The 144,179-nt window shown below is 41.4% G+C and overlaps 5 protein-coding genes across 8 annotated transcripts; all 5 read right to left on the bottom strand.

Annotated features, from left to right (window-relative positions):
* Nucleotides 1–11,933: 11,933 nt before the first annotated feature.
* Nucleotides 11,934–20,323, bottom strand: LOC139380277 (interferon alpha/beta receptor 1a-like). The gene is made up of 6 exons (XM_071122838.1): nt 20,138–20,323; nt 19,431–19,557; nt 19,101–19,282; nt 18,522–18,679; nt 12,955–13,099; nt 11,934–12,835 (listed from the first exon to the last, which is right to left on the bottom strand). The coding sequence occupies exons 1-6, from the start codon at nt 20,184–20,186 to the stop codon at nt 12,423–12,425; spliced, it is 1,074 nt and encodes a 357-aa protein (XP_070978939.1). The 5' UTR covers nt 20,187–20,323; the 3' UTR covers nt 11,934–12,422.
* Nucleotides 20,324–20,544: 221 nt separating this feature from the next.
* On the bottom strand, nt 20,545–44,012 carry LOC139380483 (interferon alpha/beta receptor 1a-like). 2 transcript variants are annotated; one of them, XM_071123180.1, is made up of 7 exons: nt 43,814–44,012; nt 35,394–35,526; nt 34,842–35,026; nt 29,455–29,615; nt 27,297–27,450; nt 26,952–27,106; nt 20,545–25,562 (listed from the first exon to the last, which is right to left on the bottom strand). In XM_071123180.1, exons 1-7 carry the CDS (start codon nt 43,863–43,865, stop codon nt 25,194–25,196), a joined length of 1,209 nt encoding a protein of 402 aa, XP_070979281.1. In that variant the 5' UTR covers nt 43,866–44,012; the 3' UTR covers nt 20,545–25,193. The 2 variants fall into 2 exon arrangements, with proteins under 2 accessions (XP_070979281.1, XP_070979283.1); XM_071123182.1 differs by having other exon boundaries at nt 34,842–35,066; nt 35,183–35,526; nt 43,814–44,002.
* A 19,535-nt stretch (nt 44,013–63,547) lies between these two features.
* LOC139380482 (interleukin-10 receptor subunit beta-like) lies at nt 63,548–74,242 on the bottom strand. 2 transcript variants are annotated; one of them, XM_071123178.1, is made up of 7 exons: nt 74,048–74,242; nt 73,310–73,433; nt 67,060–67,229; nt 66,652–66,806; nt 65,676–65,823; nt 65,346–65,491; nt 63,548–65,206 (listed from the first exon to the last, which is right to left on the bottom strand). In XM_071123178.1, exons 1-7 carry the CDS (start codon nt 74,109–74,111, stop codon nt 65,108–65,110), a joined length of 906 nt encoding a protein of 301 aa, XP_070979279.1. In that variant the 5' UTR covers nt 74,112–74,242; the 3' UTR covers nt 63,548–65,107. The 2 variants fall into 2 exon arrangements, with proteins under 2 accessions (XP_070979279.1, XP_070979280.1); XM_071123179.1 differs by having other exon boundaries at nt 63,548–65,209; nt 74,048–74,228.
* A 476-nt stretch (nt 74,243–74,718) lies between these two features.
* Nucleotides 74,719–111,976, bottom strand: LOC139380079 (uncharacterized). Its single transcript, XM_071122546.1, has 18 exons — nt 111,726–111,976; nt 111,227–111,336; nt 109,129–109,249; nt 106,417–106,574; nt 106,039–106,187; nt 105,748–105,907; nt 105,536–105,663; nt 104,351–105,239; nt 98,904–98,923; nt 97,921–98,071; nt 94,538–94,662; nt 80,451–80,490; nt 79,853–79,976; nt 78,830–79,005; nt 78,452–78,615; nt 77,517–77,676; nt 77,227–77,342; nt 74,719–74,836 (listed from the first exon to the last, which is right to left on the bottom strand). The coding sequence occupies exons 2-18, from the start codon at nt 111,273–111,275 to the stop codon at nt 74,810–74,812; spliced, it is 2,757 nt and encodes a 918-aa protein (XP_070978647.1). The 5' UTR covers nt 111,276–111,336; nt 111,726–111,976; the 3' UTR covers nt 74,719–74,809.
* Nucleotides 111,977–120,441: 8,465 nt separating this feature from the next.
* LOC139380256 (exosomal polycystin-1-interacting protein-like) lies at nt 120,442–136,476 on the bottom strand. 2 transcript variants are annotated; one of them, XM_071122799.1, is made up of 3 exons: nt 136,350–136,476; nt 126,378–126,512; nt 120,442–124,721 (listed from the first exon to the last, which is right to left on the bottom strand). In XM_071122799.1, exon 3 carries the CDS (start codon nt 124,656–124,658, stop codon nt 123,933–123,935), a length of 726 nt encoding a protein of 241 aa, XP_070978900.1. In that variant the 5' UTR covers nt 124,659–124,721; nt 126,378–126,512; nt 136,350–136,476; the 3' UTR covers nt 120,442–123,932. The 2 variants fall into 2 exon arrangements, with proteins under 2 accessions (XP_070978900.1, XP_070978899.1); XM_071122798.1 differs by lacking the exon at nt 136,350–136,476 and adding an exon at nt 126,638–126,812.
* Between the last annotated feature and the right edge of the window lie 7,703 nt (nt 136,477–144,179).

Raw genomic sequence — 144,179 nt, 5'->3', positions numbered from 1 at the left:
TAGATCTGTTGACATCTATGTAAGTACAAGGTCGTGTTTATTGGTGCGAACCACAGCAGAATTTCCTTTTTCAATGTAAAACTAAAAACAAACGTTTCTTATAGGACAAGTTCAGGTAGTCCCTTGCAGTTTCAGTCCATTTTCATTCTGTTTGGTGCCTATTGAATACGACCCTGTACTGCCTCCAACCAAGTCCCAGGCTTTTGTGGGCTGACTGCCCCACAACGGCTCATTTGCACTTCTATAGTTTCAGTTTTGTTTTTGTGTAGAGAGCAGTCTCACTAATTGGTCGTTGACCAATGGCCGACCAAGATTCTACTTTATGAATTCAGAAAGACTGCCACTGCTCACAGGAAAGATCAAAAGCAATGATGTACTGGTCGTGGTCTCCCATTTCATCTGTGTGTAGTGTCTTTAGATTGGTCTGTTACGCTGGTCGCAGCAAGACTCTTTACTGCCACACAATCAGAGTTGGTGGCAATTGCTTTTGGTACAGCATGATAGAAAAAAACTCTCACAAGGTTTGAGTTTGAATTTATTAGTAGACAAGTAGAACATTTTAGGGCACAGTGTGAATAGCATTTACTCTTGAATTACAAGAGACAATATAATATAGAACAATAAAAATACATTGAAAAACTGACATTATACAGCTGTGCCAGGAAAATAACCTCTCCCTCAATGTCAACAAAACAAAAGAGCTGATAGTGGACTTCAGGAGACAGCAGAGGGAGCACACCTCCATCGACGAGACCGCAGTGGAGATGGTGAAAAGCTTCAAGTTCCTCTGCGTACACATCACTGACAATCTAAAATGGTCCACCCTCATAGACAGTGTGGTGAAGAAGGCGCAACAGCGCCTCTTCAACCTCAGGAGGCTGAAGAAATTACTCTTGGCCCCTAAGACCCTCACAAACTTTTACAGATGCACAATTAAGAGCATCCTGTCGGGCTGTATCACCGCCTGGTACGGCAACTGCACCGCCCGCAACCGCAGGGCTCTCCAGAGGATGGTGCGGTCTGCCAAACGCATCACCGGGGACACACTGCCTGCCCTCCATTCCACCTTCAGCACCCGATGTCACAGGAAAGCCAAAAAGATCATCAAGGACATCAACCACCAGAGCCACTCACTGCCTGTTCACCCCGCTATCATCCAGAAGGCGAGGTCAGTACAGGTGCATCAAAACTGGGACCTAGAGACTGGAAAACAGCTTCTATCTCAAGGCCATCAGACTGTTAAATAGCCATCACTACCCAGTACCCTGAACTTAGTGACTTTCACTAGTCGACTACTACCCGGTTACTCAACCCTACACCGTAGAGGCTGCTGCCCTATGTAGATATCATGGAATCACTGGTCGCTTTAATGTTTACATACTGTTTTACTCATTTCATATGTATACACTGCATTCCAGTCAATGCCACTCCGACAATGCGCATCCTAATATTTATAGATTTCTTAATTCCATTCTTTTGCTTCTAGATTTGTGTGTATTGTTAGCTGCTATAGCACTGTTGCGAAACAAACAAACATTTCACTACACTCGCAATAACATCTGCTAAATATGTGTATGCAACCAATACAAATGTATTTGAATATATCATAGAATCATGTAGACATGTATCTCTACCAGTATAGAGTCGTTTTATTTTTTATTTCGCCAAGTTCTCATTTACAACTGCGACCTGGTCAAGATAAAGCAAAGCAGTGCGACACAAACAACAACAGGGTTAAACATGGAATAAACAAGCGTACAGTCAATAACACAATAGAAAAAAAAGAGTCTATAAACAATGTGGGCAAATGGCATGAAGAGGTAAGGCAATAAATAGGCCATAGTAGCAAAGTCATTACAATTTAGCAGATTAAGACTGGAGTGATATATGTGCAGATGACGATGTGCAAAGTCTGATAGCATAATGTAGGACATAGTGGGAATGGCTTTGTCCTAGCAGGTAGAACTGAGAAGATGTCAACTGTCAGTGCTCTCTGAGTGTAACGGCTGTTGGAAGGAAATGACCTCTATGGCCAGGGCGTGACGCTGAGTGGAGGGAGGTCGTGAAAGGGGTGTGATGGATCACTCATGTCTTTGAGGAGTAAAATGATGGCTTCCTATCTACATGGCATTAAAGTCAGCATCCACGGCCAAACGACGTGAGGGTAGAGCTGGGGAGCAGGGTGGCAAGATAACTCGCTCAAGCTCTTTCTCTAACTGACAAGCTGAACATCACCATACTCCAGCATAGTATACTTGGATATATGAGCCTTTGTAATATGTATATCAGCACCATGTCACCAGGTCAAATTCCTGGTACATGTATATGTTCTTGGTTAAGCTTGTTCTGATTTTACAGCCCATTGTTAGACAATGATTTGGAAACAGAAGCAAAATCAACATTACAATTAGGAGTAAAAGAGTAAAGCCCCCCCGGCTAAACCCTCCCCTAACCCGGACGACACTGGGCCAATTGTGCGCCGCCCTATGGGCCTCCAGATCACAGCCGGTTGTGATACAGCCTGGGACCGAACCTAGGTCTGTAGTGACACCTCTAGCAGTGCGGCGCCACCCGGGAGGTCAGGTTTGGCTTTAATTACCTGTTAAATTGCAAAAGCAAGGCGGGCATTCAAGTATTGTGGACTGTATGCATTTCTCAATCTGTGTGTCTTTGATGTAGGTTAATTATTATATTTAGATGAATTATCACAGGGTTTCCCTTCAGAACTTTTGGGGGTGTAACAACAAATTCTAAAGTCTACTGTCTCCATCTGACACATATTTTTTACATTGTTTCAACAAGTAAATGTTATGTTGTTGTAATGCCCTGATAGAATAGATAAATAAAACAATAGATAGATAAAACAATGTCACTGATATTGTCATGTTTTCTGTTGTATGTCAGGAGTTATGGAAGGTACACAGGGCAAATGGCAGGCATTACCACCTGACACAAAACCCCATTACAGTGAGGAGGCAGGCAAACTACTGGCAGGAGATCAGGAGTTGAAAGAGAACCTGAAGGCATTACAAGTCTAAGTTTACTGAAGAAGGTTGAAATCAACGATGGCAATATATAGGGTCACAATAGTAAGTCATGACATTTATAAACTTTTACCTCAAAAAAATAATGGATTTGGATTTGATAGTTGGAGTTAGATTTGAGATACAGATTTAAGATACAAAGAACAGGCATTTTTCTTATGGTTTGCAGTCTTTTCCTATAAATATTTTTAGATACTGTATTTGTTTTGACATCTAATTTAATTTATTATTTATCTTGTCTATTTTTACATAATTTTTTGTTATCGAGTTGGAAGGTCATCTGGGAGGAGAAAGGAATTTGTTGAGGGCCAGGATGTGAGGGTGTTGGTGAATGGAGAGGTAGAGTCAGGCACAGGACACAGAGATGAGTATAGTCCGACAGTTTACTCAAAAATGAAGAAAAATATTCCAACACGGAAAACACAAAAATCCAAAGCACAAGAACACGAACCCACATGATAAACAATAATGCACAAAACAGAGAGGGAAGCCAGAGGGTTAAATGAGGAACATAATTAATGTAATAGAAATCAGGTGTGTATAATGAAGACAAAACCAAACGAAAATGAAACATGGATCGGTAGCGACTAGAAAGCCGGTGACGTCGACTGCCGAACGCCACCCGAACAAGGAGAGAAGATGTAAAAAAACAACAACATGTAAATGTATTATAATCTACATAACAATTCACATTACCTGTTACTGCACAATTATTTTCCTGCTGTAGCAAACTGACTCCTACATCTGTACATTTATAATGCTTTTAAACACACTCATACAGCACTGGGCCTCTTTTATTGTTACATCTAGGCAAACCTGCAGCTTCACAGTCAGTTTAAGGGTTTGACAAGGCTAGGGTGCAAGGAGTACAAGCCTTATTCAACCAGAAGTATAGTATATATAATTTTATTTTTAGGTAACTATTAAAATGTACTGTATATCTGTGATTCAACAATTAAATAACGGTCCTGCTCCTGCTTATAGCTGTGCCTTGTTTGTTTACATTGTTGATACTCAAGAAAGCAGATTTCTAGATCACTGGTAGAAGCTTGGAATAATCTGTACACTTGGGGTATGCCAGATGGGATATAGAGTTTAAAAAGCCCTCCCACTGGCACGGACCGACTATCTAGCATTTTGGAGGCAGGCCGTGGCATCAAGTTCACAATAAGTAAGATGCAATGCTCTTTACAATGTTTCAATGCAGAATTGTAATGTCTTGGTCATTGAGAAGAACAGCATTGACATGTACAGTACAGGCAGTGGCTTGACATATTACTCCCTGTAATCCTAGATTCAGATCATTCAGGCGAGAAAAAACATCACCCAGATAGGTCAGTCGTGTCAGAAACTCGTCATCATGCAAGTGGTCAGACGAGTGAAAATTATGGTCAGTAAAGAAAACTTTAAGCCCTTCTCTCAATTAAAAAAAATATGTCAATACTTTGCCCCTTGATAACCAGCGCACTTCTGTATGTTGTAAAAGCGTTACATGGTCTTTGCCCATATCAATGCATAGTGCAGAAAATACACGAGAGTTCAGGGGCCTTGCTTTAACAAAGTTAACCATTTTCAGTGGTGTCCAAAACGTCTTTCAAGCTGTTAGTCATTCCCTTGGCAGCAAGAGCCTCTCGGTGGATGCTGCAGTGGACCCAAGTGGCGTCGGGAGCAACTGCTTGCACGCGTGTTACAACTCCACTATGTCTCCCTGTCATGGTTTTTGCGCCATCAGTACAGATACCAACACATCTTGACCACCAAAGTCCATTTGATGCTGTCCAAAGCTGTCCAGTTCTTTAAAAATATCCTTTCCTGTTGTCCTGGTTTCCAGAAGAGGATATCTTCCTTAATTGACCCCCCGTAAACGTAACATATACCAGGAGCTGTGCCAGGCCCGCCAAGTCTGTTGACTCATGCAGTGGTAACGCATAGAATTCACTGGCTGGTATGCAAAGCAGTAATTGTTTAAAAACATCTCCTGCCATGTCACTGATCTTGTCACTGATCTGTCATGAAACTGTTGTTTGATGAAGGCATTGTCTGTATTGTTTTTTTGGCCTTTCCCCCAGCATTGTCCCAGCCATATCCACAGCATCAGGAAGAATGAAGCCTTCCACAATAGCATGGGGCTTGCCTGTCCTAGCCACTTACCATATAAGATGCTTCTAGCCCCTTCTTATTAATGTTATCTGTTGCTTTTATACAAGTCTTACTACCCAAAGGTCATCTTAATTCTTGCGCCAAAAACTCCTGTGGCTTATTTTTCAAATTGCCATGTTTTGTTTCCAAATGTCTGCGCAAGAGTGAAGGTTTCATTGAGTTGTGAGATAGTACTTTTGCACTTATAACACACTGTGGCAAGGCACTACTCCCAATATAAGTGAACCCCAAATCAATGTAGTTCTCATCATATTTGCGCCTCTTCGATGGTCCAACGTCCCTGTCTGTTGTTCGGTGTGTTCCCGTGTAAGGGGACAGTAGCTCTTCAGCTGCATCAGATTCACAACTGTCAGTGTCCATGCTAGCGGGGCTAACCACAAATGTAGAATTACTGATGCTAGCATTGGATGTGCTCATGGAAGCAGAACAACTTGTATTGTCGACAGGTGCATGTGTAGTACTGCTGGTTGTAGCAGTACTACTAGTAGAGCTGGTATGTGTCTCTATGGACGCGGGATTCCTTTTTTTTAAAACCATTTATCAATTTTCGAGCAAACGGAATGAGCAGCAGCTATGTTTGGCTATATACGGACCGTTAGTGGAATTCCTGTGAGAGAGTAACGGTTAATGTGATTGGATGTTAATTATTCAACTAGGCTACCTGTATTTGACATTGTGTTGTTATTTCGCTGAACACTAGATGGTTGAATTTTATTTTTGGCAGTGAAACGAGGCTACTTAGGCAAGAAAGAAACCTCACCCAAATGTATAGCCCCGTTGGAAAATATAAATGACTATGAAAATGTGAAGATTTTATTTTTTATTTAAAATGTGAATCACATTTTTATTTGGCGGACCCCCGACAGCATTGTGCGTACCCCAGTTTGGGAATACCTGCATAAAGCATCCACTTTTATTTATACGTTTATTTGGATAGGGAAAATGTACAGTACAGCAAAAACATAATGTATGTTAACAGCTCATCTACATCTGTAGTCCCCGTTTACTAATGCTGAAATTCTTCCACCTGTTAACAGAAAAACAATGCCAATTGAAACAGCATATCTGATCCGAAAGGATAATTACTAGAAGACAACAGCACATAACCCTGTGGAAGCCAAAGCTGTCTGTGTGTGGCATATTAAGCAGCTCTTACCCACTATTCAGGGTCAAGATTCAGATGGACAACAGGCAATCAAGCAGTTAGTTGGCCAGATACAAAGAGGCTTCTTAGCTAATAGAGCACAGATGTGTGGCAAACAAACCGCAGTTACATAAACATCTGGTTTTCATCGTCTAGGTGAAATCTTGGTAGGGCAAAATCCCCAAAAAATATTTTGATGCATGCCAGCAAAGCCACTCCCCAACAATGCATTAAATGGTGATAAAGGGGGGCCACAAACTGTTGGGGTCTATATAAAGCTCTACTAACAGCAGTCCCAACACCTTACCACTGTTAGACCTGGCTATCAGCGGAGCCTTGTCTGGCAGCGAAACAGTTCATTCAGCCTCATTTTTTGCCTTTGCTGATATGGCTGACTTGCTTAAACAAATGTTGTTTCTACTGACAATTGAGATGTACAAACTATGGCATCGGCGATGACGAGAGGATAGGAGGCAATCCGTAATTTTGATTAAGACATTAATGAGCGAGCTAGTCTGGACGTAGTCAATATAACTATTTGTTCAGCACTTCTTAAATGGACAGCAACAGAATTCAGAACATGGGCCTTTCTTACAGTGCTCTCCCTGTACACCAAGTTAGAACCGTAGGATAAATAAAGGGGCATATAAGCAGACAAGGAAAGCTCTTACAATATTTGATAATTACATTTCTCTAAAACAGGTTATAGGCTACATATGTACCACCAAGTCAGAACAGTAGGCTAAATTCTGAGTGGAAAATTGACCAGATCTTCAGGTCGGAGCTCTAGAAAGAGGCTAGAGTTCCCGACTTGCAATTCAGAGTTAGATGACCGTTCAAAACGTATTTTCCAAGTTGGAGCTAGTTTTTTTCAGAGTTCCCAGTTGTCTTGAACTCTCTGAAGTCTGAGATTTCCCAGTTCTGAGTTTCAAGTTGTTTTCAGCGCAACAGAAGTCATGCTGGACTGCCAGTAGATTGTCGACTTTATTCATGATGATGACTGCTAGCTAGGAGTTTGAAAGTATGATGTTAACATGATCAGTCCAATCAAAGCTAATGTCGATATAACGTGATTTGATGTCATTTTAGCTATGGTCAATGACCTTGAGCCTTCTTGGATGGGCACTTCAAATGTAACTCTATGGCAGCACCCAAGGGGCTTGAATTTTCGAGCTCTCCCTGTAGATTTTGCGGTGACTTTGTGTCCCCATGAGTGACAGAACACTGAGCCAATCACGGCGCAACTAGAGAACATTACCAACCCCTACGCTCTGTATTGTCCGCTGGATGCCTCACTACCACAGAAAGCACTGAGCTAGGCTGAAACACCTGTATTTTGGTGCTGCCTTTCTAAAGATAGCAAAAAAAGAGACCTTGTTCATACGCAGCTTTATTAACTAAATTATAAAATGTACGTATTTTTTTTTTTTTACATTGTTTGCAAACTGATATGTGACAAGCATTAATGCCAAAATAACATTCAAAACAAGCTCTGCCCCACATGCCCTTAATGACGGCCACTGTGGGTAAAGATGAAATCTCGAGTCTGTATTTTATTTGAGTGGTTTATTAATATCTTGACCGGCATTCAAAAAGGAGCCTAAATTATTCTTATTTACAGTACAGTAGCAAATCACTTACATAATAACAACTTGAAGCATTGTTCAAGATACCCAAGGACACGTGACAGTAAACATTTGAATTGTTCAAGTAGTGGTATGCACACCGGTGGTATGCTAATATGGATGTTGGAATTGAGGGCGTCTCCCTCTACTGGGATCTCTTCATTCATTAATTAATTTTTAGGTACACTACTGTTAGTAATTTATGTTATTCTTCAATAACACAAACTCCAACGCAAATCAGGGGGAGAAAAATAGGTTTATTCAGATAGGACAAATCAAGATGTTGTGCTGGAAGGTAGATGTTCAGTCTCCCCTGTCCTCAGCTTTTCCCCACTGAACAAAGGAACATGATGCCATTTATAACCCCCTCAGAAGTCCTTGCAGTACAACTTGGCCAATAGCCAAATAACAAGTATCCTGCTCTCGACTCAATGTACAGACCAATGAAAACCTGGCACATGTCACTCTGAGTTCAGAAGTGACATTCCACAGATTCTAACATATGATGAACTGAAACCCAATTCCTATTTACAATTCACTATTGACCATTAGTACTCTAGTTTTTAATCCTCTCCTCCTCTGCGTTGTGTATTTATTTTCAAAATATTCTTATGCTACCGTTCAAAAGATTGGGATCACTTAGAAATGTCCTTGTTTTTGAAAGAAAAGCACTTGTCCATTAACTTCTTGGTGACAGGAGGGCAGTATTGAGTAGCTTGGATGAATAAGGTGCCCAGAGTAAACTGCCTGCTACTCTGTCCCAGATGCTAATATATGCATAGTATTAGTAGTATTGGATAGAAAACACTCTGACGTTTCTAAAACTGTTTGAATGATGTCTGTGAGTATAACATATAACTCATATGGCAGGCGAAAACCTGAGACAAATCCAACCAGGAAGTGGGAAATCTGAGGTTTGTAGTTTTTCAACTCTTTGCCTTTCCAATACACAGTGTAAATGGGGTCATATTGCACTTCCTAAGGCTTCCACTAGATGTCAACAGTCTTTAGAACTTTGTTTGAGGCTTCTACTGTGAAGTGGGGTGAATGAGAGGGGAGTGAGCCCAGTGTCTGGCAGAGTGCCACAGCTATTGCTTTTCTACAGACAATGGAATTCTCCGATTGGAACATTATTGAAGATTTATGATAAAAACATCCTAAAGATTGATTCTATACTTAGTTTGACAAGTTTCTATGACCTGTAATATAACTTTTTGAACTTATCGTCTGATGTTCGGCTGGACCTGAACGCGCGTTTGGATTTGTTTACTAAACGCCCTAATAAAAAAAGCTATTTGGAAATAAATGATGAACTTTATCAAACATTTATTGTGGAACTGGGATTCCTGTGAGTGCATTCTGATGAAGATCATCAAAGGTAAGTGAATATTTAATGCTATTTCTGACTAATGTTGACTACACAATATGGCGGATATCTTTTTGGCTGCTTTGTTGTCTGAACGCTGTACTCAGATTATTGCATGGTTTGCTTTTTCCGTAACGTAAAAAAAAAAATCTGACACAGCGGTTGCATTAAGGAGAAGTATATCTCTAATTCCATGTATAACACTTGTATTTTCATCAAAATTTATGATGAGTATTTCTGTAAATTGATGTGGCTCTCTGCACAATCAACGGTTAGTGATTCATTTTATCTCTATTTGTGCTTTTTATGACTCCTCTCTTTGGCTGGAAAAATGGCTGTGTTTTTCTGTGACTTGGTGGTGACCTAACAATAGTTTGTGGTGCTTTCGCTGTAAAGCCTTTTTGAAATCAGACACTGTGGCTGGATTAACGAGAATTTTATCTTTAAAATGGTGTAAAATAAATGTATGCTTGAGGAATTTTAATTATGAGGTTTTGTTGTTTTGAATTTGGGGCCCTGCACTTTCCCTGGCTGTTGGCGAGGTGGGACGCTATCGTTCCACATATCCCAGAGGGGTTCAAATAACATAAAATCGATCCGAAATTCAGTGTAGACATTGTTAATGTTGCAAATTACTATTGTAGATGGAAACTGATTTTGAATGGAATATCTACGTAGGCGTACAGAGGCCCATTATCAGCAACCATCACTCCTGTGTTCCAATGGCATGTGTTAGCTAATCCAAGTTTATCATTTTAAAATGCTAATTGATCATTAGAAAACCCTTTTGCAATTATGTTAGAATAGCTGAAAAATGTAGTCCTGCTTAAAGAAGCAATGAAACTGGCCTTCTTTAGAGTAGTTGAGTATCTGGAGCAACAGCATTTGTGGGATTGATTACAAGCTCAAAATGGCCAGAAACAAATAACTTTCTTCTGAAACTCGTCAGTCTCTTCTTGTTCTGAGAAATGAAGGCTATTCCATGCGAGATATTGCCAAGAAACTGAAGATCTCATACAATGCTGTGTACTACTCCCTCCACAGAACAGCGCAAACTGGCCCTAATCAGAATAGAAAGAGGAGTGGGAGGCCACATTGCACAACTAAGCACAACTAAGTACATTAGAGTGTCTAGTTTGAGAAACAGGTGCCTCACAAGTCCTCAACTGGCAGCTTCATTAAATAGTACCCGCAAAACACCAGTCTCAACGTCAACAGTGAAGAGGCGACTGGCCTTCTAAACACAGTTGCAAAGAAAAAGCCATATCTCAGACTGGCCAATAAAAAGAAAAGATTAAGATGGGCAAAAGAATACAGCCACTGGACAGAGGAAGATTGGAAAAAAAGTGTTATGGACAGACTAATCTAAATTTGAAGTGTTCAGATCACAAAGAAGAACATGAAAAGATGCTGGAGGAGTGCTTGACACCATCTGTCAAGCATGGTGGAGACAATGCGATGGTCTGGGGGTGCTTTGGTGGTGGTAAAGTGGGAGATTTGTACAGGGAAAAGGGGACCTTGAAGAAGAAAGGCTATCACTCCATTTTGCAACGCCATGCCATACCCTGTGGACGGCACTTAATTGGAGCCAATTTCCTCCTACAACAGGACAATGACCCAAAGCACAGCTACAAACTATGCAATACCTATTTGGGAAGAAACAGTCAGCTGGTATTCTGTCTATAATGGAGTAGCCAGCCCAGTCACCGGATCTCAACCTTATTGAGCTGTTGTGGGAGCAGCTTGACCGTATGGTATGTAAGAAGTGCCCATCAAGCCAATCCAATTTGTGGGAGGTGCTTCAGGAAGCATGGGGTGAAATCTCTTCAGATTATCTCAACAAATTGACAACTAGGATGCCTAAAGTCTGCAAGGTTGTAATTGCTGCAAATTGAGGATTCTTTGATGAAAACAAAGTTTGAAGGATACAATTATTATTCCAATTCAAAATCATTATTTATAGCCTTGTCAACGTCTTGACTATATTTCCTATTCATATTCATGTATGTTTTCATGGAAAACAAGGACATTTCTAAGTGTCCCCAAACTTTTGAACAGTACTGTATATATATATTTAACTGATCTGCTGCCGGCTTTTAGGCAGTGAGCAGGTTGTTACTTAGTGACTGGGTGAGTGAATGAATCCTGTGTTCCAATGGCACGTTGTGTTAGCTAATCCAAGTTTATCATTTTAAAAGGCTAATTGATCGTTAGAAAACCATTTTTCAATTGTTAGCATAGCTGAAAACTGTTCTGATTTTAAAGAAGCAATAAAACTGTCCTTTAGAATAGTTGAGTATCTGGAGCATCAGCATTTGTGGGATCGATTACAGGCTCAAAATGGCCAGAAACAAAGTACTTTCTTCTGAAACTCGTCAGTCTATTCTTGTTCTGAGAAATGAAAGCTATTCCATGCGAGAAATTGCCAAGAAACTGAATATCTCGTACAACGCTGTGTACTACTCCATTCACAGAACAGTGCAAACTGGCTCTAACCAGAATAGAAAGAGGAGTGGGAGGCCCCGGTGCACAACTGAGCAAGAGGACAAGTACATTAGAGTATCTAGTTTGAGAAACAGACACCTCACAAGTCCTCAACTGGCAGCTTCATTAAATAGTACTCGCAAAACTTCAGTCTCAACGTCAACAGTGAAGAGGCGACTCCGGGATGCTGGCCATCTAAGCAGAGTTGCAAAGAAAAAGCCATATCTCAGACAGGCCAATAAAAATAAAAGATTAAGATGGGCAAAAGAACACTGGACAGAGGAACTCTAAATGGCCTGTGAATTATCTGAGCAAAATATATTTCATATCTCCTATTGCATGGGAATAACATAAAAATAATAACATATACAGTACATTCCATAACCTGCATTATTGGCCATTATTCCCAGGCAACTCAATAAACTCAACTAGAGAAATGCATCGGGTCTTATAGCTAGTCTAAAAAAGTCTTAAAAAGTCATTTGACTAAAAGAGAATTTCCCCAAGAGCTCTCCTCTTGACAGTGAATCCAATCTCCTCCCCAAAATTCCACTAATTGCTCTACAGCAGTTTGCTATGGGGATCCATTTGTTTTCTTCTCAGTGTGTCTCTTTAGGTTGACTTGTTGTTGTTGATCCTGCGCTCTTCTTTCCACTGTCTTCTCCTGAGTAGATCCCAGAGTCCTGACTGGAGCTGCCTTGTCCTCTCTGGATGGAGGAGGAGCCACTGTCCTGCTCCGCCTCAACATCTCCCTGACCCTTGACCTGTTGCTGTTGACCCTGGCTTGTCTGCTCTACCTGTACAGCCACCACAACTGTGGCCACACAGCTCTCCTCCCGAGGCAGGAGGAGAAGGGGTATTGTATCCTGTGTGTTATGCAGTATACTGCTGGGAAATGTGTGCTTTGAGACCAAACTTTTTCTCTTTTTGTGGCATCTGTAGACAGGCACTGTCGTCATCAGAGCTACACAGCCCAGCAGAGCCAGCAACACCTTCCACACCGGAGGATATCCTTAAAGGGACAAACAGAGCAGGCGTCAATATAGATGTTAAGCTCAAATCTGAAAGATCCCTTTTTCAGGGACAATGTGTATTTAAATGTAATGGTGTGTAAATGGTTCTCAATTTTACCCAGGGTCCTCACACACTGTTGCTGTGTGTACGGGCTGGTCTTATTGTAAAATTTGCTGAATGCATTGACCTGCAGGCAGTACTCTGTCCAGGGCTTCAGCGGGAACAATGTTCCCTCTGTGGAGTCAAAAACTTTCTCTTGTTTCTGTATGATGTAGACAAAAGCACACAGTAAGACATATAAATAGTACTTGAGTTGAGCATTTTGAAAAAACAAAAAGGTGTGACATTGATTGATAAAGCAGTGAGCTCTACTTTTTTCAGATATCTCAACAACAACAAAAATGTCAAAAATGACTTTGTTGTCCTTAAGCCATTTTGACACAACTTTGGAAGTATGCTTGGGTCTTTAACTTCCTGACTGATGTCTAGAGATGTTGCTTCAATATATCCACATCCTTTTCCTCTCTAATGATGCCATCTATTTTGTGAAGTGCACCAGTCCCTCCTGCAGCAAAGCACCCCCACAACATGATGCTGCCACCCCTGTGCTTCACGGTTTGGATGGTGTTCTTCGGCTTGCAAGACTCCCCCTTTTTCCTCCAAATATAACAAGGGTCATTATGGCCAAACAGTTCTATTTTTGTTTCATCAGACCTAAGGACATTTCTCCAAAAAGTACGATCTTTGTCCCCATGCAAATCTGACTTTTTTATGGTGGTTTTGAAGCAGTGGTTTCTTCATTGTTGAGCGGCCTTTCAGGTTATGTCGATATAGGCCTCGTTTTACTGTGGATATCGATACTTTGTGCCTGTTTCCTCCAGCATCTTCACAAGGTCCTTTGCTATTGTTCTGGGAATGATTTGCACTTTTTGCACCAAAGTATGTTCATCTCTAGGAGACAGAACACGTCTCCTTCCTGAGCTGTATGACGGCTGAGTGGTCCCATGGTGTTAATAATTTGCCGTACTATTGGATGTACAGATGAACGTGGTACCTTCAGGCATTTGGAAATTGCTCCCAAGGATGAACCAGACTTGTGGAGGTCTACAATCTTTATACTGAGGTCTTGGCTGATTTATTTTGATTTTCCCATGATGTGAAGCAAAGAGGCACTGAATTTGAAGGTAGGCCTTGAAATACATCCACAGGTATCCACAGGTACACCTCCAATTGTTGAACTTCTCTAGGGTAGGGGGCAGTATTTTGCATCCGGATGAAAAGCGGGCCCAAACTAAACTGCCTGTTACTCAGGCCCAGAAGCTAGGATATGCATATATGGTAGATTTGGTAGATTTGGATAGAAAACATTCTAAAGTTTCCAAAACTGTTAAAATGATGTCTGAGTATAACATAACTGATATGGCAGGCGAAAACCTGAGAAAAATCCACCCAGGAAGTGGATTTTTTTTATGTTTGTAGTTTTCTATTGACTGTCTATACATATTCCATTGATTTAGGACTCAAATTGCACTTCCTATGGCTTCCAATAGATGTCAACAGTCTTTAGAAATTGTTTCAGACTTGTATTCTGAAAAATGAGGGAGTAAGACCACTCTGAATGAGTGGACACTGCAGTGTCCCAGAGGTTTTTAATGCGTGCAACCAAGAGTGCGCCTTTTTTGTTTTCCTTTTATATTGACAAAGCTTTTGTCTGGTTGACATATTATTGATTATTATGACTAAAAGCAACCTGAAGATTGATTATAAACATGACATAAAACCCAATCTCTTCCACTCCTTCTATTCTATGCTTCTGATTTATCATTTATTTAATATCTCAATGTTCAAAGTTTAGCCAATTCCAACAGTCATGACGTGGACCTTTCTGGGTGTAGATCATAGCCCCCCCCCCCTCTCACTCGCTCTCCTAAGCCAGGTTTATTACCTCAGGTCATAAATACCGGGTAGAAACTACCATGCCATATCGAGGGAGAGAGTCTCCCAGAACAGAGACTTGGCCAAACACCTAAATCTCCAAAATGGGAGAATTAAACAATATGTCCACTTTTGAGAATGTGGGAAGGGTCCGTGGACACTTAAGGGACAGTTATGACGAGTGTGTTTCATTTGGGGACCTCATGAAGGACAGGAAACACACAACTATATCTCTGAATGTGTACATTTCTCAATTATAGGGTGTGCATCTAATTATTGTATAAAATGAATGAGTAAAGATGTAACTATTTGCGAAATGATGTAATGTGATGTTAACCTTTTTAAAATGAATTGTTTTCATCAGTAAAATATGCTCACTCAGTGGCCACGCCCAAGTTAATAGGCATTGGTTGGAAATTATGAACCAAAACCTTTTCTACATTTCTATAAGAGGCCCCGTGACCCAATTCATGGCAGACTAAGCAAACCCCAGCGGGAGCTGTGGTTGCAAATGGTTGAACGACTACAACCTAATGAAATTAACTTTAGTTCCCGATGAAGTGAGGACTGGTGTCCATACATTCAAAAGGGCTAATTTCAACGTGGAGGTGACATTCGCCACGCTGGAAGGATACATTTTAACTATACCAGCCAGAATACAACACGAGCTGAGTATGGCAACTTGGTATCAACTTTGAACTCTTATTCACTAAAGAAATTATACATCCTAGAAGTCGAGTTAGCAGCAGCAGCTGTAAACGTGCGTGGACTAGGAAAGGACAGACAATCTCTTCAGAAAGACAGTGTACTACAATGTAACTGTTCAACCACACGACGACAGACGACAACGTATCCGCCCTACAACCAGAAATATTCTTCAAAGGAGATGGGACATCTCTGCTGGGCAACTCAGGCTTCCATCTTCTAACAATCTATCGAAGCGCAGCTCAGAGTAAATATATTTCTTGCATTTTCCTTTTTCAAATGGGAGGTTATTTAGAATGCATAAGATTCTGTATTTACGATAGCATAGCTTCATAAGGTCCGATAGAGACACAATCCTTTTGTTCCTCAGTCTTCCCGCGCTTTCATTCAAACCCAACCCCCTTTCTTTGTGCAACCAGCCGTCATATCAGTTTTGTCCGCTAGGGACGTTTTCTTTTATGATATAATTAGTAATCAATGTATGATCCATCCTGTGTGATTATTTAGGTATTTAGTAAATAAACAATTCAACCAATTTTGTATTGCTGATTCAACTTGTTAGCCAGGGTTCGTGAAGATAACCAAGAATTTTACAACGTTCAGATGAGACTGAATAAGGTGACGATTAATAATTGACTGCTATTGATATAAAAGATTAACAGGTCTTTAAGAGTTTATTTGAAAGATAACAGCTCTATAAACATTCTACCGTGGGGCCCCGACTTCCAAGTTAATTACATTTACAGTGCCTTGCGAAAGTATTCGGCCCCCTTGAACTTTGCGACCTTTTGCCACATTTCAGGCTTCAAACATAAAGATATAAAACTGTATTTTTTTGTGAAGAATCAACAACAAGTGGGACACAATCATGAAGTGGAACGACATTTATTGGATATTTCAAACTTTTTTAACAAATCAAAAACTGACAAATTGGGCGTGCAAAATTATTCAGCCCCCTTAAGTTAATACTTTGTAGCGCCACCTTTTGCTGCGATTACAGCTGTAAGTCGCTTGGGGTATGTCTCTATCAGTTTTGCACATCGAGACTGACATTTTTTCCCATTCCTCCTTGCAAAACAGCTCGAGCTCAGTGAGGTTGGATGGAGAGCATTTGTGAACAGCAGTTTTCAGTTCTTTCCACAGATTCTCGATTGGATTCAGGTCTGGACTTTGACTTGGCCATTCTAACACCTGGATATGTTTATTTTTGAACCATTCCATTGTAGATTTTGCTTTATGTTTTGGATCATTGTCTTGTTGGAAGACAAATCTCCGTCCCAGTCTCAAGTCTTTTGCAGACTTCATCAGGTTTTCTTCCAGAATGGTCCTGTATTTGGCTCCATCCATCTTCCCATCAATTTTAACCATCTTCCCTGTCCCTGCTGAAGAAAAGCAGGCCCAAACCATGATGCTGCCACCACCATGTTTGACAGTGGGGATGGTGTGTTCAGCTGTGTTGCTTTTACGCCAAACATAACGTTTTGCATTGTTGCCAAAAAGTTCAATTTTGGTTTCATCTGACCAGAGCACCTTCTTCCACATGTTTGGTGTGTCTCCCAGGTGGCTTGTGGCAAACTTTAAATGACACTTTTTATGGATATCTTTAAGAAATGGCTTTCTTCTTGCCACTCTTCCATAAAGGCCAGATTTGTGCAATATACGACTTATTGTTGTCCTATGGACAGAGTCTCCCACCTCAGCTGTAGATCTCTGCAGTTCATCCAGAGTGATCATGGGCCTCTTGGCTGCATCTCTGATCAGTCTTCTCCTTGTATGAGCTGAAAGTTTAGAGGGACGGCCAGGTCTTGGTAGATTTGCAGTGGTCTGATACTCCTTCCATTTCAATATTATCGCTTGCACAGTGCTCCTTGGGATGTTTAAAGCTTGGGAAATCTTTTTGTATCCAAATCCGGCTTTAAACTTCTTCACAACAGTATCTCGGACCTGCCTGGTGTGTTCCTTGTTCTTCGTGATGCTCTCTGCGCTTTTAACGGACCTCTGAGACTATCACAGTGCAGGTGCATTCATACAGAGACTTGATTACACACAGGTGGATTGTATTTATCATCATTAGTCATTTAGGTCAACATTGGATCATTCAGAGATCCTCACTGAACTTCTGGAGAGAGTTTGCTGCACTGAAAGTAAAGGGGCTGAATAATTTTGCACGCCCAATGTTTCAGTTTTTGATATGTTAAAAAAGTTTGAAATATCCAATAAATGTCGTTCCACTTCATGATTGTGTCCCACTTGTTGTTGATTCTTCACAAAAAAATACAGTTTTATATCTTTATGTTTGAAGCCTGAAATGTGGCAAACGGTTGCAAAGTTCAAGGGGGGCGAATACTTTCGCAAGGCACTGTACATGATATGTTTATTCAGGTCATATTAATTACAGAGAATTGATTTGATAAAATAGCATGTCAAATATAATGTAATCCATAGTAAAGACACGACAGTATGTAAGTAACAGATGGATTATGAGAGAAAACCACCAAAGCTCCTTCACGTCCTGTTTCCTGCCCTTCTTTTCACGTCATGTTTCCTGGCCCAACCACACAACAGGGGACAATAACACAAGTGAGTCACTTGAGGATAGGCATTGAAGAGTGAACAAAGAAGAAATGGAAACCTTTTCTTCATCTTTGCAGGCTTCAAATACACCAAAAACTTGTTTGATCTGGCAACATTTGAAAAGGCAATGCAGCGTGTCCCTTTTAGACAGAGGACATGTTACACCCCACCCCCCGGTCTCTTATCACAGCATATCCAGCTGCTAGACTTCAAAGAAATGACAGCACAGTTTGTTTTATAATTGGTTTGGAGGATATTATGTTACGAGAAAGGGCAGTGGAATGGCGCTATTTGCTTGTGCACATGCGATGACATGACATTTGTCTGGCCCTCCGCAGGTGCTTCCGAAAGAGCTGTTCACGGCGGTTTGCCGTTTATTCCCATCTTAACAAAACTCCTACCACCACTCTACTTGTGAATCATCACTACTACTTAACCATAAAAGCCTAGCTGTTGAAGTGAGTCCTGACCTTGCTGGGTGAATGCTTCTCCCAATACTGCAGACTGAAGAACATGTCTAACACAGATCTCATGGGGGTGTTCTGCTCCGTCATTGGCTCCCTGAAGCTCACTGTTAACATGGTGTCCCCTGGATCGAACGCCACATGGGATGGGGGGCCTAGGTCCGCTGTAACACAGGAACAAACAGTGTTGTCAATGGCTACATCACAGCCTCAACTGCAATAACATATGGCACTTGAGCACATGCTGTTTTTAAGTCTGTAAGCTAGCATTGTTCCACTTTACAGACATGATTCAAATGATCAACAAACTCACATTTTAGACCAGTTATTTGAAATCAGGTGTGTTTTATGAATCCTGTGTAGGTCAGTTGTTAGAGCATGGCACTTGCAACGCCATGGCTGTAGGTTCGATTCCCACAGTGGACCAGTATGAAAAATGTATGAAAATGTATGCACCTACCACTAAGTTTGCCTGGTTAAGAGCCTCTGCTAAATGACAAAAAATGTGTTGGAGTTGGGCTGAAACAAAAGCTTGCACACAGCCACAAAGTGTGCATGTCCAGTTACAGATGTTGTTGGCCTCACCATGTTCATCAGGAATGAACTCCAGCCTGTACCAGTCTGACATCTGACCCCTGCCCTCGGCCCTCACTCTCAGTATGTATGACCCCATGTAGAAGGCCAGCTCCCTAGAGAAGTCACACCTCTCCTCAGTTATCCCGATACACATCCCTGTGTAGGACCTCTCGTCCGACTGTTTATGAGAACTATGAGGAGACAAGAGAGGAAAAATGGCTAGCTTGTTGGTGAGGTTCATTCAAGTACCAGACAGCATGCTTAAAACAGAGTAAACATATTTTTTACTGAATATATACCTTTTATTGTCCTGGATTAAGAAAGGCTCTTGGTACTCACAATGTGTATTGAGCGGTGAACGTGATGTTGTGATTGGCCATGGAGTGATTCCAGTCCCATTTCATGATGTATCGAGTGTTCACTGCATCCATCCTCACGTTATAAGGTCTAGGCAGCGCAGCAAACACTGAGGGAAACGCCAGAATTATGTCAGAATTCAGATGTTCTTTAGTATCACAGCAGTGTTGATGTTATAGTAACGTCATAGCAGAGGTGGAGGACAATGACGACATTACACCAACATCTAGGCCTACTGAGACTTTTTAGTCTGCTGGAGCAGTATCACTCCAAGACATGATAAAGCTGTTGTGGAAGGAGTGTGAAATGAATAGAATTCGAATTAATGTGGTTAAGATATGAACCACTCATAACACACCTTTGCCTAGACGAGACAGTTTACTGACATGTAGCACAGGATGTTGAGAAAGAAAAGGAAACCAAGACATCTTCAGCCTGTTTTATTATGTTATGTACATAATTTTTAAACCCGTGTGGCAGCTCATCCTAAATCTGCAAAGATTGGTACAGTTCAGAGAATACACAATGACTATACACGATTAATATTGCAAGCTTTTAGATTAATTTGTAACACTTGTTTAGGTGGGATTTATTTGAATCAAAATGTCTATTCACCGCTCAATCATTGCAAAAATAAACCGAGTGGAGCGGTCTGTCGTTTCGCTTTCATTTTGAATCAAAATATTTACCGGTGTATGCAAGGAGAAAAACTGGCCATGCAAATAGGCGTAATTTCATATCTTAATCCCCGGTCTTGATCGCTTCCCTCCCCTCTATTTCCACGTCGACCCTTCTTCAGTCACGGCGACAAGACCTCTCAAGGATGCGCGGCATTGCGTTGTTCTCATTATACCCTTGTTCACGATCGTACCTTTCCGCCCCAGTATAAGTCAATGTAGAAACCAACCACACACACAGGAAATCAAAATTACAGTGCTAAAAGTTAGTCACTGTCTGGAAGAAGCAGCACGTGACCGATACTCATTTTTTTTTCAAAGAACAAAAAAGTGAAATCACAAATGTAACAGAGGTCAAGTTCACAGCATGTTACAACATCAATTAATCAGTATGCAATCAAACACTTAGGCAAGACGTATGAGGTGAGTTAAATACTTTAATATGAATGAAACTCAATTTGGATGCAATAATACAGCATGTTCAGTATTGTACAGCATGACCAAAGATATAAATGAAGACAACCATTGTTTTGTGCATACTATTCACCAGGACTACTTTCAGTGGCAATTTTAGCATGTCAATCTTGGTGAGGCAAACATGTTATTTTATATGCATGCCAGCGAAGGCACGACAAAACTCTAAACAATACATGAAATGTACAACACTACACCAAACGTGATCACGACACGCAGGTTAAAATATCAAAACAAACTCTGAACCAATGACATTAATTTGGGGACAGGTCGAAAAGCATTAAACATGTATGGCAATTTAGCTAGTTAGCTTGCTAGCTCATTTGTCCTATTTAGCTAGCTTGCTGTTGCTAGCAAATTTGTCCTGGGATATAAACATTGAGTTGTTATTTTACCCGAAATGCACAACGTCCCCTACTCCGACAATTAATCCACACATATAACGGTCAACCGAATCATTTCTAGTGATCTCTCCTCCTTCCAGGAGGATGCGTCTCTCCTGAGTCCGTATGGGAGTTGGGTAAAAATCGGTAAAAATAGAAAGGACTTCTATTTTAGCCCTTGGCAACGCAGACGCTCGTTGACGCGCACGAGCAGTGTGGGTGCAATCAATTAATAACATAGATTTCTAAATGTATTTTTGCAAGCTGTGTAGTCAGGGTAGGGTAAAACTCTAAAATTCAAGCCCTTGGGTGCTGCCATAGAGTTACATTTGAAGTGCCCATCCAAGAAGGTTCGAGGTCATTGGCCACAGATATGTGATCTGACGTAATTTCATCTAAAGTAGCTTTGATTGGACGGATCATGTCATTACATACTTTCAGCAGTCATCATTATGAATCAAGTCGACAATCTACTGGCAAATCCTAACTGCAAGCATTGCAAAGCAATCACTAGCCTGCTATTCAGTGAAGTGGCTGTGTGGTCCCAAGTCTGGGTTTAAGGGTGTCTTTTCCAAGCTTAAAATTATAAAACATTCAACATTGGCATGCTTCATTGACAGCGTGGCCATAGTTTGTACATCTCAATTGAGTTTAAATGCATTTGGCTAAGGTGTACATAAACTTCTGACTTCAACTGTACAGGCATGTAATACAAAGAGCTGTTTGTAGCTGGTTATAATAACAAAGCATAGGAAATTCACATTTGTATTGGCTTCGGTTTTGAGGCTTTAGCTGATATACATGATGGTTATTTGTTGAATATATTTTATGTCACTTTTATCAACTTAAGTGATGCTGATCATTTCCACTTATTTTTTAACTTTGACAAAATGTTGTTGTATTTACAATGAAAAACCTCTAGGAGGTATTTGTTCCACAGTGGACTTTTCAGCTCAGAGAACAAATGCATCAATAAACAGACCTTCAAATAAATCACACACGAGATTCAGTTCTTCTATAAGACTCAGGGGTCCAATCAGCAACAGTTGGAGCAAAGCACCTTTCATGACAAAGAGGAAGTCAAATAATGAGAAGGTCTCAGAGAACATGACACTATTCTTGATTTCAGATTCTATAAGAATCATAAAAAGGACAAACTAATGCATTTAACATTTACATAAAAACCAACATGCACGATGGGCTTTGTTTTGAAGATGTCTTGACTGGACAAACTTGAGGTTGATTATCTGCACCATACTTGTGATTGAAAATGTTCAAATTTAACCGTTTAAACTGACGAGCTACCCTGTTTCCCCATGAATTCCTTCATTTATTTTGAATGGGGATTACCGCTTTAGTTACAGTATAGGGGAACACACAACATCTTGCAGCAGTCAGTCTTCATACATGCCAATGGACCAACGGTCACAGAATTTGCTGGAAAAAGAAGGCATGCCATTGGCAGTGACCAGCACTGTCTGACATGTAGTTTGGAGCACGCCCATCTCACGACACCATGCCACTACACTCTTCCAGCATGGCCATAGAAAAGAAAGGTGGGCTGGGGTCTTGTGGATATTCTTAATCTGATAGATGCTCCTTCCTCTCCCACCTTTAATATTGTTTCTATGCCCTTAAAACACAGAGCAACATGGGATTCCCAGAACAACCCAGGCACAAATTCACAATTGTCGCAGTGAACAGGTAGAATAAAGACAAACAGGAATCACATTAATAACATGCCATCCTGTCACAAGGTGGCTATGGATGGTACCTTGAGTAGGGGTGTAAAAGTTCACAGAACCTGGTTTTGGGGTCGCGCTACGGTTCGGATTTGGTACAGCGGGAAAATGTCAACAGTTACTGTAGTTCATTTTTGTTTATATTTTCTGAAATGAAAACACATGATTACTCAACAACACTAAAATAAAGTCCAATATGTGTGTGAAATCAACATGTACATGGCTCAGACATTGTAGAAGCCTATGCTATAAGGTTTTCTTACAAAGAGAAAAATATGTGCACTTGTGTGACTCTCATAAAGGGGGCGTGTCTGTAGCGCGGTACTTTTCATTTCCCAGTTGAGGGAAATGTGAAGGGCTGTCACTTAAGTAGCTCTCCGTAGCCCTGGGAGGTCCATCCATCTGTAGTAAGCACAACACAGGGTGCATTGGCCTATTTATTGACAACTTCTGTTTCAGCTTGCTTATATAGAGTGGGTACTCGACCCCACCACTCGCCATTGGACAGAACTATTTCCTGGCTGCGCCTCACAAAAAGGACAGTTAGAAATCCGTCAATTAAGATTCAAATTGTAATTACAACATGCACATTCTGTAGTCTCTAGTTGTTTTAACGGGAAAGCCTGGGAAATGTTTTTGTTGTTGCTCAGATTTACCCAAGAGGCATACAATGCAGCCTATAGGCCTAGTGAAATATCCATGTACAGTACCAGTCAAAAGTGTGGACGCCTACTCATTCCAGGGTTTCTAGATTTTTACTATTTTCTACATTGTAGAATAAAAACTCTGAAATAACAGATATGGAATCAAGTAGTAACCAAACAAGTGTTAGAAGAATATAAAATATTTTGATTTCAGTAGCCACCCTTTGCCTTGATGACAGCTTTGCACATTCTTGGCATTCTCAACCACCTTCATGAGAAATGCTTTTCCAACAGTCTTGCAGGAGTTCTCACATATGCTGAGCACTTGTTGGCTGCTTTTCCTTCACTCTGCGGTCCAACTAATCTCAAACCATCTCAATTGAGTTTAGGTCGGGTGATTCCATCACTCTCCTTCTTGGTAAAATAGCACTTACATAGCCTGGAGGTGTGTTCTGGGTCATTGTCATGTTGAAAAATGAATGATAGTCCCACTAAGTGCAAACCGATGGGATGGCGTATCACTGCAGAATTCTGTGGTAGCCATTCTTGGTTAAGTGTGCCTTGAATTCTAAATAAATCAGTGTCACCAGCAAAGCACCCCCACACCATCACACCTCCATGCTTTACGGTGGGAACTACACATGCGATCATCCATTGACCTAATCTCAAATTTGGACTCATCAGACCAAAGGACAGATTTCCACCGGTTTAATGTGCAATGCTCGTGTTTCTTGGCCCAAGAAAGTCTTCTTCTTAAATGGTGTCCTTCAGTAGTGGTTTCTTTGCAGCAATTCAACTACGAAGGCCTGATTCACGCAGTCTCCTCTGAACAGTTGATGTTGAGATGTGTCTGTTACTTGAACTCTGAAGCATTTATTTGGTAGCAATTTCTGAGGCTGCTAACTCTAATGAACTTATCCTCTGCAGCAGAGGTAACTCTGGGTCTTCCTTTCCTGTGGCGGTCCTCATGAGAGACGGTTTCATCATAGTGCTTGTTGGTTTTTGCGACTTCACTTGAAGAAACTTTCAAAGTTCTTTCCATTTTCCGGATTGACTGACCTTCATGTCTTAAAGTAATGATGGACTGTCGTTTGTCTTCGCTTATTTGAGCTGTCCTTGCCATAATAAGGACTTGGTCTTTTACCAAATAGGGCAATCTTCTGTATACCACCCGTAACTTGTCACAACACAACTGATTGGCTCAAACACATTAAGAAGGAAAGGAATTCCACAAATTCACTTTTAACAAGACACACCTGTTAATTGAAATGCATTCCAGGTGACTACCTCATGAATCTGGTTGAGAGGGATGCCAAGAGTGTGCAAAGCTGTCATCAAGGCAAAGAGTGGCTACTTTGAATAATCTAAAATATATACTTCGATTTGTTTAACACATATTTGGATACTAATGATCCCATGTATGTTATTTCATAGTTTGGATGTCTTCAGTATTATTATACAATTTAGAAAATAGTAAGAATAAAGAAAAACCCTGGAATGAGTGGGTGGCCAAACGTTTGACTGGTACAGTAAAATTGTTTATGTTTTAATCTGGGTTCACAGTGCAGACTGAACAGAGGTCCCCCATACCGAACGAGTTGGTATGAATACGTTTACCGTTACACCCTTACTTTTGAGATGTGTCTTTTAATCTGTGTGATGTCTTTTAAGCGAGATGTCATCAACTTCAAAGTGTCCTTTGAGGGGTAGAAAGACAGACTTCAGAGAACATTCTGTATGACCCTCCTCCTTTCCCTATTACAATTCTTCAACCATCACCTACAGTCTTTCCACCCAGCGCTCCTCTCGCTCTCTCCATCTCTCCTCAGACGCACACATCCACAACTCCCTCATCCGGAACTCCTTCGTCTCCAGGCTCTTCCCCCATCTCCTCCAGCTTGACCTTCTCCACTTCCTTGTCTCTCCTGATTGGCTCACCCCCACCACTAGAACCCTGCTGGCCGGAGCCTCCCTCTGTGGAGTAGACCCCAGAGTCTCCGCTGCCTTCACTGCCCTGGCGGCTATGCCTGCTGCTGTCATGCTGCAGCCCTGAGGGGGGAGCTGTGAAGGGAGGAGCTATGTGGATCTCCAGCAGCACCACCTCGGCGTACACGCTCAGATTATCACAGCACAGCTCCGACTCAGGAGTGAGGAGAATGGGCATTTCAGAGCCGAGGGAGGAGTCACAGAGGTACTGGTGGTGGGGGCGGGGGGGGGGGGGGGGAGAAGAGGGAGCAGCATACGATTACTCAATTTATCCCAACACCCCAGAGACACACACCCACCCAAAGATACCTAGATATTACTGTTGTTTACATGCTAGCCACTGTGAGGCCTGCTGCCACTCTCTGTTTATTATACATACATAGTCATATACATACATAGTCGCTTTACCCCTACCTACATGTACAATTTACCTTGACTAACCTGTATCCCCGCACATTGACTCGGTACCCGCTGTATATAGCTTCGTTAAATTGTGTTACTTTTAAACTTTTGTTTATTTAGTCAATTTTGTTTTACTCTATTTTCTTAACTGCATTTTTGGTTAACTTCTTAAGGTATAGGAGGCAGCATTTTCACTTTTGGATAAATAGCGTGCCCAATTTCAACTTCTTGCTACTCATGCCAAGAATATAAGACATGCATATTATTAGTAGATTTGGATAGAAAACACAATCATGTCTGTGAGTATAATAGAACTTATGTAGCAGGCAAAACCCAGAGAATTCCTTTTTTTTTTTTAGGTCTGTCTGTTCACCGAGTTCTCATTGGCAAACAATATTTCTTAGGAACTTGTTGGTTGAGGTTATTCATTTGTGCAATGAAGAAGTAGGGCCATCCTGGAAAAGGGTAACGCTGTTGAGATTTGGCCAAGACTTGAAAAGTAGCGTTAGACTCGTCTTCAATTTGATCGATTATTAACGTTTAAAAATACCTAAAGGTGTATTGCAAAAGTAGTTTGAAATATTTTGGCAAAGTTTATAGGCAACTTTTAAAATATTTTGTAGTGACATTGCGCATTTTGGAAGCTGTTTTTTTCTGGATCAAATGCGCCAAATAAATTGACAGTTTGAATATATATGGACGGAATTAATCAAACAAAAGGACCAATTGTGATGTTTACGGGACATATTGGAGTGCCAACAAAAGAAACTCGTCAAAGGTAAGGCATGTTTTATATTTTATTTCTGCGTTTTGTGTAGCACCTGCAGGGTTGAAAAATGCTACCCTCTTTGTTTACTGTTGTGCTATCAACAGATAATAGCTTCTTATGCTTTCGCTGAAAAGCCTTTTAGAAATCTGACATGTTGGCTGGATTCACAACGAGTGTAGCTTTAATTGAGTATCTTACATGTGTGATTTAATGAAAGTTAGATTTTTATATAAATTTATTTGAATTTGCCACGCTGCATTTTCCCTGGTTTTTGGCCAAGTGGGACGCAAGCGTCCCCTATACCATAAGAAGTTAAGGGCTTGTAAGTAAGCATTTCACGGTAAGGTCTACACCGGTAGTATTCGGCGCATGTGACAAATAAAATTTGATAGGATGTGTGTGCTTGTTAGCCCATGTACAGCCTACCTCCTGGATGTATGCAGGCAGCTGGATGGTGGGGTAGAAGGTGTGTTTGAGGACTCTGTAGAACCTAAAGAAGGTGTAGGGCAGCAGCACCAGCAGGAAACATACTACCAGGGAGACCAGGAAGTACTGGAAGATCTGCCTCCACCGAGTGTCACCTGTGGATGAAGACAATCACACAAGTGTCCTTCAGATTACAGTGCCCTCATTAATGTGTAAATACTCCTGTAAAAAAATATATATATACAAAAAAAATACACTCATACAGTATACTTACTCACACGGATACAGGTAGGTTACACACACAAACACGTCATGCTATTTCAAAACCAATCTCAAAGTCTTTACCTTCTGTCTGCATGCACTGGGGTGCCGTGTAGCCGCTTGTCTTGTTGTAGTAGTCGTAGCGAGACTGAACCATGACACAGTACCACGTCCAGGCCTCCAGCTCAGGCAGCGTCACCAGGTTGTTGTTAGAGTTCACCACATTAGGCTTTAGACCCTGTTCAAACAATAAAAACATGTTAAAATAGGTTTTTGCAGAGTGAAATAAGATAGGGCTGTGTTTCCCAAACCTCTCTGGAGTACCTCCAGCCATTCCACTTACTTGATGTAATGCAGTACTAGCACAGTTGATTCCACTGGTGAACTAATCACCAAGCCCTTCTTCGCATGAACCATCTATGCTAGTACTAGATTAAATCAAGTAAGTGGAATGGCTGCAGAAGAGCAGATACAATTGATGTTGAAGCCCTGGGGGAGTTACAGAGAATACGTAATAAGAGCTTTGCATTCAATCTGATGCGCATTTGAATGCCCAGTCCGATATCGAACAGAATAAAAACCCTGAAACGTGTTGGCTTTACTTTTTAGAATAAATACACTTTAAATATTCAACCCTTCGCACTCGTGGGGATTGTCCTATATGGATAGGGCTAAATTGAAATCGTACAGAAGAAATATGAAAAGTATATGCATAACCATGAGTACACAACTCATCCAATTACGATCTTGTTTCATCGCTGCAACTTCCCAACGGGCTCGGGAGAGGCGAAGGTTGAGTCATGCATCCTCCGAAACATGACCCGCCAAACCGCGCTTCTAAACACCCACTGCACCAATGTGTCGGAGGACACACCGTTCAACTGACGACTGAAGTCAGCCTGCAAGTGCCCAGCCCGCCACAAGGAGTCGCTATAGCATCAAGGAGCCAAGTAAAGCCCCCACGGCCAAACCCTTCCCTAACCCGGACCACGTTGGGCCAATATTCCTGGAAAATGTGAGGTAAGTGCAACATAAGACAAACAAATTACAAGGGTTTGAGTGAGAGGTCTAACTGGTGTTTCCAAGTGGCCACACACCTCAAGTGCACAGTCCCTTACATAGGATGCCACTACAGTAACAGGTCGATAGCAACAATTGATAACCTGATGTACCTTTTCAGACAGAATTCTGCTCCAGCATAGAATGTTTGGTATTGTTTCCCTGAAAACAATAAATGTTGCTCATTGATGTGCTGTTGTTTTTATGGTAGGGTAGAAATTTTGTTTTTTTCCCCCTACAAAATGTATTGGTAAGTCATATTTTAGGAACTTCAAAGAACTTTTCTTACGCCTCGACCACACCGACAGCATCATTGCATTTTTGTACACCAGAAGTACATTCATTTCCAATGGAACACTGCGTTTGCCTCACAGCATTGCGTTGCAGAGGCAGTTGCAGTACGTTCTGTGTGGTGCATAACGTTGGATTTATCGAACGTACCCGTCAAACTATGTGTAGACGGCTTGACGGAAATGGTAGCGGAAGGTGAACGTTGAACTTTTGTTGCACACATACCCAGATGATGCTGATGCTCATTTGATTGACAGTTCTGGTTGCCTAGAAATTGATGTTAGTCCCGTCATTCCTTAACAGACAAGTTAAATTCCTGTTTTCAATGGCGCTTCGAAACTACCTCCAGAAAAGGTTTGGTTGCGGCATTTAAAAAGCCGTAGTGTACCCTTTCAGACAAACACACATGCCGTAGCGCTTTCAAGGCGCCACATTCCATAAGTCTGAAAGGTCTATTATTGTGTTGCGTTACATAGAAAACCTACATAGAAACCCTGCATAGAAAACCAGAGTAGGAACACAGGTGTGTTCTTTTTAAGGTTGCGGTTTAGAGTGTTACATGTTGTGGCTTCTGGTGTGTGGGTTTTTATAGGGTTACTGAGGGGAGGCCCAGGTGCCTTAAGAAAACATAGAAAAGGGAAGTGTGAGCTGGAGAAACAAAGGTATTTTAAAAACTTCTCTCTGAGGATTTCTAGTTGTTCCAAAAAAATAATGAATCTGTCCTAGTTTCAGCTAGAAACCAAAAAAAGTAACATTCACATTTGTCATTTAGTAGTTACTTAGTGCATCCATTTTAAGGTAGCTAGGTGAGCCACCACATATCAACAACAGTACATTTTCCACCAATAAAGTAGCTATCAGAAAAGTCAGTGCTAGTAAGAAAAGACAGTACCCGAGGGTCATCAGACAGGTTCCAGTACAGGATGTGGTAGTACAGGGAGAGGACGTGTTCCTTCATGGAGCCCTGGGTGCTGGTCAGGGGGTCAGAGATGGTCACGTCCAGCAGGTTACCCACAGGAGCCAGCTCAACCCTGGATGGTGGGCCCAAAGCAGCTAGACGGGGAAGAACAGAAACATAAGCATAAATAAACTTTCAGTAATCATCAAGTCAGAATCCAGCCGAGCCAACTCCAGAGAATGATTATTGGTGATCGATAGCGATCTTCCTGTGCTAGTTGTGTGTTAGGGTGTCTACGTACAGTACCAGTCAAACGTTTGGACACACCTACTCATTCAAATCAAACTTTGTCACATGCGCCGAATACAACCTTACTGTGTAAAAAACTAAATGGTGGTGGGGGGTGTAAATAGTCCGGGTGGCCATTTGATTAATTGTTCAGCAGTCTTAGGGCTTGGAGGTAGAAGCTGTTAATTAGTCCAGGCTCCAGTACCGCTTGCCGTGTTGTAGCAGAGAGAACTGTCTATGACTTGGGTGACTGGAGTCTGACAATTTTGGGGCTTTCCTCTGACACTGCCTAGTATATAGGTCCTGGATGGCAGGAAGCTCGGCCCCAGTGACGTACTGGGCCATATGTACTACCTTCTGTAGCGCCTTACGGTCAGATGCCGAACAGTTGCCATACCAGGTGGTGATGCAACCAGTCCAACCATGCTCTCGATGGTGCAGCTGTAGAACTTTGAGGATCTGCGGACCCATGCCAAATCTTTTCAGTCTCCTAAGGGGAAAAGTTGTTGTCGTGCCCTCTTCACGATTGTCTTGGTGTTTTTGGACCATGATCAACATGTTGCTGATGTGGACTCCAAGGAACTTGAAACTCTCGACCCGCTCCACTACAGCCCTGTCGATGTTAATAGGGGCCTGTTCGGCCCGCTTTTTCTTGTAGTTGACGATCAGCTCCTTTGTCTTGCTCACATTGAGGGAGAGGTTGTTATCCTGGCACCACACTGCCAGGTCTCTGACCTCCTACCTATAGGCCCTCATCGTTATCGGTAATCAGACCTACCACTGTAGTGTCGTCAGCAAACGTAATGATGGTGTTGGGAGTCGTGGGTGAACGGAGTACAGGAGGGGACTAAGCACGCACCCCTGAGAGGCCCCAGTGTTGAGGATCAGCGTGGCAGATGTGTTGTTGCCTACCCTTACCACCTGGGGGCGGCCCGTCAGGAAGTCCAGTTGCAGAGGTAGGTGTTTAGTTCCAGGATCCTTAGCTTAGTGATGAGCTTTGTGGGCACTATGGTGTTGAACGCTGAGCTGTAGTCATTCTCACATAGGTGTTCCTTTTGTCCAGGTGGGAAAGGGCATTGTAGAGTGCGATTGACATTGCGTCATCTGTGGATCTGTTGGGGCGGTATGCGATTGGAGTTGGTCTAGGGCAGCGGTTTCCAAACTTTTTATAGTCCTGTACCCCTCCTCTAGCACCAGGGTCAGCGCACTCTCAAATGTTTTTTGCCATTATTGTAAGCCTCCCACACATACTATACGATACATTTATTAAACATAAGAATGAGTGAGAGTTTGTGTCACAACCTGGCTCGTGGGACAAAGAGCTCTTATAGGACCAGGGCACATATAATAATCAATAATTTTGCTCTTTATTTAACCATCTTACATATAAAACCTTATTTGTTCATTGAAAATTGTGAATAACTCACCACAGGTTAATGAGAAGGGTATGCTTGAAAGGATGCACATAACTCTGCAATGTTGAGTTGTATTGTTTTAAATCATTTTCCACACAGTCATCTGTTTCGGGAAAGTACCTGCGTAATTGCGCAACAAACTCACTCAGGTGCTTCGCTATATCACATTTGACATTGTCCGTAAGCTTGAGTTCATTTGACCACAAAAAAAAATCATACAATGATGGAAAGACCTGTGTGTTGTCCTTGTTAATGCAAACAGAGAAGAGCTCCAACTTCTTAATCATAGGCTCAATTTTGTCCCGCACATTGAATAAAGTTGGAGAGTCACAGTAATCCTAGATTCAGATCATTCAGATGAGAAAAAACATCACCCAGATAGGCCAGTCGTGTCAGAAACTCATGCAAGCGGTCAGCCAAGTAGAAATTATGGTCAGCAAAGAAAACTTTAAGCTCGTCTCTCAATGTAAATTTTTTTTCAATACTTTGCCCCTTGATAACCAGAGCACTTCTGTATGTTGTAAAAGCGTTACATGGTCGCTGCCCATATCATTGCATAGTGCAGAAAATAGTTCAGGAACCTTGCTGTAACAAAGTTAACCATTTTCCACTGTAGTGTCCAAAACGTCTTTCAAGCTGTCAGGCATTCCCTTGGCAGCAAGAACCTCTCGGTGGATGCTGCAGTGTACCCAAGTGGCGTCGGGACCAACTGCTTGCATGGGTGTTACCACTCCACTACGTCTCCCTGTCATGGCTTTTGCACCACAAGTACAGATATCAACATGAACAGCAGCTAAGTTTGGCTACATATGGACCGTTAGTGGAATTTCCGCGAGAGAGTAACGGTTAATGTGATTAGATGTTAATTATTTGACTAGGCCACCCCTTATTTGACATTGTTGTTATTTCGCTGAACACTAGATGGTTTAATTTTATTTTTGGCAGTGAAATGAGCCTACACAGGGGAGAAATAAAAAACTCTAACCCAAATGTATAGCCCCGTTGGAAACTATAAATGGACTGTTTGAAAATGTGAATAATGAAAAAAAAAATCTATACACTATTTTTTAAACGTGAATCAGTTTTATTTGGCGTACTCCCGACGGCATTTCGCGTACCCCAGTTTGAGAATACCTGGTCTAGTGTATCCGGGATGATGCTGCTGATGTGAGCCATTACCAGGCTTTCAAAGCACTTCATGGCTACTGACGTGAGTGCTACGGGGCGGTAATCATTCTAGGCAGGTTACCTTCGCTTGGGCACAGGGACTATGGCGGTCTGCTTGAAACATGTAGGTATTACAGACTCAGTCAGGGAGAGGTTGAAAATGTCAGTGAAGACACTCGCAAGTTGGTCCGCACATGATTTGAGTACACATCCTGGTAATCCGTCCGGCCCGTGGCTTTGTGAATGTTGACCTGCTTAAAGGTCTTGCACATCGGCTACCGAGAGCATGCTTCAGTGTTGCTTGCCTCGTAGCGAGCATGAAAGGCATTTAGCTCATCTGGTAGGCTCACGTCACTGGGCAGCTCGTGGCTGGATTTCCCTTTGTACTCTGTAATAGTTTTCAAAACCCTGCCACATCCGATGAGTGTCAAAGCCGGTGTAGTAGGATTCAATCTTAATCCTGTATTGACGCTTTGCCTGTTTAAATGGTTTGACTGAGGGTGTAGCGGGATTTCTTATAAGTGTCCGGATTAGTGTCGCACTCCTTGTAAGCGGCAGCTCTAGCCTTTAGCTCGATGCGGATGTTGCCTGTAGTCCATGGCTTCTGGTTGAGATATGTATGTACGGTCACTGTGGAGATGACGCAACACTGAATGCACTTATTGATGAAGCTGATGATTGATGAAGCTGATGACGGAGGTGGTATACTCCTCAAAGCCATTGGATGAATCCCGGAACATATTACAGACAATTGAGAAACATATGTTTCACTGGCAGCTTCATTAAATAGTACCTGCAAAATACCAGTCTCAATGTCAACAGTGAAGAGGCAACTCCGGGATGCTGGCCTTCTAGGCAGAGTTGCAAAGAAAAAGCCTTATCTCAGACTGGCCGATAAAAATAAAAGATTAAGATGGGCAAAATAGGCCTCCCGGGTGGCGCAGTGGTTAAGGGCGCTGTACTGCAGCGCCAGCTGTGCCATCAGAGTCCCTGGGTTCGCGCCCAGGCTCTGTCGTAACCGGCCGCGACCGGGAGGGGGGCGACGCACAATTGGCCTAGCGTCGTCCGGGTTAGGGAGGGCTTGGTCGGTAGGGATGTCCTTGTCTCATCGCGCACCAGCGACTCCTGTGGCGGGCCGGGCGCAGTGTGCGCTGTGTTAAGAAGCAGTGCGGCTGGCTGGGTTGTGTATCGGAGGACGCATGACTTTCAACCTTCGTCTCTCCCGAGCCCGTACGGGAGTTGTAGCGATGAGACAAGATAGTAGCTACTACAACAATTGGATACCACGAAATTGGGGAGAAAAAGGGGTAAAAAAAAAAAAAGAAAAAAGATGGGCAAAATAACACTGGACAGAGGAACTCTGCCTAGAAGGCCAGCATCCCGGAGTTGCCTCTTCACTGTTGACGTTGAGACTGGTGTTTTGCGCATACTATTTAATGAAGCTGCCAGTTAAGGACTTGTGAGGGTCTGTTTCTCAAACTAGACACTAATGTACTTGTCCTCTTGCTCAGTTGTGCACCGTGGCCTCCCACCCCTCTTTCTATTCTGGTTAGTGTCAGTTTGCACTGTTCTGTGAAGGGAGTAGTACACAGCATTGCACGGGATCTACAGTTTCTTGAAAATTTCTCGCATGGAAATAGCCTTCATTTCTCAGAACAGGAATAGACTGACGAGTTTCAGAAGAAAGTTATTTGTTTCTGGCCACTTTGAGCCTGTAAATCAAATCCACAAATGCTGATGCTCCAGATACTCAACTAGTCTAAAGGACAGTTTTATTGCTTCTTTAAAATCAGAACAGTTTTCAGCTATGCTAACAATTGAAAAATGGTTTTCTAATGATCAATTAGCCTTTTAAAATGATAAACTTGGATTAGCTAACACAACGTGCCATTGGAACACAGGAGTGATGGTTGCCGATAATGGGCCTCTGTATGCCTATGTAGATATTCCATTAAAAATCAGCTGTTTCCAGCTTCAAAAGTCATTAAAAAAATTAAATGTCTACACTGTATTTCTGATCAATTTTATGTTATTTTAATGGACAACAAATGTTGCTTTTCTTTCAAAAACAAGGACATTTTTAAGTGACCCCAAACTTTTGAATGGTAGTGTATGTGGGAAAACATTCCAGGTGAAGCTGGTTGAGAGAATGCCAAGAGTGTGCAAGGCTGTCATCAAGGCAAAGGGTGGCTACTTTGAAGAATATCAAATATATTTTGATTTTCTTAACACTTTTTTGGTTACTACATGATACCATGTGTTTTTTCATAGCGTTGATGTCTTCACTATTATTCTACAATGTAGAAAATAGTAAAAATAAAAGAAAAACCCTAGAATGAGTAGGTGTCCAAACTTTTGACTGATAATGTATGTTGGTGTGTGGTTGTGCTTAGATATGTGACTGCCTCTTTGCAACTGTGTTTATTTTGTTATGTTCTCACATTTACATCTCTTTAGTTTGTGTTTTTAAATCGGTGCCAAAGTCAGTCTTCCCCATTTCCTCTCTCTCACCGTCTTTATCGGGGCAGAAGTCTTTAAGGACCCAGTCTGAGTTCAGTCCGTCTGCACTGGCTCGGACCCTGAGCACATACATGCCCAGGTAGTGCAGATCAGAGCCTGTGAAGTTACAGTGGGTATGTATGGTCCTCTCACACACACGGCTCCAGTTCTTCTTCTTCCTCTGCATCTTATACTTCCTATTGGGGAGAGAGAGGGTCACTGATTTACATTTTAGTCCTTTAGCAGACATCGCTCTGGATAAGAGTAATTAGGGTTAACCGCTTAGCTCAAGGGCACAGACAGATTTTTCACCTAGTCGACTCTGGGATTCGAACCAGCAACCTTTTGGTTACTGGCCCAATGTGCTCAACTACTAGGCTATCTGCTACTGATGAGACGCAGTCTTAGCCAAATACCAGATCATGAAACTCATATTGTAGCGCAAGAAGAATTAGACCAGCCACAGTTTGTGTGTACTGTAGCATGTGAGATATATTATAATGTGACATGGGGAGACGTGGAGGATGTGTCCAAGAGTGTGATACTGTGTGTGTGGTGATTTACCCCATGTACTCTGCAGTGAAGGTAACAGTGTTGCCTGTGGTCGTCTGATTCCGGTCCCAGTCCCATGTTAGTAGGTACTCTGTGTTCAGGGTGAGCAGAGTCAGGTTCTGAGGTACAGGCAGCTCTGCAAGCACTGAAACACACAAAGGAAGACAGGTTTATTAACTTCTTGGTGACAGGGGGGCAGTATTGAGTAGCTGGGTTGAATAAGATGCACAGAGTCAACTGCCTGCTACTCTGTTCCAGATGCTAATATATGCATATTATTAGTAGTATTTGATAGAAAACACTCTGAAGTTTCTAAAACTGTTTGAATGATGTCTGTGAGTACAACAGAACAGGCGAAAACCTGAGACAAATCCAACCAGGAAGTAGGAAATCTGAGGTTTGTAGTTTCATTTAAGTGATTGCCTATCCAATATGCTCTATGGGGCCAGATTGGACTTCCCAAGGCTTCCAGCAGATGTCAACATCCTTTAGAAAGTAGTTTGGGGCTTCTATTGTGGAAGGGGGTCGAATAAGAGCTGCTTCAACATGTGGACTAGGCTGTGGCCAATCAGTTGTTTACTGCGCAGTCACACAGGCGCGCCATTCTAGGCTTTTCGTCTGGATTTTGCGCTCGCGCTTTGTGCCTTTGGAACAGTGAACTAAACGCGTGAACAAAACGGAGGTATTTAGACATAAATATGGACGTAATCGAACAAAACTAACATTTGCGGAAGTGGGAGTCCTGGGAGTGCATTCCGACAAAGATCTTTATTTTTATTTATTTTTTATTTTAACCCCTTTTTCTCCCCAATTTCGTGGTGTCCAATTGTTGTAGTAGCTACTATCTTGTCTCATCGCTACAACTCCCGTACGGGCTCGGGAGAGACGAAGGTTGAAAGTCATGCGTCCTCCGATACACAACCCAACCTAGCCGCACTGCTTCTTAACACAGCGCGCATCCAACCCGGAAGCCAGCCGCACCAATGTGTCAGAGGAAACACCGTGCACCTGGCAACCTTGGTTAGCGCGCACTGCGCCCGGCCCGCCACAGGAGTCGCTGGTGCGCGATGAGACAAAGACATCATTGAAAATAATAATTTGTTCATAACTGACTTGCCTAGTTAAATAAAGATAAAATAAAATAAAAATGAAGCTTGGAATGTGCTGAGTGCAGGGAAGACGATCACGTTGGCAGGCACTGATATGGGTAGAGAGCTGTGGATTAGTGAGGAGCGGGGTCGAGGTCATTAAGAGAAAAGGAACAGTTTATTGCCCTTATGATTCTCATACATTATGGCTGTTTCATGACATTTATGAGTATAGCTCACTTCCTGTAAAACACCAGAGGCTAAAATGCACATGAAGGGGTACTTTGGGTAAAGGCAATAGTGGCTTTGACTTGCAAACATTGGTTGTGCAGATCTCTTTTCACCCATCACCAACAATGTCTGCAATCCTCTATGACATTGACCTTCTTGGTTGTCTCTGTATTGTAAAATCATGTTCACACAAATTTAAAAAAAGGTAGAATTACAACGCTCCCCAAACCTATTTTCCTTTTTGACATCTTTTATTAGCCTAATAATTGCCAGCTACTTATTTTGATTAACATTACTGTACCTAGAATACAAGGGTTTAATTTTTACTAAACAATTTCATGTCACAAAAATAATGTAGGAAATCTTTCTGCTTTATGGGTTAGCCGCATATACATTATCTACTGGTATCATTTTAAATTGAGAACATACAGTGCCTTCAAAGTATTCAGACCCCTTAACTTTTACATATTTTGTTACGTTATAGCCTTATTGTAAAATGGATTTGAAAAAATTAAAAACTCAGCAATCTACACAAATAACTCTAGACCAAAGAAGCAAAAACATCAGTGGTGAAAAAAAGAATAGGCTAGCCACGATGACATTGACCTCACTAGCTAGCCAGTGCTTTTATACCAATTGTACACAGACATTTTGAATAGGAAAAACCCTGTAGAGCTAATCCTAGACAAGAGGTTTCAGTCTGCCGCGTGACTCAGAACTTGCAATACCACAACAGGAACTATCAGATGGGCTGGAATAAATAAATAAAAATGTAGAGTAGAGAATGGTTCCCTTAACAGCTGTGTGTGTGTGTGTGTGTGCGGGCCTGCTAAACTTCAGTGCACCCATGGGGCTGCGATTTAAAAGGGTCATTACATAATATTTCCCTATGACTAAATCTGTACGTCTCGCTCTTTTTCCACTCTCTTTCTCAGTTGCGACTCAGAATGTCTAGCCCTCTTTCTAGATTGGGAGGGCCTTGATCGAGATGAACACAATTACCCCAACCTCCTGATGGTGGCAGGCACACACACTAGTGATATGTGGGTTGACCCATAACCCGCAGCCTCTGCGGATAACCACATGGTGGACGGGTTCAGGGTTATTACATTGTAGAATAAAGATAAATAATACCTTTAAAAGAAATGGATCATTGTGCAATTTAGGCTACATTGAGGTTTTACTTTCATTATTTTAGGCTATTACTGTATAAGCGTAAACTTCAGGGCTTAAAAAGGGAAACACTTTTGGTAGTAAAGCTAAGCAAAGGAGATGTATTCAATCCACTAATACAAACATGTGTATTTAACACAACATCTATATTTTGTATTTTGATCGCCGACAAGGTTTATTTGGAGGCATGGTCAGCAACATTTTAAATTGCCATAGTAACAACTGACGCCAGTGCGCCACTGGCAGGAATCAGCAAATTGTCTGTGGTACTGAGTTTTCGCGCAGAGAATCGAAGAGAGTGGAGTCAAGTGTGGACAATGAAAATGGCAACAAGTAGTAATTCAAACACGAACTGTATAGCGCCAGGCTGTATGAATTGGTTCCAAAAAATCCATCGGAATCCCAAGGACGCACAACTTTCGAAGAAGTGGCTCCACATCCTTTAGTTTGAGCTAGCAGGATCTGCAGACAGCACTTCGCGGAGGCAGACTTCGCGATGAAGGGCACTTTCGATGCGTCAAAGGAGTCATAGGCCTATGTTGAAGCCCTCTTCTTGCGCCTCCATTTGACATTGAGGGTTATGGTATAGTGGTTACCGACTGTTTTTGTAACGTTAGCTCCACCTCATTTAACTAGACTGAAGTTGACACAGCTTTTTTATTTTTATTTAACTAGGCAAGTCAGTTGCGACTCTAGGGGCAGTATTTTCATTTTTGGAAAAAAAACGTTGCCGTTTTAAATGGGATATTTTGTCAGGACAAGATGCTAGAATATGCATATAATTGACAGCTTTGGATAGAAAACACTCTAACGTTTCCATAACTGTAAAGATATTGTCTGTGAGTATAACAGAACTGATGTTGCAGGCGAAAGCCTGAGAAAAATCCAATCCGGAAGTGCCCCATATTTTGAAAGCGCTGCGTTCCAATGAGTCCCTATTGAGCTGTGAATGTCCTATCAACGAGCTTACGCTTTCTACGTATTCCCCAAGGTGTCTACAGCATTGTGACGTAGTTTTACGCAATTATGTTGAAGAATAGCCGTAGGTGGCTACATTGCGTAAGTGGTCACATGATGGCTCCCAGGGTGACTCTCGCGTAAAATACAGAGGTAGCCATTACTCCAATCGGTCCTACTGAAAAACGAATTGTCCCGACGGATATATTATCGAATAGATATTAGAAAAACACCTTGAGGATTGATTATAAAAAACGTTTGCCATGTTTCTGTCGATATTATGGAGCTAATTTGGAATCTTTTTCGCCATTTTCATGACTGCAATTTCCGGGCGATTTCTCAGCCAAACGTGAAGAACAAAAAGAGCTATTTTGCCTACAAAAATAATATTTTGGGAAAAAAATGTACTTTGGCTATCTACCTGGGAGTCTCGTGAGTGAAAACATCCGAAGTTCATCAAAGGTAAACGATTTAATTTGATTGCTTTTCTGATTTGTGACAAGGTTGCCTGCTGCTAGCAAGGCATAATGCCTTACAAAAATGCTTGTCTAGCTTTGGCTGTAAAGCATATTTTGAAAATCTGAGATGACAGGGTGATTAACAAAAGGCTAAGCTGTGTCTCAATATATTTCATTTGTGATTTTCATGAATAGAAATATTTTCTAGGGATATTTATATCCGTTGCTTTATGCTAATTGTTGTCAGGCGATGATTACGCGCCCGGATCCGGGATGGGGAGTCACAAGAAGTTAAGAACAAATTATTATTTACAATGACGGCCTACCAGTGAACAGTGGGTTAACTGCCTTGTTCAGGGGCAGAACGACAGATTTTTACCTTGTCAGCTTGGGGATTCGATGGCCCAAACGCTCTAACCACTAGGCTACCTGCCGCCCCAAAGTTAATGTTTGCTGAAAAGTAAATGTCCCTGTATTTGCTGTGTGTGTGTGTCTTGACAAAGCATACAAGACAGGAAGCTTGTTAATTCCAACTGATATACATTTGGGTTCAGTTGTCTTAACTAGGATGACATCTTCCCTGAAAATGTTTATCCTAGAGGAGACTGTGCAGGAGGCAGAGGAGGTACATGCTAATCCAAATGATTTTTAAGGCTATTGTTTATTTCAAGTATATGCAGTTATTCTTGAATACAACTATAGCCTGATAGATGCCTTAATTGTTTTCTACCAAAATGAAAGAATGGTTAGTACAGCATGCCAAACTGACCCCTGGGTGCCAGTGGTCCTGTGCTGCGGTGGAGAAGAAGTCCACCAGGAACATCACTAAAGAGCTTGGGGCCCAGCTAGATTGGCAATTTATTAGGATCCCATTTGGCTGTTGCAAAAGCAGCAGCTACTCTTATTGGGGTCCACACAAAACATAATACAGAACATCAATAGACAAGAACAGCTATTCACACTCAATCATTTATATCTATATGGTATACAATGCGGGTTTCTTTTCAATCTTTTTCGATTTGCGATTGTTGTTTAGCTCATCGTACTTTGTTCTATATTCCACTTTGTCGTTGTCTATTGTGTCACTCAATGCTAGGGGGTTAAGAAATAACGTCAAGGGCAAAACATTTTATTTGCTGAACAGCTTAAAACAGATTGGTTTTTTTCAAGCGTCTCATTCAGTTGCTACCGACGTCAACTTCTGGAGATCTCAGTGGGGTAATGATGTATGGCTCTCTCATAGCTCTGAACTCTCTGCTGGAGTTATCACTCTAAAGAATCATTTCAATGGAAGTATTTTGCACTCCGACTGTGACCCTTTTGGTCACTTTCTTTGTCTTGTTATCAACTGTAACAACATCATCCTTATTCAACTTGAAAATGATCACTTACTTGAATCTTTAGAAAAGCGTATTCTCCATTGGCTAACCAAGTTCCCGAATGCTTTACTTATTGTAGGTAGTGATTTTAATATTTCTCCGAATAATTTAATTGATAGATGGCCTCCGGGACAGTCCACTTCTATGAATACAAGTTTGAGGCAGTTTATGGAAAGGTTTGAAATTATATATATTTGGAGAGTAAAGTTTCCTAATGACAAGTCTTTCACATGGAGTAATGAGGCATGCTCCAGACAATCATTCATAGATTTTTGGCTGGTGTCTAAATGTTTTGATAAACAGGGTATTTCTGTTAACATCCTGGCCACTCCCCTTACTGAGCATAGAGCTATTTATATTGACATAACTTTTCTCTCTGATAATGGCCTTGGCAGAGCTTCCTACTGGAAGCTTAATAAGTCTATATTAAAACATGAGTTGGTCAAAATGGAGATGAACAATTTAAATTACACACTTTTGGAACAAAGCTATAAATGACAATTCATACAGTAATAACTGGGAGCTTTTTAAATATGAGGTTGGAAAATATTTAAGAAAATATGGAAGTATTCTTGCCAAGACAAAGAGAGATGAAGAAGGTGTAATTACAAAGATTGTTCAAAACAATGTTGAAAGTCTCTGAGGAGAACAAATCTGTTCTGTTTGAGCTACAAAACAAGTTGGATGATATGCATAAACTGAAAGCAGAGGGAGCCTTTGTCAGATCTAGGAAGAAGTGGCTAGAGTTCATATTTTTCAGGTTAGAAAAATATTACTAAAAATAATACAAATTAAATAATTAAATATTAATTATCTCATCACAGATGATCCCAAATTAATCTCTAACTTTAGTTGCAACTTCCACAGGACTTTATATTGGGGCGGCAGGGTAGCCTAGTGGTTAGAGCGTTGGACTAGTAACCGAAAGGTTGCAAGTTCGAATCCCCGAGCATGGCACTTCAAATAGATAGATAGAGGAATTAGGCAAGGTTGTCCAATTTTGCCTTACCCCTTCCTACTTGCAACCCAACTTCTTACAAGTTCTGTTAAATCTAATGATATAAAAGGGATCTCTATATTTCTTATTATCATAAGTCAGCTTGCAGATGACACAACCCTCTTTTTGAAAGATGCTGACCAGATTCCTAGAGCAGTCACTGTGATAAATATACTTTCCAAAGCATCTGGTTTTTGCCTGAACCTTAAAAAGTGTGAATTGTTTGCTGTTAAAGACTGTAATACCCTCTATATGCAATATTTCAGTCAAGAAAAAAGTAATATACCTTGGGATTACCATATCTACGGATCAACAGGAAAGATGCTCATTAAATGTTATACCTATTAGTGAAAAAAACAAAAAGTTGAACCATTGGTTGCAGAGGGATTTATCCTTGAAAGATAGAGTATTGCTTTCTAAAGCTGAAGGTATCTCCAGACATACTTATGCAGCCCAGTCCCTATATCTTGACAACAAAATAGGTAAAGCTGTTGACCAGGTGCTTTTCAACTTCATCTGGTAAAATCGTACACATTATATTAGGAAATCTGTCGTTATGAACTCATATGAATATGGTGGTCTCAATTTTTTTGTTGTTGATTTTTCTACTTTGAAAAATACTTAAGATAAATTGGGCTAAACATTTTTTAAAGAATCCTACTTCAATTTGGAATTTCATCCCTCATATCTTCTCCTGTTTTGGTGGCCTCAATTGTATGTTACTTTGTAACTACGACATTGATAAGATTCCTGCAAAATGATCTGCTTTTCAACCACACTAAGTATTCTTAGCATGGTTGTTAATATATTTTAAAAAATTCCCTGCATAGGTATTTCATTTGGAACAATAAGGACGTTTTGTATTGAATCATGCATTTATTTTTTAAGAACTGGTTCAATAATCATATCCTGCTGGTGAATTAACTTTTTAATGCAGAAGGATTGTCACTCAATGATGAGGAATTTTTATCTAATTACAATATCCATGTAACACCTAGAGTTCGCCATAGTCTTTGATGCTATTCCATCTGGAACTCTCATGTTATTTAGAGGTGTAGCCAGACCTCACCTTCTTGACCTACCCTCGATTAATCCAGTTGACTCTCCAATAGGGAAAATATGTTTCTCCTTGCTCCCTCAGAACAACAGATCTATACGTGCTTTATTTCAAAGGGATATTGTATCCATTCCTTATGTTACAAGTTACTGGAATACATTGTTCACTAATATCTGTTGGAAAAAAGTCTGGTTATTACCACACAAATACTTGCTTGTTAACAAGGTCAAAGAGGTATCTTTCAGAATGATCCATAAGCATTACCCTGCGAATCATTACCTGAAGAAACTCAAAAAAATACATTAACATTGATTGTACTTTTTGTGTTGAGCATGCAGAAACCGTTTCACATTTATTTTGGCATTGTCTACATGTAAAACAATTATGGAAAGATATTCACAGTTTTATAATGGTTAATACTCTTGATGACTTTTGTTTTTTTATGTGAGAATGTGCTGCTCGGTTTCCTTAACCATAATAAAGAAAAAAACATTTTACCTCCATAAATCTAATTGTGCTAATGGAAAAATGTCATATTCATAAATGTAAGTTCACTAATAATTTTTAAAAAACACTTCTGTGTTTTCTAGAAGGAATTCGAGCAGTACATTAAGACCATTCTACATTCTTCTAATAAGAAAGCTGTTAAAACAATCAATATGTGTGCATCTTTTAAGGTCTTTGTATAATCTGTAATTTGGTGTACCTCCTAGTATACGTTATCATTGTCTGTATACTTCTTGTATGTATACTGATTTCTTTTTTTTAAATGAAAAGGCCTAGCTAATGCTGTATCACATTAGTGGATACTTACACTGCTCTCAGGGCAGGTTTGTCGGTTTTGACTAGCAGAAGTGACTTTTCGTGGCAGGTTAACACAATTAACGTGGCAGGTTACGAGAATTAGGTTAAAGTTAGTTAAAGGGTCAGCTAAAATTGTCCATAACTGCGCTAAAACCAGTCTTGGTTTCCACTACATAATAGTACATGCCATCACCAAAACTGAATATTTAGCTACTATAGCTAGCTAACGTTACCTATATTAGAAAGCAAGACACGACAATATAGAGCTAGCATTAGCTAGCTACTTACCATTGGTTATTGGGAGAGACCAGAGGAGAACGAGAGCAAAGCCCACGTTCATGATGAATAATTATTATTTAGCAAGGAATCCAACCGTACGTTTGCTCAAGCTGCCTTCACAAATCGTTAATTTCACCAGTTGCTGCGGCCAGTTGTTGTGATTGCTGCCTAGGTCTACATTACCGTTCTTCTAGCAGCAGGATATTATGCTGGCATCACATGGCGGATTTGTTTTCTTCAAAATAAGAGTCTCATTGAAAAAACACGCTAAACTTTGGGAATATTTTTTTTTTTACACTAATGTAGTACAACTGTTTTTCACATTATTGCGACCACCAAGTTCACACAAATACTGGTATGTTGAAAGCTATTGTGTAGGCTATATTTAAGTTAATACACTTTTAAATGTTTTTTTTAACTAGGCAAGTCAGTTAAGAACAAATTCTTATTTTCAATGATGGCCTAGGAACAGTGGGTTAACTGCCTTGTTCAGGGGCAGAACAACAGATTTGTACCTTGTCAGCTTGGGGATTTGAACTTGCAACCTTTCGGTTACTAGTCCAATGCTCTAACCACAATACTAATATATGTTATTGGAATTACTCAATACTTACTGCAAGACCTAAATGAGTCTCTTGTGCTGGGCAACAGGTTGGAATATGGAATATATAAATATTAGGATGATATTAGGATGAGCAATGTCAGAGTGACATAGACTAAAATACAGTAGAATAGAATACAGTGTATACATATGAGATGAGTAAAACAAAATATGTAAATATTATTAAAGTGACTAGTGTTCCTTTATTAAAATTGCCAGTGATTTCAAGTCTATGTATATGGGGCAGCAGCCTCCAAGGTACAGGGTTACGTAACCAGATGGAACCCACCTAGTGATGTTAACTTAACAGTCTGATGGCCTTGAGATAGAAGCTGTTTTTCAGTCTCTCGGTCCCAGCATTGATGCAACTGTACTGACCTCGTCTTCTGGATGATAGAGGGGTGAACAGGCAGTAGCTCGGGTGGTTGTTGTCCTTGATGATCTTTTTGGCTCTTCTCTGACATTGGGTGCTGTAGGTGTCCTGGAGGGCAGGTAGTTTGCCCCCAATGATGCGTTGGGCAGACCGCACCACCCTCTAGAAAGCGATTGTAGGTAGTGCAGTTGCCGGTGATACAGCACGACAGGATGCTCTCAATTGTGCATCTGTAAAAGTTTGTGAGGATCTTAGGGGCCAAGACACATTTCTTCAGCCTCCTGAGCTTGGAGGGTACTATGGTGTTGAATGCTGAGCTATAGTCAATGAACAGCATTCTTGCATACTGTAGGTACGTAGGTAGTCCAGATGGGATAGGGCAGTGCGATGGCGATTGCATTATCTGTGGATCTATTGGGGCGGTAAGCAAATTGAAGTTGGTTTGTAGAGAGAACTATTCTACCCGTCTCAGATAGTGGGGTGGGAAATACTCAGTAGGTTCTCTACTAACCAAATATGTGTAGCTTTGGAGGGAGACTGTGTCACACGGCCTGCTGATGGCTTTTCACTCTGCCCTCTTTATAGTGCCCAATACAATACACTGTTATAGACTGTGCATGGGATACATATTGGCTTGTAGAGAGCACTTTTCTATCTGTCTCAGCTAAATTGGGGTGGGAAATACTCAGTAGGGTCTCTTCTAACAAAACCTGGTTAGTTTTGGAGAGAGACTGGTTCGTACATTTTCAGCAACACAGCTTTAAATGACCTGGGCCTGAAATCGATACACACTCAACAACAAAAGGAGATTTTAGCATGTAAATCTAGTCAAAAAAAAAAAAAAATGGGATGCATGCCAGCAAAGCCACAACACTAAACAGTACATTAATTGCACGATAACGGTGACAAACGGTGCCCCCAATATTTTAGGGCCTTCATAGAGCTGTCCCAACAGCAGAGATTTATTTTCACCATGGAGTGAATCCTTACCACTGCTACATCTGGCTATCAGCATAACCTTGTGAACCTTGGCAGCGAAACAGTTCATTCAGCCTCATTTACTGTCTTTTTTAAAAACATAAGTGATATGGCTGACTTGCTTAAACAAATGTGGTTTCTACTGACAATTGAGATGTACAAACTGTGGCATAAGGGGACGACAAGCGGATAAGAGGCCATCCGTAATTTCGATTAAGACAATTTTGATTAGGACATAGTCAATATAACTATTTGTTCAGCACTTTTGAAATGTACAGCGACAGAATTCAGAACATGGGCCGTTCTTACAGTATTCTCCTGTACACCAAGTCAGAACCATAGGATAAATAAAGGGGGCATAAGCAGACAATGAAACCTCTTACAATATTCAATGATGACATTTCTCTAAAACAGTCTATAGGCTACATGTGCACCACCAACAGCCAACAGCTTACTACACAACATGCACTTTGTATTACTTTCTTAGCTACAGTATACATTATCTCTGGCATATTACAGAATTTATGCAGCAGCATACAATACATTTTTGGACTCACCTTGTTGTGCTGCGCTCACATGAACAGGAAGATGGTGCGGCGGTCCTTCGTGGGCAAACTTTGTCATCATATTTTGTCATCAAAGTCTGGTATTCTCTGGATTTATGATGGTTTCAAGAGAACTGGGAACTCAGAAAAAAACAAGGTTGAATCATGAAGTCAGTGATCTTCAGGTTGGAGCTCTAGAAAGAGGCCAGAGTTCCCGACTTGGAATTCTGAGTCGGATGACCGTTTGGAGCTCGTTTCTTCCTGAGTTCCCAGTTGTCTTGAACTCACTGAAGTCTGAGATTTCCCAGTTCCGAGTTTCCAGTTGTTTTGAAAGCGGCAGAAGTCATGGTGGATTGACAACATGGCCAATGTTGAATGTTTATCCTTTTAAGCTTGGAAAAGTGACCCTTAAACCCAGACTTGGACCACACACCCACTCCACTGAATAGCAGGCTACTGATTGCTTTGCAACACTTGCAGTTAGCCACGGATTCCTTCCAAACTACTCATTGTTGAATTTGTGATTTCCAACTTGTGTAAAGTTTATGTCCAATGGCCGATGAGCACCGATACATTTTATCTATCATTTCTCTATAATTATATTAATCTATAATTTATTTTCATATGACAAAGTTTGAAAAGAACTTGCCAGTAGATTGTCAGCTTCATCCATAATAAGGACTGCTAGCTTGCTAGCTAAGATTTTGAAATATGATGTTGACTTGTCCAATCAAAGCTACGGTAGATAAAAAGTGATTTGACAGATTTAATCTGTGGCAAATAACCTTGAGCCTTCTTGGATGGGCACTTCTAATATAACTCTATGGCAGCACACCAGGGGGCTTTAATTTTTGAGCTCTCCCTGCAGGTTTTGAGGTGACATCATTTTTATTTAACCTTTATTAAACTAGGCAAGTCAGTGAAGAACAAATTCTTATTTACAATGACGGCCTACACTTGCCAAACCCGGACGACGCTGGGTCAATTGTGCACCGCCCTATGGGACTCCCAATCACGGTCGGTTGTGATACAGCCTTTATATATATATATATTTTTTTTTACCTAAACAGGTAAACAGGCTCTGCCTGCCCTGAATGAAGGATTGCCACTGCTCAACAACAACAAAAAAGAAACAAAAGCCACACATTTTTATTAAAACAAAATCTAATTTATTTACAACTTAAATGTAATGAATATTAACCAGGCTATTAGGACACAGTATAATCACATTTCTGAACAGTAATGGAGAAAATGACTTACAATTCGGAAGCTGATACTGTATGTGATTCTAATCTACAAAGGTTTGCAGTATACAGTAAAGGCTTATTACCTAGTTCAAATAAATAATAACAGAGACCAGATTATTTGCAAGCTATATTGTCATGATTATCGATCAAGGTGAGCAAAGGCACTTTTTTGTAGAGTTTAAAATGTATTACAAGAGAAACCAAGGCTACAGGTCTAACATTACACTGTTTAATCAAATTTTCAGAACAAGAATGGAGGACATTAATCATAAGTATTAAGCCTCTATGTGTTGCTTTCCAATCAAGTTTAGCAGTATGCGGGATGCTCTTTCAGAAATGTGACTTGGTTCAACTATTTGTTTTTTAACCCTGGCTATAGATGACTCTTGCACTGACTGCAATTTTGAGAGCATAAACTGTAAATGTGGAGGAGATCATTGGCTAATACATTTACAGGTAGCATTTCCCTCACAAATGATTCTATAATATCACACATTGCCATTTTGAAGTCTCTGAAGCAATGGTTGTGAAGTCTGTCCTGTTTTCACTGCATCCAACTGTGAAATTACTTTGCTGATTTGGACTCATACGGTTTGCTTTAAAGCTGCACCATGCAGAAATGTCTCCGCCATTTCCTGGTTGCTATAATTCTAATAGTTCACCTAATTTCAGTTTGTGACAAAACAAGCAAGTATAGTGTAGAGAATCTTTGTACCATTTAAACCGGTGTGAAAAATATTTTCCATAACCCAAAACTGTTGTGTTTGAAGCTGGTGCACAAAACCAAAAGTAAAAGTTGCAAAAACAAAACTTTAGAAAAGGAAGCATAGAAATAGCATACATGGAGCAGATCTACCGCTTACAAGCTGACCACACCGCTCGTGGGTTTATGCGCCTAAAAACCAATGAGGAGATGGGAGAGGCGGGACTTGCTGCTTGTCAAACATCACAAATAGAACTAAGTTCTATTTTAGCGCCTGGCTATGCAGATGCTCGTTGACACATGCGAGCAGAGTGGGTGGAATAATTGAATAACATGTATGTGTACATTTATTTTGCAACATGTGAGCAGTGTGGTCAGCGTGTTAGACTTGCTTTCAATGAGAAGGACAGATCTGTCACATTTCTATGTGAATTTGGTCAGGTCTTGCAAGAGTTACATATTGCAGCTTTGAGTAATCTTCTACGAGAAAACATCCTCTTTCTACGATTCTTTGAAAGAGGATGTTTTCTTCAGAAATGTGAAAACAGGAAAGGGATATTACCTCAGATGTTTGTGTGAAATAGAATACAAACAAAGACTATGTAAACAATGATGGACTGGCATACCTGTTAACGATCTAGATTAACCTACTGGTAATGGCTGTACCTTAACACATTTAAATCAGCCCAAGGCCAGCCTTGACATGTGCCAAAAAAATGCATCAGGTCAATCGCTTGGACAAACAAATAAAGTTTGTGTTTTGTCTTTACAACTGATATTCACCACATCAACAGTACATTAATGTTTTGGTTTGGAATTAATGTAACAATGCAGTACTAAATGCATATGTATATAACACAGTGCCTTTCCAAAACTAACCACATTTGGTAAGTAGAGACCCTACTAAGTATTTCCACCCCACTTTAGCTGAGACGGGTAGAAAGGTTCTCTTTTACAACCCAATATTCTCAACATACCAGTGTCAACATTGTATTTTTTGTAACATATTTTTTATTTGTTTTCATAAATTACTTATTGCATTTTCTTGTTGGCACAATAAAAGTGGCCATTGATTAAAATTCAATATCATTTTAATGAGTTATCCACATTGTAATGTTTTGAAATGCTGGCTTTTATTACAAAGGTTTCGTCATTACCATATGAACTTGATGTCATTGTTTGTGCTGCGGGCAGAATACCAGTTAGGAATGCCTAGATAGAAAATGGGGGGATTAATGGATGAAAATTGGCAAGTGGTGGAAAATCTGATAGAAATTAACGATCTGGTGTGCCTGAATGATGGCAGAGAGACCAGGATTGATGTAGACAAGGGAATAGTCTGCCTTGGATCTCACTCTGGTATCCATGATAATCGAACATTTCAATAAGCATTTCTCTACGGCTGGCCATGCCTTCCTCCTGGCTACTCTAACCCCGTTCCAACAGCTCCGGGGGTGACACTCTAGACCCAAACTGTTACAGACCTATATCCGTCCTGCCCTGCCTATCTAAAGTCTTCGAAAGACAAGTTAATAAACAGATCACTGACCATTTCGAATACCACTGTACCTTCTCCGCTGTGCAATCCGGTTTCCGAGCCGGTCACTGGTGCACCTCCGCCTCGATCAAGGTCCTTAACTATATCATAACTGCCATCGATAAAAGACAGTACTGTGCAGCCGTCTTCATCGACCTGGCCAAGGCTTTCGACTCTGTCAATCACCGTATTTTTATCGGCAGACTCAACTGCCTTGTTTTCTCTAATGACTGCCTCAGCTGTTTCACAAACTACTTTGCAGACAGAGTTCAGTGTGTCAAATCGGAGGGCATGTTGTCCGGACCTCTGGCAGTCTCTATGGGGGTACCACAGGGTTCAATTCTCGGGCCGACTCTTTTCTCTGTATATATCAATGATGTTGCTCTTACTGCGGGCGATTTCCTGATCCAACTCTACGCAGACGACACCATTCTGTATACTTCTGGCCCTTCCTTGGACACTGTGCTAACTAACCTCCAAACGAGCTTCAATGCCATACAACACACCTTCCGTGGCCTCCAACTGCTCTTAAACGCTAGTAAAACCAAATGCATGCTTTTCCCTGCCCGCACCCGCTCACCCGACTAGCATCACCACCCTGGACGATTCTGACCTAGAATATGTGGACAACTATAAATACCTAGGTGTCTGGCTAGACTGTAACCTCTCCTTCTAGACTCATATTAAACATCTCCAATCCAAAATCAAATCTAGAATCATCTTTCTATTTTGCAGCAAAGCCTCCTTCACTCACGCCGCCAAACTTACCCTAGTAAAACTGACTATCCTACCGATCCTCGACTTCGGCGATGTCATCTACAAAATAGCTTCCAATACTCTACTCAGCAAACTGGATGCAGTCTATCCCAGTGCCATCCGTTTTGTTACCAAATCACCTTATACCACCCACCACTGCGACCTGTATGCTCTAGTCGGCTGGCCCTCGCTACATATTCATTGCCAGACCCACTGGCTCCAGATCATATATAAGTCTATGCTAGGTAAAGCTCTGCCTTATCTCAGTTCACTGGTCACGATAACAACACCCACCCATAGCACACGTTCCAGCAGGAATATCTCACTTATCATCCCCAAAGCCAACACCTCATTTGGCCTCCTTTCCTTCCAGTTCTCTGCTGCCAGTGACTGGAAAGAATTGCAAAAATCGCCGAAGCTGGAGACTTTTATTTCCCTCACCAACTTTAAACATCAGCTATCTGAGCAGCTAACCGATCGCTGCAGCTGCTCATTTATCACTCCAGTGTTAATCTGCTAAATTGTCATTCTTCACTACTATGGCCTATTTATTGCCTACCTTCTCATACCTTTTGCACACACTGTATATAGACTTTCTTTTTTTCTACTGTGTCATTGACTTGTTTATTGTGTTATTGGCTTGTTTATTGTTTATTCCATGTGTAACTCTGTGTTGTTGTCTGTGTCACACTGCTTTGCTTTATCTTGGCCAGGTCGCAATTGTAAATGAGAACTTGTTCTCAACTTGCCTACCTGGTTAAATAAAGGTGAAATAAAAATAAAAATAAATCTAGTGCGATGGCAGAAATCTGTGAGTTGAGGAGTCGGTAGTAGGGAGTGATCATTACCCCATAGTATGCACAGTAAGCCGGAGGGAGGAGGTGTCAGGGGATGGAGTAGGCAGGTGGGTGTTTGGAAGGGCAAAGTGGGATCAGTTTCAAGAGTTGAGTGAACAGCAGGTGATGTGGATATGAGAGGGGATGTGGATAGTACCAATAACTGGGTGAGAACAGCTTTAGCGGGGGCAGCTATTGAGGCTATACCTAAGAGTTCAAGGAGAAGGAAGAGGAGGAGGAGGAAAGCAGTCCCATGGTGGATGGAGGAGTGTGGGGCAATGGTGAGGAGTAGTAACAGGGCATTTAGAGTACTGAAAAGGAAACACAACTTCCAACATCTGATTCAGTATAAGCAGGCCCAGACCCTGGTGAGAACTATCCATCAGGCAAAGAGGTCATGTTGGTGTCGGTTCTGTGACACCATTGGAAGTGTGACACCTGTGGGAGTAGTGTGGGGGATGATTAAGAGGATGAGTGGGGTCAGAAGGGAGTGGGATTATCCAGTGTTGACAAGTGGGAAGGATGTGGCAGTAACAGATGAGAAGGCAGAGATGCATAGCTCTGCACATTTGTCAGAGGAGGGGCAGAAGGGGAGAGAGGAGGACCCTGGAGTTCTGGATCGGAGGGAGGATGTAAATGATGCGTTGAATGCACCATTTACCATGGCAAAAATAAAAAGAGCAATAGGTAAGCCTGGGTTAACTTCACCTGGGAAAGATGAGGTGTGCTATGTTATGTTGGCCCATCTTAGTGATGAGGCACTGGATAAGGTATTGGTGTTGTACAACAGAGTGTGGGAAGAGGGGAAACTACCCGGCGGCTGAAAGGATGCAGTAGTGGTACCAATCCGGAAGCCAGGAAAGGACCCAACGAGGCCAACAAGCTATCGGCCAATAGCTTTAATATCAACAGTATGTAAGATTAAGGAAGGTATGATTACGGAGAGGCTAATTTACTTCCTGGAGAGCAGGGGGCTAGTAGGGGGCCAGTTCAGAGTTGGTTCAGGAAGGGGAGGGGAACTATGGACCCAGTGCTCTGCTTAGAAACAGTGGTCAGGAAGGCTAAGGTGAATGGTTGTAGCCGTCTTTTTTGATGTGGAGAAGGCATATGATATGATGTGGAAGGAGGAGTTAATCAAGCTTGATATTATGGAGGTAGGAGGAAGAACGTACAACTGGATAAAGGATTTCTTGTTTGGAAGGTCTATCCAAGTGAGGGTGGGCAGCTACCTGGTGGATAACGGTATACCGCAGGGGAGCGTGATTCGTCCTCGGTTGTTCTCAATCATGATCAATGATGTTTACTCTCAGGTATGGACGGAATATTGGGAGGTCATTTTTTTCAGATGATGGGGCCTTATGGAAGAGGGGAAGAAATGTAGTCAGGAAGGTACAGGAAGCAATTGATGGGGTAGAACGGTGGGCATTAATGTGGGGATTCAGGTTCTCTGTGCAGAAAACTCAGACAGTGTTCTTTAACCAGGAGGAAGGTGGGAGATGAGGTACGCTTGAGGTTATATGGGAGAAACTTGGAGAGGGTGGGGGTGTTCAGGTTCCTTGGGGTATACTTTGACACTAGGCTGACCTGGGCAGAACACATTGACAGGTGGGAAAGTGTAAGAAGGTGCTAAATTGATTGATTGATTAAATTTAATATTTGAACACAATAAAGCTTATTTTCATTGTGGTCCTTTCGGAGGGGGAAGGGGGTGGAGCAAGGTTAGGCGGCAACTGGAGTGGCAACAACCAATGACAGACACAATAGTTGTTTATTTCATAAAATGAGATAATTAGTACAGTTCCATTTCCTAATAAACAACTCTGGACAGGTACATCTCCCTGGTCTTACTTACCCCTAATATATACAGCATTCATTGTCTTATTGTCTCACACAAGACTATCACAAAATGATGCACATTAGGCATCAAAATCCCGGGCATTTCCTTCTCATCCACGTATTATAATCTTACGACTCACTTTTGAGACGTGCTACTAATTAGCAATTTTTTCCAGTGAGAACGTGAAACTGCCCATTGAAGGTAAACGTTTCCAATATTTTGAAATACTGTGTGATGCACTGTCTGACGGGAAGGAGTTGGGGGGCTGGGCGTTCCCCGTTGAGGACCATTTATGTTCCATTGATCCAATCTGTAATAGACTATGGCAGTATAGCGTATGGTTCGGCAGCCCCGACCTCATTGGAAAGGCTAGATGTCATATAGGGTCATATAGGGTCAAGGACTAGAATATGTAGCGGGGCGTTTCGGACGTCCCCAGTGGCTGCACTACAGGTGGAGATGGGGGATATGCCATTGCAGATTAGGAGACAGCAGCTGGCAACTAATTATTGGGTCAGCCTACAGGGACATGGTGTGTCTCATCCTGCAAAATATATTTTACAGGCATGCTGCAAACATGAGAAAGGACTGAACACAAGCTTTGGGTGGGTGTAAATCCACCATGGCTACTCCTTCCTCCAGTTGTAGATCTAGAAGTATTGGAGAGACTACAGAAAGATAGAGAGGGTGTTGAGCCATCTCATTGGTTTAAGAGTCGTCTGGTCATATACACAGACGGTTCAAAAGATCCAAGGACGGGAAGTACTGGGTCAGCATTTCTAGTGCAGGAATATGGGGTGAAAGTCAGAAAACGTATTACTAATCATCTGGCTGTAAATACGGCGGAGCTGATGGCCATACTGTTGGCCTTGCAGTGGGTGGAGGAAGTTAAGCCAGAAAGAGTAGCTATTTGCAGATTCATGAGCAGTTTTGATGAGTCTACAGTCTTTCAGCTCACGTAGCAGACAAGACCTGCTTTATGAGGTGCTACAAACCCATGGCAGGATTAGACTGATGGTTATACAGATAAGATTTACTTGGGTCCCAGGACATGTGGGGATGAAGGGGAACAAGGCAGTGGGTGTACTGGCTAAACAAGCACTTAGTAGAGGGGATGTTGATGTTGTAGTTTCAATGAGCAAGGCAGAGGCAAAAAGTCTAATATGGTCAGTGATGGTGTAGAGATGGCAGGAGCAGTGGAATAGAGATACTAAGGCAGGCAGTACAGAGGAATGTCGGGGAGGAGAGAACGGCAGGACAGAAGAGCTATTTGTACAAGATTAAGGGTGGGACACAGCCATTTAAGTCCTTAAATGTGATAGGAAAGCATCCAACAGAAAACTGTTATTACTGACAGGAAACAGAGACCGTGGAGCATGTATTGCTACAGTGTGGGCAGTATCAGAGGGAAATAAGAGGCTGAGATCTAATGAGGGAGAAGGGGATACAGGAAATTAGTTTAGAGTATAGTTAGTTTCTCCCTGTCTCTGGCCCACACTCCTGTACAGTAGGTGGCGGTAATGCACCATAGCTTTGGATGTCAACTGCCGATAAACCCCACCGAAGAGGACAATGAGAACAGCTATATGGACACGCCTGGTGCCCAACATGGATTACATATTTCTTGAGTTGAGTGCAGGCCAGTCAAGTTCTTCCACACCAATCTCAACAAACCATTTCTGTATGGACCTTTCTTTGTGCTCAGGGGCATTGTCATTCTGAAACAGGAAAAGGCCTTCCCCAAACTGTTGCCACCCAGTTGGAAGCACATAATCGTAGGGACAAATGCCACTGTATGCTGTAGCTTTAAGGGACCTAGAACTAAACAGCCCTAGACCATTATTCCTCCGCCACCAAACTTTAGTTAGCACAATGCATTCTGGCAGGTAGCGTTCTCCTGGCATCCGCCAAACCAAGATCCACCCGTCGGACTGCCAGATGGTGAAGCGTGACTGTTACGAATCCCTTTTGGCCCGACAGTCTAGGGGGGATGGTAATGAGACCCGTAACACAACTCATGTAAATTATAATAGTGACAAAGTAAAAGTGAACGAAATAACCACGACAACTGAAATAATACCGTCAAACTCAGGGTTTATTTGATAAACACACGGTAATGGGGGGAGCAGGAAAAGGGGCTGAGCTGGACCCAAGGAAAGAAACAAATATGCAAAAACACCCCTAAGCTAGACTAGCCTACTTTAACAACAGCTAACTAACTAACCAAAAATACAGTGGGTGGTCCGCCCAGTTCTAACTAGTGTTTTTAACAAAGTTTACCTACGGGTAGTGTATGCCCATGGGCGACTTGTCTTGGTTTCCCCTTTTCCCACCAGCAAAACACCATAAGCAAAAACAATACTCACAGGAGATAACAAAGTGATTTGGAGGTGCTCAAACAAAAGAGAGGTTTAAGACACAAAGAGAGAGTGAAACACAGAGAGCTACAGACATGGCATTAACAAAGAGATTGAGCTACTGAAATCTATGAAGAACAGAGATCTACCAACATGGCATTTACAAAGAGATTGAGAGCTACTGAAATCTATGAAGAACAGAGATCTACCAACATGGCATTTACAAAGAGATTGAGCTCTAGAGCAAACAAATGATGGGGTTTTTAAACCATGGGGAAGGAACTGTGATAGGGTAGGAAACAGGAGGAGGTGTGTCTTCTGATTGTTGATTGGATTGTTGACTGTTTGGGGAGTGATGATTTTCACCTGTGAGGGGAGAATGAGAGAAAAGAAACACACACACACACAGGATACACACACAGGATAACTGTATCCGTAACACTCCCACCCTTAAAAGAGCAACCCTAGTGGTTGCGACCACAGTATTACCATGAATACTCACAACAAAGCAACAACCTTGCAAAACATACAAAAATCATTAGACACAAGACAAAAACTCATAATTGCTTACTCACTACTGGGGCTGTAATCCTTCGCAGAGGAATAGCCTCTGGGTATCTTGTAGCCATACACATTATCGTTAACAAAAACTGGTTACCCGCTTTTGTCTTCAGTAACGGTCCAACACAATCAACCACCACATGCTCGAATGGTTCACCTATGACAGGTATTTGACAAAGAGGAGCGGGAGGAATAACCTGATTTGGTTTTCCTGTTATCTGACAGGTGTGGCATGTCCGACAGAACTGAGCCACATCTTGTTTTAAACCCGGCCAAAAGAAATGTCGAAGGATCCGATCATACGTCTTTGTAATTCCTAAATGACCAGACCACTGGTGATCATGTGCAAGGGATAACACATTTTGTCAAAAGGCTGTAGGAATCACTATTTGGTAAACAGCATTCCAATCTCCACCCGCGTCAACATGGGATTTCCATTTACGCATGAGGAGATTACCATCAATGAAGTAAGCCACATTCTTCTTCTTCACCTCTTCCAATGAGACAACACTAGTAAAACATTTAGCAAGTTTGTCGTCAACCTTTTGGTTAGCAATCAGCTGCTCACGAGTGACTGGTAACTGTATTGCATCAGCAATAAGTTCAACGTTCTTTAATTCTTTCCTGGGCTGTTTGTCAGAGGTGATCAGCTTCTCAGAGGTATCACACAATCCGTCCTCTTGATCATCCTCTTTGAACAGAACAGTGTTCGACAAATCTATCACTTCACCCTCTTGTAGTGCCTGAGCACGAGTGACAGCACAAGCGGGGAACACATATGGATAACTCTGTGCCAACTCATTCGAGAGAGAGTGGTCACTTTTATCCAATACTTCCAATACGGGTACTACCTTTCCTCCGGCAATATCGTTACCCATTATAAAGGTCACACCTTTCACTGGCAACTTAGGACGTACCCCCACTCTGAATATTCCACTGATTAACTCAGAGTGTACTTTCACAAAGTGCAACGGCACGGGGACAAAACCCATTTCAATACCCTGCACTAACACACTGGAACCACAGTATGTATCGTCAGATAAGGGCAACACATCAGACAATATAAACGACTGCGCCGCACCAGTATCTCTAAGGATTTTAACCGGACGCTGAGACGCTTCGTCATTCGTTAGGGACACAAACCCCTCGGAAATGAATGGTTCATAACTGCGGTCGGGGACTGAGACTTTCAAACTACAGTTACCCTTAGGCACCTGTTTTGTTGCAGACCTCACAACCATACGAATTAGAGCAACACCTGTTGGTGGCTTGGCACGAAGAGGCATCCCTTGTTTGCATTTAAGCAGGAAGCAATCATTAATCATATGTCCCACTTTATGACAATAGAAACAGGAACGCTCATTCTTCTGCCGTGCTTGATATACTACTGCTAGTCGACTAGGGCTAAAGGTAGAAAACTCAGTGGTTCTACTCTCAGTTTGAGCCGAAAACACACTCTTGTGCGTCAACACAAACTCGTCTGCCAACACAGACGCTTCTGCCAGGGAGGATACTTTCTGTTCGTTTAGATAAACTACAATGCGTTCGGGTAAGCAATTTTTAAACTCTTCCAACAAGATTAACTCCCGGAGAGAGTTGAAATCAGTTACCTTACTAGCAGCATGCCATTTATCAAACAGATTTCCCTTGTCTCTAGCAAATTCCACATAAGTCTTACTAGAAGACTTTCTATGAGACCTAAATCTCTGTCGGTATGCCTCAGGCACAAGCTCATAGGCACGAAGAACAGTAGCTTTGACCACTTCATAATTCAAACTGTCCTCCAGAGGTAGCGCTGACAAAACCGCTTGGGCTTTACCAGTTAATTTACACTGAAGTAATAGGCACCATACCTCTTCAGGCCACTTCAATGCTACGGCTATACGCTCAAATACACAAAAATAGGAGTCAACCTCTGACTCTCTGAACAAAGGTACTAAGGCAATCTGCCTACTAATGTCAAACGTGTTTGAGGACACAGCAGGTGAGGACGACTCACTAACAGGCACAGTAGGAACGAAGGCTAGCCTTGCTGTCTCTGCCTCCAGTTCCATCTGGCGCATTTTAAACGTCATCTGCCTCTGTTCTCGTTCTCGTTCTTTTTCTGCCTCAATTTTACACATCTCCAAATCTAAATGCCGCTGTTCTCGTTCTTTTTCTGCCTCAATTTTACCCATCTCCAAATCTAAATGCCGCTGTTCTCTTTCTGCCTCAATTTTACACATCTTCAACTGGAGAGTCTCTCGCCTAATTTGGGCTCTCTCTTCCACCTCTAGTTGTAACTGTGCTAAATGGACATCCCTTCTGGCATCACCGTTTGACAGTGGGGAGAGTGGATCAAAATGGGACAATGTGGCTGGTGTTTTAGCCTCGCCCTCATTATCAGACACCAATGGGCTTACAGGAGCAGCAACATCCCCTACAGGGGTAGTATGCTCAGGCAGCGGTAACACAAGCACCTGCTCTTCCAACAATACATTTAACACTAGCTGTTTAACCTCCGCCTTAACTAAACTCTGCGAAATCGATACTGAATAATGGTCAGCCAAGGTCATTAAATCAACTCTACGACATTTGTCAAAAACCTCCCACGAAGGGTTATCCAAAAAGGACTTCAAATCAAAAGTAGCCATCTTACACTACTTCACAAGAGCCAACGAAAATAGCAAACACTAATGCTACTTCAGCTATAACGTTCAACACTGAACTATACCACTATCAACAATCTACATGAGCGGCATGGGTGTCAGTAAAGACAGATCCCGGATGAGGCTCCACTTATGTTACGAATCCCTTTTGGCCCGACAGTCTAGGGGGGATGGTAATGAGACCCGTAACATAACTCATGTAAATTATAATAGTGACAAAGTAAAAGTGAACGAAATAACCACGACAACTGAAATAATACCGTCAAACTCAGGGTTTATTTGATAAACACACGGTAATGGGGGGAGCAGGAAAAGGGGCTGAGCTGGACCCAAGGAAAGAAACAAATATGCAAAAACACCCCTAAGCTAGACTAGCCTACTTTAACAACAGCTAACTAACTAACCAAAAATACAGTGGGTGGTCCGCCCAGTTCTAACTAGTGTTTTTAACAAAGTTTACCTACGGGTAGTGTATGCCCATGGGCGACTTGTCTTGGTTTCCCCTTTTCCCACCAGCAAAACACCATAAGCAAAAACAATACTCACAGGAGATAACAAAGTGATTTGGAGGTGCTCAAACAAAAGAGAGGTTTAAGACACAAAGAGAGAGTGAAACACAGAGAGCTACAGACATGGCATTAACAAAGAGATTGAGCTACTGAAATCTATGAAGAACAGAGATCTACCAACATGGCATTTACAAAGAGATTGAGAGCTACTGAAATCTATGAAGAACAGAGATCTACCAACATGGCATTTACAAAGAGATTGAGCTCTAGAGCAAACAAATGATGGGGTTTTTAAACCATGGGGAAGGAACTGTGATAGGGTAGGAAACAGGAGGAGGTGTGTCTTCTGATTGTTGATTGGATTGTTGACTGTTTGGGGAGTGATGATTTTCACCTGTGAGGGGAGAATGAGAGAAAAGAAACACACACACACACAGGATACACACACAGGATAACTGTATCCGTAATAGTGACTCATCACTCCAGAGATGGCGTTGGTGGTGTCCAATGGTGGTGAGCTTTACACCACTCCAGCCAACGCTTGGCATTGCACATGGTGATCTTAGGCTTGTGTGCAGCTGCTCGGCCACGAAAACCCATTTTATGAAGATCCTGACGAACAGTTCTTGTGCTGACGTTGCTTCCAGATGCAGTTTGGAACTCGGTAGTGAGTGTTGCAACCTGAGGACAGACAATTTTTATGCGCTACGCGGTTCAGAGCTGAGCCGGCACAATTGTTTAGTGACTCCGTCAGATCAGAGGAAGGAGGGATGACCAGGGATATTCTCTTGATATGTGTGTGAATTGGACCAAATTTAGTGATGCAGAAACAAGAGACCACATGTTGCCGTTTTATGAAATCTGATTATTCTGGTGACATTATGATCGATGCTTGGTTGCTGACAAATGAACATATTATCACTTTTGGCGGCAGATAGCCTAGTGGTTAAGCACATTGGGACAGTAACCGAAAGGCCGCTGGTTTGAATCCCGAGCTGACTGGGTGAAATATCTGATGATGTGCCATTGAGCAAGGCACTGAACTCTATTTGCTCATGTAAGTCACTCTGGATTTGCAATAAAGCACTAAAGTAAAACTGCAAAAGATGTGGCAAAGCAATTCACTTTTAGTCCTGAATACAAAGTGTTATGTTTGTGGCAAATCCAAAAAAGTACCACTCCCCATATTTTCAAGCATAGTGGTTTTTCAGAATAAAAAAGGAATGAGGCTAAGCACAGGCAAAAGGAGGAAAACCTGGTTCAGTCTGCTTTCCACCAGACATTGGGGAGGTAAATTCACCTTTCAGCAGGACAATAACCTAGAACACAAGGCCAAATCTACACTGGAGTTAATTACCAAGAAGAAAGTGAAAGTTCCTGCGTGGCCGAGTTACAGTTTAGATATAAATTTACTTGAAAATCTATGGCAAGACCTACAAATTTGACAAAATAATAAATGGCCTAATGTTGCACAATCCAGGTGTGGAAAGCTCTTAGCGACTTATCCAGAATTATTCACAGCTGTAAAAGCTGACAAAGGTGCTTCTTCTAGAAATTATTGACACAGGGTTGTGAATACTTATGTAAATGAGATATTTCTGTATTTCATTTAAAAAAAAATTTAAAAGCATGTTTTCACTTTGTCATTATGTAGTATTGGCGCAGCGGTCTAAGGTACTGCATCTCAGTACAAGAGGCATCACTACAGTCCCTGGTTCTAATCCAGGCTGTATCACATCCGGCCGTGATTGGGAGTCCCATAGGGTGGCGCACAATTGGCCTAGCGTCGTCCGGGTTTGGCCGGGGAAGGTCGTCATTGTAAATAAGAATTTGTTCTTAATTAATAATATCCTCTTCGTGCTAGGGGGCAGTATTTTCCTTTTTGGAAAAAAAACCTTCCCGTTTTAAACGGTCAGGAAAAGATGCTAGAATATGCATATAATTGACAGCTTTCGATAGAAAACACTCTAACGTTTCCAAAACTGTAAAGATATTGTCTGTGAGTATAACAGAACTGATGTTGCAGGCGAAAGCCTGAGAAAAATCCAATCCGGAAGTGCCCCAGGTTTTGAAAGCGCTGCGTTCCAATGACTCCCTATTTGGCTGTGAATGTACCATCAACGAGCTTACGATTTCTACGTATTCCCCAAGGTGTCTACAGCATTGTGACGTAGTTTTACGCATTTCTGTTGAAGAATAGCCATAGGCGGCCACATTGCGTAAGTGGTCACATTGTGGCTCCGAGAGAGATTCTCGCGTAAAATACAGAGGTAGCCATTACTCCAATCGGTCTTAGAGAAAAACGAATTGTCCTGACGGATATATTATCGAATAGATATTAGAAAAACACCTTGAGGATGGATTCTAAACAACGTTTGCCATGTTTCTGTCGATATTATGGAGCTAATTTGGAATATTTTTCAGAGTTGTGGTGACCGCAATTTCCGGGCGATTTCTCAGCCAAACGTGAAGAACAAACTGAGCTATTTCCCCTACAAAAATAATATTTTGGGAAAAAATGAACTTTGGCTATCTACCTGGGAGTGCCGTGAGTGAAAACATCCGAAGTTCATCAAAGGTAAACAATTTAATTTGATTGCTTTTCTCATTTCCGTGACAAGGTTGCCTGCTGCTAGCAAGGCATAATGCTATGCTAGGCTATCGATAAACTTACACAAATGCTTGTCTAGCGTTGGCTGTAAAGCATATTTTGAAAATCTGAGATGACAGGGTGATTAACAAAAGGCTAAGCTGTGTCTCAATATATTTAATTTGTGATTTTCATGAATAGGAATATTTTCTAGGGATATTTACGTCCGTTGCGTTATGCTAATTCGTTTCAGGCGATGATTACGCTCCCGCATGCGGGTTTGGGAGTCACTAGAGGTTGTTCTTAACTGATTTGCCTTGTAATGGTTAAAAAAAATGGGTGAGGAAAATAATCTATTTCATCCATTTGAATTCAGGCTGTAAAACAACAAAATGTGGAATAAGTCAAGGGGTGTGAATACTTTCAGTTCACAGAAGCTACTCGGTAAACAATATGCCAAGCCGTCAAATTCACTTGGTATTGACCCCACGGCTGGTATCTGGGGTACTTTCTCATTAAGGGCCGGTTTAGGAGACACATATTTAGCTTCCAATGTAGAAATCCAGTGTAGAAATCCCCTACAATAACCCATGTGTAGCCTATAATATGTATTCAATTCTCACGCTTAATAGACATTTGACAATATTGTTTGTGACAACAATATTACAGACAAGACAAATTGTAGGCTATAACATGGGACACAACATTACAGTAACATCTAGATAAATACATTAGCTATGTTGTCACAAGATAATATATTTCATTTACTTATGTTAGAGATTTGGATCACATGTAGGCCTATGTAATTACATTATAAGGATGTAAGCATGAAAAATATAAACGCAACATATAAAGTGTTGGTCCCATGTATCATGAGCTGAAATAAAAGATCCCAGAAATGTTCCATACACACACAAATATGTTTTCTCTCAATTTTGTGCACACATTTGTTTACATCCCTGTTAGTGAGCATTTGTCCTTTGCCAAGATAATCCATCCACCTGATCAAGAAGCTGATTAAACAGCATGATCATTACACAGGTGCACCTTGTGCTGGGGACAATAAAAGTCCACTCTAAAATGTGCAGTTGTGTCCCACAACACAGTTGTGTCCCAGAAACACAGATGTCTCAAGGTTTTGCGGGAATGTGCAATTGGCATGTTGAATGCAAGAATGTCCACCAGAGCTGTTGCCAGAGAATTTAATGTTAATTTCTCTCCCATTAACATCGTTTTAGAGAATTTGGCAGTACGTCCAACCGGCCTCACAACCGCAGACCACATGATACCACACCAGCCCAGGACCTCTAGGTCCAGCTTCTTCACCTGTGGAGACCAGCCACCAGGACAGCTGATCAAACTGACGAGTATATATGTCTGTAATAATTTCCCCTTTTGTGGTGAAAAACTCATTCTGATTGGCTGGACTTGGCTCCCCAGTGGGTGGGCCTATGCCCCACCCATGGCTGTGCCTATGTCCAGTCATGTGAAATCCATAGATTAGGGGTAATGAATTTATTTAAATTGACTGACTTCCATATATGAACTGTAACTCAGTAAAATCTTTAAATTGTTGCATGTTGTGTTTATATTTGTGTTCAGTATATTTCAACTTTAAGTAAACATGCATTGATAATAACCAATGATAGGTGACAACACCAAACATTTATGAGCATTTAAAAATATATATTTATTCCCTTGGCAAGTCATTTTTAACTGTTGGGCACATTTTTTACTTGTTTGTGTGTGTGGTCTCCCACAATATAAAATGGTAAAAAGTCTATAAAACATGACTACAAATGTCAAACGACATCTTCCAAGTGCTAATAGAGTACCTTCAACTGTTAAAGGGCCAATGCAGTCAAAAACGTGAGTTACCTGTGTATTAAATTTCCACACTATGAGCTTGGAATAATACTGAAATTATGAAAATTATGATAATGTCCTTTAAGTATAAGAGCTGTTTGAAAAGACCGTCTGAAATTTCAGCCTTTTTACGTAGGATGGAGTTTTGGCCTTCCATGGTAACATCACCATGTGGTAAATTAGTTAATAGACCAATAAGAAAGAGTTCCAAACCTCTCTGCCAATAACAGTTCATTTTCTGTTTTTGCCTAAAGCACTCCCAGACAGTCCTAGCAAATGTCTTGATTAAGAAGTTGCTATTTGATAAAAAAGTACCTTACTCTGATTGTTTTCATTGTTATTCATAAATGATTTGATATTTAGATAAAAATGGCTGCATTGGTCCTTTAATATCCTTCACAAACACAGAGTCACACAGAGACATATAGGAACAAGCACAGAGTCACACAGAGACATATAGGCACAAACACAGAGTCACACAGAGACATATAGGCACAAACACAGAGTCACACAGAGACATATAGGCACAAACACAGAGTCACACAGAGACATATAGGCACAAACACAGAGTCACACAGAGACATATAGGAACAAACACAGAGTCACACAGAGACATATAGGCACAAACACAGTCACACAGAGACATATAGGCACAAACACAGAGTCACACAGAAACATATAGGAACAAACACAGAGTCACACAGAGACACATAGGAACAAACACAGAGTGCATCAAGGCATAAACACAGACCATGTAATACTCCCTTCCTGGTGTTGTGCCATTTGGACTGTGTTGTAAGTCTCTCTGATGACAGTGGTTGAACCATTCCGTTGCCCTATAGCCATGATTCCCCAAATCAAGGCTTACCATGCATGGCCATAATGAATGATAGGCAATATTGATCATTATCATACACAAAGGTCAAAAAAAAAAATACATCACAGTAAGTAGCTCTCTTAGCATTTCATCAACATTAATAAAAATCACTAAATCCCAGATGTCAGAATATTATTTCTCAATTCTCAATAAGATACACGTCCTCTTTTCTGCCATCTATTTCAGTCCTTGTTCGCTTTTCTTACTTCACCTCGGACTACTCAGTTCCTATTTTTGACCTATATCTTCCCCACCCACTTTGGGTGTGTTCGACATTGCAGCCGACTTTAAAGGCGAGTCGAGAATGACTGATCAACAAATCACCTTGCAACGTAAATAACTTTTCAATATTATTTGTAGATCTGTTAGTCAGTCTCAATTTACAGTTTTGATACTCTCGAACACAGCCAGACGGTCTGTGTGTTTTCTCCCAGTCTGTGTGTATTACGTTCTTCCGACCAACAGATAGAGCTCTCCTTTGTCTATGCCCCACCTGGCATGACGCGGAGCTCATGGTACACCTCCTCAGGCTGGAGGCTGCTCTGTATGGCCAGGATGGAGGAGCATGGGGAATCCAACAGCTACTGCATAGAATAGAATACCACATAATTGTGTTACAGAGAACAACATTATTTTGACCCATCACCCTCTACTGCTACACACAAAGAAACACAGTCTATTATTCATTAAAACACAATGATCATGAGTCATACTACTGACCTCTGTGAAATGTTCAGGCAGCTTGGCCTTGGGTCTGAGGAAGCGGACCACCCTGTAGCAGTACCAGAAGGCCAGGGCCAGCAGGGCCACTGCCACAGCCATCACCACAAACGTCACCAGGGCTACCACCCAAGGCCTGTCATTGCCTGAGGAGTGGTTGGGGTTGGAAAAAGGACACCAGGGAGGAAGAATTTAGTTGAGCAGAGGGGACTTGGAGAAGCACTGAAGGCAGCAATCTAATCAAATCCTCATCATTTGTGTTTAACCAATGAAAGGGAGGAAGAGAGAGAGAGAGAGAGGCGGAAAGAGAGCGAGAGACATGGGGCTCACCCTTAGCGGTGCTCTCACATGTAACATTGCTGGGCTGGCTGTGTTTGGAGAACCTCTGGGTGTACACCCAGACCTGAACACAGTACCTGGTCCATGGCTCCAGCGCCAAGACCACTTTACGAAGTGGGGTGCATTTCATACTTTTGTCCTGGGAGGGGGTGATTGAGAAGTAGTGAGGATCGACAGCGCCATCAGATTATCCCACCCACAGTCATAACAGTTACCATTGGCAGATGGATAAGTAGTTTTTGTGCTCTGACCCTAAACCCAGAAGGTTCCCCCTAAAAGCAACAAAGTGAAACTTTTTTTTTGGGGGGGGGGGTGCTCTAAGTAATGCTAATTTCACCATTATTTTATTTGTTTAAAATGCAATTTATACTGCCACAGTGGTAAATATTAAAATAAAAGTGTATTCCAAATTAAACGAACAACCCCACCTGTGTCAAGGCAAAAAAAAAAAAAAAAAAAACACCCACGTGTCTGCATCTTGTCATCCTGGGACAGTCAGCAAGACACATCAATTAATTCAGGCTACAAGAGCGTCGACCCAATGATAATCGCCGATTGTCATTAAACTGTTAGGTGTTTTGTAAAAGATGTCTCTTTCCATTCATCAAATGACGTAAGCGCACAGTGCACTGTTCGGATGCTGGAACTATTTTGGAGTGGACGAGCATGCACAAGTAGTCTACTCTTTTTTTTTTTGACAATAAGACGAAAACATCATGACTGGTTGTGTTCATGCCAAATTAAAAAGGTAATAAAACAATTTTGAACGTTAAATGACACGTCTTTACTATTAGATCCATAAACATGTCACGGTAAAATTCGCAATCTGCTTAAACCTGTACCTCATACTCCTTATTGGCTCCCGTTACTATGAAGTACTGCTTGTTAACCACCAGGTGTGAAAGATCTGGAGACAGTCTGTTTTCCTTTGTTTTAACATGATCAGATCCCAAAATGGTCACCATACCTTCTCCTCCTGACCCTCTTTCCAGTAGGTGATATTAAAGTGTGCGTTGTTGTATAAGTCTTTGAACTCAGAGATCTTGAGCACTGGGTCGTTGATGCTCACTTCAATGACAGCACCACTGGAGACGAGCGTCACACCGGGAGGGCCTAGCGTGGCTGTAGAGAGACATTTGAAAGGAAGTGACCTAGAGGAAGTGAACACCTCTCAGATGAGGAGGGTTAAAGAAATCACACTTGCTAGCTGATAACCATAGACTAGTCTATTAAAGAGGCAATTCTGTCAGGCTCCAGGCTTTATTCACAGTGACACACTGTGTTTTACCCAACCTCTGGTTGAACAGTGCATGTTAATACACTTTCATACCCTGAAGATCTGTCAAAGCTGTTACGGAGATGGGTATAAACTCACTGTGTTCATCCATGACAAACTTCTTAGTCTTCATCCAGCGAGATGTGTCCCCCTCTCGTTCTGCCCTCACTTGGAAAGTGTACACTCCAAATTTGTTTAGATGACTGGTGAAGTCACAGCTTTGGGCTGTTGTGTTCCAACATACAACCTCATTGCGTCTGACTAAGCCCCTGTATCAAAACATGGCATAATAGTTATTGCAGTAGAATATTATTACCAGCACGGTCGGATGCTCATTAGGTGGCGGCAGATTGACGAGGGCGGCATCTTCGGAGCTAAACTGACCAAGACGCACCAACAACAACACATAGAACCTCACAAAATTCTGCCCAAAAACAATGATCATTTCTCTCAACCAGTGGCATATGGGCTTTTTAGATGAACGCCGATGCCGCCCTGTGATAATCAGGGCCAACTTTATCAAAGGCATGGGCGCAAATTATTTTGCTTGTCCATTCCCAGCGTGCCTCTCCAGTGTGTTGTTGGACAAATAAAGGCAACAGCCTGTTTTACAAATGGTGGGCCCACCACATGGATGGATATTCATAAAATTCCATTGCCCGACACCCCAGTAAGCACGAGCAGACGTCTTTTTTTGGTCCTGTCCGGATGTCTTTTTTGGTGTTTTACAAACGGAAGGCTTATCACATAATTGGCCATTCAACAGGCTACACCTCAGTCAGCACGGACCGATGCAGATGCCTTTTGGACGTCTATTTTTGGTGAAGTTCAGATCAGCCTTATTTTCCACAGACATTGGTTTTTGGTCCGGTCCAAATCTGAACCAATCATAGAAGTCTATGTTTGGTTCAGATTTTGTCCGGTCTGGCCCAGCCTTGATTTGGCCCAAACATAGACGTCTATAAATGACGTCTTTTCAACGTTCATACAATATCCAATAAATACAGTAGCTAATATCCAATTTGGGCCAAACTTTCTTTCAAACAATGAGTAAGACATGAGGAATACAAAGAAATGGTCAACAGCCACCGACGGACCCTCAACCAAACCCAGCACAACAAAAAGTACACAGGTGCTCTGAGTATTGTTTCTTCATCCAATGCAATGTTTTCTGAGTGAATGTATTATTATTAAACGTTTTTCTTTCAGAGAAATGTCCTATCCTACATCCTGATATTACCAACTTCTGATCACTAGATGTTGCTGTTCCTGCTACTAGATGATTAATAGGCAGATAATGGAAGGTATGACAGCAACCCATGCTTTGGTTTCTTTACCTGGCTACTGCTTCAAATGCTAACATTTTAGCATTTGTGGCACAAATCCAATGCAAGTAAATGGACTTATTCCATATGTTGTTGTGTTACAGTACCTAACATCTGATTTGCCAGTGTGAGTATTCAAAATGTATAACTTTTTTTTTTTTTTTTCTCTCACCCATCTACACACAATACCCGATAATGACAAAGTGAAAAGATGTATTTTTTGTGTGCAAATGTATTGATAAGTTGAATACGGAAATATCTCATTTACATAAGTATTCACACCCCTAAGTCAATACATGTTAGAATAAACTTTGGCAGCGATTACAACACATTATTATTACTTGTTAATTCTTCAAGCTCTGTCAAGTTGGTTGTTGGTCATTGCTAGACAGCCATTTTCAAGTCTTGCCATGGACTGGACTAGGCCACTAGTCAGGTCTCTGACTAGGCCACTCAGGAACATCTTGGTAAGCAAATACATTGTATATTTGGACTTGTGTTTTAGGTTATTGTCCCGCTGAAATGTGAACTTGCCTCCCAGTGTCTGTTGGAAAGCAGACTGAACCAGGTTTTCCTCTAGGACAGCAGTCACCTTTTCTGAGTCAAGATCACTTTCACAGTCAAAAAGCAAGCTGAGATCTACTGCTCAGATTTTTTTTTTTTACATTAACCTCACACAAACAATTTTGTAGGAATGAGGTTTGGGCAGTAGGCCTAATAGATTATCACAGGATATTGGCTCTATGATTGGCCTGCCAATATTGTTAATCAGACCATGTTATATTTAAAAACTTGAGCTTTGATAACAAAATAGAGCAGTTGGTTTAGCACTTGTGAGCCACTGTGGAGCATGAATTTAAATAATTAGCTTTTTTATTTTACTGAACTGATGGTACCTGCATCTGATGTTCAACGAGATCAAATCACGACGTCAGTGATCTTCAGGTCGAAAAGTCGGAGCTCTAGAAAGACCCCCGAGTTTCTGACTCTGATGACCGTTCAAAACTATTTTTCCCAACTGCCTCTCACGGTCTCTGCTCTCTCCTTCCTTTCCTCCGCTGAGACTGACCAGAGAGAGGGGACACAGTCTTCCACCTGCTCTCTCCTTCCTTTCCTCCGCTGAGACTGACCAGAGAGAGGAGACACAGTCTTCCACCTGCTCTCTCCTTCCTTTCCTCCGCTGAGACTGACCAGAGAGGGGGGACACAGTCTTCCACCTGCTCTCTCCTTCCTTACCTCCGCTGAGACTGACCAGAGAGAGGGGACACAGTCTTCCACCTGCTCTCTCCTTCCTTTCCTCCGCTGAGACTGACCAGAGAGAGGGGACACAGTCTTCCACCTGATGGCAAAACTCGAGTCGCACCGCATCTGCCTCATGCACAAATTCATGTTATTCCTATGACCAGAGAAAGTTAAATATTCCTTCATATTAAAATCGACACGATGAGCAGCTAATAATAATGATAATAAAACGCAGGGCTTTCAATACTTGGCTATTCATTCATTGCAACTGCAGCCCGAGCGGAAGAACGGAGAAGCGCGTTTTGTAATAGTGTTGAATAAAAACAGTGACAGTGCTACATATACATTTAAACATTAACTCACTCATCAAAACAGCAGCTCTTTGCTGTATTCGTTAACAGTCCCTCTGTGGTCATGGTTTTAAAAGTTATTAAATCTTAAGCAGGCGAGTAGCCTATTAAACTTGTCTGTGGCCAGGGTCATGGAAGCTCTGTAGCCACGGTAATTTGAGCTATCCGATTGGGCAGCCCAGTAGGTGCTCTCCATTTAGTCACAGATATTCCGGTCCGCCGGGTAGGCGTAGTTTGTCTCATAGGAACTCTTTGCTTACCCGGTGCGCAGGACTTTTGAATCAAGTGCACCTACCGGCAACAACTCAACAGTTTTAAAAAAGGAGCACAAGCCTTTATCGTTCGTTGGCTTTTCTACAGAAATATTTGGTGATCGACTAGGAATGCCTTAAAGACCGACCAGCTGATCGTGATCAACCAGTCGGCGACCACTGCTCTAGGACTTTGCCTGTGCTTATAGCTGTGTTTCTTTTTATCCCCAAAATGTCACTAATCCTTGCAGATGACAAGCATACCCATAACATGATGCAACCAACACCCTGCTTGAAATATGAAGAGTGTTACTCAGTAATGTTTTTGATTTGCCCCAAACATAACACTTTATATATATTTGTATATATTTAACCTTTATTTAACTAGGCAGGTCAGTTAACTTCTTTGGGATAGGGGGCAGCATTTTCACTTTTGGATGAAAAGCATGCCCAGAGTAAACTGCCTCCTACTCGGTCCCAGATGCTAATATATGCATATTATTAGTAGTATTGGATAGAAACTCAGAAGTTTCGAAAACTGTTTGAATGATGTCTGTGAGTATAACAGAACTCATATGTCAGGCAAAAACCTGAGAAAAAATCCAAACAGGAAGTGGGAAATCTGAGGTTTGTAGTTTTTAAACTCAGCCCCTATTGAAGTTACAGTGGGATTTTGGTTATGTTGCACTTCCTAAGGCTTCCACTAGATGTCAACCGTCTTTAGAAACTTGATTGAGGCTTCTACTGTGAAGTGGGGCCAAATGAGAGGGGAATGAGTCAGAGGTCTGCCAGCAGCCTCGATCAAAGTCACGCGTATTTACAAGAGAGGTAGCTCTCGTTCCATTGCTTTTCTACAGACAATGGAATTCTCCGGTTGGAACATTATTGAACATTTATGATAAAAACATCCTAAAGATTGATTCTATACATAGTTTGATTCTATACATAGTTTGATATGTTTCTACGACCAGTAATATAACTTTTTGGAATTTTCGTCCGACCTTTCTGCTGGAAGTTGCACGCTCGTTTAGATTTGTTTACCAAATGCCCTAACAAAAGGAGGTATATGGACATAAATGATGAACTTCATCGAACAAATCAAACATTTATGTGGAACTGGGATTCCTGGGAGTGCATTCTGATGAAGATCATCAAAGGTAAGTGAATATTTATAATGCTATTTCTGACTAATGTTGACTGCGCAACATGGCGGATATTTCTTTTGGCTGTTTTGGGCTCTGAGCGCAGTACTCAGATTATGCTTTTTCCGGAAGTATAAAAAAAAAATTAAGGAGAGGTTTATCTAAACTTCCATGCATAACATTTGAATTTTCATCAACATTTATAATGAGTACTTCTATGAATTGACGTGGCTCTCTGCAATATCACTGCATGTTTTGGAACTACTGAACATAACACGTCAATGTAAAATGAGATTTTTGGATATAAATATGCACTTTATCGAACAAAACATACATGTATTGTGTAACATGAAGTCCTATGAGTGTCATCTGATGAAGATCATCAAAGGTTAGTGATTAATTTTTCCTCTCTTTGGCTGTAAAAATGGCTGGGTTTTTCTGTGGCTTGGTGGTGACCTAACATAATCGTTTGTGGAGCTTTCGCTGTAAAGCATTTTTTAAATCAGACACCGTGGCTGGATTAACGAGAATTTTATCTTTAAAATGGTGCCTAACACTTGTATGTTTGAGAAATTTGATTTATGAGATTTCTGTTGATTTGTATTTGGTGCCCTGCAATTTCATTGGCTGTTGGCGAGGGGTTCCCAGACAGGTTAAACCTGGGCCAATTGTGCACCGTCCTATCCTATGGGACTGCCAATCACAGCCAGATGTGATACAGTCTGGATTCAAACCAGATGAGATGCAGTGCCTTAGACCGCTGCACCACTCGGGAGCCCCCGAGGACATAAAGTTAATTTCTTTGCCACATTTTTAGCAGTTTTACTTTAGTGCCTTTTTGCAAACAGGATACATGTTTCGGAATATTTGTATTCTGTACAGGCTTACTTCTTTTCACTCTGTCATTTAGGTTAGTATTTTAGGCTAATTACAATATTGTTGACCCATCCTCAGTTTTCTTGGTGAAATCCCTGAGCGGTTTCATTCCTCTCCGGCAACTGAGTTAGGAAGGACACCTTTATCTTTGTAGTGACTGGGTGTATTGATACACCATCCTAAGTGTAATGAATAACTTCACCACGATGAAAGGGATATTAAATATCTACTATTTTTTTAATTACCCATCTACCCATCCTTCTTTGTGAGGCCATTGTAAACCACCCTGGTAGACGTGGTTGAATCTGTGTTTGAACTCCACTGCTCGACTGAGGAACCTTACAGATAATTGTATGTGTGGGGTACAGAAAACACTATTATCATACCCAGAGTGAATCCATGCAACTTATTTTGTGACATTTTAAGCACATTTGTACTCCTGAACATATTTAGGCTTGGCATAACAAAGGGGTTGAATACATTTTAGCTTTTCATTTAATTTGTAAAACCTAACAACTTCAATGACAAATTTCTCTGAACAGGGGAATAAAAAACATCCCAAAATTCACGGGGATTGCATTGCATAGGATGAAGAAACAATACTCTGACTACTTGTCAGAGAGAACTGATACCATATACTTATTGTTGGTGTGGGGGGGGGGTCCATGGGGGGCTTTTGACAATTTCTTTGGAATCCTCATTGTTAGAAAAATGGGTTCCAACTCAGGTGTTAGGTCCTATATTTATTGAATATGAATCCTATCAATTAAAATACCCAATTAGCTTAATTTCTCAGAGATTATATTATATATCAACAAAATTATGTTTCTAATAGATTGTGGGGTCAAAATCCTCTTTCATGTGCTTTTTGAGGTGGAAGTGAAATAGTTGCACTCATTTCTTAAAAATATACTGTCTGTGTGTGTGTCAGTGTGAGCAATACTGTATGAGAAAAGTAGGAATGTGTGTAGGTACAAAGAGCACGCCAGAGTGTGAGCATGCCTATGTATGACACATTGAGAGTCTACTGGTAAAGTCGATTTGAAGGTGTGTCAGTTCTACCCTTTCCCAGCACCCACAGGAGGAAGTTCCTCATATTTCAAAGTGTCACCCTCACTTTGCTCCATTGTGTTGTTTTTCATATTACCACAGTCTCCACTCACCTGTACTCTGCTCTGTAGGTTATATTTTCTGTGTGGTTCTGAGGTGCATCCCACTCCAACACTAGTCCCATGTTGACAGAGTTAATCCTGATGTTACTGGGACTTGGAAGTTCGGCTAACACTGCTGTAAAGCACCGAGATATACATTTGAACATACCGACAATATACTGTACACCAGTGATAGGCCTACTAGTAAAATTTAGATGAGGGGGCACATCAACATCAGGCAGAGCAACATTCAGTTGGTGGTACAGTAACCGAAAAAGGTTGGGATGCTATGCTGTACATCATGCAGCAGGTGTGGGGAAATAGTATTGTTTCAGGTCTTAGACTATTTTAAGAGGTACTCGAGAAATTAAGCCTGCTTCATAGAGAGAAACACTCTTGCGCAAATCTGCCATACTGCAATGCTGCTGGATAAAACCTTTAGCCTATGTGTATTTACATCATCCGTAACAGAGACCATTCCTGTGCGTTACAGAGAAGGAAGTAAACTAATATTTACAGCAATGACGACGACGACAAAATGTCAAGTGTTTCCATTGGTTCTCACAATTGGCAATACAATAGATTGAGGAATGTATGAGAGTGTTAAATAAATGTATAATAGACGTTGAAAGTATAAAGGAATATCTAAAAAAGGAGGTTTAAAACCTTCACCTACAAACATAGACAATCGCCTGACAGCACGTTGGTTGGCTATGCCTTCTATGGTAAGACCAATATCAAAATACTGACCTGTAATTCCATGTAAAGTTAAACATACTTTGACAAACAAGATGGTAAAAACTGTAGATTGCATGTTATCCAAGAGATTTTCAATGTAATCCAACGACACTGAAATGTTTTGTTGGCTATATTTTTCTTGCGGCTGCTCTTGAGTTTGTCTAGCCAACTTTCTGAATGGTCTGAGAATTGCGAGGTAAGCGTAACTACGCTGCGTAAGAATACTGAAGCTTTACGTACGGTTCAAACGAAAAACATGACACGCACTGGGCATTTCCTAGCTTCGCTATATTCAGTGTCAATAATAAAGAATCGCAATAAAACGTATTCAATTTCCTCCTTTTATTACAGGTCTACAATGAAACCTCAACTACTTGTTGAATAGGACATAGTTCAATACATTTATAGAAAAATCGACATACATTTCACATTTTGTTTTTGCTTATGCCTTTTTTTTTACATGTTATAATCAATCACAAAGTAGCTTTATTCACAATAAAATAATAATATAACTTTGTCATGACTCAGACATAAATATAAAGCAATGGGTTGTTATAATCTTATCACTGGATAATTGTGGGTTAAATATTTATTTGATCTCGAGGAGACCACCACCAGTCCATAGCCCAGAGTAAACTGCATCATCATCTTCTTCCTTGACACGTCTCCTCCCCTGTGTATGGCCTGGGAGGGACAAAGTCATGGTGATGGGGGTCCAACTACAGGCAGGACTGAGAGCAGGTTGAAGGGGTCAGGCTAGGGATCTGTGGGCATCTAACCACCACAGAGAGGAACAGAGGACTGTAGGCAGAGAGAGTAGAGCCAAAAAGGGTTGGGTGTTAAGCCATGGAAGAGGCAATATCAAAAGCATTATAATGATGGTGATTTAATTTCCTTTCCCCCTGAGTGAATAAATAACAATAATAATAATAATCTGTATTGATTTACATTGGTGTCAGGCAAAGTTTCAGTAGCAAAATTATCTATGTTCATATCCTGGTGTAAGCAGTTGTGGTGTTGATGTGGTGTTAATTTGTGTTACTATGAACAGACTGTTAAAAAATACTGTTGTTCAAGCAGGGTGTCAAATTAATCAGTGTTACATAGTGTTGATTTTTCATTGTAACATTTCAAGTGTTGATTCAGGTGTTAAATTAACTCTGTAAGTGTTACATTATCACTCATTTGTGTAAAAGAACCCTAATGTTGGTGTTAATAACCAGTATTACACCAAAACCACATCCATCATTTTCATATTTCCCAGCATGCCCTATTGCATGTGTTGATTAATTAATCTTGTGCTTATATAAATAACATGCATTTTTTTTTCTAAGGTAATCCAATCCGTTATATGGATTTATTGCACCTGTTGATGAAATGCAAGTTCCAGTTTAGATTCAGTTTAGATTCAGTTTAGATTCAGGTAGATTCCAATAGGAATTACATCACTTTGCCATCCAGTATAATGTGACTTGCAGGCCTGGTTTTGCCTGTAAACCATGACTTTAAGGCAACTGTATTAGGAAAAACTAGGCTCTCAAAATGAGGCCTTATGAATTACAGTGCATTTGGAAAGTATTCAGACCCCTTGACTTGTTCCACATTTTGTTACGTTACAGCCTTATTCAAAAATGTATAGAATAAAACAAATCCTCAATTTACACACAATACCCCATAATGAAAAAGGGAAAACTGGTTTTTAGAAATGTTTGAAACTGTGTCAGAAATAAAAAAGATTAGAAAATGATTTACATACAGTACCAGTCAAAAGTTTGGACACACCTACTCATTCCAGGATTTTTCTTTATTTTTACTATTTTCTACATGTAGAATAATAGTGAGGACATCAAAACTATTAAATAATACATGGAATCATGTAGTAACCAAAAAAGTGTTAAACAAATCAAAATATATTTTATATTCGAGATTCTTCAAAAGAGCCACCCTTAGCCTTGATGACAGCTTTGTGAACTCTTTTTGGTTACTACATGATTCCATATGTGTTATTTCATAGTTTTGATGTCTTCACTATGTGACGACCCTCCCACTCTGTCTGCCGTATTCTCGCTTTGTTCTTGTTTCCTTATTAGGATGCTGGTGGGCGGAGTTGGGAGGGTCGTCAGCTACATGGGAAACACCTGGGCCAGGTGTGTCCCAGGATAAATAGACCTCTTCCACATTCATGGAGGAGACTCTCTCCATGCAGACACCTTTGTAGATTGTGTTGTGGTTCTTGGTGGCCTTTTGTTTGTTTGTTTGCTTTGGCACCTTTCAACACCCTGCATTATCACATTCATGCATGCAAAACACTCACTTACACTACTGATTACTGATTACACACACCATTGTATATTTTCCTTAGTTGCTTTAGTTAATAAATATATATTTTGTTACTCCTTATCTCCACGTTGTCTCCCTTTGATACGGGCTTTGAGCCGGTTCGTGACAACTATTATTCTAAACGTCTACAAACCTGTTTTCCCTTTGTCATTATGGGCTATTGTGTGTAGATTGATGATAATTGTATTTGAAATAATTTTTGGAATAAGGCTGTAACGTAACAAAATGTGGGAAAAGTCAAGGGGTCTGAATACTGTCTGAGTTGTATTGTGTTAAAGAATTGTATTTTAATTATAAGACATTTGCTTAGGATCTCACTAGGTGAAGATGGATGAAAATGGATGCAACAACAATGTCTCTGTCACTAACAAATACAGTTATGGGCCGTAACTCCACAATTCACTTGAAAAGCAAGGCACTCTGGGAAATATGCAAATAAGGCTTTACACTGTGTGTTAAACAGTGTGTTAATTTAACACTGAAAAGTGTGGAACCATGTAGACACTAAAACAGTTTTAAATTGTTGATTTAACACTTAACAAAATGCTCTAAAGGGAAAGGTGAACGCCATAACAGTATACATTTATCACTGACGTAGTGTAAACATTGAATTCTGAAGTGTTAAATACAAGATATTAGTCAACACTATAACAGTGTAACTTTAATACGAAGTTAGTGCACCACTGGTGTTGCAAAGTATCAGTGTTAAATGGCAGAATTTTGAAATGTATAAATTCAACACTTTCTGGTGGTTCTCATTTAAACACTTCAAAAGTGTGAAATTGAACACCTGCAGTGTTCAATTTACCAATCAAATTTCGCTGTACAGTTGAATGAAGTGGCAATAGTACCAGTGTTTTGGGGAGAGGTTTGTGCATACAGAGCAGGCGACCACTATAGACCACAATTCCACAGAGGAGCACCACCAGGAGGCTAAAGGCACACAGTACACTCAGAACCACAGGCACTGGGGGACAGACAGACACCAAGGGTTACGGACTATAATTGCTAACAGATGTAAACACTGATGTAAAATAATGGCGAAAGCCTGTTGTGTATGACTGATTTACCAGTGCTGTATTGCTTTGTTGTACTACACTGTGTGGTCTCTTAGCTGTGCTGTTAGGCCCTGGTACTGTACCTGTGTTGGCAGCAGTAGGGCTGGTGAAGGCACAGTGGGGCTCAGAGGGGACAGAGTGAGGGTTAAAGCTCGTAGATGGGGTGACAGTCACGCAATACTCCGCCCCTGGCTCCAGGTAGCCAATCACAGTTTTCTCAGTGGAGGTGACCCACATGCTGAACTACAAAAAGGCAGAGACATTGTCACAATGTTTATATAATGTTTATAGACCCGTTTACCATGCTGTAATGCTTTGGATAAGTAATCCACATTGATCATTGACCACAACGTTCTAATTCATAGCCATGTGTGTAGCTATAATACCAATATCTCATTAAGAGATTAGTCCCTTGACTAATGATTTGTTCATTCATTGTTTTCTTGTATTAGATTCACTGTATCTGTACTGAATTGACAAATAACTGTGGGTTAGAGATAGGGAGATGAGATGACTGACAAAGAGATGAGGAGAAGAGACCCCTCCTCCTGAATCTGTGTAGGCGTACTTTTTCTCAGAGCAAGAGGCAGTTTCCTCGAACACAAACCAGACTGTGTGCTCCTGAGAGGTGTGGGCAAAAACCACACGTATCTACATCTGTATTCATGAAAGATAAACAACCCTCAGAGAGGAAAAATGTGCACGATTAAATTATTACTTTCTCATCAATGCCCTGATGTTCATCTCAGGTTCTATTCAAATATAACGTGTGTGGGTTTGACCACATTCTCACAACTTTATTTTCTTGGTATATGTCCTTTCACATATCTTTACACTGTAAAAAAAAACATCAACCTCAAAATGATGCTGATAGGTCAAACCCAATGTGACAGGGCAAGGTATCAGATTGAGTGTAAGATCAAAGCTGTAAGGAGATGTCAGATGTCAGCTAAAGAGATATGTTAAGAAGTCCCCCCCCCCCCCAACTCACATTTTGAACGACCAAGTCAAGTCCTACCTGAGATCCATCCCTGGTCCGGCGCACCTTGATGGTGAACTGTCTGTAGTAGAGCTGTGTGGGGGACAGGGAGCGCTGCAGGCCCCTGGATGTGGGGGGAGTTACCTGCAGGAGCAGGCAGTTCCCACAGCCGGACACGGACACCACTGGAGGGCCCAGCAATGCTGCAACATCAGGGGTCAGAGGTTACAGTGAAGACTGAATGATTAGTAGAATGGACAATATTTTGCAATTTCCTAATATTTAAAAAAAGAGTAGACTAATGTTTCACTCAAATACCATTCTCAACATGCATTTTGTCTAGTGAGCCGCAGTATTCCAAGGAAAAGAAAATGAGACTGAAATGGAGGGGGGAAAGGTAGAGTAAAAGCATCTCACTGTCAGTCAAGGGGTAGAAGAGCATAGAGAGGGACCAGTTGGACTTCTGAGTAGTGGTGATGGCTTGAACACGGGCTTTGTAATGATAGAAGGGATCCTTGAACGTGTTAGTGAGGTCACATGACTGGCGGGTCTTCAACCTAGCACAACCCTTCACGAGCTGCCATGAGTTTTTCCTGGACGAGGGAGAGAGAGATGTAAAGAAATTAGAGAGTTTAATTTCACCAAATCTGAAATCATAATTTAAGGTTTCCAAGACCTCTCTGATGAGAAGAGGCTACCCTTCCTGTAGGGGGGAGGACGCAGAGAGCTGTGGGTTGGCAGCGCACCCCATTGCTGGGCGTCAGGTAGCCGAGCGGTTAAGAGCCTTAGGCCAGTAATCAAAAGGTTGCTGGTTTGAATACTCAGAGCCAACTAGGTGAAAAATCTGTCAATGTGCCCTTGAGCAAGGCACTTAATCCTAGTCACTCTGGATAAGAGTATCTGCTAAATGACTAAAATGTAACCAAAATGAGGGACAGTGTCTGACAAACAAACCTGCACACATTTATTTACTTACTGATTTCCATTTCTAATACAACTCCACCCACCCCCCCACCCTAGATTATTGCTGTTACTGATTGTCCTGTCTGTGAAAATCTTGACAATTTTTCATGATGTTGTTATTGATATTATTAATGAATCATTCCATTTCCAAAGTACACTTTGCCAATATGTACATTGTTATGTCATGTACGAAAAAAAGCAAATGAAAATGAATTGAAATTGATTTGAGAGAGAAAAAGAGAGAGAAATAGAAGGGAGAAGCTAAGGAAATGCAACACTGATGAAGATGTCTACACGGCTCTACATTGCACAATTGCAGTGATTCAGTATTGGCCTTGACCAGCTAACCAGACAAAACGAAAGCATTGGATCATCCTGGAAGACAACCCTGAAAAGAAAGTGCTTATTCAGCAGCTACGTATAAGGAGAAGTTAAATGAAATGAAAGCATGGGACTGAAGTGTAAGTGTGAGCTAACCTGAGGCTCTGAACTGTGAAATGTGTGTTGTCAGGAGTCTCTGGACCTGGCAGCCAGGTCAGAGTGTGCTCCAGGTTGAAGGAGACAATGGACACGTTGGTAGGGGCTGGGAGCATGGACACCACTGGAAGATACACACACACACACACAGATAGACAGAGTGAGACAGACAAAAAAAAACATCCAAAATGATAGACAGCCACAGAACAGGACAGCCAGAGAGAGAGACATTTTAGCAGAGCAAAATGTTAGTAGCAGAGACAATGCAAACGAAAACACATCAAACATTTACAGAATTTTTTTCTCTCTCAAATAATACTAACAATGAAGATAAGATACTGTGGTGTGTCAATACACAGTACATTATACAGGCCTCCTTCAAGAGTTGCAACTTGCAAGAGGAACATCCTACATTAAATACTGTAGTCCTCGCCAGAAAGTAAAATGCATGACCCAAACAATCAACGAAAATCAATTGAGGGGCTGGGTTAAATGCGGAAGCCAAATTTTGTTGAATGCATTCAGTTGTGCAACAGACAAGATATTGCCTTCCCCTTCATTTCCCCCCAGAGACCCCCTTCAAAAAAACAGAGCCTACCCAGGGGTAGGTGCAGGAGCAGCAGGGTCCAAGGCCCCATCTTTCAGATTGGGTCAGGTCAGTCCAGTGGTAGCTGTGTAGGATGGCAGGCCTGGTCGTGTGTCTCGGGGTTAGAGTGCAATGAGCTGGGGCAAGGAGCTGCTGCTGTCATTATGTAAAGGTGTAAGTTTCATTTCCCCAGAAATCCCTCCCTGAGATGTTCCCCCTAACTCACTCACACACCTTATAATATCCCTGTGCCATGTTCTGTCACTCCCACACTCACTGGAATGCTGCATGCTAAAATGGGACGTACAACACTGGATTGAAGAGTATTTTCTCTTTCTTTGCTGTCCATTTCAATGTAATATTTGTGTTTGTGAATGTTTGAAGTGTATGCTGTATTTGTTTCTGTAAGAGGTAAGTTTGAAGGAAGCTATACAGTATACATATTTCTGTCATGAACATGAAGCTTGCTTATAACGTTATACTGAACAGAGTGCTGTCATCAGTTTATTAACTGTGTTTATAACATACAACTACAAAACAAATGTTAAGATGGTATATACAAATATTTCATTTTATTAAGTAAGTACAAGTAAAAAAGGATACAAAATGTCTCCAAAAGATTCATTACAAAATGTTTGTATTAGTCATTTGACCGTTAACAGTTTGGCATGAACAAATATTACATCTCAAAACAACATTCTTTTTGCATTGATTACATACATATAAAATAATTCAGACTTCAAAATGACTATATTTTCCTGAATATGTAACAGTTTGGGGTGGCAGGTAGGTAGCCTAGTGGTTAGAGCATTGGGCCATTCCAGAAAGGTTGCTAGATTGAATCCCCAAGCTGACAAGGTAAAAATCTGTCGTTCTGCCCCTGAACAAGGCAGTTAACCTACTGTTCCCTGGAAGGCCGTCATTGTAAATAAGAATTTGTTCTTAACCGACTTGCCTAGATAAAAAAAAGATTGGATTACAAGTTTTCTATAGTATGGCAAAAAGCAAGTAAAGGCTACTATACATTTGTAACGGTCAAATGACGAATAATGAATCTTTTGAAGACACTTTGTATCCTTTTTCCCCTCCATTGGCATAAACACTGAAAAGTATGTTGACCATAAACTTGTGAATAAGTACAGAATAATGTATTGTATAGCTTGACCTACCATTCCCTTGACGTTTGCCCATGAGCATCCCACAAACACATACGGTACACACACTGATCCCCACTTTAAAAATGTTAGGCACCAAACAGAATTTCAGGAGTACCAGAAAGATATATATATTTTTAAATATAGTTTAGCACATCTCATGACAACTTGGATGGTAAATGACTCAGGATGATAGTGAACGATATTGCCACTCCTATTTGCCATCTCTTCAATCAGGCCTACAGGAAAGTGTGTGCCCTCAGGCCTGGAGGATAGTAAAAGTAATTTTGCTACCTAAGAATAGTAAAGCACCTTTTACTGGCTCAAACAGCAGTCCAATCAGCCTGTTACCAGCCCTCAGTAAACTTTGGGAAAAAAGTTGTGTTTGACCAGATACAATGCTATTTCACAATAAACAAAGATTAACAAGATTTTCAACAAGCTTATTCAACATGTCCGGCACTTACACAAATGACTCATGATTGGCTGAGAGAAATTGATATCAAAATTGTAGGATGCTGGTTTGTTAGACTTCATTGCAGCTTTTGCCATAATCTGCTGCTGAAAAAGACATGTGTTGTAGCTTTACATCCCCTGCTATATTGTGGATTAAGAGTTACCTGTCTAACAGAACACAGAGAGTGCTATTTAATGGAAGCCTTTCCAAAATAATCCACATAAAGTCAGGCATTCCCCAGGTCAGCTGTCTAGGCACCTTACTTTCTTCAATCGTTACTAATGACCTGCCATTGGCTCTGAATAAAGCCTCTGTGTCTATGTATGCTGATGACTCAACACGTCAACTACCATAGCAAGTGAAATCACTGCAACACTTCACAAAGAGCTGCAGTCAGTTTCAGAATGGGTGGCAAGAAATAACTAAAACCACTGTATTTGGGACAAATCATTCATTAAACCCTAAATCTCAACTAAATCTTCTAACGAATCATGTGGAAATTGAGCAAGTTGAGGAGACTAAACTGCTTGGAGTAACCCTGGATTGTAAACTGTCATGGTCAAAACATATTGATGCAACAGTCACTAAGATGGGGAGAGGTCTGTCCATAATAAAGCACTGCTCTACTTTCTTAACATCGCTATAAACAAGACAGGTCCTAACATCGCTATAAACAAGACAGGACCACTGTCCAGTCGTGTGGTCAGGTGCCACAAAGAGGGACTTACGAATGGCCCAGAACAGGGCAGCACGGCTGGTCCTTAAATGTACACGGAGAGCCAACATTAATAATACGCAAGTCAATCTTCCTGGCTCAAAGTAAAGGAGAGATTGACTTCATCACCACTACCGAGCTGTCTTTTTAAACTACTAGCACACAGCTCAGACACCCATGCATAACCTACTAGCCATGCCAACAGTGGTCTCTTCAAAGTCCCCAAGTCCAGGACAGACTATGGGAGGCGTGCAATACTACATAGAGCCATGACTTCTCTATTCCACACCAAGTAACTCATGCAAGCAGTAAAATCAAATTTAGAAAACAGATTTAAAAAATACACCTTAAACCAGGTGTACACTACACGACTTTCAAAATCCTAACATCGCTGAGCCTCTCACATTAAACAACCTTCTTTCCTGTAGTTATTTTTGTGTTGCCAACATAGTGGTGCGCACACTAAACGATGTGGCACAGACGGGGGACAGATTCTTCACTTGGTCGTTATGATTCTCGATACCATGTGGTCTCACAAAAACAATGATGTGATTAGATTTAACGTACAGTAGCTACAATTAGCTGTGGCTCAAAGCAGCCTCAAATGTTTTCAGTAAGACATTCACGCTTGCCATACAGAGTTGAAATATCTTGCCAACATTTTGAATTGAATAACATTGCTTGTGAACTTCAGAGCTGTAGCAATGACACTTTTGCTTTGGTTAAAGACAAGTACAAAAGCATACTAGTAGTAGCTCCTGGTTGAGTCTACACATTCTGGGAGATGAAAACCAACGTCATCATCTCTCTGGCTTCTTCTCTGGCGAACTCTCATTGGCTATTGCTGATCACTTTTCTCAAAACGTGTCGTTGCACATCTCACACTACAAGAGCATTGCAGATTTTGTGCTGATAAAATCAAACATGTTTGAAAATGTTTGGACGTCTGGGACTACTCAAACACAAGATCGGTAGCCCTCAGATTGCGTCTCTGACCCGCTCACATTAAACGAGCGTCAGTGATGGCCATGCGCCCGAGTAGGCAGCGACATGGGGATTTTGTCTCCAATATCAAAAACTTGACTAGGATAGCTAAACCGTGGCCAAAATTGTGTAGTGTACACATGACTTTATGGAATAGCAGGGACTGTGAAGAGACACACACACACAGGCACAGACAAACGAACACACACACACACACACACACACACACACACACACACAGATTGTGTGTAGATATGTGGTAGTAGGGTAGTGGCTTGAGGGCACACAATTAATGTGTTGTGAAATCTGTTGTGAAATGCAATGTAATGTTTTTAATTGTATAGAACTGCCTTTATTTTTCTGGACCTGTAGGACCTGCCTTGATATGGATCCCCATGCCAAGGCAGCAAATAATGGGATCCATAATAAGTACAAATGAGTAGTGTAGCAGACCCATTTCCTTTACCAATCAAATTTCCCTAGACATACACTCAAGTTAGCAGGTTGTTAACTAGGTAAAATGACTGAACAATTTTGTTTATCAAACCAATAATTAGCAACCTGGAATTAGTTTAAAACGGTCCACAACATGGTAAATTACGCAGGAATAAAAAAGGCAGCTCTGTTAATATGGGTCATATTTTTTTTAACCGTTTGAGCTAAGACAAGACATTTCCTTTGCAGTAAAGCTGCAAGCATGCCTGTCGCACAGCTGTGCTGTATTTGTCCTCCCTGGCACTCATAGGCTGCGTGACAACAAACTTGCAGAGCCTACTCAGACTGGCCTGTGCTTTTGGTTATGCCAGGGATTAAATTATACAATGTATTAACTTTACTTGCTCTGCTCTAATGTATCAAATGCAGAAATGTAAACACAGAAGACTCATCAGGGTCACAATCCCAGCTCGCTATCACAACTAAATTATATTTCAAAAACTGATTGAGGAATAGATGCGCAGAAAACTGACTTTATAAAACAAGTGTAATTGGCAGGGCTGAAAAATGTGGTATTATCATATGAAACGGTACTACAGTATTATAAAATGTTGGTATCATAAGTATTATGACGTTTCGGTACTGTGATATAACCGTGGTACCGGTATACGGTGCAACACTACATGAATGCATTTGTGCATTTTGCTAAAAGCTGCCCAGAATCAAGTAAATAAATCATGAGGAATAAGGTTTTGAACTGTCTGTCCTATATATCCTCGACTTTGGCGATGTCATCTACAAAATTGCTTCCAACACTCTACTCAGCAAACTGGATGCAGTTTATCACAGTGCCATCCATTTTGTCACTAAAGCACCTTATACCACCCACCACTGCGACTTGTATGCTCTAGTCGGCTGGCCCTCGCTACATATTCGTCGCCAGACCCACTGGCTCCAGGTCATCTACAAGTCCATGCTAGGTAAAGCTCCGCCTTATCTCAGTTCACTGGTTACGATGGCAACACCCATCCGTAGCACGCGCTCCAGCAGGTGTATCTCACTGATCATCCCTAAAGCCAACACCTCATTTGGCCGCCTTTCGTTCCAGTTCTCTGCTGCCTGTGACTGGAACAAATTGCAAAAATCGCTGAAGTTGGAGACTTTTATCTCCCTCACCAACTTCAAACATCTGCTATCTGAGCAGCTAACCGATCGCTGCAGCTGTACATAGTCTATTGGTAAATAGCCCACCCATTTCCACCTACCTCATCCCCATACTGTTTTTATTTATTTATTTTTCTGCTCTTTTGCACACCAATATCTCTACCTGCACATAACCATCTGATCATTTATCACTCCAGTGTTAATCTGCATAATTGTAATTATTCGCCTACCTCCTCATGCCTTTTGCACACAATGTATATAGACTCCCCTTTTTTCTACTGTGTTATTGACTTGTTAATTGTTTACTCCATGTGTAACTCTGTGTTGTCTGTTCACACTGCTATGCCTTATCTTGGCCAGGTCGCAGTTGCAAATGAGAACTTGTTCTCAACTAGCCTACCTGGTTAAATAAAGGTGAAATAAAATAAAAATAAATAAATAAAATATGTAGGGAATATAAGAAAGCTCAGAAAATATTTTTGTTTTTTTGGACACATATTTTACCCTTTGTTTTTATTGGCACAAAACTTCCTCCATACTTCCATTAATTTGTCAGGGAGGGGGTACTGTCATGTATACTTCCTCTCTGGCCTCTAGGTCACCAGGCTGCTTGTTATGGCGCACTCCTGTCACCATTCGCTGCGTGCACCAGCTCATCATCAGACACACGTGGAATCCATCACCTCCCTGATTACCTTCCCTATATATGTCACTCCCTTTGGTTCCTTCCCCAGGCATTATTGTTTCTGTTTCAGTTTCCTGTCTCTGTGTTGTTCGTGTTTCTTGTTTTGTATTATATTTCATTTATTTATTAAATGATTCACTCCCTGAACTTGTTTCCCGACTCCCAGCACACACACGTCACAACAAGCATGATGGTTGACGCAGCTTGTTGGTCATTAGCCAAGTGGCGATTCCCAGCCATTTCAAAGCACGTGAAGGCATCCAGTATGGTATTCATAACTTCACATCAGGAAAATTCCCACCTCCCACATGGTTACGAACACAGCTTTTTATTTAATATATTGGGTAGAAAAATCTACAATTATACTATTATCCGCACATGTACCCAAAAAGGTACTGACCACTACCATGTGAGTTCCTATGTGAAGGTACACTATGTGTATGTATCTTTGACCTTTTTGTGCACCAGGGAACAACACTTGTACAGTAACTGTACTCTTATTTTTTAGTGTTTATGAATATACACTACCGTTCAAAAGTTTTGGGACACTTAGAAATGTCTGTTTTTGAAAGAAAAGCAAATTTTTTGTCCATGAAAATAACATCAAATTGATCAGAAATACAGTGTAGACATTGTTAATGTTGTAAATGACTATTGTAGCTGGAAATGGCTGATTTTTTAATACCTACATAGGCGTACAGAGGCCCATTATCAGCAACCCATCACTCCTGTTACAATGGCATGTTGTGTTAGCTAATCCAAGTTTATCATTTAAAAAAGTCTAATTGATCATTAGAAAACCGTTTTGCAATTGTTAGCACAGCTGACAACTGTTGTTCTGATTAAAGAAGAAATACAACTGGCTTTCTTTAGACTAGTTGAGTATCTGGAGCATCAGCATTTGTGGCTCAGAATTATAGGCTCAAAATGGCCAGAATCAAAGACTTTCTTCTGAAACTCGTCAGTCGTGTCTTGTTCTGAGAAATGAAGGCTATTCCATGCGAGAAATTGCCAAGAAACTGAAGATCTGGTACAACGCTGTGTACTACTCCCTTCACAGAACAGCGCAAACTGTCTCTAACCAGAATAAAAAGATGAGTGGGAGGCCCTGGTGCACAACTGAGCAAGAGGACAAGTACATTAGAGTGTCTAGTTTTAAATCAGACACCTCACAAGTCCTCAACTGGCAGCTTCATTAAATTGTACCCACAAAACACCAGTCTCAACGTCAGCAGTGAAGTGGCAACTCCGGGATGCTGGCCTTCGAGACTGCACAACAATGTCTACACTGTATTTCTGATCAATTTTATGTTATTTCAATGGACAAAAAATTTGCTTTTCTTTCAAAAACAAGGACATTTCGAAGTGACCCCAAACGCTACACGGTAGTGTATGTTCTTGGTGGCACTGCTGAGACATTAATGCACTCCAGACCGAAAGGTTGCAAGTTCAAATCCCGAGAGAATTTATGCACTCTTAGATTCACGATAGAAAACATCCGCATGATGGTGTCGGAGGTGGAACTGAGTTAGAGCTATCAAATCCACAAGCATCTATTGGAATAAAAAATACACCATGTTTTATTGTCATATACACCAGATCGGTTCAGTGAAATGTGTTGTTTTGCAGCAGGTGTCAAACTCATTCCATGGAGGGCAGTGTCTGCAGCTTTTCATTCCTCACTTGTACTCGATTGATGAATTAAGGTCACTAATAAGTAAGAAACTACACCTCTGACACCGCCAAAACACCAGCTATGCGGGTGTCGGCTATTGCGTGTTTACACTTGACCTGATTTAATCTAGGACATAATGTCAAGTGTCCCTGAGCACTGTTACTTTTTCTTAAAACCACTTAAGGATACGCATCTTTTTTTCAATTTTCGCCATAAATTACATACCCAAATCTAACTGCCTGTAGCTCAGGACCTGAAGGAAAGACATGCATATTATTGATACCATTTCAAAGGAAACACTTTGTAGTTTGTGGAAGTGTTAAACTAATGCAGGAGAATATAACACATTAGATCTGGTAAAAGATAATACAAAGAAAAACATTTGTACCATCATCTTTGAAATGCAAGAGAAAGGCCATAATGTATTATGCCAGCCCAGGCACAATTTAGATTTTGGCCACTGGATGGCAGCAGTGTTTGTGCAAATCTTTAGACTGATCCAGTGGGTGGGGTTATATCCTTCCTGTTTGGCCCTGTCCGAGGGTGTCCTCGGAGTGGGCCACAGTGTCTCCTGACCCCTCCTGTCTCAGCCTCCAGTATTTATGCTGCAGTAGTAGTTTATGTGTCGGGGGGCTAGGGTCAGTTTGTTATATCTGGAGTACTTCTCCTGTCCTATTCGGTGTCCTGTGTGAATCTAGGTGTGCGTTCTCTAATTCTCTCCTTCTCTCTTTCTCTCTCTCGGAGGACCTGAGCCCTAGGACCATGCCCCAGGACTACCTGACATGATGACTCCTTGCTGTCCCCAGTCCACCTGGCTGTGCTGCTGCTCCAGTTTCAACTGTTCTGCCTTAATATTATTCGACCATGCTGGTCATTTATGAACATTTGAACATCTTGGCCATGTTCTGTTATAATCTCCACCCGGCACAGCCTGAAGAGGACTGGCCATCCCACATATGCTCTCTCTAATTCTCTCTTTCTTTCTCTCTCTCGGAGGACCTGAGCCCTAGGACCATGCCCCAGGAATACCTGACATGATGACTCCTTGCTGTCCCCAGTCCACCTGACTGTGCTGCTGCTCCAGTTTCAACTGTTCTGCCTTATTATTATTCGACCATGCTGGTCATTTATGAACATTTGAACATCTTGACCATGTTCTGTTATAATCTCCACCCGGCACAGCCAGAAGAGGACTGGCCACCCCACATAGCCTGGTTCCTCTCTAGGTTTCTTCCTAGGTTTTGGCCTTTCTAGGGAGTTTTTCCTAGCCACCGTGCTTCTACACCTGCATTGCTTGCTGTTTGGGGTTTTAGGCTGGGTTTCTGTACAGCACTTTGAGATATCAGCTGATGTACGAAGGGCTATATAAATACATTTGATTTGATTTGATTTGATCCAATGAACCATTCTATTTCTGTAAAAATGTTTGTGTCAAGACTGCCCAAATGTGCCTAATTGGTTTATTAATACATTTTCAAGCTCATAACGGTGCTTTCTCCTCAAACAATAGCATTGTATTCTTTCACTGTAATAGATAATCTAACTGCACTGTCAAAATTAGAGTAACAAGAACGTAAGTTTTCTACCAATATCAGATATGTCTATGTCCTGGGAAATGTTATTGTTACTTACAACCTCATGTTAATCACATTAGCCTAGGTTAGCTCAACAGTCCGACGGGGGACCCACCAATCCTGTTTGTGCCATAGGCCATCAAAAGAAGGCTATCCTATAGGTTTAAATGCAATTGCAAGTGAGGCATGCCAAGTTAATTTGCAGGACAGGCCAAAAAGTACCCAAGCGCATTGCATTTGACAGTAAATATATAGCAGAACACTAATACATACACTACCGGTCAAAAGTTTTAGAACACCTAGTGTTAGGGTTGCGTCAATTCGAATCTGGTATCAGGATAAATATGACATTGAGTCACCGATTGTATACTATGTATTTTTTATTAGCTAAGCAATAAGTGGTAAATGCAATTTTCGTATATACGGGCTCTCTGTCCCACCTCGCAGGGCAAACAGAGAACTGACTTGTTCCTGACAAAGATATTATAAAGAGGTAGTTCCTGCGTCCGAGCCGGCCTGTCAGAGTAGAGACTGGGCGTGGTTTAGACTCACCCAGCCTATCGTTGATTGTTGGCGCAGAGGCTGGTCCCAGCCCCCTAAGCGCTTCAGCGGTCAGTCGTTGTAGTTGTGTAGAATATACAGTTATCAGGCACCTGGCTCCTGTTATCTAACAAAAGACTGTTTGTTCTCGCAACACTACGTTCTTAAATGTGCCCCCCCCCAACTCAATGCACAGTTCCTGTCTTCATGTTATTCTGTATTTTTCCATCATGAGAAAGGCCCATGGCCCTGAAACTGTTAACAATGTTTCAAGTCAGCTATGTTGCATAACACATACACCCACACAAGCCAACAGCAAATAATATTCAATCACATATGATAACGGGCTACAGTGCATAACACAGAACCTCGGTTTTTCTTTATTTTTCAATTTTTTTCCCCTACATTGTAGAATAATAGTGAAGACATCAAAACTATGAAATAACACATATGGAATCATGTAGTAACCAAAAAAAGTGTTAAATCAAAATATATTTTATATTTGAGTTTCATCAAATAGCCACCCTTTGCCTTGATGACAGCTTTGCACACTCTTGGCATTCTCTCAACCAGCTTCACCTGGAATGCTTTTCCATCAGTCTTGAAGGAGTTCCCACATATGCTGAGCACTTGTTGGCTGCTGTCCCTTCACTCTGCGGTCAGACTCATCCCAAAACATCTCAATTTGGTTGAGGTTGGGTGATTGTGGAGGCCAGGTCATCTGATGCAGCACTCCATCACTCTCATTCTTGGTAAAATAGCCCTTACACAGCCTGGAGGTGTGTTGGGTCATTATCAATTGTTTTTCAACAGGACAGTCTCACTAAGCACAAACCAGATGGATGGCGTATCACTGCAGGATGCTTTGGTAGCCATGCTGGTTAAGTGTGCCTGAAAAATCACAGACTGTGCTTTGCTGGTGACACTACCACACCATAACACCTCCTCCTCCATGCTTTACGGTGGGAAATACACATGCGGAGATCATCCGTTCACCCACATCGCATCTCACAAAGACACGGCGGTTGGATCCAAAAATCCCAAATTTGGTCTAAAGCACATTGCTCGTGTTTCTTGGGCCAAGAAAGTCTCTTCTTCTTATTGGTGTCCGTTAGTAGTGGTTTCTTTGCAGCAATTTGACCATGAAGGCCTGATTCACACAGTCTCCTCTGAACAGTTGATGGTGAGATGTGTTTGTTACTTGAACACTGTGAAGCATTTAATTGGGCTGCAATTCCTGAGGCTGGTAACTCTAATGAACTTATCCTCTGCAGCAGAGGTAACTCTGAGTCTTCCTTTCCTGTGGTGGTCCTTGTGGGACTTGCTTCAGTTTCATCATAGTGCTTGATGGTTTTTGCGACTGCACTTTCCGGATTGACTGACCTTCATGTCTTAAAGTAATGATGGCCTTTCTTTTCACTTTGCTTATTTGAGCGGTTCTTGCCATAACATGGACCCGGCCTTTTACAAAATAGGGCTATTATCTGTATACCACCCCTACCTTGTCACAACACAACTGATTGGCTCAAATGCATTAAGAAGGAAAGAAATTCCACAAATTAACTTTAAGAAGGCACACCTGTTAATTAAAATGCATTGCAGGTGACTACCTCATGAAGCTGGTTGAAACAATGTGCAAAGCTGTCATCAAGGCAAAGGGTGGCTACTTTGAAGAATCTCAAATATAAAATATCTTTTGATTTGTTTAACACTTTTTTGGTTACTACATGATTCCATTTGTTATCTCATAGTTTTGATGTCTTCACTATTACTCTACAATGTAGAAAATAGTAATAAAAAAAAAACTTGAATGAGTAGGTGTTCTAAAACTTTTGACAGGTAGTGTATATTACTGTAAAAATCTACCGTATAATGACTCTAAAATGTACCACTAAATTAACAGCAATGGCTAACAGTGTAGTTTCATGCTATTACATGTTGAAGCATACGTGAAATGTGACATGTCACATCTGAAATCATGTGAAAGCGTGTTTTAGGAACATATGAAGTGTTTTGAAATGTCACAAAGTGTTCCAAAAACACGTTTTCACATATGAAAAGCCACATCACGTGACCGCTCCCCTCCTCCTCTTTCATCTGCTGTAATCCCTCTACGTCCATGTAGTCTCTCTCTCTCTGAGAAAAGACTGAAGCTCAAGTCCTGTCCCAATGAACCACACTTGGCTGGCTCTGGAAGTTGACTGGTTTGTGAGGACACAGATAGTTGACAGTTGTTTGATATGGACATTGAAAGGCAGTCAGGTCTAAGCAGAGATTCACCTTGTTGGTCTTGCGTTATGAAGAGAGGACATTGAGGGCGGTTGGACACTGTTTCAGAGGTGGTCTTAAGCTCTGTGGACGGGACAGTGGGATAGGCTGGAGAGTGTTTTTGGATGGGGTAGGAGCACCTCGGTTTTAGAGAAAGAAGAGGAGAGGGGGGTTGAGAGAGGACAGATCGACAGCGGCCCCTCGTGCCTCATGCCCTCCTCCTCCCCCACTATTTATCTTCCCCTCCGTCTCGATCACTGCCTCACTGCCGTCCTTACTCTCTCCATCCTTTCCACTGCTTCCCGAAGGTGACGATAGTGGAACTAAATGCACTGAGGACACCGGAAGCAGGTTCTCCTGGTGTTGTATTTATCTCTGCAAAGAGACAGACAGTGTTAATATGTTTTAAATGAAATATGTTGATAAAAAAAAGTCTTAAATCAAGAGACCGTTGCACCTCTTGACACCATGTGTGAGCCTGTGACTAAGGTCACCTCATACAATCCCCCATAAGGGAAAACCCCTCAACACTAAACCATTGCTGTGGTCAACGCTTCACAATGGAACAAATCAAATAGCGAGCAGATTGGAAACAACCTAGCTTTTATTAGCAGCGTGTTAGCCTAGACTCCCCCACTTGACACATTTATGTTAATTCAGCAATGTGGTATAAGTCATGCCCACGCTATTAACGGTTCCTTGTACCTCGTCTTTGTGACAACATATGTACAGTAATAACAATCCTGTTTCCATGGCACATGGTTTATGAACTGACACACAAAACACTATTCAAAACTTTAGTTTTTCAATTTAAATGATTATATATCATTCTTGCAACCAATAGAATGTTATGTATATGGGGGATACAAACCATCTGTTTTTTTATGCATGATGGCTCACTGTTCGTTGTTGGCATATCCTGCCTATGTTTGCCCACTTTGCCAATGAAGTAATTATTCAAATAATTGGCAACATCAAATGGTTGTGATGAATAAGCCATCTGATTCGATGAAAGTTGGAGTTGAATTTATCTTTCTGCCCATAATTTAATTTAAAGTAATCTAAAGTGTTTTCCCACTCCATCATTATTTACACAGTATCATTGATCTTGGCTTCATAATAGTTTATTCTTCTTTCTGTTGAGTTTAGTCACATTATTTCTCAATTTGCAGTAAATCAGATGTGCAACCAAACTTATTAGCCACTCCTTTTTGCCCCATCTCTTTCAGCCACACAGCTTTTCAATTCCTCATCAATCCATGGAGCTTCAACAGTTCTAACAGTCAGTTTCTCAACCAGGTGCCACGTTCATCAATAATTGCAAGAAGCCATTTCATAAATTCATCAAGTGCAGCGGCTGGATGCTCCTCAATCACATCAGACCAACTAATATTTGTAACATCATCCACATAAGAGTCACAACAAAATATTTTGTATGATCTCTTCTACACTATTTTAGGCCACCTTTTGAAACTTTGGCTTTCCTGGCTATAGCCACTATATTGTGACCACTACAACCAATGGATCCGGACAAAGCTTTCGAACAAAGTGCTACAGAATTAGTAAAAAAATGTGATCAAAACATGTGGATTATCTTGATCCTGTAGTGCTTGTAAACCACCCGTGGTAGGTTGATTAATAACCTGAACCAGATTACAGGCACTGGTTACAGTGAGAAGCTTCCTCTTGAGCAGACAGCTTGATGAAAGTCAGTCAATATTCAGGACCCCAAAGAAAGTAGAGCTCTCGGTTTACATCACATACAGTACCAAGCGTTTCAGACACATTATTTAGCTACTGACTGTTAACACTTGGTGGCCTACAGCAACACCCCAAAAATAATAGGTTTTAGATGAGGCAGGTGACCCTGCAACCACAGCACTTCAATAACACTTGACAGGAGATCTTCTCTAAGCGTTACAGGGATATGGCTCTGAATATATACAGCATAATCATTTCTGTCTCTTCTATAGATGTTATAAACCTTGTATTGCTACTACTGTATCATCCAAGGAAATCATCTAAATGAGTCTCAAAAATAGCTAATATATGAACGTTATCTGATGTTAGCAAGTTACTGTTTTCATGAACCTTATAAAATATGGGCTATTTTCCATCCCTTTCCTGGGTAGCTTCTCAGACAGACATAATATGGAAAATACCAAACAAAGCAGAGAAAAAAAAAACATTCAGCAGTCCATTTAACCAGTTGGCATGTGCAACTGTGTGTGTCTGCTGCAGGGTTGAAGCTACGAACCCATCCCTTCCAGGCTCAAGCTCTCTGGTAGCTTTCATGAACGGAATGTTATTTTCTCTTGTGGCACACAGCTTCTGGATAGTCCTTGTTGAGGAAGATGTACATTTCTTTCAAGTTCTTGGCTCTTTCGAGAACAGCTACCTTGCCCTTTAACCTCATGAACTTCACCACTATCGGCCTGGGCCTGTCACATGGGCCGGTTTTTCAATCCTGTGTGCGCGCTCCACCTCAATCTTCCTGTGGTCCAGCTTCAGTTTCTCAGAGATAATTTCCATCACTTTGTCTTCAGACTTCATCCAGATCTCATGCGGAGATTCTGCAATTCCATCCACAACAATGTTGTTCTGCCTTGAATGTCCCTCGAGATAATCTGATTTCCCAGTCATTGTTATCATGGATTCACATACAGAACTGATGTCCTTCCTCAGTGACTTAAAGACTACTGCCATCTTACTGTTTTCCTGTTTAAACTCATTGAGCTGACCCTGGGAGAACTACAAACTCTTCTTCAGGTCCTGGACCTCTTTGGTCAGGTTGTCCATTTTATTAGTTGACTCCACCAGTATTTGGACAAAACACTTGAAGCTATTTTCTCATTGTTGTAACAACTGCTTGTAGAACTATTTTTTGTTTGTTTAAAAGTTCCTTCACCTGTGATAGAGAGACACCACTGTCCTCGATGGTACTCCCACCGGCGTTTCTCTTTGTCATGTAGCAACGTTGGCTATGCTGTTGTTCCTCGCAGTTCCAGACAGGGCAGGTCGCAGGGAAGATGGAAACAGCAACAAACTGCAAGGATCTATACAGTCAGAAGCCCGGAACGATCCACAGTCCCAGCCACAAGGGCTAACCACGTCACGGGCTGCGTTCAAGCCCTCAAGGAAACCCTGCTAGCTTGATAGGCACCTAACAGTGGCAGCTAGGCTAGCTGCTACAGCAAGCAGCTCATCAGACCCTTGATCGGCAGGATGCCTGGACAGATACTATAGCAGTGGTCCCAGCAACTGTTGCCAACTGTATCGCAGGATCCAAACTCAAAAGGTAGCTCAGGGTTGAAGTTTGGGGAAGATCATTTTCACCATAAAAATGCACGTTTATAATAAAAGCATTACATGCACAATTGCATTTGCGGTCACTTTTGAGAAATAATGGTGTTTTCCCGCTAATGGAACATTCACGCTTATAACCTACTGCTGTGTGCGCATTGCTGCACTCAACATTTTAAGCTAAACGTTCAGATCTGTTGGGTCAGCCTCATTGCAAACAAACGTTTTTTTGATGCTAGTGGTTGTTTTAATTTGGGATCTATCGCATCCCACAACTGTCCCAGACTGTGTTTGGAATATTTATTTCTTGCACAGAATATGTCAACTTTGGTACTATGGGATATAGTAGATTGGCTAGTGCTTTTGCTGTTCGTTAGGCTTACTCATCTTGTTGGCTGACGAAAAGTAAACGTGGACAGTTCTTCCAATATCTTCAATATGCACCTGGGAATTGGATAAGGACATGCGCAGTTGCGTCCCCAATGTGTCGGTCTTCACTTGTAACCTGAGAAAGACCCGATCACGTGATGGAGAGCCATGTGAGTGAGATGAGAGGTGCTTCTGAGCGGGCAGTATTTAGGGAGAAGGGCTGCAAAAGGCATTGCTTTTTTTTTAGGGTGCATTATAGTCACACAAAGGGATGCCTATCAAGTGCTTCTCAAAGTGTGAATGAGAGACTGACGAAGTGTGTACAGTCTGCGCAAAAAAAACCAAATCAGAGCTCATGCCTTTCAAGCAACTTTTTCAAATCATTAGGTCTCATCATGCAGCCTTACAATGTATTAAACATCTAAACATTTAGCCCAATGTTTGTAAAACAAATATAGTTACATTAATAACTCTAAATTAAGCATATTGGAGTACTTATTTCTTTGTTACCCGCTCAACACAGAATAGCTGCATGTGCGCACTTCCTCAAATGGTTTGGAGAAAATGTCCTTTATTTTATTCATCTTTTTTTATTGTATTTTTCATACTATAAAATAATGCCACAGAATTCTAAGCAAATCTTGTCTGCTAAATTAACTAGTGTAGCCCACACCCATATGGCATAGCCACATCAGGTCCTATCAGGTCCAAAGGACAACTCTGTGTATGCTATTCTGTTCTTCTGAAATAGACCACATTTTCTTCATATCATGTTTCTTTACACCGGTCTAAAATAAACAATGGATTGACTGTGAAGGTGTAGGCTATATTACATGGATTTATTAGACTTTTTCAAATGAAGGTTAAAGGTCTGCATCAGTGGCTTGTGTGGAAGCCAGGAGATGCTAAATGTGCTTATGTTAATTAACGGTCAATTACCGTGAGCCCGACAGATATTTGCTTGACAATCACTGACTGATGCAATTTTGTGACTGCAGCAGCCCTTGTCATGAACAGTGCTTGTGCCCATAGAAATGCTGGAAGGGGGGCCCTGAGTGAAAAAGTTTGGGAACCCCTGCATTAGAGACAAAGAAGAGGGGTTTGTTTTAAAGGTGCAATATGCAGAAATCACTTTGCCATTTCTGGTTGCCAAAATTTGAATAGATCGCCTCTTTTCAGTTAATGTGATAAAACAAAAACAGTCATTGTGTAAACCGCTGTGAAATATATTTTCCATAACATAAGTTGTATTTTCAGCTGTTTAAAACTGGTGTACAAAACCAAACGTTTTTAATAATAAATAAGACGCAAAAACTAAACTTAAGAACGGGAACCATAGACATAGCGCACATTGAACCGATCTACTGCTTCTTAGACTTGCTTTCAATGAGAATGACAGATCTGTAACTCACATTATGAATGTTTTCAGGTCAGCCAAAAAAACAAAAAAAAAAAAACAATCTTTGTAGCTACAGCTTTAACCAAACAAGAGAGAGAAGCAGATGGCGGGGGATGCAGCTGTCTGTTAAACACTCTGCCCTTTCTGTCTTTGTGACCACAGCACAACCACAGGCACATGTATCACAGTGGTGGCGTGTGTGTGACACAGAGGGGAGGCATATGCGACACCTGCAGCTCTTTCCTGTGTTGTGTCTCCACTGTGAGCCTCACGTTAACATTTTACCAAGGCCTAAGCTAAGGTTTATGATGTGACTTAATGCTATGAGTTACCCAACACTTTTCAGACAGTGTTACTTTGTCCCAAATCCCTGCTGATTGAGTAACCTGCTATCTAGGGAGTTTGCCTAGTGACTGCGCTTCTGCATCAGCATGTCTTGCTCTTTGGGGATTTTAGGCGAGCTATCTGTAAAGCACTTTGTGACAACTGCGGATGTAAAAAGTGCTTTATAAAATACATTTGATTGATTGAAGCCAGGGCTAGAATATCTGTATCAGTCTACAACTTAACAGTATTTCTGGAAGAGGTCGTTTCAGACAGATGAATCCAGTGTGAACCAGTAGGGCTGTACAGAGCTCAGACAGCATCACAAGAAGAAACAAAACCACTGAGACCTCTGTCTGTGAAGAGAGAGAGAGTCAGGGCACAAAGACCACTAACATGGATTCATGTGTGTACACCCATGCGCACACACACATGCCTGCGGTGTACTTAGAAGTAGTGAAGCTACAGTGTGGTTGGCTGTAGGAAGAGTTCCTGCTGCGTCTCTCTGGGCCACCTAAGATCCTTACAGAGACACAGTACTTTCTGCTGGGAGTCTTACCCTTCAGAGACATCTTGTCCACAAAGTACTGGACACAACAGATACCATCAAAACCATGCCAGGTTTTCTGCATAGAAAAGTATCGGGCGGGCAAAACTAAAATAAATACAAAAAATATATATTTTGTAAATATTTTTCAGGATGGAATATGTATATTTGTATTACAAATCGCAAAAATAACGTCAGGGACAATCTAAAATTTAAAAAGTATGCATTCAGGAATATTTGTGTTATTGCATGAGGCCCCCATTGATTTTATTATAATGTTTGATACATTCAGATACAGTAGCATAAGCCATGGCCCAATGTGTAGAACTGCAGGAAATGTGCTTTAAAACTGCTAAATGTTCTCTTAGCCTCATGGCAAAACATGTAGAATTGCAACAAATTAGCTTTAAAACAGCTAAATTGTATCACTGTGACCAACAGCTAGGCCTCTTTTTAAATCAGCAACCACACCATTGGCCACGCCAACCACCTAAGTCCCATTTTGATCCAGAAAAATCCCTGCATGCATCATGCTTGAATGCACTGAAGAGACATTTAGCAATGAAAAAAAACAACATTTAATGCATTAATAAACACCTCTGATGATTTAGGGAGTGCTTTATAATGAGTTTGAATCTGTCACTCAATTTCAAATTGACCCATATGGCACAGGTTGAGTCTTCAAAGGTATGGACCATGATAAAGAAGTTTAAGTGTACGTATCATGCTCTTCCTGTCCTTACTGTTGCGCCATCCCTGTTGCGGTTTGCGTCTGATGTGGCGTTTGTAGCTGAACCTGTCGTAGACATCTCGTTGGCCATCCACATGAGGCCTCAGGTCCACACAGAGTGCTGTCACAGGCTCTCACTCACCAAGGGTAGATCCAGGTGGGCTACAGGAAACACAGAGGGACAAACGAGCTTAGTGACTGCTGTGCAACCAGGCTTTTATTTTTTTAAAGGCCCACTATGAGGTTGGCATATTACTGCGAAATTGCCAAAATCACGATAATGCCACTTTAGTGTTAAACCCGTTTGAAAAGACCAGCTGAAATTTTTGCCTGTTTTGGTAGGATGTAGTTTTGGCCTGACTGGTGACATCACCAGGCGGTAAATGAGTTAATAGAACAGTAAGAAAACATTCCAAACCTCTGCCAATAACAGCTGGTTTCCCGTTTCCCCTCTCCACTCAGAACACTCACAGACAGTCTTTAAAAAAATATCTGGAAGCTATTTGTTTCTTGTTGACCATTTTAATTGAAAACAATCACTATAAAAAGGTACTTAAATCGTTACTCAGAAATGATTTGATAGCAAGATAAAAACGACTGTATTGGACTTTAAGGTTGAGTAAGTAAGAATTTTGTCCACAAACGTACCGACATTTATATGATATGTAAATAGTTTATGATTAGTAAACGCCATAATGTAGTTATTTTGTTGGATACTTCTCCCTATTAGCTGAAAGCATATATTTTGTAGAGCCATTTTTTGCTATCAGGCTAGCTGTTGAGTCCGAAACAGATTCCTAAATCATGGTCATTGTGCAATGTAGACTCCTCCCTCCGAGGCACGCGTTGCTAGGCAACACTCCTTGCTGGGGCAGGCCTGCTTCCTCTGTGGATAAAGCCAGTGTGAGAAACGTGCTAACAAACATTTCTGCAATGAAACTAAATAAATACTGCACTCTGACCCAGAACATATTTGCTAGATTCATTAGTGTTGTTAGACAAAGCAAGGAAAGTTAACTTCAATACGCGATGTAGCCTAGTTTTATTGGAATTCGCAACTGTTGTTTGTAAGAAATTAATATGCTAGGTTCTGACATGACTCACTGCATCTTGAAAGTCTCTCCAAAGGGACCAGATGTTTTTAAAATGGAGAACGTATAGGTGCAAGCTCTGTTAGTGCTACTGAACACAACTCCAAAGTATTTGAACTTTAACCCTGAGGAAATGCTGATACTCGTGCAGGCGTGAGATGTGGTTCCCCAACACAGCGAACACCTGGCTGTGGTAGGTGGGGTTTCGGTCAGAGAAACTCTTTGGTCAGGCTACACACCAGAGGGGACTGCACATGCTCACAACCAGCCACCTCTTCTCCAGTCTGTCCGACCCTTCCCCTTCTATACAGGAGGGACAAAACATAGGGACTAAGAGAGAGAGAGAGGGAAAGAGCAGTTGAAGACTAGCTGAAGTGTTTTGAACTTCAGTTACCTTTAACTAATCTTACTTGTTGGCTAAATATTACAGTAGTAACTATGGGTATGTATCATTGCCCTTAAATGCAGGAAGACACTCCCAGTCCTGTTCTGACAAGTCTCTCTTCATCTACGTGGTGTAATTACAGCAATGAATCTCCCAAAGAGTAAACACCTCAAGGGAAGGCTATTTTTGCTTGTTGATTTAGATATTTAGGGATTAGGGAGTGAGAGAGATACTCATACAGATCACAGAATGAGTAAACACATACCTGTCTGAGCAAACCTTCACGAGGTAGTACACACCCCTGGATACCACGTCAGGATATGGACAAAATGGCTGGAGGAGAAGGTCACATTGACTAGTGCAGGCAGTTCACACATTGCTGAGACATAATTATATTAGTATATTTCAACTCAGAAATAAGGTAATGGCTAAAATGAAGCAGCAGGCCTTGTGGAAAACAGTGCATTCGGACCCCTTGACTTTTCCAACAAGGCCTACTGCTTCATTGTAGTCATTAACATATTTCTGAGGTAAAATATGCTAATATAAAATTAATGTCTCTCAGCAGTGTGAACTGCCTGCTCCAGTCAATGTGACTCTTTTAGTCTTTTTCTAAAATTGATAAAATTGTTGTTTCTCAATCTACACACAATATCCAAAAATAAAAAAGCAAAAACAGGTTTTGATTTTTTTGCAAGGTATTAAAATAAAAAATCTGATATTACATTTGCATAAGTATTCAGACCCTTTACTCAGTACTTTGTTGAAGCACCTTTGGCAGCAATTACCTCAAGTCTTCTTGGGTATGACGCTACAAGCTTGGCAAGCCTGTATTTGGGGCGTTTCTCCCATTCTTCTCTGCTGATCCTCTCAAGCTCTGTCAGGTTGGATGGGGAGCGTTGCTGCACTGCTATGTTCAGAGACTTGTCCCAAAGTCACATTTAAGAAGGAAGGATGGAGGCCACTGTGTTCTTGGGGACCTTGCAGAAATATTTTAGCACGCTTGCCCAAATCTGTGCCTCGACACAATCCTGTCTTGGAACTCTACGGACAATTCCTTTGACCTCATTGCTTGGTTTTTGCTCTGACATGCTCTGTCAACTGTTGGATCTTATATAGAGAGGTGTGTGCCTTTCCAAATCATGTCCAATCACTTGAATTTACCACAGGTGGACTCCAATCAAGGCTGATCAATGGAAACAGGTTTCACCTGAGCTCAATTTCGAGTCTCATAGCAAAGGGTCTGAATACATATGTAAATAAGGTATTTCTGTTTAAAGAAATTATACATTTGCTAAAAATACAAAAAACCTGTTCTTGCTTTGTCATTATGGGGTATGGTGTGTAGATTGATGAGGATTTGTATTTATTTAATACATTTTAGAATAAGGCTGTAACTTAACAAAATTTGGAAAAAGTCAAAGGGTCTGAATACTTTCCGAATGCGCCGTATCTCTGACCGACAGTTCCATATCTGTATTCCCAGTCATGTGAAATCCTTAGATTAGGGCCTAATGAATTTATTTAAATTGACATATTTTTCTTCTATGAACTGTAACGTAGTAAAATCTTAGAAATTGTTGCATGTTATATTCTTGTTCTGTGTACATGTGAATTGGGTAAAACAGTATGTAAATATTATTTAAGTGATTATGTACATAGTGCAGCAGTCTCTAAGGTGCAGGGTTGAGTACCAGGTGTTGCCGGCTAGTAACAGTGACTAAAGTTCAGAGAATGGTACTGGGCGGAGGCCGTCTATTGGTGACTATTTAACAGTCTGATGGCTTGGAGAAAGGTGTTTTTCAGTCTCTCGTTCGCAGCTTTAATGCACCTGTACTGTCTCCGCCTTCTAAATGGTAGTGGGGTGAATAGGCCGTAGCTTGGAGGAATGAGGTCCTTGACTATCTTCTTGGTCTTCCTGTGACACCAGGTGCTGTAGATGTCCTGGAGAGCAGGCACATATACAGTATAGTTACAGTTCATGAGGGTGTGATATGTGGGTTGTTTTATTTTGACATTACAAAGAAAATATTTTATAAACAATGGCATGTTGCACTGAGCCTTACTGTTGATAAATCACATCAGTGTCCGATTTTCGGCTGTTGCAGATGCACCTCCCCAGACGTCACTCCTTGACTTTAATCTACAGTCGGTTGCTTTCGCCTTACTACTCAAACGTGCCCTGTATGTACAAATGAATGGGATATTTGAGTCTCTCTCTCCCCAATTGATGTTAAAATGTACACACATGGGCAAGGGGTCGGGCACCGCAAGTTATAAGACCAGGCTTTTCCGTTGTTCTCTCTCTTTTCTTTTCCTGACAGTATGGTACGGTTACATAAGAAAGAAGGTTACTTAAGATTACTTAACATTAGCCACCTAGCTAATACTAGCGTTAGCCACCTAGCAAACATTAGCCACAACAAATTGGAATTCACAACATTGCATACTTTTTCCAAATTCGTAACATATTGTACAAATCGCAATTCGTAACATATCATACGAAATGGATGATGGCCATCCACAAATTAATATATACCATATGAAATGTAACATATCATACTAATAGGAGTGTCCAAGATTTACATTTATTATGTTACGTCTACCCCTATTCAACGTGTGGAACCACAATAACCAGCATGTTGTTGAAATGCGGCCCATCGGACCCCTATATATGAATGGACAAAACCATCGATCACATGACACCATTCATTCATTCAATGAGTTTGTCCATTCATATACACTATATATACATATGTGGACACCCCTTCAAATTAGTGGATTCGGCTCTCTTAGCCAAACCCATTGCTAACAGGCATATAAAATTGAGCACACCGCCATGCAATCTCCATAGACAAACATTGTCAGTAGAATGGCCTTACTGAAGAGCTCAGTGACTTTCAATGTGGCACCGTCAATGCCACCTTTCCAACAAGTCAGTTCGTCAAATTTCTGCCCTGCTAGAGCTGCCCCAACAACAGCTCAGCCGCAAAGTGGTAGGCCACACAAGCTCACTGAACGCTGAAGTGTGTAAAAATGGCCTTTCCTCATTTGCAACACTCACTACAGAGTTCCAAACTGCATCTGGAAGCAACAATGAAGTGGGTTTCCATTGCCGAGCAGCTGCACACAAGCCTAAGATCACCATGTACAATGCCAAGCGTTGACTGGAGTGGTGCAAAGCTTGCTGTCATTGGACTCTGGAGCAGTGGAAACGCCTTCTCTGGAGTGATGAATCACGCTTCACCATCTGGAATTCCGACGAACGAATCTGGCTTTGGAGGATGCCAGGAGAACGCTACCTGCCCAATACATAGTGCAAACTGTAAAGTTTAGTGGAGGAGGAATAATGGTCTGTGGCTGTTTTTCATGGTTCGGGATAGGCCCCTTAGTTCCAGTGAGGGGATATCTTAATGCCATAGCATACAATGACATTCTAGACGATTCTGTGCTTCCCAAATTTGTGGCAACAGGCCCTTTCCTTTTCAGCATGACAATGCCCCTGTGCACAAAACGAGGTCCATTCAGAAATAGTTTATCGAGATTGGTTTGGATGAATTTGACTGAACTGCACAGAGCCCCTGACCTCAACCCAATCAAACACCTTTTGGAGGAATTGGAGTCCTCCAGCAATGTTTGAATAACTAGTCGAAAGCCTTCCCAGAAGACTGGAGGCTGTTATAGCAGCAAAGGGGGACCAACTCCATATTAATGCCCATGATTTTGGAATGAGATGTTCGACGAGCAGGTGTCCACATACTTTTGGTCTTGTAGTGTATACAATCATTGGGGAAGAGTCAATTGCGCATTGATGCCAAATTAAGTCGGCCAAATTAAGTCGGTTAAGATGGCGTAACAATTTGATCTGAGCTCTCATTCTTCTCTCATGAAATTGCACTTACATTACAATAAATAAAACCGACATACAAAAACAAGTGCATGGCATTTTATGGAAATTATTAATTTTACATACACATTCACATCCTCAACAGAAGGCAATAATTGGGAAGGAATGTAGGCCTATGTGTGACAGGATATCCAACCAAGTAGAATATCTGTGCAGTTATCGGCTAAGGAACACTATTACACAGAGCCACACACAAAATAATCAATGTCCCATGTACCCTGAGAAGTCTTCCTCTTCCTCCTCTTCTTCTGTCTCATTGTCAGCCTGCACAGTGCCTGTGTGCGTTACAAGGTAGCCAGATTGTGTCTCTGTGCTGCTGTCAGCATGTCTATTTGAATATTCAGAGTATATCCATGTGCAGACTGTCTTTGGCAGTGTCAGTACTAGGCCTGTATCCTCCTGTATCTCACTCTGAGATCTCATGCTGCCCGGTCGTAAGTTCCTCTGTAAGGAGTCTATGGGAAGTTGAGGCTTCTGCTCCTGTTTCGAAAATTCTAACAGAAAGTCTGTCTCCTCTTCACACTCGCCCTCCTCTTCCCTCTTTAATGCCCCCAGAGTCACAGAGAACAGATTGACATTACCAGAGGTCTCCTTCTCCTCCACCTCTCTTTCTTTCTCCTCCTCCTCCTCCTCCTCTCCACCCAACCGTCCAAGTCCCAAAGGTCTGGGTCGGTCTCCGTCAAAGCTGGAAATGACCCTCGCCTGTTCACCTGTGACCTCTCCCTGAGCCTGACATCCTAGCACCATCACACCCACAGGGGCTTCCCTTTCCTCCTCAGCAGCAGCAGCAGAACTCAATCCCACAGAATGCCCTGCTGTGTCAAGGAGGGCTACGTTGGCCCCTGATGCATCCTGGGACTGTGTGGTGCTGGAGCTGCTGTCAGAGGAGAGCCCCGCAGCGCGGTCCATGTAGCCGTCGTTTCCCCCCTCTTCATCTTCATCCTCCTCCTCCTCCCCTGCTTGGTTAGAGTTCTCTCTGTCATGGTGTGTTTTTGATCTGAGGGCCTTCCCTTGTTCCCCTGTCGCAGAAGATATAGAGACCAAGTCAGGGATCGTCCGCTCTGGGATGAGGAAGTGGCCCTCCACCAGGGCAGTCTGCATGGGGGGAGGAGAGAGAGGCTGTGTTAAACACAGAAAGGTACAGTGACGTCAATGCCTGAATCTTATGGCTATAGATGTTGTGTGTACACCACTTTATGTGGACTACATGGGTGACAGAGTTCCTCTTACAGTATTTTCCTACAGGAATTGGCATTGGCTTTGTATTTGCATTGGCTTTGCATTTCTTAAGCTCCACAAATTCACATCCTAGATCCACAGATCAACATTGAAACAATGACAAAGAGTGAGATTGTGAGGTGTAGTTAGTTACAGATGTAGCCATTTCTCACCAGTCCTCTGGGTTGGTGAGTCTTCAGCTTGCACAGGAACCCCGTGTAGAACAGGCCAAACGTGAGAACCATCAGACCTACCCCACTCACAATGAGGACAACAGACACTCCAGCTACAACAGCAGGGACTGAGAGAGAGAGAGAATCATGATCAAATTGGGGCTCTGTGCAATTGGGATGAAACATTGACTTAAACTATAGACAATATTCACCTCTGTTGGGCTCCAGAATGCTGGTGTAAGCACATTTCCACCCAGAGGACCGTGTGTTGAGGTTGGTGATGATCCTTGTGTACACCCTCACACAGTACACCATACCCACCTCCAAGTTCTCCAGCATGTAAGCTAAATGAGTTGTTTGGGTCATTTGGGGCTGGAAATGAACATGAATGAAGAGTAATAATTCACAATGAAACGGTCCTCTATAGTTCACATCATAAAAAGAGTACAATTTGATACTGCAATGAAGACAAGGAAAGAATAGGCCTAGTTTTTTTTTTTTACCTTTGTCTCTCCTGCTCTCTTCCAGTAGATGTCAAAAGATAATGATGTCCCATAGACCTTTTTAATAGTTTCTATCTCAAGCAGTGTGATGTTGATTTCCAGGCAGTTGCCACATCCATCCAAAGACAATATTGGAGAGCCAATAACAGCTAAGTAAGATATAAATGGTACTGTAGCATCATTTCACACACAGATTAAACAATTTACAAAAACATTACATCAGACACGTTCACACACAAATACATGCCTAGATTGTGTAATTGAATGTCGACCTGGATAATGTAAATAATTGCACTCACACAAACACCTATTCGAAATCTCTAGCAAAGAAATATCTTAACATTCCTACTGGCAAGACAAAATGGAGAGCAGACATACTCTGTGTGAAGGGGGTGAAGGTGGTCTCGACCACGGGCGACTCTGAGAGGTTGTGGAAGGCCGAAACACAGAATGTATACTCTTCTTTGGGGAACTTTAGATCCAGCCTATGACTTGTCACGTTGGTTTGATGTGGAACTTGCGGCCTGTGGTTTCTTCTGTTGAGACAGAAACAAGGAGGGTCATTTGTGTGTGGTGCCGAATATTAGCAAATAAAACAAAGAGCAGGTGAGTTGAATAACTTCATTAACAAAAAGTATGTTCGGTTCAATTCCAAATGATTCAAAAGTTTAATTTGTGTGGTCTTCAAACCTCAACAATATCTCATTCGCAGTGTTGTGAGACAGAATTGTATACCCATATCACTCAGTAGTTTTCCCTGTTCCATAATGAGTATTTACAGTGGGGCAAAAAAGTATTTAGTCAGCCACCAATTGTGCAAGTTCTCCCACTTAAAAAGATGAGGCGCCTATAATTTTCATCATAGGTACACTTCAACTATAACAGACCAAATGAGAAAAAAAATCCAGAAAATCATTGTAGGATTTTTTTCTGAATTTATTTGCAAATTATGGTGGAAAATAAGTATTTGGTCAATAACAACATTTTATCTCAATACTTTGTTGACAGAGGGCAAACGTTTTCTGTAAGTCTTCACAAGGTTCACACACTCTAGAGCAGTGATGTTTTGGGGCTGTTGCTGGGCAACACGGACTTTCAACTCCCTCCAAAGATTTTCTATGGGGTTGAGATCTGGAGACTGGCTAGGCCACTCCAGGACCTTGAAATGCTTCTTACGAAGCCACTCCTTCGTTGCCCGGGCGGTGTGTTTGGGATCATTGTCATGCTGAAAGACCCAGCCACGTTTCATCTTCAATGCCCTTGCTGATGGAAGGAGGTTTTCACTCAAAATCTCACGATACATGGCCCCATTCATTCTTTCCTTTACACGGATCAGTCGTCCTGGTCCCTTTGCAGAAAAACAGCCCCAAAGCATGATGTTTCCACCCCCATGCTTCACAGTAGGTATGGTGTTCTTTGGATGCAACTCAGCATTCATTGCCTTCCAAACACGACGAGTTGAGTTTTTACCAAAAAGTTATATTTTGGTTTCATCTGACCATATGACATTCTCCCAATCTTCTTCTGGATCATCCAAATGCTCTTTAGCAAACTTCAGACGGGCCTGGACATGTACTGGCTTAAGCAGGGGGACACGTCTGGCACTGCAGGATTTGAGTCCCTGGCGGCGTAGTGTGTTACTGATGGTAGGCTTTGTTACTTTGGTCCCAGCTCTCTGCAGGTCATTCACTAGGTCCCCCCGTGTGGTTCTGGGATTTTTGCTCACCGTTCTTGTGATCATTTTGACCCCACGGGGTGAGATCATGCGTGGAGCCCCAGATCGAGGGAGATTATTAGTGGTCTTGTATGTCTTCCATTTCCTAATAATTGCTCCCACAGTTGATTTCTTCAAACCAAGCTGCTCACCTATTGCAGATTCAGTCTTCCCAGCCTGGTGCAGGTCTACAATTTTGTTTCTGGTGTCCTTTGACAGCTCTTTGGTCTTGGCCATAGTGGAGTTTGGAGTGTGACTGTTTGAGGTTGTCGACAGGTGTCTTTTATACTGATAACAAGTTCAAACAGGTGCCATTAATACAGGTAACGAGTGGAGGACAGAGGAGCCTCTTAAAGTAGAAGTTACAGGTCTGTGAGAGCCAGAAATCTTGCTTGTTTGTAGGTGACCAAATACTTATTTTCCACCATAATTTGCAAATAAATTCATTAAAAATCCTACAATGTGATTTTCTGGATGTTTTTCTCATTTCGTCTGTCATAGTTGAAGTGTACCTATGATGAACATTACAGGCCTCTCTCATCTTTTTAAGTGGAAGAACTTGCACAATTGGTGGCTGACTAAATACTTTTTTGCCCCACTGTATCTGTAGTTCAAACAAAACAAAGCTGTGTTTTCAGTAAGCTCATCTGTAAGACTTGTTGCATCCTCACCAGACCCCCAGCAGAAGAGAAAGTGGTTGATTATATTGAATTTCCTTGAAATTCACAGCCTTTTTAAAGTGGTAACACCTGCATAACAGTCTCTAGAGCAGATACTATGAGGGTGGAAACAACGACCACGATGACACAAAGCTGTATCCACGGTCAAGTGAAAGCAATACTTGAGAAAAAAAACACTTCACACTGCAGTCAAATCTTCCAGCCACAACACACTTGGTAAGACAGGCAAATTATGCTGAATAGGCTAATGTTGGTTAAAGGTAAAGGTTATAGCTTATGTCCAAAACCAACACTTTTCTCCACAAGTGAAACCCAAAATGCTCTGACTGAAGTTTGAACTTTCCAATGACTGTCACTCTGAAAAGCAATGATTTACTACTGTAATTATAGTGTTATTACATCTAACCTCTGAGACAATCCACAACCCAGTCATATCAAGTGTGTCATGGGAATCCGATCAACATCATTTGTCTAAAGTCCAATAACGTAACCACAATGCAGTAGTAGAATTATCCAACAAGATTAACACAGACAAAATCATGACGATAGGTGACACTATACTCCGTTTTAATTCAAAGTAACTGTCCAGTGTTTCCACCACTGCTAAATGCATATAGGCAAAAGCACTGGGTTTGGGCGTACCTCAACAACAGAATGGTGTGGGAATAAACCGGTCATTAAAAATATTGTGACAACCTGCGGATGATCTTGTACACGGTCCCAGGAGGTGTGCCTGGACCGGCGCTCCAGCGTAGAACATGGTGGAAGTTGAGGGACTCTATGGAAACATTGACTGGAGCAGGGAGGGAGCAAAGGGCTGAAAGGAAGAAGGTAGTACAGTGAGGGCCATTACAATCAAACTCATAAAGATAACATACAGTATATTGTACCACTATACTGCCCACAGACACAGACTGTTTGTGGGTGGGTATATATATGTGAGAGCAAATGTTCACAGTGTCTTATCCGAGGCAAAGTAGGTAGGCACAGTAAATACATAACTTGCTGATAGTATCTGGCAGTAAAACTGGAATGCTATATTGAACCGGTTCTTTTTATTATTATTTTTTACCCCTTTTTCTCCCCAATTTCGTGATATCCAATTGGTAGTTACAATCTTGTCCCAACGCCGCAACTCCCGTACGGACTCGGCAGATCGAAGGTCGAGAGCCATGCTTCCTCCGAAACACGACCCTGCCAAGCCGCACTGCTTCTTGACACACTGCTCGCTTAACCCGGAAGCCAGCTGCACCAATGTGTCAGAGGAAACACAGTACAACTGGCGACCGTGTCAGTGTGCATGCGCCCGGCGCACCACAGGAGTTGCTGGGACAAGGACATGCCGGTCAAACCCTCCCCTAACCCGGGCGACGCTGGGCCAATTGTGCACCGCCTCGCGGCCAGCTGCGACACAGCCCGGGCTCGAACCCGGATCTGTAGTGACGCCTCAAACACTGCAGTGCCTTACACGGAACACAAACCAGCTGCGTGCGTGCGCCATCGTGCATAAATGTATTTTGTCCCTCTACACCAAACGCGATCCTGACACGCAGGTTGAAATATCAAAACAAACTCTGAACCAATGACATTCATTTGGGGAAAGGCAGAAAAGCATTAGCTTGCAGCTAGCTAATTTGTCCTGGGATATAAACATTAGGTTGTTATTTTACCTGAAATGCACAAGGTCCTCAACTCCGACAATTAATCCACACATAAAAATGGTCAACCGAATTGTTTCTAGTCATCGCTCCTCCTTCCAGGATTTTTCATGTTTAACTTATATGGTGATTGGCATCTAAACTTTCATAGTATTACCACGACAACCAGCAACAGTTCGTCTTTCAATCACCCATGTGGGTATAACCAATGAGGAGATGGCACGTGGGTACCTGCTTCTATAAACCAATGAGGAGATGGGAGAGGCAGGACTTGCAGCGCGATCTGCGTCAGAAATAGGAATGACTTCTATTTTAGCCCTTGGCAATGCAGACGCTCGTTGACGTGTGCGAGCAGTGTGGGTGCAATAATTGAATAATATAGATTCCTACATTTATTTTTCAACGCTTGCGCACGTGACACGAGCATTGTAGTCAGGGTATTAGACCACTGCGCCACTAAAATATTTTATTTTCCAGTTCAGTACAAAAACAGCTGCCAGAAATATAAGGTGGAATATTTAAGCTATAAGGCCCGAGGGGGTGTGGTATATGGCCAATATTCCATGGCTAAGGGCTGCTCTTAGGCACGACGCAACGCCTGGATACAGCCCTTAGCCATGGTATATTGTCCTTATATCACAAACCCTTGAGGTGCCTTATTGCTATTATAAACTATTACAACAACGTAATTAGAGCAGTAAAAATTCAAATGTAAAAATGTTTTGTCATACTCGTGGTATATGGTCTGATATGCCATGGCTGTCAGCCAATCAGCATTCAGGGATCGAACCACCCAGATCATAATACTTATTATAAACTGGGTGGTTTGAGTTCTGAATGCTGATTGGCTGAAAGCCATGGTATATCAGACCGTATACCATACGTTGGCAACCAGTTCATAATAGAAATAATGCACCTCAGGGCTTTGTGATATATGAACAATATACCACGGCTAAGGGCTGTATCTAGGCACTCTGCGTTGCGTCGTGCTTAAGAACAGCCCTTAGCCGTGGTATTTTGGCCTCCCTCGTGCCTTATTGCTTAAATAACACACACACTACATATATGGTAGTGACAAAAACAGTACAGTCAGATGTTGAACCTGTTCTTAACAATGATTGGTGTTGGTAACTTACCATAGCCACACTGCACCATCAAATAAATAGTCAGAAGGAAATGTTTCATATCTTCTTATTTTTTAAACATCACATAGCCTAAGTCTTCTAACTCATGGTTGGTTATTGACCTGAAAAACAAACAAAAAAGATCGAATACAGAAAATAAACTTGTCCTGCTCACACAATAGGAAAGGTTGACACTACGATTCGATCCTGTACATAACTACTGTGAGGTTTGCATCCCATCAAACATGAAGATCAGGTTGCATGTTGCAAAATTGAGACAGGAGAACAACACTTTACATCTAGGCTACTATTATTTACTACTATTATTTATGTATTTGGTGTCTATAAGCCTTCTACAAGTCTTGAAATTATTGAACACAACAAACTATTTTTAGGATATTAAAAAACAGACCTGTAGTAATGAAAAGCCACAGTGTTTCTATAATAAAATGATACATGCTACACTGTTTCTTGATATGAACTAAATGCGGACGTTAATAAATAATTGTACCTGAAGACCTTGCGTTCCTTGAGGAATTCCATTCAGATGAAAGTGATGTTTACCTGTTCGTAAAAGCAGAAGCGAAAATATACATGTGAAAACATAAATATAGATAGACGGTCTGAAGGAGCCAACACTCGCAAAAAAAGAGTCAAGCAATCCGCGCTTCAGGAGCCTCCTGGCTTTACAGTCCAAAGACACACCCTATCCCCTCAGCCCTCAAATTAAGTGTACACTTGACGACTGACGAGTATACACCTGCAGGGCAAGGGAGGAAGGAATGATTTTTAAATGGCCCAACCTTGACCGGAAATTCGTCACTCGTTCATCCCGCGATGTTTGTGTTTTCAGCCACCGGTAATTTGTGGGTGCTTTATATGCGCTACAGTCAATTATGAGTGCATGTTTGGACCGTACACCCCGGATTTGTGCGCGAATACACAACACTTTACGGTATCACCTGTTTTCTGGCAGGGAAAGTAAACTCTCATCCGCAGAAAGAGGCCAAAGCACAGAGTTTCTAAACCTAGCATCGTATTAACGCCAATTGTGTGCTTCGCCCATGTGTCGTTAATGGGCCGCGCGATGCATCCTGGCCGATTCTGGGACAAGGAGAGATGAGCTGTCCTTCAAGGAGTCAATTGAGTACCACAGTATGAGTCATAATACACAATAAACTAGCGGTAAAACCCGGACATGGTTCCAATAGTTTTTCCACCATTCATTTTTCAATAGGGATTTTAGAACAACTTCATATAAGGTCTGTATTTTCTGTAATTTTGTGTAGGTGTACCCGGGAAAGACTCTCAGACAAGGTCACTTTTATCAATATATTTCCCTGTAATCACCCCCCCTAAATTAAATTCTAACCAGCTGCTAATGTGGCTATCATACAGAACTGTAGTGTTGGAAAAAGTACTAAATTGTCATACTAGAGTAAAAGTAAAGATACCTTAATGGAAAAATGACAAAAGTAAAAGCCAACCAGTAAAATACTAACGTTACTTGAGTTAAAGTCTAAAGTATTTGGTTTTAAATATACTTAAGTATCAAAAGTAAATGTAATTGCAAAAATATACTTAAGTATTAAAAGTAAAATTATAATCATTTCAAGTTCCTTATATTAAGCAAAGCAGATGGCCACATTTTCTAGGTTTTTATTTATTTACGGATAGTCAGGGGCACACTCCAATATTCAGACATCATTACAAATTAAGCATATTTTTAGTGAGTCTGCCAGATCAGAGGCAGTAGGGATGACATCTAATGTTTTCTTGATAAGTGTGTGAATTAGACCATTTTCCTGTCCTGCTAAGCATTCAAGATGTAACAAGTACTTTTGGGTTTCAGGGAAAATGTGGGGAGAAAAAAGTAAATTATTTTCTTTAGGAATGTGGTGAAGTAAAAGTAAAAGTTGCCAAAAATATAAATAGTAAAGTACAGATACCCCCAAAATCTACTTTAGTACTTTTTTAAATATTTTTGACTTACAGTTGAATACACCTTAGCGAAATACATTTAAAGTCAGTTTCACAATTCCTGACTTTTAATCCTAGTAAACATTCCCTGTCTTAGGTCAGTTAGGATCACCACTTTATTTTAAGAATTTGAAATGTCAGAATAATAATAGAAAGAAGGATTTATTTCAGCTTTTATTTCTTTCATCACATTCCCAGTGGGTCAGACGTTTGCATACACTCAATTAGTATTTGGTAGCATTGCCTTTTAAATTGTTTAACTTGGGTCAAACATTTTGGGTAGCCTTCCACAAGCTTCCCATAATAAGTTTCCCATAATAAGCTTCCCATAATAAGTTGGGTGAATTTTGTCCCATTCCTCCAAACAGAGCTGGTGTAACTGCGTCAGGTTTGTAGGCCTCCTTGCTCGCACACGCTTTTTCAATTCTGCCCACATATTTTCTATAGGATTGAGGTCAGGGCTTTGGGATGGCCACTCCAATACCTTGACTTTGTTGTCCTTAAGCCATTTTGCCACAACTTTGTAAGTATGCTTGGGGTCATTGTCCATTTGGAAGACCCATTTACGACCAAGCTTTAACTTAACTGATGGCTTGAGATGTTGCTTCAATATATCCACGTAATTTTCCTACCTCATGATGCCATCTATTTTGTGAAGTGCACCAGTCCCTCCTGTAGCAAAGCACCCCCACAACATGATGCTGCCATACCCATGCTTCACGGTTGGGATGGTGTTCTTCGGCTTGCAAGCCTCTCCCTTTTTCCTCTAAACATAACGATGGTCATTATGGCCAAACAGTTATATTTTTGTTTCATCAGACCAGAGGACATTTCTCCAAAATGTATGAACTTTGTCCCTATGTGTAGTTGCAAACCGTAGTCTGGCTTCTTTATGGCGATTTTGGAGTAGTGGCTTCTTTCTTGCAGAGCGGCCTTTCGGGTTATGTCGATATAGGACTCTTTTTACTATGGATATAGATAGTTTTGTACCTGTTTCCTCCAGCATCTTCACAAGGTCCTTTGCTGTTGTTCTGGGGTTGATTTGCACTTTTCGTATTAAAGTACGTTCATCTCTAGGAGACAGAATGCGTCTCCTTCCTGAGTGGTATGACGGCTGTATGGTCCCATGGTGTTTATACTTGCGTATTATTGTTTGTACAGATGAATGTGGTACCGTCAGGTATTTGGAAATTGCTCCCAAGGATGACCCAGACATGTGGAGGTCTACAATTTTTTTTCTGAGGACTTGGCTGATTTCTTTTGATTTTCCCATGATGTCAAGCAAAGAGGCACTGAGTTTGAAGGTAGACCTTGAAATACATCCACAGGTACACCTCCAATTGACTCAAATGATGTCAATTAGCCTTTCAGAAGCTTCTAAAGCCATTACATAATTTTCTGGAATTTTCCAAGCTGTTTAAAGGCACAGTCAATTTAGTGTATGTGAACTTCTGACCCACTGGAATTGTGATAAGTGAAATAATCTGTCTGTAAACAATTGTTGGAATAATTACTTGTGTCATGCACAAAGTAGATGTCCTAACTGACTTGCCAAAATTATAGTTTGTTAACAAGAAATTTGTGGAGTGGTTGAAAAACAAGTTTTAATGACTCCAACCTAAGTATACCGTATGTAAACTTCCGACTTCAACTGTAAGTACTTTACACCACTGCAGAGTTGCACATCCTGTCACATGCTTTGACGTCATCCCTCAAGGCAGTGTTGCAGGGATTGAAAAACTCTAAATTACTCCACGCAAATGCTCAGCAACAAGGAACCTAGCAGGTGAAATCAAATAGAATAAATAGTAGATATTATAACCTTTTTGTAGTTTCTCATTTAAATAATTGTGTATTTTGTCGTGTATATTGTGGAATAGCATCTTTCCAATTACATATTTTAGCTTTTTTTGTCTAGAATTATTGAATATCCCTGGCTTTTGTAGCTAACTAGCTAGCTAACCTTAGGTCTCTCTGTCGATCAGAAGCAAGGATGGTTCAGTGCTATGTACTGGATTGTAACCACTACTCCAATAAGCATAGGTGAATTTGATTGTTTTCCGACCTCTGTAATCGAGAGGCTAGCTGCTGACAAACTATTTTGGTTAGGTCAAAGATCTGTGGTTAGCTAGGTGTTTATGAAAATTAGCTAGATAACCACCGACTGTAGTTGTGTGTACAATGCACGTTAACGTTACCTTCCTTACAAGTGAAAAGAAAACCAGCACAGGCAAGCATAATGGCTGTTGTGACCTTTTTATTCTTTAGTGAGCTAGCCAGCTAGTTAACGTAAGCTCACAGGTTGTGTAGTCATACACTATACACACAAAAGTATGTGGACACCTGTTAAAATTACTGACTTCATTTGGCTTCAAATCGCCATTGAGTCTTCGCATAGGAAAGAATGGAGTAATGTGATAGATGGAAACAGAGGCAGCTTATAAGAAGCGACACTAAAGTACCATACGATATTTAATTTATAGATAGTAATTTTAATACTTTAAACCAGACCATCAGGTCAGTGGGTGTGAAGAATTAGCTGTACTAAGTTACAGTAAATTTTCAATAACCCACATGTAACTAGTTGACAGTAAGATTTGAAAATTAAACATCAACTTTCTGTGAACCAGCTGCCGTTAAGCTCCTGGAAACCGCACAGTAACCTTTTAACAGTGCAGGTTTTGATTGCCACAAGGTCTTACAAAGATTGCAAAACTGACAATAGCTAAAGAGATGCTCCCGAATACATTTGCCCCACCTACATTTTAAAGTCCAGTAATCAGTGTATTTAATGCTGCATTCATGACCACATGGGAAGTTGGATTTGACCACATACGACTGGGCAAAATCCACATGAACGGCCTTCCAACTGGTAATTACTAGTGGGAAACGCGTCTATCATCCCTGAGCTCTGGCTTCTCCCACATGCTGACTTATGATGTCACCTTGCCAGTAGTGTATCACCCTGCATCCCACAGCTGGCTTGCTTCTGAAGCTAAGCAGGGTTGGTACTGGTCAGTCCCTGGATGGGAGACCAGATGCTGCTGGAAGTGGTGTTTGAGGGCTAGTAGGAGGCACTCTTTCCTCTGGTCTAAAAACTATCCCAATTTCCCAGGTCAGTGATTGTGGATACGGACCTGTGTAGGGTGCTCTCTTTTGGATGGGACGTTAAATGGGTGTCCTGACTCTCTGAGGTCATTAAAGATCCCATGGCAGTTATCGTAAGAGTAGGGGTGTTAACCCTGGTGTCCTGGCTAAATTCCCAAGCTGTCCCTCATAACATCACGGTCACCTAATCATCCCCAGTTTACATTCGGCTCATTCATCCCCCTCCTCTCCCCTGTAACTATTCCCCAGGTCGTTGCTGTAAATGAGAATGTGTTCTCAGTCAACTTACCTGGTAAAAAAACTAAAAAATACTATTTATGCACTTTGAGATTATTCTTGAAAAGCACTTTACACGTAAAAAAATATTATTATTATTACTACTAAGGAAATGACCTTGATAACAGCATTTTCGGCAGTCAAATGTAACAAAATATTATTTAGAAAAAACAATATGTTAATATGGTTTTTGAACTCTATAATTTGTTCTGATAGCTGTACTTTTCATTTATGGTTGACGCAGCTTGTTGGCCATTAGCCAATTGGTGTTTCCCAACAATTTGAATGCACATCAATGATTCCAACTGGTATTTACAACTTCACAGCTAGTAAATTCCCACCTCCCACATGGTACGAACGCAGCTTTAAATGTAATATTTTGGGTAGAAAAATGTACCATTATTATGGATTGCCCGCACATGTACCCTAAAAGGTACCAACTAGTACCATGTGCGTTCCTATGTGTACCTTTGAAGGTATCTTATGTTTTCCTTTGGCCTTTTTGTACACCAGGGAACAACACTGTACCATAAACATACTCTTATTTTTGAGAGTGTGTGCAAATACTGTATGTTCTTGGTAACAAATAACCAGCTGGTGGCACTGCTGAGACATTAATACAATCAGACCATAAGATTGCAAGTTCAAATCCTCAGAGTATTTATGCACGCTTAGTGCTAGATTATATCAGATCCATGCGAGTGGACACCTGTGTAACTGGTGTGAAATGGCTAGCTAGTTAGCGGGCGAGCGCTAGTAGTTGTTCAATTGGTGTCGTCACTTGCTCTGAGACCTTGAAGTAGTTGTTTCCCATTGTTCTACAAGGGCCATTGCTTTTGTGGAGTGATAGGTAACAATGCTTCGGGGGTGAATGTTGTCAATGTGTTCACAGGGTCCTTGGTTTGAGCCCAGGTTGGGGTGAGGAGAGGGACAGAAGCAACACTGTTATACCCACATAGCAGTTATTTTGGCGGTGTCGGAGGTGGAACTGTGTTAGCGCTGTCAAATCCACAAATGATCCCCAAAATATTTGTCTCATACACCGGATAGGTGCAGTGAAATGTGTTGTTTTACAATGTCAATCATAGTAGTATGGAACCCCTGGAGCAAATTAGGGTGAAGTGCCTTGTTCAAGGGCACAGACAACCTTTTGGTTACTGGCCGAATGCTCTAATAATTAGAGTCTAATTGCTAGGCTACCTGTCGTCCTATACCTAGGGAACGAAACTCCACTCCATGGTAAAGGAAGTTGATGATGAACTTCACTAACAGAGTGAAGCAGAGACCGGGCTTTGTGGAATATAGCTGTCACTACATTGATTCGTCCAAGGTCAATACTTTTAAAAAATTTAATCATTAAACGCCTACCTTGTACTTATGTTTGTCCTCGGTAGTTGCGTGACTTTCTTTGTTTGCTGATATTCATACCTTTTCCATAAAATGTTAATCAAATACAACCACCAACTTTTTATTTGCTTCTGTCTCTTGAAGTGGCTGATTTTTACAGTTCTTGCCATAAGTGCTTCAAAAGAAGGCTATCCTATGAGTTTAAATGAAATTGCAAGTGAGGCATGCCAAGTTGATTTGCAGGACGGGCCAAAAAGCACCCAAGTGCATTGCGATTGACAGTAACAATATAGTGAAACACTAATACAGTATCCTATTACTGTAGAAATGTACTGTAAAATGACTATAATTTACCATAAAATTAACAGCAATGGTTAACAGTGTAGTTTCATATTTTCACATGTGAAATCATTTCAAAACATGCTTTTGTAACACTTTACATGTGACATTTCTAGTGACGAGCGATGAGTGCATTTCGAGATTGGTTCTGTTTCGGTTCGATTTAAAAAAAAATGTGTCACCGTTTCATAAAAAAAAAATCATTTTTAAACATTAAATGCATTATGCATTGTGTGGCTCGAATGAAGTAACTACACAGCATAAAACAATTAATACAAGTCCCATGATGGTAGTGACTGCCCATTACTGCTTATCACTTATTAACCATTGTTTATTCATATTACTTCACTTTAATAAAATATTTGTTGTTGTGTATATTACATTAGCTTTTTTTAATGACTTTATTTCATTCCTAGTCCATCTCGATAGAGTCGCTGCCTATGCTGTCGGAAAAAAACACACCATTTTGGTAGTTCTTCAATGTAAGTAAAGCATACTTTTATGACTCCAAAAAACATTCCTTACCCCAGGATACTTCAACTGGTGACTATCTGGGAGAATGAAGAAAAAGGAACACTTTGTTGCTACATAAATCAGATTAATTGAAGGGACAAGTATGAATCGCCTTCATCAGATACTTTTATGACTGCTGAATACCAACTATCAATTTCTTAGATCATGTATTTTCAGGTAGAGATAACTCTCTTGATTGTGCATTCTTCTGTCTCTTATACATAGCAGGCGTAAAAGAAACACAGACTGGACAAGTAGGTGCGCAATGGATTATGGGCATTGTAGTAAATAAATTACCACATTTTCTGTGGTAAACTATGTAGAATATTAGCCTGTTGGAAACTACAACTCCCTACTACATCGCACAGTTCGGGCTTTGTCCGATTTATGAGAAACTGAGCAATATGTGCATTGAGCTCACAGAATAATAAACTAAATGGAATTCAAATAATTGAACCGACATCATCAATTAGTGGTTTAAAAAAATAACCAAAATGTCAGCACTAGACATTTCACATGTGAAAACATGTTTTTGAAACACAACATCAGATTTTCAAATGTGCAATTCCATGTGTTATCGCTGTTCAGCTTAATTATGATACCATCTGGGATTTGAATTCACAACCTCTGGAATTGGAATACACTGATACTGTTTTTCTGCTGCGCCACAAAGTCAATAGCATTCCCCTAAACATTCATTACCTATAATACATCTCAGTGCTTAGCAAAAGAGTGCCAAGTCCACTGCTATTTTAGTTATCAGTTATTCTGACTATTCTCTCATCGTGGATTTCAGTTACTTATTTCAGCAATTTTAGGGTTTTCTGTATAGTTGTCAAATGGTGGGGCATATTATTCTGATTTAATGTTACTCCTGAATCATTAATATAAATATATTACTTTTTCTTGAGTGTATTTTTAACAAAGCTGAGATTTTACTTTGAAGTCCAAAGTGTAGAAATGGAGATGAAATGAGTTACTGACACAGACATGGTGGCGTAGCAGGAAGATCGTAATGCCATTGAACCAAGAGGTTGTGAGTTCAAATCCCAGGTGAGAACATGTTGAATAATAAAGACTGTATAAATAAATGTACCCTCTTAAACCAGGTTTATGTCCAACCTTTTTATGTGTGTAAAGTTTATGGCGGATAAAAAAATGTCATGAAGGACCTGCTGGTAAACTTTCCAAATATCGACAAAACAAAATACACTAGACAAGGTGGGATCTATTTGTGTCTGTGAAATGAATTAGACAAGAAATGTTGATGGAAACGCTTACATCATCATATTGTAGTAAACTTGGAGTCACGTGATGACATCTTGTGTGGTCCTCCCACTAGGACTTGTCGGGATGCAGTTTTTTGGTCTACAGATGAAATAAGTTACGATGAACTTCACAGGGTGGTGAATGTGCAAGGTGATGAGCTTGACGGGTACATGAGAAGACGCATGAGACCATAGGCCTACTGGTAAAATGGTAAAATTGTAAAACATTTAGTTGGTGGTACAGTAACCGAAAAAGGTTGGGAACCACTTGTGTAGGCTAATACTGCACTGTATCTGTGAGCTGTTGGCTCGAGTCCATGTGCCAATACCAGAGTGGGAACACGCTATATAATGCAAACATTTTCATCAGTTGAAAAAATGTCCAGGAAACACTTAACTTGTATTTTTTATTCGGTATATGGGAATTTAACTGCAAAATGTATTTTTATGTGCACTGCATCATCACTTTTATCTGCAACAAGTCAATTTGATGGAAACACATCTTGTTTTCGTGCGGATTTTAGAATATTCACATTAAAATGTGTTGCCAATTGGATGGAAACCTAGTTAGTGTAGTCATGTTTGTCAAATATGTACGTTGAAAACACAATGTGTATCATAACAACTTATTTTTGTTTGTAGGGCATCATCTATGAAATCTCATTTGAAAATGTTGATCCACAACGTGAAAATCCACATAACGTGAAGTGTTCCAAAAACACATGATTTCACATGTGCCGAACATATGGAAATGTCACGTGACATTTCCATATGTTCGGCACGTGAAATCATGTGGTTTTTCCGTAAGAGGCAGAGGGTTAGAGCAAGGAGCAACACATTTTTGATGACCTAGCCTGAATGTTTAATCCACAGGTAATGGTTTTCAGAGGTGTCTATTCATACATTCCCCAGATGGGAAGGACTAATGCCAGATTTCTGGCTGTACAGAGTGAGCCTGTGCTTGAGAGATTATAGCGGAAATACAGATTCCAACATCAACAGTCATTAGTGGGTGCCCACGTCCCAAATGGCACCCTATTCCCTATATAGTGCCCTACTTTTGACCAGGGCCCATAGGGTTACAATATGTAGATTAGAAAATAATATGCACACACCTATGCATGTACAGAGCATTCAAGTATTCAAACGCTTGACTTTTTTTTATTTTTATTATTTTACAGCCTTGTTCTAAAATGGATTAAATCGTTTTTTCCCTCATAAATCTGCACACTATACCCCATAATGACATAGCAAAAAAAAGATTATAGAGGTATTCGGACCCTTTACTCAGTACTTTGTTGAAGCACCTTTGGCAGCGATTACAGCATTGAGTCTTCTTGGGTATGACGCTACAAGCTTGACACACCTTTATTTGGGGAGTTTCTTCCATTCTTCTCTGCAGATCCTCTCAAGCTCTGTCAGGGTGGATGGGGAGCATCGCTGCACAGCTATTTCGAGGTCTCTCCAGAGATGTTAGATCGGGTTCAAGTCAGGGCTCTGGCTGGGCCACTCGAATACATTCAGAGACGTCCCGAAGCCACTCCTGCGTTGTATTGGCTGTGTGCTTAGGGTCGGTATCCTGTTAGAAGGTGAACCTTCACCCCAGTCTGAGGTCCTAAACGTTCTGGAGCAGGTTTTCATCAAGGATCTCTCTGTACTTTGCTCCGTTCATCTTTCCCTCGATCCTGACTAGTCTCCCAGTCCCTGCCACGGAAAAACATCTCCACAGCATGATGCTGCCACGACCATGCTTCACCGTAGGGATGGTGCCAGGTTTCCTACAGACATAATGCTTGGCATTCAAGCCAAAGAGTTCAATCTTGGTTTCATAAGACCAGAGAATCTTGTTACTCATTGTCTGAGAATCTTTGAGTGCCTTTAGGCAAACTCCCAAGTGGGCTGTCATGTACCTTTTACTGAGGAGTGTCTTCCGTCTGGCCACTCTACCATAAAGGTCTGATTGGTGGAGTGCTGCAGATATGATTGTCCTTCTGGAAGGTTCTCCCATCTCCACAGAGGAACTCTGGAGCTCTGTCAGAGTGACCATCGGGTTCTTGGTCACCTCCCTGACTGTTCAGTTTGGCCGGCGGCCAGCTCTAGGAAGAGTCTTGGTGGTTCCAAACTCCTTCCATTTAAGAATGATGGAGGCCACTGTGTTCTTGGGGACCTTCAATGCGGCAGACATTTTTTGGTACCCTTCCCCAGATCTGGGCCTCGACACAATCCTGTCTTGGTATCCCTACGGACAATTCCTTCGACCTCATTGCTTGGCTTTTGCTCTGACATGCACTGTCAACTGTGGGACCTTATATAGACAGATGTGTGCCTTTCCAAATCATGTCCAATCGATTGAGTTTACCACAGGTGGACTCCAATCAAGTTGTAGAAACTTCTCAAGAATGATCAATGGAAACAATATGCACCTGTGCTCAATTTCGAGTCTCATAGCATAGGGTCTGAATACTTATGTAAATATAAGAAATAAGGTATTTCTGGTTTTTATTTTAAAATACATTTGCACAAAAAAAAAGTTTTTAATTTCTCATTATGGGTGTGTAGATTGATGAGGGAAAAAATAATTTAATACATTTTCGAATAAGGCTGTAATGTAACAAAATGTTGAAAAGGTGAAAGGGTCTGAATTCTTTCCGAATGCACTGTACACATGCACACATCGCGTAGACACACACATTCATATGCACACACGCACACACTCAGAGACTCTGGATGATCTACAGAACAGAAGTGTTGGCTGCAGTCTTTGTTTGTGAGAGTGGTTTTAGATGAATTGAATGTTTACGTCTCTCTCAGGATGTGAGATGGAAATAAAGACCAGATTGGTGCCATTCGTTTTCTGAGTGGAGAATTTCTTTTTGAGTTCCTAACACCTCTTTGCATGCTCCTTTTTTTTTTTTACACCATGAGTACAATTTATTAACCCTTACTAGGCTGGTCTATAGTAGGTCCCTGGTCAAGGTACTACAGTAAATATACATGGTCATTCTAGAACAGGAGTGGGCAAACTACATTCAATCCGACGGGAGGTTTGAGTATTTTTTTTACAAACTTTTGATGGGGGAATTATTATTTCGTGAAAAAAAGAATGTGCGTCCCTCTGTTGAATTTCAAAATCCCAATGTGGCCCTCGAGCCAAAAAGTTTGCCCATCCCTGTTCTAGAACATGAGCCGAAGAACACATTGTGGAACATAGAGATGAGAACACTCCACTCCAAGGTTGTTCCAGGACAACCCTGAATTCTAGAACACCAGAAACAGAGTGATGTAATCAATCCAGCATGGGCCGGACCAATCTCCAGATCAAACCAGTCCAGAACGCTTTTAGCTTCATCTTGAATAAAACCCCAACCAAGTCCAGCTTAAGTAGGTGGATTCAGAACTGTACAGTCACGAAGAGTGAAGTCCATCGCCTGATGATCCAACAAGGTTCTAATCAGGCTGGCCCATTTATAAGGCAGCCATCGTAACCGGTTTCAAAACAACATGTTTTAACAGGCCATCTGCACGCAATAACCGAGAGAAAAGAGCAGCTGGAAAATTTAACTGTCAGCAGCAGGTCTACAAGCTCTGTCAGTTTGTAGAGCAGCAGACGGATGCCATCGTTGTATTGAAATATGACTCCATCTTCTTCTCAGAGATGGTTGTGTTTTCTTGTCCAGAGTCCTCTTGAGGACAGATAATAGTGTTTTGTTTTTTCCTGCACTGTAGAAATGCACCATATAGACACACATTGAAAAGCAGCACAGCTCTCTGCACATCAAGCCCATTCAGTAACATCTGGGTGGATGGAGCTCTTGTAGGCACCTGTGTCATCCATCCAGCCCAGTCTAGTTTCCACAGATCTAGCTCTGAGCTCAGAGCCTACAGGTCTAGTATATGAAGGTGAGGAGGCAGTCCTGTTGGGGCTCCGGGGGTTGATCCAGGGCGGTGGAGGGGTGTAGGGGCAGGCGGGGGAAGTATTGGAAGAGGGTGGACATGGGAGTGGCACTCACACTGTAGGCCTTCAGGGACGACAACCCATTTAGCACTGACACATCCAGGATGGATACATGGAGAACGGAGGAGGGGAAGGCGGGGTCAGTGGAGGAGAGGTACCCCATCCCCTCCATATCCCTACTCCTAGAGGAGATGGTGAGGACCTGCTCCAGGTGTGGAGCGTCCTGGGCAGCACTGTGGACCCTCAGCCTACGGAGGCCAAACAGGGCTAGGTACTGGTTGGGGATGGCCAGGGTGCCAGTGCCACAGAACGACAGGCGGAGGTCGAGCACCACGCTGCCATTCAGCAGCTCTGTGAGAACCCAGGGCTCTCTGAGCCACACAGTCAGTCCGCCCTGCTCCCTCAGGCCACCGGGGGTCAGCTTGGAGCGCAGCACAGTGTGGCAGCTGCACAGCAGGTTGGCCAGCGCCTCGTCACAGTCCTGGATGTGGGCGGAGCAGCTGCAGTTCCGCAGGCTGTTGCCGGTGCTGTCAAAGAGCAGGGTGCTGTTGCCGGGGCCTGTGGTCAGGGTGACAGTTGAGGGGAGGAGTAGAACCCACAGAGTCCACAGCAACAGGGCACGGGGACGGCACCAAGAGGAAGCCCTGTTTAGAAACATCTCCAAGGCAACCAGTTGGACTACATCTTCACCGAGGGGATATCCTGAAGGTTGTATGCAAATCTGCATGATAGGAGAGAAAGTTATGTAAGTACATGTTTTTAAGGAGCTTCGGGTGTATACAAGGTTGAAATCACAACGTAGACACCAAGACCAATTCATAAACAAAGCTAAATCGAAAGCAAGACAAATCATACCAGTGGGAAAAATGAGTCAGATTGCTCTCTGCCTCTTCGTCACAAAGAACACACAATTATACAGACACTCACTTAATAGCACATGATCATAATAGCACATGATCCATAGCTGTTCTGTCCTACAGTAACCTACCTAGCTGCTACTGATTAACATCTCCAGTTTATTGGTTTAAGGGCTGTGAGAGACAGCCAGCTGAATTCAGTCTGGCTACCGCAGACGCAATTGAGACACTTATTTTTTTGCTCCACTACTTTATTAGGGTGAGGTCCTTCCAGGCCCTGGGCTACTGCAGATGGCATTTGGCTGTCTATAAAAGTGGCTGCGCCGCGCTGCGGTAAAGGCTGTGGCCAGCCACATTAAAAATAAAACACTGCCTCTTTCTTTCCCCATTGAGGAGCGAAGGAAAAGTGGGATGAATAAGCCATCTTGACTTCAGGAAGCAAGGACTTTCCGATGCTGTGATTGGCATCACGGTTGGACATAATGTACGTAGATGGGAAAAAAAGAAAGATTGATCTGGTCACAAAGAACCCTTTTTATTTTTCTCTTATATAAACTGCGTATAGCGCTTATCAGGGTTTCAGTTGCTAAAACAGTGCCATATTCAGACTATATTTTCTCTCTAACTTAAGAGGATATATTTGTTTGAAAACCCAGCCTTGCAGAGGATTGGCTATGCCGATCCCAATCCTCATCTTAGCATCAACATGTATTATCCATCACACAGCACAAAACAATTCTCAGTCTTTAGACAGAATATGCCACTGGCCTTAAATCTAAACCTAAACCTCAGCAGCTTCATACAACACGGTGTAAACTTACTACCATTCTGTGCTAAGTGTCTGACTGCTTCGAAATCCCTCTGCCTGCAGCCACTGTATCCTTCAGTCACCTGACCCCTGCTAAGTACACAGAACCACAGCCCAGTCTTCATTACCGGAGCCCAAGCTCTAATAGACTACTGTTCCCTTCCTCCTCCAGACCACAACCCTGACTCACAGGTCTGCAATACTCAAAGCCTATGCAGCGCTATAAACTCCTGTTTAGATATCTCCCTCCTTATTTCCACTCCTTTACTGTCCAAGTCTCACTCATCTCGCTCTCCAGAGTTATTCTCCCTCTGCCCTACTATCTTCTTCTCTCTCTCCCTCCTTTCCTCATTTCCCTCCCTTCGCCGCAGGCTCCAGCTGCAGGGCCGGATGCTGAAGGAGAGGGAGGGCGGGAGGGAGGGAAGGTGGCTGCTGTTCCAGACAGCTATGAGGAGAGGCACAGAGCATTCCTCTGACATCATGTTCCACATGCGGCCGCAAGCAGGCACCCAATTCCCCCCTCTCCCCCTTTCTCCCTCTCTCTCCCCCTTTCTCTGCCTCTCCAAATCCTCTCTCCTTTTCCCTCCCTCGTTTTCTATGTCTGTTACGTATACACACATGCGCACACAGACATAAGGCAGGCACTTTAACAGATTCCCGTATGATAAATGACTCAAGGTGTGGCTTGACTATTAAATGTATGGCTACTTACAGGGATGGCGGTGGTCAGGGAGGCATGTTGTCGTCCTCTCTGCTTCTCAGATGTTAGCCTTTTAGCTCTGCTCCTGACGCAGCAACTTAGCCTTCCACATCTGCTGGGAGACACGCTGGAACTCCGCACCCCTGTCTAGCAGACGCAAGGGTGAGAAACGGTCAGCCCAGACAGAGAAGCAGAGAGAGGAGGGGGGGACAGAGAGCAGGGGGGAGAAAAAGAGGAGAGGAGAAAGAAAGATAGAGAGGACTTAGGCTTACTCTCTGAACACGGGATACCACGGACAGTCTTCAGTGATGACATGACGGACACAAATTCTCTGCCCATTTTCTCCCCATGTCACTCGCTTTCACTCCCTCCCTCCCTTATTTCCTCCCTCTCTCTCTCCTCCTCTTCTTCTAACTGCACCTTCCTCTCCATGTCAGTGATGTATCTCAAGCTTCCACCTGCAGTTAGAATATGGTACTACTAAAAACATTTTTATCACTCCAATTCAGACTAATCGAGACCACTTACATGATTAAAATAGCATATCTATCCAATCATGTTATCTGACTCCCATACATTTCATCTGAAATGTTTTCAACTAATACAAGCTGCAAAAAAAGGAGACAATATAGCCAATGTGCATTACATTCTTGTCCTTTGAAAAGCTATGTAGACTTGGATTTTAAACAGGAGTCTGTTGGCCTGTGACAGGGTAACGGAAGTACACAGTGGTCTCTTCACGTCATACACTAGAGGGAGAAGACCCATGGACACATGGCCTGATGGTCCTCATTAATATTACTGCCGTTACTGAGTGTGTTTGTGTGTATGTGTTCCAACTAGTACATAAAACACATTCTTTCCCAGAGAAACACACATGCATATGTAAAAGAAAAACACCAACCAAAAAAACAGGCGCACAATAAATATACTTATACTCATGTATACTGTATCTCTTTGAATCAACAACTGATACACAGCAAAAATACCCTGTGTTAAATTAACACTCAAAGTGTGGACTTGAATAGACACTGAAGAGTGTTTTTGTTTTTTACTAGGCAAGTTATTTAAGAGCAAATTCTTATTTACAGGCGCAGAATGACAGATTTTTGCCTTGTCAGCTCGGAATATCGATACAGCTACCTTTCGGTTACTGGCCTAACACTAACCACTAGGCTACCTGTCGCCCCGAATTAACACATTGCTAAGTGTAAAGCTTGATTTCCATATTTCCCAGAGTGCTTTGCCATTCAAGTGAGTTGTAGAGTTACCACCCATGATTGATTTTGTTAACTACAGAGACATGGTTGTTTCATTCATCTATTTTCAGTCCTATGGGCATCACTGAGTGAGATCCTAAGTGGACATGTCATCGTTAATATTTTATTATTTAAAGGTCCTGAACAGTCATTCTGAAAATGTGTTTTTCTTTCACGGCTAACTACCAGCAGTGTTGTAGTAAAATCAGCTCAAGAAAATTTGGTGATCCACAAAACAACTCAAACAACATTGAAATTGCATGTCTCTTGTGATGCGGTTCACAGCAGCACTGAAGGACATGTTGATTTGACAACTGCTTCTATGATGTTGGTTCCAAGGCGGTACTTATTTAAATTAGGTAAGATAATATCAAGTTACCATTAGGTGTATTAAAATGAGAGTTGGGATGATGTCACCTTGTCCCCTTTATAATGAATTCAAGTTTGACATGGGGAAGGTACCAGTAACTTTATGATCAAACTTTATCAATGTAGAAGCAACAGTCAATTTTCATACTTTAGTCATCACACTTTGATCTGGTTTCATCCAAATATCATCCAAACATGATTTTGACTGTTCATCACGACCTTTAACAATGTTCCAGTGTCTATACAGGTCCACACTTTGCGTTAATTTAACACTGGAGAATTTGCTGTGAGACGGAAGCAGGAAACTACTAACATTGTGAAACTGAGGTGTGAAAAGAATGCAGACATGAAAAAAATATTTATGTCGGTAACAGCAATGGTCAAACAAACTACAATATAACTACCCACCTCTCCTGTTTGTCTTCCTAGGAATGTTGTGACATAGGGGCTCATGGGTAAATCTCAACGTCCCACAGGCTTGTTCCACTGAACAGATACATCATTATAAAGCACCATGCATGATTTGTACCATTCAAACCCTCTCAGTCATGACTCACTCACCAAAGCACACTAATACACTGTTTACTGACTAATATGTTAGCATGTTTACCTCATTGAGAGTAGGGACACATTCATTCATTCATGTTTGTGTTTGTGTGGCGCCGTTGTTGCTAGTAACCAAGAAAACTGTCCACTGCAGGGATGACAAAACAGATGGAAAGTTAGGCTTTTCCACCGAGGGCCAGTGCTTGAGTGAGATTACTTCCTGCCTGCGTGGTTCCAGTAAGTGTCTGGGCGAGAGAGGAGACGAGATGCCAACGTGGTTGCCAGGACAGTGGAACACACTGCGACCCTGCCGGCCATGTAAAAAATCCCATGGGTGGGTTGCTGGGCCTATCCAAAACATACACACACAATCCCAAGGCCTAGTGGGTGATGTGTCTGGATGCTCCAATTTTTTTTTAAATTATATTATTTTATATCCTATTTCTATCCTAATCCTTGATATCCTTTGTCTGTGCTTATGGACTGTCCTCTTAAATTCAAACCATCAGTTTTAAATGGGGTTCAAGTCTGGAGACTGATATGGGCATGGCAAATTTTGATTTTTGTGGTCAATTAGGACCCAAATGGAGCCCTAGATGTCTTTTGGTAGATAACATAAAATCCTTGAAGATAACACAATTCTGGTAATTTACTGGAAAACTTAAGTTTCCAGTAATATATCCCCCTTTTGAAACCCTATTCTGCTGAGCCATGTAATGTCATGTATTGTGTAATGTCATGTAATGTATGTGGTACTACTTAAGTTGTTTTTTGGGGGTATCTGTACTTTACTTTACTAATTATATTTTTGGCAATTTTTTACTTTTACGTCACTACATTCGTAAAGAAAATAATGTACTTTTTACTCCCCACATTTTCCCTGACACCCTAAAGTACTCATTACATTTTGAATACTTAGCAGGACAAGACAATGGTCCACTTCACGCACTTATCAAGAGAATACGCGGTCATCTCTACTGCCTCTGATCTGGTGTACTCACTAAACACAAATGCAGTGTGTGTTGGAGTGTGCCCCTGGCTATCCATACATTTTAAAAACAAAGCACACACATCCCTCTTTTCAGTTCGCTGCAGCTAGCGACTGAAATTAGCTGCAAAAAACACTCAAACTGAACAGTTTTATCTCCTTCGGTTCGTTAAAAAACTCAATCATGGACACTTACTGACAGTTGTGGCTGCTTCGCGTGATGTATTGTCGTCTCCACCTTCTTGCCTTTTGTGCTGTTGTCTGTGCCCAATAATGTTTGCACCATGTTTTGTGCTGCTACCATGTTGTGCTGCTGCCATGTTGTGTAGCTACCATGTAGTTGTCAACTTGTGTTGCTACCATGCTGTGTTGCTGCCATGCTCTGTTGTTGTCTTAGGTCTCTCTGTATGTAGGGTTGTGGTGTCTCTCTTGTTGTGATGTGTGTATTGTTTATTTGATTTGGAATCCTAGCCCCAGTCCAGGAGGCCTTTTGGTAGGCCGTCTTTGTAAATAAGAATTAGTTCTTAACTGACTAAATAAAGGTTTAAAAATTAATACACATAAAAAATGTGCCATCTGCTTTGCTTAAAATAAGACAATTTAAATGATTTATTCTTTAACTTTAACTTTTGATACTTAAATGTATTTGATCAATTACATTTACTTTGATACTTGAGTATCAACTTTTACTCAAGTAGTATTTTACTGGGTAACTTTTACTTGATTTGATTTTCCTTGAGTAACTTTCTATTAACGTATCTATACTTTTACTCAGGAATGGAAATTAGGTACTTTTACCACCACTGCATGTAGGTCACCGTCTTATCCATCTCTTACTGTAAATGTCATATTCTGACTTGATGGTCACATTCATAGTGGGCACTATTCCATTTTCATAAATATAAGGGTACTACTTCGGTGGCAGGTAGCCTAGTGGTTAGAGTGTTGGGACAGTACCTGAAAGGTTGCTGATTCGAATCCCCAAGCTGACGAGTTAAATATTTTTTTCTGCCCCTGAACAAGGTAGTTAGCCCACTGTACCCTGGTAGGCTGTCATTGTAAATAATCATTTGTTCTTAATTGACTTGCCTAGTTAAATAAATACAAAATCAATTTCATTAAAAAAATGGTAAACAAAAGGTCAAAATGAGTCATCATCAGAAAATGTTTTGTCAAGGGCGTGTGTGTAGGGAGCTGGAACTGTAAGACCTGTTATGGATAATCAGGGGCGTAGGAGCGACTCTGACATTGTGGCACTCTGGTACAGCCTTATCAGTCTTAGGGCCATGGCCATTTATACTGTACTGAATAGCAGTATTACTGTGGATATATTCAAGTAAACAACCATTGTGTACTGTCTGCTACTGTATGATTCATTTCCTTGTGTCAGGTTGTTACTACTGCTGCTATACATGCTGTATGGTCTTCTTATGGCTGGGGGGTAGTATTGAGTAGCTTGGATGAATAAGGTGCCCAAAGTAAACTGCCTGCTCCTCAGTCTCAGTTGCTAATATATGCATATTATTATTAGTATTGGATAGAAAACACTCTGACGTTTCTAAAACTGTTTGAATGATGTCTGTGAGTATAACAGAACTCATATGGCAGGCAAAAACCTGAGGAGAAATCAAAACAGGAAGTGAGAAATCTGAGTCTGGAATGTACTCAACAGTTTCCATTGAAATCCGCTTGAGATATGAATGATGTTGCACTTTCTATGGCTTCCACTAGATGTCAACCGTCTATAGAAATTTGAATGAGGCTTCTACTGTGTTTTGGGACTGAATGACAGCAGAATAAATTCGGTGTCTGGCAGTCAGCCATTTTGTGGTCATGCGCATTGCACATGATAGCGACCTGTGTTCCATGGCTCCTGAAAACACAAAGGAATACTCCAGTTGGAACCTTATTGAAGATTAATGTTGAAAACATCCTAATGATTGATTCTGTACTTAGTTTGAAATGTTTCTTCGACCTGTAATATAACTTTTTGAAGTTTTTGTCCAACGTAACGCTGACCAGAACGAGCGTTTGGATATGTATACCAAACGAGCTAACAAAAGTAGCTAATTGGACATAAATAATGGACATTATTGAACAAATCAAGCATTTATTGTGGACCTGGGATTCCTTGGAGTGCATTCTGATGAAGATCATCAAAGGTAAGGGAATATTTAGCATGTAATTAATGGTTTATGTTGACTACAACATGGCGGCTATTTTGACTTGATTGTTCTGAGAGCCGTCTCAGATTATTACATGGCTTGCTTTTTCAGTACAGTTTAAAAATAAATCTGACACAGCAGTTGCATTAAGGATAGGCATATCTATAATTCCATGTGTATAACTTGTATTATCATCTACATTTATGATGAGTATTTCTGTTGAATCGATGTGGCTATGCAAAATCACTGGATGTTTTTGGAACTAGTGAATATTACGCGCCAATGTAAACTCAGATTTTTTTTAATATAAATATGAACTTTATCAAACAAAACATACATGTATTGTGTAACATGATGTCCTATGAGTGTCATCTGATGAAGATCATCAAAGGTTAGTGATTCATTTTATCTCTATTTGTGGTTTTTATGACTCCTCTCTTTGGCTGGAAAATTGGCTGTGTTTTATTGTGACGGTGCTGACCTAACATAATCGTTTGTGGTGCTTTCGCCGTAAATCCTATTTGAAATCGGACACTGTGGTGGGATTAACAACAAGAATACCTTTTAAAACGGTATAAGATACATGTATGTTTGAGGAATTTTAATTATGAGATTTCTGTTGTTTTGAGTTTGGCGCCCTGCACTTTCAGTGGCTGTTGTCATATCATCCCGTTAACGGGATTGCAGCCCAAAGAGGTTTTAAAACGTGACAGAATATTGTCTACTTATAATACAGTTATTAAATTGCAATAATAACCAGCAACATACACAGTTAAAAAATGTCAAACTGAAATAAATCAATCTCCACTGTTATCTTAAATAAAATATCATGGCTGCCTCTCTCCTGAAGTTAAGGCATGCAATGCACCCTCTAGATCAAGGGTGTGTGACGACCCTCCCACTCTGTATGCCGAATTCTTTCTCTTTGCTCTTGTTTTCCTTAATAGGATGTCGGTGGGCGGAGCCGGGAGGGGTGTCAGCGAAATGGGACACACCTGGGCCCGGGTGTAAATACACTGTTTCCCCATAAATAGACCTTTTCCCCATTCATTGAGGAGACACTCTCCATGCAGACACACTGTTGAATTTTAGTTGTGGCGGTTTTGGTTCTTTGCTTTGGTTGTTTGCTTTGGCACCTTTCAACACCCCTCATTATTACATCTATGCAAGCAACCAGTCACTTACACTACTGACTACGTACACCATTGTTAATTGTATATTATGTACTTAAGTTAATAAATATATTTTTGTTATTCCTTATCTCTACGTTGTCTCCCTTTTTTGTTACGGGCTTCTAGCTGGTTCGTGACAGGTATCAAACTTATTCCATGGAGGGCCTACTGTCTGCTGGTTTTTAGCTTTTCCTTTCAATTAAAGACCAAGACAACCAGGTGAGAGGAGTTCGTTACTAATTAGTGACCTTAATTGATCAAGTACAAGGGAGGAACGGAAAGCCACAGACACGGCCCTATGTGGAATGAGTTTGACGTGCTCTAGACCAGTTTTTTGGGGGGTATCTATACTTTACTAATTATATTTTTGACAACTTTTATTCCACTACATTCTTAAATGTACTTTTTACTCAATACATGTTCCCTGTCACCCAGAAGTACTTGTTACATTTTGCATGGTTAGCAGGACAGAAAAATTGTCCAATTCACACACTTATGAAGAGAACATCTCTGGTCATCCGTACTGCCTCTGATCTGGCAGACTCACTAAACACAAATGCTTAGTTTGTAAATGATGTTAGTGTGCCTCTGGCTATACGTAACTAAAAGAAAAGCATCATCTGGCTTGGTTAATATAGGGAATTTGAAATGATTTATACTTTTCATACTTCAGTGTATTTGAGCAATTTCATTTACTTTTGATACTTAAGTATATTTAAAACCAAATACTTTGACTTTTACTAAAGTCATATTTTACTGGGTTACTTTCACATCAGTCATTTTCTATTATCTACTTTTTCTACCACTGCTCTAGACTTAAGATGCTATCATTGAATCAGAAATCATATACAGCAGTGTCTCCCAAACCAAACACTGTGTAGTGCTAGGACAAACATCAAAATTTGCACCCAGGGGTGGCCCCAGGACCGAGTTGAGGAAACCTTTATATACAGTGCCTTTAGAAAGTCTTCATAGCCCCTTGACTTTTTCCACATTTTGTTGTGTTACAGCCTGAACTTTAAATTGATTAAATTGAGATTGTCATTGTCCTACTAATTAATAAATAAAAAAATCTGAAATGTCTTGAGACAAAGTATTCAAACGTTTTATGGCATGCCTAAATAAATTCAGGAGTAACAATTAACTTAGGTCACATAACTTGCATGGACTCCGTCTGTGTGCAATAGTGATTTTGAATGACTACCTCATCTCTGTACCCCACACATACAATTATCTGTAAGGTCCCCCAGTCTAGCAAACACAGATTCAACCACGAAGACCAGGGAGGTTTTCAATACATCACAAAGAAGGGTGCCTATTGGTAGATATTTGTTTCTCCATATATATATATATATATATATATATTTTTACCAGTACATGTTACCTTCAGACAAGTCCCGTGACACTTGTGGGGGTCACATTCGTTTGTAGCCCAAACGGTATGGATGCTACAAACAGAAGTTACACACTGGTGTGTCAATCGACTCTCGGGGGATAAAAACAATGTGCATTTTCCCACCAGAGATGTTTCTATTAAATTGATTTGATGCAGATAAGGCTGTGTGTGAAGACATAGTGCAAATAACAATACCTTTTGATATTCAATTCCTATGTACTGAATAAAAAATACAAGTTACATGGTTTTCCATCGCATTTTCAAAATTACTGATGGTTTTCTCACAAAAAATGTATTCGCGTTATATTGCGAGTGTGTCCACTATGGTATTCAGAGGTATCTGCACGCTGTTGGCTAGAGCGCACGTATAGCCTACATGATGATATTATTATTATGGACAAAAGAGCAAGATTATCATGACACCAGAATAAGACCCTCAGAAATGAGCATCAAGCTCATCACCGTGCACTTTCACCACCCTGTGAAGTTAATCATCATTTATTCAATCTGTAGCCTAATAAACGGCATGCTTTCCCGACGAGTCATAATGGGAGGGCCACACAACATGCCAAGTTTACTTCGATATGAAGGTTATTATATTAACATTAGCTCATAAAAGCGTTTCCTCCATTTCTTGCTAAATACATTTTACAGACTCAAAAAGAACCCACCTTTTCTAGCATATTTTATTTTGCCAAACGTTTGGAAAGATAACCAAAAAAGGTTCTGTTTCCATCAGACCTGTCATGTCATTTATTTTATCTGACATATACTTTACTCGCATAAAAAGGTTGGATGGAAACCTGGTTAGTGACTGACATAAGAGAAAAACTGCTGATGCACAACCACATTTCACAATTGCACCTTGTGTATTCTACTTTTCTAACTCAACAGTAAATTGACTGACTTCCTAAGAAAAGAAAAAAAAGCATTTGTTTCCACTCTGGTGGAACGGGCTTCCTTATTCTATGTAGTTTCTATTTTACTTTAGCATTTAGCATTTTTTTAAATCTCTTTTCCTGCACGTCAATGTTGGTAAATGATTGTTTTGAAGACTGCTATCCACCACACCGTTGCTCTCACGTACTGACCATGACCAGAACATTACAAAGAGCCAACAGCCCACACCCAATCTGTTGTAGAGACACTCATAAACCGCTGCTTAATTATTTCCTAAAGTCTACCACATTCCAGACAGTGTGTGATGGGCTGGCAGCGCTAGCTGACACTCATCCACTTACCTAGCAGCTAATTCTAAAATTTTACATTTTCCTGTTTGGTGTGTTCTATATGTTATTATTAGGGCCCTTTGTTTTGGACAATCTTGTCACATGACCTAGATTTTATCCTTTATTTAAAGCTTTTTCATCAAACTGTCCCATTTTCATTTTATGTTAGATGGTCCAGCACCATCCTCAGACAATTACTTTCATTTCATTTTTCATGGGTGGTAACTCTAAAATTCACTCGAAAGGCAAGGCACTCTGGGAAATATTTGAATACAGTTTTACACTAAGCAGTGTATTAATTTAACACTGGTTCCAGTGTGTATATGGTCCTACTGTTTCATTGGAGAATATTCTGTGCTTTCTTTTCTATTCTTTATCTCTATCGATCTGTACTCTGCCTCTCTCTTTCTCCACCTCCCCTCTATCACCAACTCTCTCCCTCCTCTCTGGGTCATTTTTAGGCAGGTGGTGCGTCCCATCAGTTGTAGAAAATGAAGAGGTCGTTGTCAGCAACAAAATGTGACGGTGTTCTACTGTGGGGGTAGGTTTTTTTTTGTTCTCCCCCTCCCTGGAAAGGTGAACAGTAAGACACAGTTACTGGAACTAAAACAAAAAGAGTTCTAGAAATGAGTCATACCTATCTGACACACACCCACCAGAAAAAACACAAATAACACACACAGACCCACCCACTAGGCACAGGCGTCAATTCAATGTCTATTCCACATTTGTTCAACAAAATTGAATTGAAATTCTATCTCTGCGTTGTTGGGAAGGGCCCGTAAGTAAGTATTTATTTCAATGTTAGTCTAACCTGTTGTTTACGAAGCATGGGACGAATAACATTTTATTTGACTTACCTATTTGTTAATGAGAAGTCTTCAGCTTTCCATTCTTTCTCTCTTTCCCTGCTCCCTTATTCTTTCTCTTTATTTTCAACCTTTCTCTCTCCTTCTCTTTGTCTTTAAGTTGTCTGTGTGATCTCCCTTTCACCGAGTCCACTTCTTCTATCCCTTGGGAATTCTGCTTCAAATGTGCAACGATCAGGGTTGGAATGTTCGAGTCTCTCTCACTGAGTCCAGTCCTCTCACCCACCCCTCTCCCCGTTCCCAGTGTACCCATAGCAACCCCTACCAAAGCCACTGGCCAGCCTGTTTCATTATTTCACCAGCGGGACAAGGGCTCCCTTTCTGCAGGCTCCCACTGAACTATTAATTAGTGTGTATGTGTGTTAAAAGTAGAAAAAGTATGGAAATGTGAATCTGGACGATCAAAACTAAGTGTATGTGTGTCTCCCTCAGTATACTTTCTAAGTACACAGGGGTGTGTGTGTGTGCTGTCCGTTGGGTTCTAAAGCAAACAGAAGACCAAGTGGGTCCGGGCCAGCCACTGGGCCTGAGTGTGGCAAAGCGGGCTAAAGGCTTCAAACAGTGGAGAGAAACACAAAGACCTCCCTATATCTGTCCCCTTCTCTCTCTCTGTCAGTCTTCCTCTCCTTCCCTTGGAATCTACGTGCTCTGGGTTCACGCTCTCTGCATATCTATGGCCTCTCCCTCACAAACCTATTGGTCCCTGTCAGAAATTCAATGGGTGAAACGGGGACCGCTGAGAATTTTTTTTCTACCCTTTATCGACCCCAGTTAATACCTGACTCTCCTTTGGAGCGCCTGACTTCAGGAATTTCAACCCATTGGTGGTTTTCTTCCAGTACACATGATTTGATAAATGTTATTTGTTTAACTTTAGCTGACGTTGGAGAAATATGTGAACATAAAATATTAAGCAGATTGATCTGTGGACCTGGCACATTTCAAGCCCAGGTGCCAGAAACTAGAATGACAACTGAATCCAGCCTTTAAAAGAGACAAAATGGCAAATTGGGACCAGTAGCGTTAATACAAATACACAACATTACTGAATAAAGACACATAGAAAGGAGAGGGCATCCTGTGTAGAGGCTCCTAGCGGTTCCCTGGTGTCTACCTGGAGGGGTGTGGCCATCAGCGTTCTGACTGGCTCTGTACTACAGGACCCAGGGGTCAAAGGTCAACAGGCTGTGTAACTCAGCACAGTCTGAGGCCCACTTTACCCAAAACCTGGAGCCAGTGGACTGGGGTGTCTGCTAGGGGTCCGGAACAGATTGACATGAGGAATAGCTTCGCTGCCCTGGTGCCTGATCTACCGCCGCCTTCATTGCTGGGACTGCCTGTGCCTGCAACGGCTGTGCTGACTCCAACTACGCTGACTCTTCTTTCTCTCTCTCTGGGTCTGATGGGGCTCTGCCTGCTGTGGGAGGTCTGGACCTAACGGGGCTCTGCCTGCTGTGGGAGGTCTGGACCTAACGGGGCTCTGCCTGCTGTGGGAGGTCTGGACCTAACGGGGCTCTGCCTGCTGTGGGAGGTCTGGACCTAACGGGGCTATGCCTGCTGTGGGAGGTCTGGACCTAACGGGGCTCTGCCTGCTGTGGGAGGTCTGGACCTAACGGGGCTCTGCCTGCTGTGGGAGGCCTGGACCTAACGGGGCTCTGCCTGCTGTGGGATGTCTGGACCTAACGGGGCTTTGCCTGCTGTGGGAGGTCTGGACCTAACGGGGCTCTGCCTGCTGTGGGAGGTCTGGACCTAACGGGGCTCTGCCTGCTGTGGGAGGTCTGGACCTAACAGGGCTCTGCCTGCTGTGGAAGGTCTGGACCTAACGCCGGGAGCTGCGGGCGTATGCTATCCTGCTTCTCGTGGGCCTGTGAAAGGTTCAACAAATTATGTGACGGTTAGGAGTTGTGTCACTGAGTTGTCATAATGCTTCAGAAAATGTACATTATCCCAGGGGCGTTGGAAGACACAATGTAAGTAATCTAGTTTATGCCTATGAACCAGAGTCTTCCTGTTAGCAATGAGGCAGAGTCCACTGTGTGCAACTCATCCTGCACTAACATAAATAACATTACCATGTCTACTTCTCCTAACCTTCCCAGTAAAGCAATGAAAACAATCAAGCATCCCAGAAAAGTGCTAAAAATAGCCCACGTTAACATACGGAAAGTATTTAGACCCCTTGACTTTTTCCACATTTATTTACACTACAGCCTTGTTCTAAAATGGAGTTTGAGATGGTTATAACATATACAGATCAGACAGAAATGCCAATGGTGACGGTGTCATCGTTTTCATTCAGAACCACATTCCTGTGAGGCTTGGAGAGGGTCTCATGTTAAATACTGTTGAAGTAATATGGCTACAGGTTCATCTGCCTCACGTAAAGCCCATTCTGGTGGGAAGCTGCTATAGACCACCAATTGCTAACAATCAGTATTTGGATAATGTGTGAAATGCTTGAAAGTGTATGTGATATCAACAGAGAGGTATATTTTCTGGGTGATTAAAATCTTGACTGGCTTTCATCAAGCTGCCCACTCAAGAAAAAGCTTCAAACTGTAACTAGAGCCTGCAACCTAGTACAGGTTAGCAGTCAGCCTACCAGGGTAGTTACAAACAGCACAGGAATTAAAACGGTGTATTGTATTGATCACATTTTTATTAATGCTGCAGAAAAATGGACTTTAAAGCAGTAACCAAATCCATCAGATGTAGTGATCACAATGTAGTCGCCATATCTAGGAAAACCAAAGCTCCAAAGGCTGGGCCTAAAATAGATTTTGTAGTGATTCCTATGTTGTTAATGCCAATAATATTTGCTGGTCTGTGGTTTGAGGAGCAACCAGAAGCTGCACTTTGAGTAAAGCCAGTGTGACTATATATGTGGATGACTCAACATTTTACACGTCAGCTACTACAGCGAGCGAAATCACTGCAACACTTAACAAAGAGCTGCAAGTTAGTTTCAGAATGGGTGGCAAGGAATAAGTTAGTCCTAAATATTTCAGAAACTAAAAGCATTGTATTTGGGACAAATCATTCACTAAACCCTTAACCTCAACTAAATCTTGTAATGAATGATTTGGAAATTGAGCAAGTGGAGTAACCCTGGATTGTAAACTGTCATGTTCATACATCTGTAACTAAAAATGGGGAAAAGTCTGTCCATTAAAAAACGCTGCTCTGCCTTTTTAACAACACTATCAACAAGGCAGGCCCTAGTATGGTCGTAACTGGACAACTGTTCGGTCAGGTGCCACAAAGAGGGACCTAGAGAAAAATGACAATTGGCTCAGAACAGAGCAGCACGGCTGGCCCTTAAATGACTTGTAAATGAACAAGTCAAGGACAGACTATGGGAGGCGCACAGTACTACATAGAGCCATGGCTACATGGAACTCTATTCCACATCAGGTAACTGATGCAAACAGTAGAAGCAGATTAAAAAAACAGATACAAATACACATTATGTAACAGCGGGGACTGTGAAGAGACATACACACAGGGGACTGTGAAGAGACATACACACAGGCACCGCTACGCATGATACGACATGCATTCTACTCACACGTACATATGGATTTTGTAATGTAGATATGTGACAGTTGAGTGGTGTTGTGAAAAGTGTTATGAAATGTAATATTGTATAACTGCTTTGCTGTTGCTGGATCCCAGGAAGAGTAGCTGCTGCCTTGGCAGAGAGAGACAGGCAGAGAGACAGATAGAGAGAGAGAGAGAGAGAGAGAGAGAGAGAGAGAGAGAGAGAGAGAGAGAGAGAGAGAGAGAGAGAGAGAGATACAGAGAGAGAGAGAGAGAGAGAGAGAGAGAGAGAGAGAGAGAGAGAGAGACAGATACAGAGAGAGAGAGAGAGAGAGAGAGAGAGAGAGAGAGAGAGAGAGAGAGAGAGAGAGAGAGAGAGAGAGAGAGAGAGAACACACAAACACACACACACACACACACACACACACACACACACACACACACACAATGGCCTTCACATGGCACAAATGTTAAATACATTCAAGGAAGTTACATAACCTGTCTGGAAATGACTGTAAACTGGTCCAACTAATCCAGATGATTGGTAACAATAGCTATTTTGCAAAAGTCAGACCTAATTTAGTTTTGAGTCACATGATGTCATGTAGGTAGCTGTCTTATTTCGCTCTTACCATAAAGTTCATATTCTGCCTTCATGGTTACATTCATCATGGGAACAATTTAACTATTTGTGATCGTAAGGGTACTAATAGTCATCAGACAAATGTTTGTCAAGGGCGTGTGTGCAGGAAGACGGAGCTGTAAAATCATCATGGGTAATCCATTTAGACAAATACTGGAGTATTTCTGGATTATTTCCTAATTTCTAGGAAACAAACATCTGTTATTTTTTCAATCTGTTGGTACCGTACAGCAGACTTCCTTATTCTAGTTTCTAACCTACTTCTGCAAACATTTTTTGATGTTTTCCTGCATGTCAATGTTGGTCAATTATTGTTTTAGAAAACTGCCATCTTCCCGTCTACCACATTGTAGCTCTAACCTACTGACCACACTCAAAAAAATGACTCTGCCTGGCTAACTACGACCTAATTTGGTCAGTTAGGATCACCACTTTATTTAAGAATGTGAAATGTCAGAATAATAATAGAGAGAATGATTTATTTCAGTTTTTATTTCTTTCATCACATTCCCAGTGGATCAGAAGTTTACATACACTCAATGAGTATTTGATAGCATTGCCTTTAAATTGTTGAACTTCGGTCAAACGTTTCGGGTAACCTTCCACAAGCTTCCCATAATAAGTTGGGTGAATTTTGGCCCATTCCTCTCAACAGAGCTGGTGTAACTGAGTCAGGTTTGTAGGCCTCCTTGCTCGCACACACTTTTTCAGTTCTGCCCACAAATCTTCTATAGGATTGAGGTCAGGGCTTTGGAATGGCCACTCCAATACCTTGACTTTGTTGTCCTTAAGCCATTTTGCCACAACTTTGGAAGTATGCTTGGGGTCATTGTCCATTTGGAAGACCCATATGCGACCAAGCTTTAACTTCCTGACTGATGTCTTGAGATGTTGCTTCAATATATCCACATAATTCTCCTTCCTCATGATGCCATCTATTTTGTGAAGTGCACCAGTCCTTCCTGCAGCAAAGCAACCCCACAACATGATGCTGCCACCCCCGTCCTTCACGTTTGAGATGGTGTTCTTCAGCTTGCCTCCCCCTTTTTCCTCCAAACTTAACGATGGTCATCATGGCCAAACAGTTCTATTTTTGTTTCATCAGACCAGAGGACATTTCTCCAAAAGGTACAATCTTTGTCCCCATGTGCAGTTACAAACCGTAGTCTGGCGCTTTTATGAGTTTTTTGGAGGAGTGGCTTCTTCCTTGCTGAGCGGCCTTTCAGGTTATGTCGATATAGAACTATTTTTTTACTGTGGATATAGATACTTTTGTACCTGTTTCCTCCAGCATCAGCATCAGGTCATTTGTTTTTGTTCTGGGATTGATTTGCACTTTTCGCACCAAAGCACATTCATCTCTAGGAGACAGAACGCGTCTCCTTCCTGAGCGGTATGGCGGCTGTGTGGTCCCATGGTATTTATACTTGCATACTATTGTTAGTACAGATGAACGTGGTACCTTCAGGCATTTGGAAATTGCTCCCAAGGATGAACAAGACTTGTGGAGGTGTACAATTTTTTTTCTGAGGTCTTGGCTGATTTGTTTTGATTTTCCCATGATGTCAAGCAAAGAGGCACTGAGTTTGAAGGTAGGCCTTGAAATACTTCCACAGGTACACGTCCAATTGATTCAAATGATGTCAATTAGCCTATCAGAAGCTTCTAAAGCCATGATATCATTTTCTGGAATTTTCCAAGCTGTTTAAAAGTACAGTCAACTTAGTGTATGTAAACTTCTGACACTGAATTGTGAAATACAGTGAAATATAAATTAAACAATCCGTCTGTAAACAATTGTTGGAAAAATTACTTGTGTCATGCACTAAATACATGTCCTATCCGACTTGCCAAAACTATAGTTTGTTTTAATGACTCCAACCTAAGTGTATGTAAACTTCAGACTTCAACTGTATATCATTTATACGTCTAAATGGACGTAGCAACTTCATATTGCCCCTTTTAAGTCTATCAAAAGTGTGCAAGTTTGAGCATGTGTCCTTTAGGCCAATGGATAAAAAAAGTATCAGCATGAATTAGATTGAGCAATTAAAGCCCCTTTTCTATTTCGTAGGCTTGGATCCTCACTATGCAGCTGTTGCATGAGTGCATTTTCCACTGGCGGTCCACTGGTTTCAAAAGCAATGATTGATAGACAGCTTAAACTTCGCGCAAATAGCTAAATGAGAGAGCAGCTATGTGATTCACATCAATGCGCTATGTAGATATCAATAATAAGTGATATCTGTATCACCGTAGACTACACCACTGCTGTCGTCCTTACCTCTAAACATTTATTCAAGTTGGATAATCTTTGGATGCCGACAGCAGTCGCACCATTGGAAAACATAGCTTGGACTGTAGCCTACAAAAGCCTGTTCCTGCTCTTTTCCCACGATCCATCAAACACATTTGGTGTGTCATCATAGTGCTTTCTGACTTGTAATGGTTTCTGACATCAAAGTGGTTTCAAACTTAAACGTGCAACTTTTTTCAATGCTGATTTGAATGCCATTGAAAAAACAGAGAAGTGTCAAAGATTATTTAACTAGTTTTTCAAAAGTATCTGTAATCTGATTACAGTATTTTTCTGGTAACGTAACGGATTACAGTTACCTTTTTTGTAATCCCATACATGTAGATTACACGTAATCTGTTACCCTGTCTGTAAGGTCCCTAAATCAAGCAGTGAATTTTATACACAGATTCGACCACAAAGACCAGGGAGGTTTTCCATCACCTCACAAAGAAGGGCACCTATTGGTAGATGGGTAAAACAAAAAACAGACATTAAATAACCTTTTGAGCATAGTGAAGTAAAAAATTACACTTTGGATGGTGTATCAATACACCCAGTCACTACAAAGATATAGGCACCATTCCTAGCAGTTACTGGACAGGGAGGGAACTGCTCAGGAATTTCACCATGAGACCAATGGTGACTTTAAAACAGTTACAGAGTTGAATGGCTGTGATGGGAGACCATTGAGGATGGATCAACAACACTGTAGTTACTCCATAATACTAACCTAATTGACAGAGCAAAAAGACAGAAGCTTTTACAAAATATAAATATTCCAAAACATGCATCCTAATTTCAACAAGGCACTAAAGTAATACTGCAAAAACTGTGGCAAAGCAATACATTTTTTTGTCTTGAATAGTTCCACTCTCAATGTTTTCAAGCATCATTAAGGACTAGGGAGTTTTTCAGCACACAAAATGTATGGAATGGAGCTACAGTACACAATAAAGACACCCTTATGAAAAATGTAGTTTACTTCTTAAAGTATTTTTTTTAAAAAGTAGATCAAGGGGCCTCCCGGGTGTCGCAGTGGTCTAGACTCAGACTCTGTCGCAGACGGCCGCAACCGAGAGGTCCTTGGGGCAACGCACAATTGGCTTGGCATCATCTGGGTTAAGGAGGGATTGGCCGGTAGGGATATCCATGTCTCATAGCGCACCAGCGAATCCTGTGGCGGGCCGGGCGCAGTGCACTCGAACCAACGTCGCCAGGTGCACGGTGTTTCCTCCGACAAATTGATGCGGCTGGCTTCCGTGTTGGATGCGCGCTGTGTTAAGAAGCAGTGCGGCTTGGTTGGGTTGTGTTTCGGAGGACGCATGGCTTTCGACCTTCG

Source organism: Oncorhynchus clarkii, chromosome 22, assembly GCF_045791955.1.
Source record: "Oncorhynchus clarkii lewisi isolate Uvic-CL-2024 chromosome 22, UVic_Ocla_1.0, whole genome shotgun sequence".
Taxonomy (NCBI): Eukaryota; Metazoa; Chordata; class Actinopteri; order Salmoniformes; family Salmonidae; genus Oncorhynchus; species Oncorhynchus clarkii.
Note: the sequence above shows the minus strand (reverse complement) of the source record. Positions and strands in the feature narration are given on the sequence as shown.

Excerpts from the sequence above, each read along its gene's own strand:
- LOC139380277 (XM_071122838.1), bottom strand. The coding sequence starts at position 20,186 with ATGAAATTACGCCTATTTGCATGGCCAGTTTTTCTCCTTGCATACACC. Across the intron at positions 19,558-20,137 it reads TTTTCTCCTTGCATACACCG|TGTTTGCTGCGCTGCCTAGA; the intron begins GTAAATATTTTG and ends CGTTTCCCTCAG. Across the intron at positions 12,836-12,954 it reads ACAGTGTGTGAGGACCCTGG|GATATCCTCCGGTGTGGAAG; the intron begins GTAAAATTGAGA and ends TGTCCCTTTAAG.
- LOC139380483 (XM_071123180.1), bottom strand. The coding sequence starts at position 43,865 with ATGAACGTGGGCTTTGCTCTCGTTCTCCTCTGGTCTCTCCCAATAACC. Across the intron at positions 35,527-43,813 it reads GTCTCTCCCAATAACCAATG|TGCTTGCAGAGCTGCCTGTA; the intron begins GTAAGTAGCTAG and ends TGTGTGTTTCAG. Across the intron at positions 25,563-26,951 it reads TGCCTGCATACATCCAGGAG|TACCTCTGTGACTCCTCCCT; the intron begins GTAGGCTGTACA and ends CCCCACCACCAG.
- LOC139380482 (XM_071123178.1), bottom strand. The coding sequence starts at position 74,111 with ATGCAATCTACAGTTTTTACCATCTTGTTTGTCAAAGTATGTTTAACT. Across the intron at positions 65,492-65,675 it reads ATGTGAGAGCACCGCTAAGG|GCAATGACAGGCCTTGGGTG; the intron begins GTGAGCCCCATG and ends ACCACTCCTCAG. Across the intron at positions 65,207-65,345 it reads TGCCTGAACATTTCACAGAG|CTGTTGGATTCCCCATGCTC; the intron begins GTCAGTAGTATG and ends TCTATGCAGTAG.
- LOC139380079 (XM_071122546.1), bottom strand. The coding sequence starts at position 111,275 with ATGAAACATTTCCTTCTGACTATTTATTTGATGGTGCAGTGTGGCTAT. Across the intron at positions 80,491-94,537 it reads GGATTGAAAAACCGGCCCAT|ATGGGGCCTTGGACCCTGCT; the intron begins GTGACAGGCCCA and ends CCAATCTGAAAG. Across the intron at positions 77,677-78,451 it reads GGACCAGGGATGGATCTCAG|TTCAGCATGTGGGTCACCTC; the intron begins GTAGGACTTGAC and ends GCCTTTTTGTAG.
- LOC139380256 (XM_071122799.1), bottom strand. The coding sequence starts at position 124,658 with ATGTTTCTAAACAGGGCTTCCTCTTGGTGCCGTCCCCGTGCCCTGTTG.